Source organism: Arachis hypogaea, chromosome 16 (assembly GCF_003086295.3).
Source record: "Arachis hypogaea cultivar Tifrunner chromosome 16, arahy.Tifrunner.gnm2.J5K5, whole genome shotgun sequence".
Taxonomy (NCBI): Eukaryota; Viridiplantae; Streptophyta; class Magnoliopsida; order Fabales; family Fabaceae; genus Arachis; species Arachis hypogaea.
In genome coordinates, this window is record NC_092051.1 from 5752 (window position 1) to 147418 (window position 141667).

Below are 141667 nucleotides of genomic sequence, written 5' to 3' on the forward strand. Positions count from 1 at the left end.
CCTAAACCCTAAACCCTAAACCATAAACCCTAACCCCTAAACCATGAACCCTGAACCCCAAACCCTGAACCCTGAACCCTGAACCCCAAACCCCAAACCCCAAACCCTGAACCCCAAACCCTAAACCCCAGACCCCAAACCCCAAACCCCAAACCCCAAACCCCAAACCCCAAACCCAAACAATTGCCAAAGGTCCCTTTGTTGCTGAGCTTGTTCCTCTTGGCTTCTTTGAATTTGTGAATATTGCCCAGAGATTCCTTCCAAAGCGGCTTGGAGTTGATTCATGTTCAAGGTATTGGTTTCTTCCATTTCTTGAGGCTCCTCCTCCTGTCTTGCTTCTTTCCTTTTCTTTTTTCTTGCTAAAGGTTGCCTCTCCAATTGGGTCGTGGTGACAAATTCTAGTCTTTCCTTGGTGAGAGCCTTTCCAATAGATACTATGTCAGTTTCGTCAAATTCTTCCAGAGGCACTCCAGCTTCTTCACATAAGCGCAGAATCGTACTGGGATATCCTAGCCAGCTGTCTTGCTTGACCTTCTCGGCTATGTCAATGATGTTTTTGGCTATGATTTCTCCCACATTGATCTCCCCTCCTTTCATTATGCAGTGGATCATTATTGCTCTATTTGCTGTCACTTCAGAATTATTTGAAGTAGGAATTAATGATCTCCTCACTATGTCATGCCATCCTTTTGCTTGAGGTATGAGATCGCCTCTCCTGAGTTTGAGTGGTTGTTTTTGTGAATCCAACACCCAATCCGTGCCTACTCTACACAAGTCACTTAGCACATCCACATATCTTGGATCATTTTCAACCTTTTTCTCATAGCTGGCTTGTTTGAACCGTTTTGGTTTGATCTTTAGAACCCTATTGATGGTGTTTGGACTAAAGTCAACAGTCACCCCTCTTACATAGCTCATGTACGGCTCTTCATCATCAAATTCTCTTATTACATTGGTGTAGAACTCATGGATGAGAACCATGCTCACTTCTTGAGGTTGGTTACAGAGAAGCTCCCATCCCCTCTTTCTAATTATTTTTTGTATCTCAGAGTATTCCTCCCTTCTTAGCTTGAAAGGTAACTCCGGGACAACGTCTTTTTCTGCCATCCAACTAAAGATGCGCTCATTGTGTTTGGATTTGAATCTTCTTCTATCAAATGTGTTTTGTTCTTCATCTTCTATGGGTTGCTTGTCCTTTCCCTTCCTAGCTCTTGATGATGAAGCCATTGAGGTTCAGTTGCAAGGGTCGGATCTTCCAACCAACACCAAACTTAGAAGAATGCTTGTCCTCAAGCATAGGAACGGTTACGAAGGAAGATAAGAAGGATAGGTCCACAAGGTAAGAAATGCAAGCTTGAAAATGATTGTGAAGGGGTGTGAAGGGGAGATGGTTCGGGTAGGCTATGGGAAATGGTGCATCATGAGTCTTGCTTAGCAATTCTTAAGATCAAAGCCAAAATTTGTGAAACACAGATGTACAAAAGGTGAGTGTGATTTCGGTTGATGTGTGGTGATGGGTAATGGTATATATAGGAGTGAGGACAAAGTGAAGTTTGATGGTTGTTGTTGGAGTGTTTTAACGTCATATTTATGGTGGGGGAGTGGTTTTGATGGTTGGTCATAGCATGGGGAGCATGCTTCTTCGTGCCCAATGCATGTTGAGTTGCTTTTTTCCAATGCACAAAATTCAAGACTCATGCGACTTCCTTTTCCTTGTGTATCCGTGAAAACTATAGAAGACTATACATAACTCTAGAAAATTATACATAACTCTAGAAAACCCTAGAAAATCCTAAAAATCTTAGGAAACACTCAAAAATCCTAGAAAACCGTACAAAACCCTAAAAAACCCTAGAAAATCCTAGAAAAATTATAGAAAAATTCAAGAAAATCCAAAAAAAATCTAGAAAACCTAAAAAATCATAAAAAATAATAGAAAACATTAGAAAATCTTAGAAAATCCTAGAAAACCCAAGAAAATTCTAGAAAACCATAGAAAGACCCTAGACAAACCTTAGAAAATTCTAGATAAGCCTAAAAAAACCTAGAAAAATCCTAAAAAACCCTAGAAAATACCTAAGAAACCCTAGAAAAACCCTAAAAAATTCTAGAAAATACTAGAAAAATCTTAGAAAATCCTGAAAACCCCTAGAAAACTCTAGAAAACCTTAGAACACTCTAAAACCCCTAGAAAAAGCTAAAAACCCTAGAAAACCATAGAAAAATCCTAGAAAACCCTAAAAAACCCTAGAAAATATTAGAAAAACCATAGAAAAATCCTAGAAAACCCTATAAAACCCTTGAAAATTCTAGAAAAATCTTAGGAAACCCTAAAAAACCCTGAAAAATACTAGTAAACCCTAGAAAACCCTAAAACCCCCTAGAAAATACTAAAAAACCATAGAAAAATCTAGAAAATCCTTGAAAATCCTTGAAAAACCCTTGAAAACTCTAAAAACTCTAGAAAATTCTAGATAACCCTAGAGAACCCTAGAAAAACCCTAGAAGATCCTAAAAAACCCTAAAAACCTATAAAAATCTAGAAAAATCATAGGAAACCCTACAAAACCCTGAAAACCCCTAGAAAATCTCAGAAAAACTCTAGAAAACTATAGAAAAACCCTAAGAAACCCTAGAAAACACTAAAAAACACTAGAAGAATCCTAGAAAACCTTAGAAAATCCTAAGAAATTCTAAAAAATCCTAGAAAATCCTAGAGAACCTTAGAAAATCCTAGAAAACCCTAAAAAATTCTAAAAACCCTTGAAAACCATAGATAATCCTAGAAAAATCCTATAAAACCATAGAAAACTCTAGAAAAACCCTAGAAAAATCCTGAAAAACCCTAGAAAACACAAAAAAATATCTAGAAAACACAAAAAAAAATTAGAAAAACCTAGAAAATCCTAAAAAATCCTAGAAAACCATTGAAAATACTAAAAAATCCTAGAAAACTCTAGAAAACCCTAGAAAATCCTAAAAAAACCTAAGGAACCCGAGAAAACCGTAGAAAATCCTATATAACACTAGAAAACCGTAAAAAATCCTAGAAAATTCTAGATAACCCAGAAAAACCTTAGAAAAACCATAGACAATCCTAAAAAACCCCTATAAAACCCTAGAAAACCTTAGGAAACCCTAAGAAATCCTAGAAAATCCTAAAAACCCAAGAAAATCCTAGAAAAACTCTAGAAAAACCTAGAAAACCCTAGAAAAACCCTAGGAAGCCCTACAAAACCCTGAAAACCCCGAGAAAAGTCTAGAAAACCTTAGAAAAACCATAAAAAACCATAGAAAATCCTAAGAAACCCTAGAAAACACTAGAAAACACTAGAAGAATCCTAGAAAATCTTACAAAACCTTAGAAAATCCTAAAAAATCCTAGAAAATCCTAGAAAACTCTAAAAAATCCTAGAAAATCCTAGAAAATCGTAGAAAATCCAAGTAAACCCTAGAAAACCTTAGAAAAATCTAGAAAATCCTAAAAGATCATAGAAAAATCCTAGGAAACCCTAGAAAACCCTGAAAAATCCTAGAGAATCCTAGAAAACACAAAACACCAAGAAAAACCTAAAAATCCCTAGAAAACCCTAAAAAACTCGAGAAAAAACTCTTGAAAACTCTAGAAAAACTATGTAAAACCTGAAAAATCTTTGGAAAACCCTAGAAAACACAAGAAAACCCTAAAAAATCCTAGAAAATCATAGAAAAACCCTAGAAAACTCTAGACAACTCTAATGAAACCTTGAAAATACTAGAAAATCCTAAAAAAATCTAGAAAACCCTAGATAACCCAGAAAACAAAAAAAACCTAGAAAAACCCGAGAAAATCCTAAAAAACCTTAGAAAATCTCAGAAAACCCTAAGAAAACCCTAAATAACCCTAGAAAATCCTAGGAAAACCTAGAAAACCCTAGAAAACCCAGAAAAAACCATAGAAAAACCTAGAAAACCCTTGAAATCCTAAAAAACCGTAAGAAACCCTAGAAAATCCCGAAAAATCCAAGAAGACCGTAGAACACCCTAAAAAATTCTAGAAAACCTTAGAAAATCCTAGAAAAACTTTAGAAAATCCTAGAAAATCCTAAAAACCCTAGAAAACCATAGAAGAACCCTAGAGAACACTAGAAAACCCTAGAAAAACCTAGAAAATCCTAGAAAACTGTAGAAAACCCTAAAAATTCTAGGAAACCCTAGAAAACCCTAAAAAAATCCAAGAAAAATCTAGGAAACACAAGAAACCCTAAAAAACCTTAGAAAATCCAAAAAAATCCTAGAAAACCATAGAAAAACCCTAGAAAATCCTAGAAAAATCCTAAAAAATTGTAGAAAATACGAGAAAAATCCTAAAAAATCTTAGAAAATCCTGAAAAATCCTAAAAAATTCTAAAAAACCCTAGAAAATCCTAGAAAACCCTAGAAAATCCTAGAAAAATACTAAAATACCCTGAAAACCCAAAACTCTAAAAAAATCCTAGAAAATTCTAGATAACCCTAGAAAATCCTAGAAACACCCTAGAAAAAGCTAGAAAAACTCTAAAAACCCAAGAAAAACCTAGAAAACCCTAAAAAACACTAGGAAACCTTGGATAACCCTAGAAAACCATACAAAACCCTAGGAAACCTTGGAAAACCCCTAGGAAACCCTGAAAAAACCCTAGGAAACTTTAGAAAATCTAAAAAAACCCTAAAAACACCTAAAACCCTAGAAAATCTAAAAAAAATCTGAAAACCCCTAAAAACCCTAGAAAACCCTAGCAAACCCTAGAAAACCCTAGATAATCATAGATAAACCCTAGAAAATCTTAGAAAACCCTACAAAACCTGAGAAAACCCTAGAAAACCCCTAAAAATCTTAGAAAAACCTAGAAAAATCTAGAAAATCTTAGAAAATTCTAGAAAAACCCTAGAAAATCGTAGAAAATCCTTAAAAACCCTAGAAAATCCTAAAATCCCTAGAAAATCCTAAAAAACCTAGAAAACTCTAGAAAAACTTTGAAAAGCCATAAAAACCTTGGAAAACCCTAGAAAATCTAGAAAGCCCTTGAAAACCCTAAAAAACCCTAGAGAATCCTAGAAAACCCTCGAAAATTCTAGAAAATACTTGAAAACACTAAAATACACTAGGATATCCTAGAAACCCTTAAAAAACCCTAGAAAACTGTAGAAAACCTTACGAAATCCTTGAAAACCCAAAAAACAACCCTAGAAAATCCTAGAAACCCCTAGAAAATCCTTAAAAATTCTAGAAAACCCTAAAAAATCCTATAAAACCCTTAAAAAAATACTAGAAAATCCTAGAAAAATCTAGAAAACTCTAGAAAATCCTAAAAAACCTAAAAAACTGTAAAAAAAACCCTAGAAAAACCATAGAAAACCCTACATAACTCTAGAAAACCCTAGAAAAACCTAGAAAACCCCTAGGTAATCCTAGAAAACCTTAGAGAACCCTAAAAAATTCTAGAAAAATCTTAAAATATCTAGAAAATCCTAAAAAACCCTAGAAAACCCTAAAAACCCTGGAAAACCCTAGAAAACTCTAAAAAAACTTAAAAATCCTAGAAAAGCCTAGAAAAAACCTAGAGAACTCTAGAAAACTTTAGAAAATCTTAAAAACCCTAGAAAACCATAGAAAAAACTTGGAAAACCCTAGAAGACTCTAGAATACCCTTGAAAATCTTAGAAAAATGCTAGAAACCCTAAAAAATCCTAGAAAAACTCTAGAAACCCCTTAAAAACCCTAGTAAATCCCAGAAAACCCTAGGAAAACCCAAGGAAACCCAAGAAAACCCTAAAAATCCTAGAAAACCCTAGAAAACCTTAGAAAAATCTTAGGAAAACCCAAAAAACCCTAAGAAACCCTAGAAAATCCTTGGAAATCCTAGAAAACTCTAGAAAATCCTAGAAAACCATAGAAAAACCCTTGGAAACCTTTAAAAACCCTGAAAACTCCTAGAAAACCCTAAAAATCCTAGAAAAACCTAGAAAATCCTAGAAAAACCTAGAAAAATCAAACCCTAGAAAACCCTAAAAAATCTTAGAAAACCTTTGATAACCCTAGAAAACCATACAAAATCCTAGAAAATCCTAAAAAAACCCTTAGAAACTCTAGAAAACCCTAAAAAGCCCTAAAAATAGTAGAAAACCCTAAAAAACTCAAGAAAACCCTAAAAAACCCTAGAAAATCTTAGGAAACCCTAGAAAATCCTAAAAATTTCTAGAAAACCATTGAATAACCCTAGAAAATCCTAGAAAACGTTAGCAAAATTCTAAAAATCCTAGAAAACCCTAGAATAACCTAAAAACCTCTAAAAAACCATAGAAAAATCTTATAAAACCCAAGATAACTCTAAAAACTCTAGAGAACCCTAGAAAACTCTAAAAAACCCTAAAAACCTTTGAAAAAATCTAAAAGACGCTGGAAAACAATAGAAAACTCTAAAAAACCCTAGAAAAATGCTAAAAAACCTAGAAAACCCTAGAGAAATCTAGAAAATCCTAAAAAATCCTAAAAAATCCTAAAAAAATCCTTAAAAACCCTAGAAATACCCTAGAAAATCCTAGAAGAATCCTAGGAGACCATAGAGAATCCTAGGAAACCCTAAAAGCCCTAAAAAATCCTAGAAAATCCTACAAAATGCTAGAAAAACCTAGAAAATCTTAGGAACCCTTAGAAAACCCTAAAAATCCTAGGAAAAACTAGAAAATCCTAAAAACCTAGAAAATGCGAAAAAATCCTAGAAAAACTTAGGAAGCGCTAGAAAACCCTAAAAACTCTAGGAAACCCTAAAAACTCCAGAAAAGCCTAGAAAAACCCTAAATAACCCTTGAAAATCCTGAAAAACCTCTAGAAAACCTTAAAAAATCCTAGAAAACCTTAGAAACACACTAGAAAACCCTAGATAACCCCTAGAAAACCCTAGAAAATCTTAAAAAAAGCCTAGAAAATCCCTAAAAAAATCCTAAAAAATCCTAAAATATCCAAGAAAAGCCTAGAAAACCCAAAAAATCCCAAAAAAAAATCACAAAAAAAATCTAGAAAACCTTCAAAAATCCAAGAAAATCCTAAAAAATCCTAGAAAAACTTTGAAAATTCCTAAAAAACCCTGGAAAACCTTAGAAAACTCAAGAAAAATCTTAGAAAACCCTAAAAAAAATCTAAAAAATCCTAGATAACACAGAAAACCCTAGAAAAACCCTAAAAAAAACCCTAGAACATACTAAAATACCCTAGAAAATACTAAAATACCTTGAAAAATCCTATAAAACCTTAGAAAAACCTAGAGAATCCTGAAAAACCCTAAAAAAATCCTAAGAAACCCTAGAAAACGTTAGAAAATACTAGAGAAATCCTAGAAAACCTTAGAAAACCATAAAAAAATCCTATAAAACCCTAGAAAATCTTAGAAATTCTAAAAAACTCTAGAAAACCCTAGAAAGCCGTAAGAAACCCTGAAAACCCTAGAAAAATCCTAGATAACCCTAGGAAAACCCTAGATAATCCTAAAAACCCTAGAAAAAATCTTAGAAAATACTAAAATACCCTAGATAATGCTAGAAAACCCTAAATTAGGCGCACATGCTCGTCACCATTGAGCCAAAACAGACGAAACCGAAAAACTCCATTTCCCATCTGTGCTAGCATCATATACCCCAGCCTTCCGATCTCTTTTCTCTTGCTACCACCAACACTACTCAATATCGGACTATTCAGCTCGAACAAAGAACTTACTCGCTGAGTACATAACAGAATGAGATTTTTACACTCAAATATCACTCTATTATCACTGGTTTTCATATGGCAGTTGCCAATTGGGATACACACTTACAACCAAATATCCAATACTACTGGACATTTTGATTTATTTTCGAAAGAAAAAATAGAGGAGTAGTGAAATGTGTGTGAACAATACAAAGGGTTATACATCCTTTTATAGCTACTGAAAATTTGTCATTAAATATCTCGTTTATACTGTACTCATCATAATTATTCATGTATCTCATTTACAGTATAAACAAATTAATACTACACATATTTCGTTTACACACTATAAACGAAATATACACGTTTTCTATTATGTCTTACATAAGATGCATTTTGGTAAAAATGCTACAAATTATCTATTTCGATAAATAAAATATTTATTTTATTTATTTAAAAAAATTTCCAATTCTAAAATCCCTCCCCGTCCCCCTCCAAAAAAAAAACAAAAAATTTCATATCAGGCATTTTGATCTCCAATAATTTTTTATTTACTATAAGTCCTCAAATATTATTTTTATTGGACAAATTAATTGTTCTATTGTTTTGAAGAAAAAACATTTGACTTATAATTATATATTTTGAAACTTGTCCTATAATAAAAAATTTTAGAGACTTATTTATTCAATACACATTAAAATTTAATTAAAGGCGATCCAAAAACTAATCTGTCCGACTAAAATAATTCTTGAGGACTTTTAAAAAATAAAAATTTGTTGGAGACTAAAATATTTGATCCAAAATTTTTTAAGGACTAATTTGGATATTCAATCAAACAAAAACTAACCAATTATTTCTGTAAACAACTTCTCTAAAGTCTATAGTCCTACACTAAGCAGCTTCAGTCACCAGAGAAAAAAAAAAAAAAAAAACACTAACCAGCTTCAAAAGCTGTACAACCTCAATTGTACAGCATACACCTATTTTTAATTTAAACTCCATTTGCTTAACACGAACTCAGACTTGCTCGAGGGAAATTAAGAGACTACATTCATTCATCAGTAAGATCTTGGCAAACCCGAGGGACAGAATCGGTTAGATCTAGGTTAGACCATTCCATCTATAAGAGAACTCCAAGAGTTTTTTTTTTTTTTTTTTTTTCATTTTTTTATAAGGAAGCTGCAAATTAAATTAATACACAGATAACAAAGAAACTGCTTTAATCCTTAGTCATGCCAAATCACATTTTTCCCTTTCTTTCTCGTAAGCTTCCTCCCCTCCTATAGTCAACCTCTGCATCAGAGCATGATAACCCCATCTGATATTTCCTGGAAATTCTGGATGATCCCAATTTCGAGAATATGTCCTCGTCATCCATGACAACATGGTTATCCGGTGTACTTAACCCAGAGCTGCTGTTACAATGCTCGTGCGATATTTGATCTGAAATTTGCAAGAAAGAAACATTTGATTACAGGTAGATAAAAAAATAAGCATGAAAAAGGTTGAAACAAAGATGGCACATCCTACTGAGCTAAATGCATTCTAACACAATCACCATCCATCTTTTATGGTCTTTTATGACAATCCAGATATAATATTTTACCACCTGAATGTAAAAACATGATTATTAATCATAAATACAGCCAAGCAAGGCTTTAGATACTGAGGCGAACCAAATCATATCATAATTAATCTATAAGTAATATGCTCTATATCCTTTTTTCCATTTTTGATGATTTCTCGAGATGTACGCAAACAGATCAAATTCTGGACCAGGAAATATTACAGCATACCTTTGTATCCTTGACATACTGTGATCTGATTACGTGCTTCCTTGATATCAGGACTTGCATCTAACCTAAGGCTTTTCAGACTCTGAAATGGCACTTGTGTCTCTTGAGCTTTGATTCCTTCTTTCATCAATGCATGTTCTATGCTTTCTTCCATTGTTGACTTACCGGTGGTGAAAGGCATCATGGTAAATGAGTCCTCTGTTACATCAGAAATCTCCACATACTGAGTGGTAGTAATGATCTCATCTGCACTGAAACCAAAGGATGCTCTGTAAGCTTCTATTTCTTCCACATCTTGCTTAGGACTTCTAGCATGCCTACTTTGATGTCCATTCCCACCAGTAGATTGAACATCTGAATCTTTGGAAACACTTAACCTCCCACCAGTATGAGGAAATGGAGGATTTTGGTCTAAATAGAATTGTGCATAGGTAGCAGGGCAAAAGAAATTTGTATCTTGGGATGCCATTGTGACACCATTAGTGTCATGGCCAGACAACCTCCCAGATGCAGTCCTTTGATATTTTCCATTCTCAGGAGATAGTGATGGATCCCACTGCGGGCGGAACTCACGTTCAGGAAAAGATGATGATAAACACTCACCAGAGTTCCTTGAGATTGGAGATTTAAGGCTACTGGCAGGACTTCCAGGGTAGAATGAATAAGTAGCTTGAAGATCATTTGCTGTGACATAGTTACTTTTAGCACCATTTTTTAGATCCACTGCAGACGATAGAAAATGAGCAAAAGGAACATCCGGGGAAGAGGGAGTTGTCAAGTGAGCCAACTCCGGTGGCGGAGTCAGAGGAGCAGTAGATGGCTCAGTAGTGAAATTAGAGAAGACTGGAGGAGAAACCAGTTGTGTTTCATGAGCATATGGTCCAGTAGCAAACATTGTGGATGAAGGACCACCAGGTGAATTAGCAGATAATGACAAGAAACAACTAGGTGACTGTGCAGTTGAAGGAAGGGCAGAATGTGTGAACGATGCTGGTGATGAAGGCGGAGCTAAAAGAGAAGGAGCGAGTCCCGTGGCTTGATTGGGCAACCCCACAACTTGAGGGCCATTGGGTTGAGTGGCTGATACATTACTCTCCGGAATGCGAGATGCAGGTACAATGCGCTTGCCGCCTTTCTGTGAACCAAAACATGAAAATGCACCCCAACATCCACCCCATCTCTTTCGCTGTCAATAAAAGTCAAGCAATATACTTAGGATTCAAGAAAGAAGAGATCAATAATGGGAAGATCTCAATATAGACAACCATATTTTAGAATTTCCATTTTTTTTAACCATTAGAGTGCATTTGGAACAACTAAAAATGAAAATGAATTGATTTTTTATTTAATCTCATGTTTGCAACCACATTATGATGACAAATGAATTGATTCAACCAATTGCATTCTCCATAATTCCTAATCATATAATTTTATATGATAGTTAGGACGAATTGATTTGATTTCAAGTACACAAATGCAAAAATGTGTTTTTTTTTTTCAAGAATCTCTGTCTCTCAATGTCAACATGTGCTAATTGAAGCTTACGCATACATTTAAGTAGTGTTTGTTTCCAAAGACTGGAAATGGGACTCAATATTGTATTTGGTGGCCAGAGACTAGAACTAAAAATTAGTCCTAGGGCACAAAATTTTAGTCTCTTCAATACCTCAAGAAAATGGAGACATATGGGATTGAAATTTCTGGAAACATATATTGAAACTTTAACATTTTCTTTAATAATGAAATATATTTTAGTAAATATTCTTATTTCATCTCCATATTTATCTTGAACCAAATATGATTTTAAGACATAACTCAATCTTGTACACTTTACACTAAACATAATACATAAACTTAATTTAGTCTCAATCAACCAGTCTCTATCTCCCTACGAAACACAACCTTAGTAATCACAACTTATGTTCTAGTATACTTAAATGCACAAACTAAATCCTCCAATTAAATAAGGAATATCTAGTTCAAATGTTCAGTTAGAATTTTAAATATCAACTTTGTCCCTTCTTTAACATGGAAATCAATCTAATCTCAAATGCATATTTGGACATCAACTTGATCCTTAAATCAATGGCTATTTTACAATATGATGGACAAAATTAGCATACATAAGTCTTGGAACGACTATCTTGAATTCTTGATGTGTCTGTATCTTTCCATGATTAATGTTGGCATTTGGTCCCTTTAAGACTCAACTTCTTGTCTATTTTCAAAATATCATTTCACTGTTAAAGAAATTACTAAATTAACATCCTATAATACATTGCAAAGTTAAACGAACTAGTGTCCCTTCAGCTACCTGATTCTAGTAATCTCACCCTCAGTATATACAAGACAATCTGGCCTTCAGATTTTTTGTGTATTTTCTTTTTTTCTTTTCCCCAGTTTTAACCCACACTCCAAATAATCAGAAGTCTCTTCTTCACAAACCATTTGTAATCTCAACCTCTCTAAGTTTCATCTTCACACAGTTCTCTTCATGTTCATCATTTAGTGAATCTATACCTGCATTGTCAGGCAGAAACTTTCTTGTGGAAACTTTTTCAGGATTTTTGGTGAACACTGGGTGCATCCTCACACCTAGAAGCTATGATTGTAATTTGTATGGCTGTACCAGTTCTTGCAGTTCTTTAGTGCCTGTGGTTGGAAGGAATGATATGTTTCCAAAGGTCCCTTCCTATTCATTGGACTCTCTGGATTAATAAAATTATAAACCCTTTCTTCGGACAGCTCCCGCAAATGTGATATAGATGTTCATTAACAACAAACTTATGCTGCTAAATATAAACTAGGCATAAAAAATATATATATAAATAAACAAATAATACAAGACAAAAAGACAAGTGCGTGTGATACTAGCAATGCAGATTTCGAGGGGGAGAAAAAAGCATCAAAGGATTTAAAGTACACCGTTCTTCACTCTCTTTTGGGGAAGGATTTCTCTACAAAGCTTCTACAAGATGATAAAATGTGGAAGCTTTGGAAACTAATAATTTAGCCCTCAGATCTCTCCAAGCTGAGTGCGTGGGGATGGAAATGAACCATTAAGAATAGGCTAGAAGGGGAAAAATAAATACAATATCCTCGTTTAACCTGAGATCTGAGAAAGAAACAGACTTATTAAAGTAAAAACAGTAATGAACAAACATAAGAAGGGATCCCCAATCTAGAACAAACCAAAATTGAAGTTAGGTTATATACTGAGAAGCTCAGATCTAACCCCCCCCCCCCCCCCAACCCACCAAAAAAAAAAAAAAACTGTACCACTCGCAAATATAGTACAAAGCGTGATCTTAAAATCAAATACGCGAAGATCAAAAGAAATAAAAACGATCCGCTAGAGTAAAGAGTTACCCTTTCATGCTGAGGAAATCGATTTTGCTCGGACCCCATTAGATAGAAGTAGCTGGAATGTGTGGCACTCCACTAGGGCTGTCAGGTCAGTTGTTGAGTTGGGGGCACTGGTGGCTCTGGCTTAAAACAAGATCATTCTCACATTTCTTCTACACTAGCTGACACCAAATACACTTTCGATGCCAAGAGAGGGAGAATATTAATTAATTTATGCTAACAATCAAAGGACAAAGAAAGACAAAAGCGAAAAGGATTGAAGTGTGATGAAGATAGAGAAAAAAAAAAAAGCAACAGAGGGACCGGGACAGAGGTGATGCTTCCTTTCTTTTCTTCTCTCTCTCTCTCTCTCTTTCTCTCTATATATATATATATATATATCGCTATCTCTCTGTATATATATTGGAGGGGGAGAAAGTGTTTGAAGGGGATATTATTATCGTTACTGTAAGTAAATCGCTAATTTTTTTTTTTATTATGGATTACAAATGTGTGTAAGTCATCCATTTTTTTTTGTTTTTTTTTTATAGTTCCTAAAAGATTATTTATTTTTTAAATTAGTTCACAAAAGATTTTTTTAGTTATATTAGTCTTTAAAAGGAAAAACACAAGTCAAATTGGTTTTTCAGTTAGTTATCGAAATTGGGTCCAAAGACATATAATTCCTCTCTCATTCTGCCCAAATCAATCGTTCCCAAATTGTTGCTCTGTAGAGTGCAAGAAGAAGATGAAAAAGTGAGTTCACATATGAGAGTGTTGAAGTAATTTTTGAGACGGAGATAATATTAAAGTTGAAATGAGGTAAAGAAAGAACATTATGAAGAACCAAAGATGGTAAAAATTGAACAATACTTTTATAAGAAACAGTAATTTTAGAATCATTTGGTAAATAAACAATAATAGGAGAAATTTGTGTGTAAAAAATAAACCAAGACAAATTTGATGCAATGTGATCTGTGGCACCAGAATCAATGATCCAAGTGTTCAAAAATGAATCTCAATTTGAAAAATTGTTAACAATAGAAAAAGTATTGAAAGAACAAAGATAATGAGTAGTTGAACTTGACAAAAGTTCAAGTTTGTTTGAAGGACGAGTTTTTTTATTGGAAGAAAATGCCATGAAAAAAAGTGTTGGGCTGACAAAAGGTCAAAAAGAGGCTCCTGATGAAGTTGCTCGTGTGCCCTTTCTCCTTGACCTAAGACAAAGTAGGGATGTTGATTATTCTTAGTGGGAAGGGAGGTTGAAGCGGTTTTAAGATCTAAATTGGTTAGTTTATCTATGGATGTCAGCAGAGTTTAAGAGGAGCTTTGATATATATATATATATATATATCAGGTATGCTACACATTCAAGTTTTTTTAGCTTACAAGTCTTACAAGTTGGCACAAGTCCAACAAAACACACGTGCATTACACTCCCACATTCAAGAGTAAATACATGCACGTTACTCAACCACTTCCTGTTTCCAAAGTGCGCTACTCACCATTATGAACGACTCTTCTTCTTCTTCCTCGATGAAAACCACAACTGTCATTTTTCTTCGCATTTCTCCTCCTCCTCCTCTTCTTCCTTCTTCTTCTCCTCCTTCTTTGTGTTTATCCTCCTTTTTCTTCGTGTGTTTCATCTTCATCGTCGTATTTCTTCTCCTTCTTCTTTTGATTTTGCAACATTATGTATTTTTTCTTCTTTGTTTGATTTTTTCCTCCTAAAAAGAATTATGAGAATATGAAATAAGAAGATGAAGAAGAAGAAGCAGCAGAAGATGAGGAAGAGGAAGAGGAAGAGAAAGAGTTCTGAATTACTGGCAGAACTCATCAGAATAAAAATACGCCCAAATATCTTTGTTTTACACCCAAATATCTTCATATACACCCAAATATCTTCATTTTTACACCCAAATATCTTTGTTTTTACACCCAAATTTGCTGCAGATACAGAAATGAGTTATGTTACGTGTACACTAAAATCATCCACCAAAGTCAACAAGAGCTGCAAAATACACCCAAAATATACCACAGAAGGGCTGCAGAGTACACCTAAAATATACCATATTAAAACAAGCATAAACTATAGAATGCAAATACAACTATAAAACCATCATAAAAAAATAACAAAAACCAGATTCATGAATCATAACTAAACAGAAACTACAACAATTCAACTAAAAGAATAAGACAATTTACCCTCCGTCAGATGAAAAGTCATAAACTGTAAATACACCCAAAATTTTATAAAAATACACCCAAATATTCCTGATCTATACTCGAATGTCTGATATAAAATGGACAAGATTATATTAATTCTAATCAGAATTAGTACATTAGATTCAATTCAAACAATGAAGAATTAACAGCAAATTTCACAGGCAAGGTTCACGCACTGATTCATCTGACAATCTAAAGTTGAATTATCCATTATCTTCAAAAACGATTTTAAAGATTGATGTCAAAAAACAATGGAAATCGAGAATAACAAAGAAATAGAACAGAGAGAGAAAAGCACGTAAATGAAGAAGGAGAAAAAGAAGGCAAGAAATTCGAAAAAGGAAACGGAATCCTTTCAAAAATTAAAAATCTGTTAGAGGCGCGTGAAACATATGTGCATAACAAGCACGTTTGAGCGTAATATCAATTAGAGGACTTGTAAGACTTGTATAGCAAAATCACTTATTTGTAGAGATTATATATATATATATATATTGGCCTATGAAAAATAAAAGCAAATAAAGATACGATAATGATAAATAAAAATAAGATAAGGATAAGATAATAATAAAGACTAAAATTATAACTGAATTTGTGTATTCTATTGGGTTGAATTTATGGGCCGTAAAAGGTAGAAGAGTGATTTAATAGTCAGCACACAAATTTTTGTTAGAGAGTATAAAAATTTATTGATATAGTACACAAATTTTTGAAGCAACACAATAAATTTATACATAATATAAATTTATCGATATAACACACATTTTTACATATAATACATAAGTTTTTATTACAAATATATTTTATTAGTTGGGTGAGTTAATATCTTAAATATATAGAATATAACAATTAATTTCTTCAAAACCTTAACATCGTTATTTAGATTAATAGTTTTTTGCTAATCGTCCCTTCAATAGTTTTTTTGCTAATCACCCTTCTTAACTAATATGTAAAATAATTTTTGTAAATACATGGTTGCTAGTTAAGACGTAAAACTGCAAAATTATGATTTGAATATTTTAAAATGTAAAAATAGGTTCTAAGGTTTATTTAGATTTATGGAACTATGTTAGAAAAGTATGTCTAAAAATAGAATAAAAGAATAAAATTTAAATTTAATCCAAATATCAAAAGTAAAATTAAAATCAAATCCAAAAATTAATTTGACAACAACTTCTCTTTTTTACCATATTACTCTTTGTACATATGAAGAGGTTTGTTTGCTCTTAAAGTAAGTTTGTAATCATTTGTAAATATTAAATTTTGTCAATTGAATTTAAAATACTCACCAGATAAATAATGTATAATAAATTTCATACATTTAAAGGGAATAATTCATTTTAAAGGAAATAATTTGTTTAAAATAGTCACCTTTTATCTATATCAAATATGGTATTTTTAATTATTTTGTAAAAAAAGGATAATATATTTAATATTTGGATTTCATGATGATATGATTGTGGTCTAATTTTTATTAACAAATTTATGTTCAATTGTTTCTATGCAGCATAAATTTTAAATAATTTTCATCGGCATTCAATCATGCATTGTTGTTTTGGAAATTGAATGAAAAACTTATCGTTGGTAATACTGTGAAACTTTTACTTAAACTAAAAAATTAAACCGAAGTGAATAATAATTGAACTAAAAAAGGGAATGTTGATTGAGGTGGTGCGAAATTTACTTTAATTGTGTTTTTTTATATTTATTTAGTTGAATAGAAAGTTTAATATAAATAACGTTTAAATTTTATTTGATATAGAAACAGAGATATAATTTATAAATGTACAACAATTAATATTAGAGATATAGACTAAATTTTCTGTTGTTTACAAAAAAAAAAAATGTGTATGCACATTTTTAATAAAAATAAAAATATTGATTTATTATATACACTGTCTTTTTCTGTAGGTAATCCAATTATTTTGTAAATTTTTTTCTTATGAACTTTTGTTTAGTATTCACATGAATAAAAAAATAAATTGAGTTTAATTTAAAATTAAATATGTTGAAGAATATTTTTATTAAAAATACTTTAAATATAAATAAAAAATTAAATATTTTTCATGCATGTATGAGTACTTTTACTAACTTGCTCTTAAAGTAAGTTTGATAACTATTTGTAAATATTAAATTTTGCCAATTGAATTTAAAATACTCACTAGATAAATAATGTATATTAAATTTCATACATTTCAAAGTTAATTTGACGCTTATGTCAAAAACGAAAAATTGATTTGACATTTCATTTTAATGTATAATATATAGGTTAATGATCAAATTAGTTCTTAAAGATGATTCGTTTTTTAAATTCATTCTTAAAAGATTTTATCGATTAAATTAGTCTTTTAAATATTATAAACTAATTATTTTTAACTTTCAGTCACTTAATTAATAATTTTCGTCAATGATTGATGATATAAAATATTAATTCACATCATACATGATACCTAGCATATTTAATTAGACGTGAAACAAATATATTTATGAAAATATATCAATTTAGTGTTATTAGGTTATATTAGAGTTAGAGTTTATATAATTGAAAAAATTGATTAAATTGATAGATTTTCATAAACATACTTATTTAGCGATCAATTGAACATGTTTTATGTTATGTATGCCATTAGTTAATGTTATATATCATCAATCATTGATAAAAACTATTAACTGCATGATGGAATGACAAAAATGATCAACTTATAATCTTTGAAGGACTTATTTAATTAATAAAAATTTTTAGGGACGAATTTAAAAAATAGTACATCTTTCAAAGACTAACTTAACTATTAACTCTATAATATATTAAAAGATAGATATTAGAGAATAAATAAAATTTATTATTTTTGTCTGTAATTAGCCTTTAATATTTAAAAATTGGAGCTAAAAATATGTTCTTAAATACTTGACTAAAAGAATTGAGTTGATAGCTAAAAATAACAGTAAAAAATAATTAATTTTAATGGTCTTTGAATATTTCTCATATTGAAATACACAACTATGGTATTTAATTTCTTAAATATCTATAAGACTAAACTATTAAAAATATTAGAAAATAATTGCTGATAAAAAATTTTAAAAGTGTTTATAGATCGAATCGTATTCACAGATCCACAGTAATTATCTGCATCTGATTCGTAAATTACATATACGATCTGATCCGCAGACTAATCGGATCAGATAAGATCCGATCCACACCTTTAAAGAATCAGATCGCGGATATCTATCAAATTTCACCCTTTTTTAACGCTGCAATCATTCACTCTCACCCACACTCAGAGACTGAGATACACCAATCGGCCACTCCTTCTTCCTTGACCCCACCGAAAACTGCTCATCGAAGATCGCATGTTGTTCCTCTCTCTTTGTGGCATTCTTCCTCTTGCCATTGTTCCTCGCATAATCGCATTCATCCCTTTTTCTCGCGTTCTCGCTGCTCCTTCTTCGGTGAGCGGGGTCCATGGTTCGTGGTTCAAACGTTCTTAATGGTGCAGATTTCGAATACCACAATTGACCGGTAAGTGCACCGCGTTATACCAAATAATAAATCAGGTGAGTGAGTATCTATCTCACGAGGATTAATGGATCAAACAATAATGGTTGAATGATTAAGCTAGTCAGACAAGCAAAAAGGGAGCGTTTTCAAGTTCAGACGGCATAAAGCAATAATTCAGAGAATTCAAGAAAACAAACGGTATTTAGTTAGTGAAAATAGTATGAGAAAACAGTTAAGGTTTTGAAGATGTTAAATTTCTGGATTAATAATTCTTATCACTCACTTTAATCATGCAAATGTTTAATTCATGGCAAACTCTAATGGATTAAACCCTAATTCCTTAGCAATTTAATCTCTTCTAACCAAACCAATCGTCAATTTCTTGGTCACTTAATTTAAATTAGAAGTTTAAATTCAATCCTAGTTTATGAGCCACACAAACCCTAGGTACACACAGATAAGATAATTATATGTAACGTATCATGTTAAGTCCATGTAATTAGAGAGTTACGAGGAATTGATTTCAAGTTGTTATTCAAGTGATGTAACCTTCCCAAGATTCAACAAGAATTCAATTAGAAAAAGAGTTATCTTCCAATATATTCTAATTCCTAGGATGAAGAACGAAACCAATCCTTAAAAATAAACCAGCACATGGATTAAGAGAAGAATGACAATAGTATTAATCCATTAAAATAACAGAACTTATAACCTTAATAACGGAGGTTTAGTTGTTCATGGTGCGAAAAAAACCCTAGTAGAGAAAAAGTGTAAAGTGCGGAGGAAGAGAAGAAGAAAAAAAAAAGAAGAGAAAAGCCCTAGACCATGATATCTTCTCCTTTTATATCTAATCCTAATTGATACAAAATTGAAATTCTAAAACAAAAAAATATCTTTTCTTAATTCAAAATTGATAAAAAAAAAAAATCAAATTAGAGTAAAGAATTTGGTGCTGAATCACGTAGGACCACTCTGATTCGTGCTACTGGCGTAGTGGCGCCAAACTTGGCCATCTGGCGTTTGGCGCCACCTGGGCAACAACTTTTTCACATTTACGAGGTCCCTGAAACCAAACTCCGGGTCGTGGCATTTGGTGCTACCATGGCAGAGATGGGAGTGAACTTTCTGTGTTCTGGCGCCAAACTTGGCTATCTAACGTTTGACGCTGGGACTCCATATAAGAATGAGTGCTGGACGCGGTTTGGCGCTAAATGCCAATGTTGCGGCGTTTAGCGTCATGATGCCAGAGAGAAAGCATAGACTATTATATTGTTAGAAAGCTCTAGAAGTTGAATTTTAATTTCGTTAAAAACGCGTCATTTGGACCTCTATAGCTCAAGTTATACTTGTTGGAGTGTGAAGAGGTCAAGGTTGACAGCATTCACGAATTCTTTTTGTACTTGCCTTCAATTCTTGGTTCCTCCTTGTGCTTTTACTTCTCTTTTCCTAACATTTCCCTACAAAAATTATGAAACCAAGAAAATCAAAGTACTAATAGAATAGTTTTGAAAATAATATAATTATCAAGAAAAAATCATTGATTCTCTATGAGAAATGCCCAAGAAAAGTACTTAAGATGCTCACGCATGGGTTCGGTTGGGCCCACGGGCCCGATTCGACCGATTTGGTCCGTCCGACCGAATCTTGGGTTAAATTTTTCTAAATTAGTGTCAAAATTCTCGTTTTAAAGAGTTCAATCCTATTTTAACATAAGATTTACAATTCTATTTTTCTTATTAAAATTTAATTTATTGACTGTTTATTTACTCATTTTAGCGGGGTTTATATTTTTCGTATAACTACTGCACATTCTTCTTCTTCTTCTTCTTCTTCTCTTTCATTATCATCGTCACCAACACCACTTCTTCCTCCTCCTCCTTCTTTTTTTATTGAAATTTCTTATGTTCCTTCATTTTCTTCCTTCTCCTCCATCATCAGTTATCTCGTTGTTGAAGATAATGAATAATTCAAGTTCAGATTGTCAATTGAACCAGAACGAAATTGATTATTGTTTTAAATCCAATCAAGTGGTTGAGTTGTGGTTCAATTCTAGTAATTTTTTCATTAGTAGTTTATGATTCTGTAGGTAAATAATGTTTCACCATTGATGATTTGAATTGAATGTAATGTAAAAGTTTTGCATTAGAAGAAATATTTTTCTGTATTTGCAGTAAATTTGGGTGTAATACGAAGATATTTGGGTGTAACACGAATATATTTGAGTGTATTGTTTAAGAATTTTTGGTGTATGTGTACTGGTAAGTTCTGTATAATTCAAAACTCTTCTTCTCCCTCCTCCTCGTCTTCTGCTGCTGCTTCTTCTTCTTTTTCATCATCATCATCATCATCATCATCATCATCATCATCATCATCATCTTTTTTTTATTCATCTTTTTTTTTGTTTTATCTTCTTAAGTTTCTTCTTGTTTTACTCTTTTAACAAGAATAAAAACAAAAAAAAATTAAACAAAGAAGAAGAAAAAACACATAATGATATAAAATTACTTGGAAGAGGATGAACTTACATTCATTCAACTAAAAGAAAGAAAGAAATAAGAAAAAGAAGAAGAAAAAAAGCAGCATTAAAGAAAATATTTTTCTGTATTTGCAGCAAATTTGGATGTAACACGAAGATATTTTGGTGTAACACAAAGATATTCAAGTGTATTTAAAACTTTTCAGTGTACATGTGCTGATAAGTTCTGCATAATTCAAAACTCTTCTTCTTACTTCTCTTCATCTTCTTCTGCTTCTTCTTTTTTTCATCATCATCATCACCATCTTCTTCTTTTTCTTTTTTCTTATTCATCTTTTTCTTTTTGTTTACCTTCTCGAGTTTCTTCTTGTTTTACTCTTTTAACAAGAATAAAAACAAAAAAAATCAAACAAAGAAGAAGAAGAAACACATAATGCTGCAAAATTACTTGGAAGATGATGAACTTACATTCATTCAACTAAAAGAAAGAAAGAAATAAGGAAAAAAAGAAGAAGAAAAAAATGCAGCATTAAAGGAAACATTTTTCTGTATTTGCAGTAAATTTGGGTGTAACACGAAGATATTCGAGTGTATTGTTTAAGAATTTTTTATGTATGTGTGCTGATAAGTTCTGCATAATTCAAAACTCTTCATCTTCGTCCTCCTCATCTTCTGCTTCTTCTTCTTCTTCTTCATTTTCTTATTTCATATTCTCATCATTCTTCTTGGAAGGAAAACATCAAACAAAGAAGAAAAAAATACATAATGTTGCAAAATCAATAAAAATAGGAGGAGAAAAAAATACAGCAACAACAACAGTAATAAAAAAATCGATGATGAAGATGAAATACACGAAGAAAAAAGAGAAGAAACGCAAAGAAAAAAAAGAAGAAGAAGGAAGAGGAGGATGAGGAACGCGGGATATAAAGAGAAACAACGTGATTTTACGGTGCGCGATATATAAGTGACTTTTGTATGACTTATATGCCAAAAAAACTTATATATGTAGCAGTATTCGTAAATAAATATAAAAAAATAATTAATATAATAAACTTAATAACAGAAAATTAACTTACAAATTATTCAATATATATATATATATAAAAGACCGAATTTTTCTCTACTAAATTGTAAAAGTAATAAAAATAAAAATAGAATTTAAGAAGATATACATCCTCTTTTAGTATTTTTTTGACAGAATAATTAAAACCGAAATAATATTAAATTAATTTAAAAATTATAGATATAAATAAAACAAAAAAATATTTGAAATAATATTAATATTTATCTAAATATTTGAAATAAAAATAATACTTTATCATAAATAAAAAGAATACTTTAATAAATGGAAATTTAATTTAAATTTTATTTTATCATATATTTTAATATTTTATAGTTATGTATGATATCATTAAATTATAAAATAATAAACTCACTTTTGTCAATTGAGTCATTCATTTTTATACTATACAATATTTAGTTGAAATATTTATAACCATTAATATAATCTTTAATATAATTCAATTTTTATTTAATGAATTTATTTATTAATTTAAATTAATTCTGTATAAATTTTTTTATTCATTAAATATATAATTAAAATATAAAAGTTTCTTTAGTTTTACATTAAAAATACGAAAATATAGTGTGATCAAATTAATTATCTAACTAAATACAACTAAACACCTTTAAAAGTTTTTAATTTTTGTCACATAAGTGCCCTGCATCTTTTTTCTTCTTCTTATTCTTGTTCACTTTTTGCTTTTATGGGTTCTTTTTTCTTTTTTTTTTTTCTCATTCTTCTTCCTCTGTATATTTTTTTTCCCTGTGTTTTCTTTTTTTTTCTCTCCTCTATTTTTTTTTTCTATTTTTTTTATTTCTTCCTCTCAAAAGAAAAGAACAAAAATAAAAAAAGCAAGAAAAAAAAATCAAATCAGAGCAACAAAAAAAAAGACAAATATAGCAGACAAACAAAAATAGAAGATTTTTTTTCTATATTTATATAGCAAAAATTTATATATTTTGTAGTTTAAAATTTTTGAATATTTTACTTTATCTACAAAACTATTCTATATTGAGCTTCACAAATTTCTTTGTTCAGCTTTATACATATTTGTGTGTTTTTAATATTGAAATTTCTGCATTTTTATTATTTTTAATTTTAGGTCAATTTTTTATAATAAACATTTAAAAAAATACATAAATTTTTTAAGGAAACACCAAAAATTGTGAAAGAAAACGCAGATAGATTTTATGTTGTTGTTTCATTTATTTTTGTTTCTCCTCTTTAACGATGAACACATAAATTTTAAAAGAAAAACAAAAAAATTTGTAAACGAAAATATAAAAATTTTGCGCTTTTCTTTTCCCCTCTTCCTTTTCGTTCTTCTTATTAGTTATTTTTTTCATATTTCTCCTTCTCTTCTTTTTGTTTAGATGCTTTTGTTTTCCTTTTAAACAAAAAAAGAAAAAATAAAGTTGAAGAAACAAAGAAAAAATAAATAAATAAATAAACGTAGCCAATAGCAGTCAAGGTAGAGAAAATAAAAGTTTTATATAAAAACAAAAAAAGTAAATTAAATATATAAAATATAAAATTATAAAAAAATTTAAATTATAAAATTGTCAACTTTAATATAAATTTTGTAAAATCAATTAACTCATTCAAAATTATAATACCAAAAAATTTTAAAAGATAGATCGAGATTCTAACTATTATACTAATAATAACAATAGTAGTTCAAGTGAAGAAGTGATTCATCACTAAAATATGTGATTCATGTGCATCTTTTGTGTGTGTAATTTTTATTAGACCAATAATTGAATCAATCTTATTAGACTTAATTACTAAAAGATTTATCCATCTAACACTGCATGATATCTGACATACATGATGTAAATTTTCACTCACGTTTGACGATGTAAAACATTTACTGAGAATGTATATGATACTTAATATATCTAATTAGACATTAATTAGATATGTTTATAAAAATTTATTAATTTATTCTTTTTTTTATTGCATAAATCTTAATACCAATATAATTTAAAGATTAAATTAATATATTTTCATAAACATTTGTGATCGACATTTAATTTTACATATTAGGTCTTTTGTATACTGTTAATTAATATTTCACATCATTAATCGTTGTTAAAATTTATTAATGAAATAATAAATTAATAAATATAATTAATTTATAATTTTTAAAATAATAATTTAATTGATAAAATTTTTTATGAACGAATTTAGAAAACGATTAAGTTTTAAGGCTGCATTTGTTTCTGAAAATAGGACAAGACATAAAAGACAGAGACACAAAATTTTGTGTTCTTATATTCTGTTGGTGATAAATTAGAACAAATTATGAAAATTTAATTTATTCTCATTTTTTTCATTCAAAAAATTTGAGACGAAAAATATAATAATAAAAAGGTTTAATTACTCTATCAGTCATTATAGTTTCACTGAATTTTCAATTAGGTCATTATATTTTTTTTTTTTCTTTTTGATTGAGTCCCTATACCATATAAGATTTTGTAATTAAGTTTTTACCATAATAAAAATGCTAAAATTAATGGAATATTCCGTTAAGCAAAATGAATATGCCTAACACTTGATTGAATATTCTATATAGTTTAACAGAATATTCCATTAATTTTAACGTTTTTTGTCACGGTAGGAATTTAATTACAGAATATGATATGATATATAGGGACCTAATTGGAAAGAAAAAAAAAGTATAGGGACCTAATTGAAAATTCGATAAAACTATAGGGATCGACAAAGTAATTAAACCCAATAAAAAATATAATTATGCAAAATTAACAAGAATAATTGAAAAAAAAAAATAAGTTGTGTCTTTTGTTAGTGTCTTAGTGTCCTTCTTGTCAGGATGGATACAAAATACACTAATTTAATATTTCTGAACACATTATCTCTTTTCATATTTGAGTAAAGTACTAAATTGGTCCCCTACGTTTCGGCGTAATCCTGTTTTGGTCCTTAAAGTTTAAAGTGTCCTATTTGAATCCAAAAAAGTTTTATTTAGCTTCAATGTAGTCCTATCGTGAGGTCAAAGTTAAATAATTAACAAAATGTCCTACATGACAGTAGTACAAGAACAAGGTCGATAATCTGGAGAATAAGTACAAGCTCCAAAGGCACAAAATCAATCATGGATGCATCAATACATTGATTTATCCTTTTTCTTACAATTTAAATGAAATATTTTCTATAAAACTAAAGAGAATAATAAATAAATGTGTTGATGCATCTACGGTTGATTTTGTGCCTTTGAAGCTTGTACTTATTCTCCATATTATCGACCTTGTTCTTGTGTTGCTGTCATGTAGCACATTTTGTTAATTATTTAACTTTAACCTTACGGTGGGACATTGAAACTAAATGAAACTTTTTTTGATTTAAATAGAACATTTTAAACCTTAAGAACCAAAACAGGATTATGCCTTAACGTAAAGGACTAATTTAGTACTTTACACTTTCATATTTCCTCTATTAAACACAATTTTGTATCTCTATATTCCTATCTCAATATTTTATCTCTATAAACAATCACAACCTAAAGGATTAATTTCACTTTTAACCTATTCGACAATGTACCAAACACACTAACAAATCATGTGTAGAGTGATAACAAAAAGAATGCTTCCATGATAAATGATAAATTTTAACAAAAGCATTGGGCATGAAGCCATGAACACCGTTGAAATTATCAAAAGTTATTCACTAAATCACATAAAGTTGATAGAGTTTGTACTTTGTAGGCTTCCACTAGAGAACACTTTTCCTTTTTGAATACATCTTTAACTTTAAAATGATTTCGTGCTCGGTGGTTTAATTCTTCTCTCTTAATAATTAACTTCAAAAAATATTTTCAACAATTTACTTACGAATATGTGGTAAGTTTTCCACATCGTTTTCTTTTGGGTCACGAGTTTTCCACATCGTTAAAATTCTGTTGTTTCCATTTTGTTTTTGCATATCTAAATAAAATGCATTTTTCTTTCTTTCTTTTTTGGTATAGGATGTAATCTTGCATTATATTTTTGTATGAATTTATTAAAAAATTGATATTATCAAAATAAAAGTAGCATTATCATTTCCCTATATTAATTTATCACTTTAGTAAAGCAAACTATTTATTTAGTCACTAAAAAAAAAAAAAGCAAACTATTTATTTCGGGGTGAAAGAGACGGTCGTGAAAAGTTTTAATAAATAAATTAGACAACATAAATTTAACCCAAATAATTAATTATGACATAAAAATTTTAAATTAATCAATAAAATAATTAAGGTCATTTCAAACAACCAAGATTAAGCAATTGAGAGAGAAATTAAATAGACATACGGGAGTGCTATAGGTCCCACCCTAATTTGTCATGTCTCAAGACTTACAGCCAGTAAACTAGATAATAAAGGAACAGAATCAAATTGACAATAAAAAGAAAACTAGAATTGAATTAAACCCTTCTGTGTTTCTCATCAAATTTTACCACCACTGACTTAATCTAACCTTTAGCCTCACCAAGTTCAACATCCTTCAAAGGAATGTTTTCTACTCCTTCCTTCAATAACCTAATTTCTTCTTCTGTTAGGCTGTTTTTCGAATGAGGGAGGTTCTTGGCACTTGATTGCTTTTCAACTTCCACTGCCCAACTGTAAATTACCATGCCCACAACTGCAATAATCATTCCCATGATATTCTTGAAAGTTAGCTCCGAATCAAATAGAAGCCATCCCAGCGTCAGAACACATACTGTTTTCATGTGGCCCAAAACCTGGAAGGAAACTGCTGAGAAGCGCCCAATGCACAGGTACTGGCTCACATTGCAAAATACAGCTAGGGAGCATGAAAGAACAATGAATAACTGCAGAGATTGTGAGCCCCCCAAAAAGAAAAGTGTCACCATTGTATAATTAAGACATATATAGAGTCTAAATAAGCTATATGCAACAGGATAATAAGACAAAAACTTACAGTGGCACCCGTGGATATGTTATAGTCGGTTATCAATTTGTCACTGAGGTAGTAATCAATAAATGGACCAAGAATAAGGAGAGAGAGGGCTTGAATAGGAGCAGTCTTGCTCAGCAGTTCAAAAGATCCTATTGAATATTTCTTTTGGAGAGAACCAATTGACTGGCATGGAAAAAAAAAAGAAAAGGAGGATCAGTTAAATAAATATAAATGATCCCACAAATTTCATAACTATCAGTAGATAACAGTGTCTTTTGTAATTGACAGTACATTTTACAATACATTTATAAGAACAAAAAATGATGCTTCCGGTTATGATACTACACCTAATTAAGTTCCATTAGACACACTTCCGATTATTGCAATTCATAATGTATAAAATGACATGAGAAATGATGGTACAAGTCCACAACTCAAATTTTTTTCCTTCTAAAAAAAGGGGCCATAGTGCCTGCATAGAGAGGGGCAGAATCAGAACAGTATATGATACTTACAATTTGCTGCAAAGATGTTGATAAAACCGCCAGACAGGCACATACAAAACCTTTGAGGTTAACTTTAACATCAGTTACAGTGCAAACACCAACACCAATAACCACAACCATGACTGACATTTTCACTTCCCTTGAGTAGTGCTTGCTGTGAAGGATCCATTCCATCACACAAACCACTGGAATCATGCTTAGTTTTGATATCTGTTCACATATAGAATGAGAAAATCACTGCTTAAGAAACAAGAGGCAATCCAGATTCAAGTGAAACTTTGGGGGATAGGGATAAAACTGAATCATGGGGATGGAGTTGGAAAGTTAGATAACAATGTGAGAGTAATGCAGACCACAATATCAGGAAATAGAGATATTAGTTATAATGAAGCACATGTGTCTCCACAGATGAAGTGTTAGGACAATCTGAAAGTACTATAATGATGTATGTGATCATGCTAACTGCTTGCATAAGTATTTTTGAAAGCTCGCACAAAAAATGCCTCAGTTATAGTGCAAAGCCTGCATAGGCTGTCTTATGAAAGAGGGCTCCTCAAGGTGTAAACTTAACTCCAGAATTAATTGTTAAGTCTTAAAAACTTGCATTTGTGTTCCTCACATAACAATATCTTTCCAGGTACTAATTCTGCAATCAATTTCAAAGGTTAATCAATTCTTCAGGTAGAATTTGAAGAATGGATTCATACAACAGCTACAAGCTGCAGGTGGAAGTGGATGCATCAATCTAAGGACACCATCAAGCTTTACCAGAAACAGGCTTCTTGGTTTGCAAAGTATCATTTGACCAATCTTTCTCATTACATTCTTGCTTGTTCTAATAATCACATGCATCTTCTTCTCAATAAGTAGTAAGCGTATTTCATCTTTTTCCTAGTACTTAAATTCATACTCCTCTCTTATAATATCTACTTCCATTTCAAAATTCTCATCCATTAAAAGTAGACCCATAAACCAAATATATATATATATTATTTAAGCGGTCCTCAATTCTTAGCTTTCACTACACAATGCATTACACACATACAAATCATTGTGATGCAACCAACTTAAGTGTATATTAGTTTGCACATAAATTACCCAGGTTTGAATTTCCAGAAAGATGATATTTAATTACATGCACCAATCACTCATGTTAGAAAAGGGAGGCGAAGATACTTGGTAGAATCCAACAGAGTTGAGCATCAGGCTAAAATTCATCCCTGTGATAGACATATTGGCAACCACTGAAAACCAAAGAAGCTCCCACAAGGGGACATGCTTTGCTGCAGAATAACCAGTAGCATTCGACACCAGACCCACAATAGCAGTTACAGCAAAGTGGAACCCAGTTAACGTGGTGGCTGCAAGGGGAAACAAAAAAGAGCAGATGCAAAGACAAGAAATCATTAACGGAAAAGTTCGCATATAATACCCAACATAAATTTACACCATAATACTGGCAAATAAGTTTGTATCCGAAACAAAATAGTATAACGAAATTGATAAACATAGATGTGCCGTTTAAAATGAGAGAGAGAGAGAGAGAGAGAGAGAGAGAGAGAGAGAAGGGGGGTGGAGGGGAAATGTCGATCGGGGCTCAAGTGCAGACGAGATCCAGAACGAAATAAATGGCTACATGTTATGGTAAAAGGAGAGATCTGAGAGAATATAACTAGCATTGGAGAAGATAGATAGATATCTGCTACTCCAGGATTCAATTAAAGCATATGAGAATATAACAGCTGCATTTGGATGAGGAAGAGGACTGACCGAAGCTGAAAGCATAGCCATGATTGGACATGAGCTGTTTGTTGGCCATGATAATTCCAACGGAGCTGACAACGTTCATGGCCCATGCCCCCACATCTGATATTGCCGACGCTTTCTTCTCGTTCTCCATCTGCTATTTCGGAGAGTTCCAAATACTTGAACGTATAATACCAGAACCAGAAAGAACAATATCGATTATCAAATTGGTAACCGGAGACCAGATCTGATTACTAATGTTGATCTCCCGTTGCGATAGATCTGTATAGCGCGAATCTACTTTTACCTTACCGAATTCAAATTGAAGTTTAGCTTCAATTCGGACTCGGGAGGAATATATATGTACTTTGGAAACAAAATGGAAACCGAGGACTCGAATTATTTGAGAAAGGAAAGTGGGGGAGAGAAGCTTTTCCCGATTCCACCCTTTAGTTCGCTGATGGCACTTGTGTCTTTCTGTCTGTCTCCTCCCACAATACTTCCCCGTTGTTTCCCTCGCCTTCACATTATTGTCTCCATCTGCATTCAACCCTCACTAGATCTGTAAATCTTTCTTTTATTGTACTCTGGAAGATCTGTGGTTATTAAATAATTTTGAGAGGACTCATTTTTATCACCTTCGAGTTTATCACCCTAGCGGAGAGAGCATTGGAGTGAATTATAAATTATTAGCTTTTTTATTTTCCTACAACCTGAAGTCATGAATCCAAACTTTTGTATCAAGAGGTTGTAAAGTGACGAGATTTGTAAGGTGGGAAGGTAAATATTTAATTATTATGGGTAAATACCTTTTCTGCTCTCTATTTTATTTATGAGACATAATGCATTTTAATAGTGGGTTAATGCTAGGTAGATAAAAAAAACAGTCAGAACTTGTCTTATTTAGTATTAATTAATTATAGCAACAATTAATGAATGGTAAATAAGACAAGTTATGACTGTTTTTGACTGATTTTCTTTAGTTACCAAACATTTCCATTAATCATCTTTAAATCTTATCGAGGCCTTAGCTACTAAAAAAATAGATAAAATCATTTCTGCAACTGGGTAACAAATGGTTACCAATACTAGGTGTCAGTTCTTTAGGTTGGAGGGACTAAAAATCCCTCCTCTTAACATTTTCTTCCTCATCTTCATTCTCTCTCTCCTCTTCCTCGTCTCCTTTATTTTTTTTTTTTTTTGTTCTTCATTCTTTCTTTTTCATTTTCTTTCTCTTTTTATGTATGTTGAACAATCCTCTTCTAATTTTTTAGATTCTACCAATATATAGATAACTGCTATATAGATTCACCAAAAAAGTTACCGCTTATAGAAATTTAAATGGTGCAAAACTTGAACACCAAAATTCTCAATCAAACTGCATCAATGGACAACAACAAGAAAAAAAAAAAAAAACAGGAAGGCACAAACTCCAGAGGCCAAGTTTTAATTCGAGCTCAACTCATGCTCCAAATCCAAAAACCTAAGCGCTACCATCTCCGTATACGATGATGCCGTTTAGAACAACACTCGCATCAATCAGGACCACTTCAATGCCTTACTCTATTTCTTTTCTAATTCTGTCAACGACGCCTCGCTCAAAGATAACGCGTTGCACCACAGATTTTGCATTTTCGATCACATGACCAGCTTCGAAATAAACCCCAATGTACCCACCCTCATTGCGGTCGCCAGGCTTGTCGCCGCAAAAGGCAATGCCAACCGTGCATTTGAGTTCGGGAAGGCCATTCAGAATTATGGCTCTGCCCCCTAGGTTGAGGACTTTTGACCATGCTTTGTTCAGATTCTGCGAGCTTATAAATTCCGATAAGACTTATGAGGTGGAGGAGCATGTGAATGGTTCTGGTGTGACGCTCGAAGAACCACAACTCATGACGCCGTTGAAGGTGAGTGCAAAAAACGGGAATGCAGATAAAGTATATGAGTATTTGCACAAGTTAAGAAGCTCAGTGAGGTGCGTTAGTGAAATGACGACATCTGTGATTGAAGAGTGGTTTCATAGCCGAAAGGGTTCTGAGGTTGGTCTGGTGGACTTGGGGCGTATGAAAGAAGGGATTTTGCAAAATGGAGGAGGGTGGCATGGTCAGGGGTGGGTTGGAAAAGGGGACTGGCATGGTCAAGGGTGTGCATGTAGTTGTTATCGGGGATGATCGTCGGGGCTGGTCCAATGGAAGGTGGTTTAGGGAGATGGTGGTGGTGGTTTAAAGCAAGAAGGAGAAGAGGAGGAGGAAGAGGGAATTACGGTGGTAGTGGTGAAGGTGAAACTCGATGATGGTGGTGATAGAGATGGAGATGCGAGGAGAAATGAGAAGAAGAAGAGGAAAATGAAGGAGAAGATGAGGACGATAAAGAAGATGAGGAAGATGTTAAGAGGGATTTTTTAGTCCTTCCAACCAAAGAAACTGACACCTGCCACTGATAACCGTTTACTATCCGGTTGCAGGGGTCATTTTGTCTTTTTTTTTTTAATGGATGGGAACATAGATGAGGTTTAAGAATGATTAGAATATGTGATGTCTCACAAAAAAAAAAGGTCAATGATAAAAAAAAAGTATTTATTCAATTATTATTAAGTTAAAACAATAAAATTTATATATAATATAAATGATAAGTTTTATAATGATTAATTTTTATTTTATCAGTTTATTTTTTTTATTTTAGCGGTGTATAGATACACTTGAAATGGTAAGAATAGCTGAAAACATGGGTCATGTTGAGTTGGTTGTAGTGCATGGGGTTGAGGATGATAAAGGCTTTCCTGAGGTGGGTTGTATTCATGTTCAGAATCAGGGGGTGGTGATGAGTTATACGACACTCATCCGAAACTAGTCTAATATGCATAATATTTTTTGTATCCAATTGTCTTAATAAAAAATAAAAAACATTTCATTAAAATACATTTAAATACACTTAAATATTATTATGTAGGAAAAGTATATGGAACCAAAAGGTAATCAGCCAAAAAGTAAACAAAACCGTTTAATTAGAATCACTTTTTGAATAATATGTTTAAAAACTGCTCCTGGGATCACGGAGCACAAATCAAAATCCGATTTTTCATAGAGCCCAAACACATTTTGGCTGGTTTTTAGCTGATATGCTTTTGGTTCCCTAGTTGTTCTCTATTATGTATTAACATATCTAATTTTATTTTTAACATATATTTTTAAAATAAATTTAAAAATAATATATTATTATTTATTAAAACATTATTTTAAATACTTTATATAATTAAAAAAATTTAAAATTAATTTATATTTTAATATTAATAAAATATTAAAATATCAAATTTATATTTTATATTAAGTATCTGCATGTCCCGTGTCTCATATCCATGCGTCATAGTACACAATGTACAATAATATAATATTACAATGCGCCTATAACAAATTAACGTAAATAAGCTAAATAAGGAAAGATAACACAAAATAGTGGTAATAAACGCAAGACATAACAGATCGTAATTCGTAACAGAACGATCCAAGTCGTTTACTGTTACTCTCTACGTGTCAGACTCACAGTAACATCTCACAATTTCAAACATAGAAGGGCAGATAAAAAGGCATCGCAATGGTTTCCTTTATATACTGAGAGTAACTCCTTTAAGCGGAACACCACAAAAATCATAAAATAGATCTTAGTATATGCAACTAGATTTATTTCCCCATGAAAATGCGGAATTCCCCGTGGCTAACTGGCTATCCCCACTTTGATCTGAATTCCCTTTCCCTCGCAAATAATAAAATAGATTAATAGAAGAAAATTAAAATTATTTTTCAATATATTACTTTTTTTAATTGAGTATTTTCACTAAGCTTAGTGAAGCAATCAAGTTATTATGGACAGGATCAGAGATGTGGTCAAGAAAGTTCTGCACAGGACCTTTACCCGTCAGAGCTGCTTGCACGTAAAAGCCTAACCAGGCAACCATTGCTAGGCGTCCATTTTTAATTTCTTTCACCTTCAACTCCTCAAAAGCTTCAGGATCTTTGGACAAATTTAAGGGATCAAACAATGCTCCACCAGGATAATTTATATCACCAGGCAGAAATATTCCTAGAGGCTCCAATGCCTCAGTCCCACAGTATCTAGCATATTCTGGTCCAACCTGTTTATATATATGTTAAACAGCGAGTCTTGTAGCCAAGTAGCTCGAATGGTTCATAGATTTTACTTTTGCAAATATAAATTTGGTTGTGTTAACATTGATATAGTTACTTTAATTAGAATGACTATACTACGTGTATACCAAAATCAGCCACCAGTATAAAATACATGTTGGAATATAAAAATACACATTAAAAATAAATTAAACCACACATGTATCTATACACAAATATATTGGTGACTGATTTTAATGGCTGATTTTGGTGTACGAATAGCATTTTTATAATTCCAAATACGACAGTGATTTAACTTTCAAAATATCATGGAAACACCTATGAATGATTCCAGGCAAGGTGAATTCCTGGAGGGTGCTTTGTTTTTTTTTTTTTTTTTTTAATAGTAGAATGATATAGAATCTTTCATTCAAAACAACCCACTAGAAACCCTGAAACCGCTCACATCAACATGGGTTAAAAAAAAAATACTCAAATATTGGAAATGGAAGTCAGAAGAAATAAATTATCCTAACAGAGCTCAAGAAGAAAGTGAAGTGTAAAGTGGTTCAGGCTTTACCATAAGGAGGGCTTGGCAAATAGCAATCACAAGCACTCCTTGGCTACCAGCTAAGTGAAGACCTTGGATGCCCAGGTAATCTAGAGTATCTCCCTGATCAAAATCGAAGAATGACACATCAGCAATGAATGCCATTGTTACAATTATCTTTACCACTTTGCTTAATATACAAGTGATGAAGTGAATGTTATCTGAAGTCAGCTCCGTAGGGTATGATATGCAACTAGATTTATTTCCATGCAACAGACAACAAGTAAACACCGATCAATTGGTTTCAATGAACAAAATAATTGCGAGTTTGGACATAAAAAATGTAAGACTGCCCATATGGTCAATGAGATTAGGGAGAAGAACAAGAATATGATTAAAGATACTACTACAAAATAAAAAATAGATGACAAAAGCTATGATCAATTCTTTTTAACCTCTGAAAATTAAATCAGTAGTTTCAAGTGGGTTTTTGGAGAATAATCATACATTTAATTGGTAAAACTTTTGTATGATATCGAAGATGATTAAAAAGGCAAGAATGCTAACCTTGAGCTTTGAATAACCAACACGCCACCACACAGGTTCGACAAAGTGAACAGCTCCCAATAGGTCCAATATTTCAGGAATAAGAGCACCAATAGATGCAAGCATTGCCCACCGAGCATGCAATATCTCAAAGCTTAATGATAAAAGGATAAAAAAATCATTTGACAACTAAATTCAACAGAGCTTCACCCAAGATAGAGATATCATTATAAAGAAATTATTATTTGTTAAAGATTTCCCTTTTATGCAATAGGCTTCTTTAACATTTTTTTTAAATAGCTCAGATGGTGGATCAACTATTATGAGATATTATTCAAAAACCTGCCCATATCATATTAAATATAATATATCATAACAGCCAACACATTATATTTGGCACCAATGCACTGCTGAAGAAAAATAAGGAACAAAGTAAATAAAATAAACCATCTCATCTATGAGAAAATCATTTGCAACAAATTGACAAGCACACTCTTGCGGACTTTCAATGAAAAATCTCAATCTAACATACTTGAAGTATTTCTGCAGTGTGTCAGGATCCTTGCCGAGCCCGGCAATGTCAAAGCCATAATCTCCAGGAAGTTCCCCAGTAAGATATGATGGATATTCATATGAAATAGGACCAAGCCAACCAGGCCGATCTTCTCCATACCAAAAGCTGAAAATATTGTGAATTAATAATAGACTTAACAGAAGCCAGTTGGAGCAATCAAGTGGTGAGGACTGAGGAGTTTGAGTAGTATATATATGTGGCCCTACTAGGTTCAAACCTCATTGCCATCAATGCAACCAATAATAATAACAAAGTAAAGTATATTTTTTGTATTTGAAATTTGCTAAAAGTTTCAAAAATATTCCTAAGTTTTATTTTGTTTCAATTTTGTCCCAAAAGTTTTTAATTTGCATCAAATATACCCATGATAGCTAAATTTTCAAAAATTTAGGAATAATCCAGCAATAATGCATAAAAACTCTCTCTAGTTTGCTTGTGTTGATAGTTGTTCTTGGAAAATTGTTGCTGAATTGGTCCTAATTTTTTTGAAAAATTACACGTCTGACTGAGATATATTTTATGCAAATAAAAAAATTTGAAACACAAAAAATATACTCTACTCTAATAATAATAGATATAATAGAATGAGCACAAGTGTTAACCTAACTAGCCAGGAAACAATGAGAATATTAGTCAATAAACCGAGCTTTCTAATTTATTTTTTCATTTCGCATAAATAATTTATTTTTAGATCTCATAAATACAACAAACTCGTACCCCGATTATTGTCACAGATGTAACACGAAGGATTTGCTTACCGGGAATTACCTCCGCTTTCGGGCCTCCTGGGCCAAGGCCATGAATTTAGAAGAGTTTTCAACAGCGAATTTCTTTCTCTTCTCCAGTTTCCTCTGAAGTGATTCCCCTAGAGGACTATTAGCTATAGCTTTCACGGCGGCGAAAGGAAACGCCGAGAACAGTAACACTCCAGCGAGCTTCAATCAGAAATAATTTAATTATGAGTAAAAAAGGAACAGTAAAGAGAAGGGAACATAACGGAATAGATACCTCTTTCCACGAAGAATTGCAGAAGAAACAAGGATGTTCCCTGGCGCTGATTCTAGGTGGGGTTAAACTTGCAGAGAGAGAACGACGAAACTGGAGTGAGCCGCTAACAAAAGAGGAGGAAGAAAACGAAGACAAGACGAAGAAAGTACTGGCTTGTGGATGAACCAAAACCATAGTCCCGCCACTCATACGCGCTTATGCTTATGCTTGTGGTTGTGCTAGTGGCTAATGCTTCGTGTCCGGCCTGCTATCCATCTACGCTGGAACTGGATCAGGCTCCTTTAAATTAGTTGGCTTACTTAGAGCCTTAGAGGTTAAAGTGATTTAATGTATAATTTTTTATTATTAATTTTATTAATAGGACTAAAAATAAATATAAAAAAAATAATTAATAATTAGAAATTACACTTTATATTATTAATTTTTTTTAACTATTAAAAAAATCTATTTCTAATCAACACCATTGACCATTAAGTATTGATCTTACTTTTTTTAATAAAATATTTTTATACAATTTTAAATTTATTTAGATACGGCCACAAAAAAAATATTTGGATATGTTTTTAAAAAATATTTTAATTAAAAAATAAATTATTTACTTTTTTATAAAATTAATAATATTTTATTTAAAAAAATAAAAATAAAAATATTTTAAATAATTAATTTTTAATTTTATTTAAATATAAAATAATTTTTGTTTATTAATTTTTTTAAAAAATAAAACATAAATATTTTTTTAAAAAATTAACTCAAAATCATTTTAAAAATTTTATTAAACAAAAATAATTTATTAAAAATAATTTAAAAAAAAAAAAGTAAAAGAAGACTTTCTATCTTTCTCTTTTTTTGCAATCTATTTGATGTCTTCGTTTCATATACTGTTTAGTTGGTGTCTTTATACATTAGGCAGCATTTGGCTTCAAAGACACAGACACAGAGACATGACACATTAGAACATGTCCTATGTTTATTTGTTGAGATGTAAATCTTTGATAGATACGTTAGTACACAAGTATACACAAAATACATGTATTCAGTGTACTTCTAAAATAATGAGATACAGAGGCACAATTAATTAGACACAATTTTTTACTCATTTATCTTTTATTAATTTTTTAATCCTAATTTTTTGTTCTCTTTCTCCTTCTCCATCCACTGTAACTGCTCTCCTTTGTAACGACCCAACTTCTAACCTGTCATGACCAAGACTAGTAGTCAGGCGCTACTATTTAGCTGACTTTAAATACTTTAGACCATACATTAAGTGTATACATATGAGCCTGTAACGCTAGTCGAGAATCGTGTATCTAGTCGCGCATATTGAAATAATTGTAAATTAAGTAGTTAATACAAGAAACGGAAAAGCATAGCATAGCATACTCATATCATACATGAAACGCCCGGAGGCTTAATTTATCACAAAACACAAGTTTACACTTAATTACTTACTATATTATGTACATACTCCATCTTTAATGCTTACAGGCCCCGACTCACAAGAGCCACCTTAGACTGGGATCCGATCTACATTATTAAATAAATAAAAAGAACTAGCCCTCTAAAAAGACTATTCAAGAGCGAGGGCAAGGACCACTATTATAAAGACTACTATCATTACTACTACTGCTGCTGCCGTTGATACTGGGTCATCAAAAACTGCTGTCACAATACGCTGAAGCGAGAGAATCACTCTGACGCGCCGGTGATGTTGCTGCTGCTTGCATCCTTTGTGGAGTCCTCTTCCCCGGTCCCAAAAGAGCTAGAGTACAGATCCGCTATCATCTGATCAATCCACGCCTCTGAGCTAAACTCGGTTGAAGGTGCAGAACCAGAGCTTTCAGGAACCCCTGGCCCGTCGAATCCTAGCTCAGCTATAGGGGATGGTGGTGGAGCGTCGGGCATAGGTATGTCAGGAACTACTTGATCCTCTTCGGGGTTGAACCATGGTGGATACTCAGGTATGTCAATAATCGGAGACTCCAGTATTGGCTCTGCCATATTCAGAGGGTAAGGCGGAAAATGATACTAGCCTCTGCCGGGGTGAAGCTCGGATAAGAGTGTATCATAAGGCATGTCAGGGTCAAACTCCTGGCTGAGTAGAGGTGCGTGTACGCGGACTACCCCAAAACACCGCGCTCCTCATCGCAGGGTCCACCTATCTGCCGAACGCTGGGTACTCAAAGAAGATCACGCCAGTCCCCATCTGCGAACATAGAAAAAAGGGGTGAGAACCTAAGGTTCCCAGTAGGGTCTTATACGAAAAACCTAAAGGGATCCGCAGCCTAAGTCTAATCGTTTATAAGGTTACAACAGTAATCAATCATACAAACAGATATAATCACAAGTATAAAACAGTATAACAGTCACATATACAAATAAGCAGACACAAGCAAGGAAATGCAGCAACCAAGAATGATGCATGTCTAGTCCTACGGAGGTCATGAGCTCATGCGTCGATTGGCTACCCGCAGCCCGACGTTACCCGGCCCAAGTCCGGATATGGCTACTCCACTGGGTCAGTCGCGCACGGTGCCCGTAATACAATCGCGGCGCTAATAAAGAATGACCCAAAAATATAAGGTGCTCCCAGTGAGTAGCAGTCCATATGGCGGGCGTCCCCACGTTCATATAGTCTCTGGCCAGGCGGGATGGAAGTCTGCTCTGCCAAGTACTTCTCAGCACTTTGGGGTTTACAGTTTCTTCTTTCGCGGCACATCTCAGCAGAATTTCTTTCTAAGGGACATATCCTCCCTTCTTTTATAAAAAACTTGTGCTTGGATCTTTCTAAAAATATCTCAACCTTGTCACATTTTACCATTTTGCCCTTTTATTTAACTTTTCTTTTTACCGTTTTCATTAGGTTTTTAATGATGCTTTCACCCCTAATGTTACTATTTTACCATTGTATTTTCATATTTTTTATAATATACCTTTTTCCCTTGATTAAGTTAATTATTCATTTTTAATTTGACTTTATGCCTGAAATTACTAATATGCCCCTAAGTGCTCTACTTTTACTGTTTAACCTTATTTAGCATCAAAATTTTACCGGATTAATCTTAATAGTTGCCTATGATTAAAATTATTTCTAATATTTTTATTAAATACTAATTTTCACTATAAAGGACCTAAAACCAAATTTACCCTTTATTAATTTATTTACTTATTCTAATTACCGCTTTTTACCGTTTTACTTCTAACTTTTACTAAAACTTTTATTTAGGCCCGAAACTTTTTTATCATTATAATTTCGACTCAAATAATTTATATAATGACTATTTTATCCCTGATGACACTAAATTCAGAATTTTACTTATTTTTTATTTAAATTACATTTTTAACTCTCTTTTTACCCAAAAATGACCATAACACCATTTTTACCTTTCTTCCTTTGTTCCATAGGATTAAAAATATTTTTATAACTACTTTTTAATGCTTTTCTATCATAGTTTTTGTGCTTTTAGTGACTAAAATTTCAGAGGCGCAGCTTTTATGTTTTTCTTCACTTTTTGTGACGTTTAAAGCTTGAAAGTTAAACCCCAAGTGCTTCTATGTTTCCGGCTATTTTCACACAAAATCCAGAGGTAATATAATAGTATTTTACACATATTTATCAAGCCAAAACAGTGGTAACTCATAAAATTTTCAAAAATTTAAAACAAGCACAAATTCACCATAAAGTGGCTCATATAAGCACCGAAAACAAGCACAATCATACTCTAACTAATCCTAACCCTTACCTCTTATGTAATTTAGTTGGTAAACCTTTCTCACACTAGAAAACAAGTATATAAGGGCAGAACACAGCTGGTGGTGGTGAGTTTCATTTTTGGGCCTAAAGTGTCGCAAGACGTCGAAATTCAACCACTGTGAGCTCGAAACTCCTTAACTTCTTAGGCGTGCTCCATGGGTGCTTCAAGAGGAGTTCTCTATACATAGAGGAGAGTAAAGATTCATTATGGTTACTGTTTCTTTTTTTTAAAGGAGAAAGAACAAGAGTTTACCTAGCCAAATTTGGTATAAACGCGAAGATTGGCAAAAACGGACAAGAGTTTGTGCTTGTATGATTTGAATCCTTGAAAAATACTTAAAGAATAGTGAATTAATGGTGATAGAAGGGGCTGAATGCAGGTAGTATGTGCAGAATTTTTTCTGTTCCTGCTCTCTCACTTACGGTTCTTATCTCTCTCTTTATGGTAAAATGTTATTAAATTTTTGCTTGGTAATTTTCTTATTTAAAAAATCTGAAGTCTAATATAATTAAATGTGGTAAAAGAAGGCTAGAAAAATTAGAGAGAAATGGGCTGATAGCAAGAGAGAAGGGACGTGATTTTGAGGAAACACAGTCAGCGTCATAATGACATGTTTATCTGCAGTTAACTGCGGTTAATTACTTGTGGTTGAAAACACAGCAGAGAGGGATGAGGGGTTGAGATAATCTCGGCCCAGAGGCTAAGAGAGTGGGGCCGAGTTACTAGGGTAGCAAGCAAAAGGATTCGGGGCCTCTAGGAGTCATTTGCAGAATACTAGGCAGAAATTTGTTTCGGATAACTTTTACCGGCAGTAAAAGAATTAGTGGCTAATAACTACTCTTAAAGAAGTAAATCATGAAGAGATAGCTAACATAAATCTAGAAACACATTTACTTGAGTAGAAATTATTTTTACCACTGATTCTGAGGTTTTCGGTTACTAGAATTTTTTTCGGTACACGCACAATCGTCACTAAAAGCGTTTTTGGTGTGGTAACTAAGCCAATGGTAAGATAGTATTTAATATATGTTAGTCAAATTTGACTTAGAGGGATTAATTACCCTCATAAAGCCAAGTTTGACCTCGTAACTCTCTTTTTCTTTCTAATTTTCGTTTTTTTTCAACCAGAAAAGTCTATTTACTAAAAACCTGGTTCTTACATTCTGCCCTCCTTAAAGAAAATTTTGCTCTCAAAATTTAGTCACCTGAGAATAACTGTGGGTAATCCGTCACTGTGCTCTCTAACTCCCAGGTGTGTTCTTCCATGCCATCTCGTCCCCAAGCAACTTTTACTAAAGGAACCTCCTTGCCTCTCAGCTGTTTGATACTCCGGTCGACTATTTGTACGGGTGGTACTCGAAACATCAAGTTATCCCGTAACTGTACTGTTTCAGGTTTTAGGACATGACTTTCATTAGGATTATATTCTCTAAGCTGGAAAATGTGGAATACATCATGAAGTTTGGATAGATAAGGGGGAAGAGCTATTTGGTTGGCTACTGATCCCACTCTTTTTAGAATCTGAAAAGGACCTATGAACCTAGGGCTTAGTTTCTTGGTCTTAAGACTACGACCCACTCCGGTGGTTGGTGTTACTTTAAGAAAAATATGATCACCCTCACTAAACTCTAAAGCTTTCCTTCTCCTGTCGGCATAGCTCTTCTGTCGGCTCTGAGCCGTCAGAATTTTCTCGCAAATTCTCTTAATTTGATATGTTGTCTCCTGAACTAACTCTGGTCCCAGCATACTGGATTCTTTCCCTTCATACCAGTATAGTGGTGATTGGCATTTGCAACCGTAGAGTGCTTCGTATGGTGCCATCCCGATACTTGCATGGAAACTGTTGTTGTAGGAAAATTCTACAAGCGGCAGGTAACTTTCCCAACTTTCCTTCTGGTCTAGTGCACATGCTCGTAACATATCTTTCAGTGTTTGAATAGTCCTTTCTGACTGGCCATCCATTTGAGGATGATAAACTGTACTCTTGTGCAGACGCGTTCCGAATGCTTTCTGAAAAACTCCCCAAAATCGTGAAGTGAATCTCGGGTCTCTATCTGACACAATACTGGATGGTACCCCGTGTAACCTGACTATTTCCCGAATATAAAGTTGTGCAAGCCTTTCCATTGAATAGTCCATTCGGATTGGTAAAAAGTGAGCAAACTTGGTCAGTCTATCCACAATTACCCAGATGGCGTCATTTTCGGATGTGGTTCTTGGCAGTCTTGAAACAAAGTCCATGGTAATCGTCTCCCATTTTCACTGTGGCACTTCTAGAGGCTGAAGAGTTCCTGACAGCTTCTGGTGCTCAAACTTACCCTTTTGACACGTGAGACACTTCGAAACAAAGGTAGCTATATCTTTCTTCGTTCCAGGCCACCAGAACATCTGGCTTAAATCCTGGTACATCTTAGTGATACCTGGGTGGATCGAAAATCTTCCATGATGTGCCTCCCTTAATATTTCCTATCGCAGATTATTGGATTCTGGCACACATATTTTACCCTTGAATCGCCATAGTCCTTCTGCATCCCGTCTTACTTCTCTCTGTTGGTCCTTGTCGACACATGACAAAAGCCTGGTCATCTCTGATTCTTGAGCTTTCTCTCGTCGGATTGCCATCTTAAAGTCATGAGTTAACTGCATCTGTGACAAACACGTTCCCCGTGAAGTCTCTTTTATTCCCAAGTTGAGTCCTTCAAAGGCCGTCCTTAATTATCCATCCTTAATTTTCATCCAGGAGAGACTTGCATTCTTCCTGCTAAGGGCGTCCGCGACCACATTTGCCTTTCCGGGATGATAATTTAGTTTAAAGTCGTAGTCCTTTAAGAATTCCATCCATCTCCTTTGCCTCATGTTGAGTTCCTTTTGGTAAAAAATGTACTTCAAGCTCTTGTAGTCAGAGAAAATCTTGAACTTTACTCCATACAAGTGATGCCTCTAGATTTTGAGAGCAAATACTATAGCTGCCAACTCTAGGTCGTGAGTTGGATAGTTCTGCTCGTGAGGTCTGAGCTGCCTTGATGCATAGGCTACCATGTTCCTATTTTGCATCAGTACACACCCTAAGCCTTTAAGTGAAGCATCGCAGAAAACCTTAAATGGTCCTTCGGGATCTGGCAGAATTAACAACGGTGCTGTCGTCAACCTTTCCTTGAGCGTCTTGAAGCTTTCTTCACACTCATTCGTCCAAACAAAAGGTACTTCCTTTCTAGTGAGTTGAGTTAGTGGTAAAGCCAATTGTGAAAATCCTTTAATGAACCTCTGGCAATATCCAGCTAGTCCGAGGAAACTTCGAATCTCGGTGACTGTCTTAGGTTGCTCCCATTCTAAAACTACTTCTATCTTAGCAGGATCTACTCCTATACCTCCATTTGATACTACATGTCCTAGAAACTTAACTTCTTTCGCCCAAAACTCACACTTAGAGAGTTTGGCATACGGTTTCTTTTCCTTCAGAATTTGTAATACCATTCTCAGGTGTTCCTCGTGCTCTTTCTCTGTCCTTGAGTAAATCAGAATATCATCGATGAACATTACTACAAACTTGTTCAGGTACGGGTGGAAGATTCTAAATGTTACAAAATCAAAAGAAGAAGGAGGAGAAACACGACGATGAAGATGAAACACGCGAAGAAAAATGAGGAAAAACACAAAGAAAAAAGGAGAAGACGAAGGAAAAAGAGGAAGAGGAGAAGAAACGCGAAAAAAAAAATGACAGTTGTGGTTTTTATCGAGGAAGAAGAAGAGTTATTCATAATGGTGAAAGAGCGCTTTGGAAACGTGATGCACGTGTTAACACATTTTTGTGGGTGAGCGTAACTTTTGTTGGGTTTGGCCCAACTTGTAAAACTTGTAAGTCAAAAAGACTTGTATATGTAGCATAAATGTAAAATAAAAATAATTTTAAGTATATACAATTATTATATATTAACCAATATGGGTTGAATTCCGCTTTATCCAAAAGGTTTTTGGACTCGCTCACAGAAAAATATAAATTAATTAAAAAAAAATTCTGTTAGGGAGCCAATGAAATATTTGTATAATGTGTACAATGGATTATGAGTTAAAAAATGAACATCACCATACTATCCGGAATAACCATTCGGGTACCAGGGATAATAAACATCTCATGTCATGAAACCACTCATCCTAAAAGTTTAAGTTGATTTTGGGATTCACCAAGGATGAGCTCTAATACCATGTCATGAAACCACTCATCCCAAAAGTTTAAACTGATAGGAAAATGTAACACTAATGGTTATACCTCTAATACTGAATCGGACATCCATAAACCTCCATTGTACACACTGTACAGATATTCCATTGGCTCCCTATACTTCCTCTTAAAAAAATAGTTAACTTTTATATTTTATTGAATCCAAAATAATAAAAAAAAGGTTATAAGAACTAAAATAATATTTTTATATAACAAGTATTTATTAAAAAATATTAATCATGATTGTATATATTACTAAATACAATATATATTATTTTATTATACAATATTTTAATTTTTTCTCTCTCTCTTTTACTAAATTCTTGGATCCGTCTCTAATTTTCATTTATATTAAAATTTAAAAAATGTCAAAATTCTTAAAACAATCTAAATTTAAAAGAAGATTGAGATTACTATAAAAAAATTATAGAAACTAAATATTAAAATAATTTTTTTTTAAAGTATTGTATTTTTGCTTTGGCAAATTATGTTGCATAACTGTCTAATTGCTTCAATAGTTGACTACTGACTAGGGAGATCAGGAAAGAGGAGCGGAGTTTGAATTTTAAAAGAAAAGTATCCGTTGGGCAACGACTCAATCAATAACAATCTCATTTGAAATTGAAATTGAAGGTTGCACGGGCTATATATTAATATTAACTAACTGGATTGAGATTTGAATACAATCACCATCACCATTCCCCGAGCGACGAGAGAGAGAGAGAGAGAGAGAGAGAGAGAGAGGTATGGAGAAATTGACAGGAGCAGGACGCGTAGGAGCGGCAACAGTAGTGTTGTCGGCGAAGGAGGCGTTCGAGAAACTGGAGAAGGTTGGAGAAGGGACGTACGGGAAGGTGTACAGAGCGAGGGACAAGGCCACCGGCAAGATCGTCGCCCTCAAGAAGACTCGTCTCCACGAGGACGAAGAGGGCGTCCCTCCCACCACTCTCCGCGAGGTCTCCATCCTACGCATGCTCTCCCGCGATCCCCATGTAGTCAGGTATACCGTTCACATTCCTTTCGATTTGAACAAGATTAGATTAGGGTTTTAAATTTCATCCCATTTCCCTTCCCCCTGTATCACACAGGTTAATGGATGTCAAACAAGGTCAGAACAAGGAAGGCAAGACCGTGCTCTACCTGGTATTCGAGTACATGGACACCGATCTCAAGAAATTCATTCGCTCTTTCCGTCAGAGTAGTCAATTCATCCCACCCAAAACCGTCAAAGTAATTCTCTCTCCGATTTTCAAATCAAGATTAGGAAAGGTTCCTTGTTCTTAGGGTTTGTTTAAATTGACACTCTGCTTTGCATTTCTTTGTTCTAGAGCTTGATGTACCAACTCTGTAAGGGCGTTGCTTTCTGCCACGGACATGGAATCTTGCACAGGTATTCATTCCATGGCTTTCTCTCACATCACATGTAGTCATAGTTTCATAGTTACTCACGCACTTTACTTATCTCCTCAAAATTGGATCTTTATTTTTATCAAGGGACTTGAAGCCTCACAATCTCTTGATGGACCGATCAACAATGATGCTCAAAATAGCTGATCTTGGACTCGCTCGAGCTTTTACTGTGCCAATTAAGAAATACACCCACGAGGTTAGACCATAGATAGATTTTGTGTTAATTCGCGTTCTTTTTTCTCTCCTTTCTAGCATTGGCATTACTTCCGTGTCATTTCTCTATTTTCAGATACTAACCTTGTGGTATAGAGCTCCCGAAGTCCTTCTTGGTGCTACCCATTACTCAATGGCGGTGGATATGTGGTCCGTTGGCTGCATATTTGGTAAGGACCTTGTTTCTTCAACCAAGTTTATTGCCTTGTTCATGTTGGCTAGTACATCTAAATTCATGTTTTATCTCATCTCCATCGATGTAGCTGAACTTGTCGCTAAGCAAGCCCTTTTCCCTGGTGATTCGGAACTGCAACAACTCCTCCACATATTCAGGTGATTCATTTAAGCAAGAATATCTCATATGCTTCGTTGATTCAATATGCACTTTGTATATCAATAAGTGGGTAACTTGGTGTTCTTTCTCCAGGCTATTGGGTACCCCTAATGAAGAGGTGTGGCCAGGCGTTAGTAAACTAATGAACTGGCATGAGTACCCTCAGTGGAACCCTCAAGAGCTGTACATGGCTGTTCCAACCTTGGATGATCAAGGAGTCGATCTACTATCTGTAAGAAATACCTTGCCTTGATCAATTCTATTGTTGACATGACTTTATTGTTCATAATTTCTCTGGGCATTTTCAGCAAATGCTGCAATACGAGCCTTCCAAGCGGATTTCTGCAAAGAAAGCTATGGAACACCCTTACTTCCATGACCTGGATAAGACCAATCTCTAGGAAATAACGTCATCGACTCTTTTGGATGTAGGGAGTACTTTGCTTCCCTCGAGCGCATGATAAAAAAAGTTTCGGGTGATAGCTTTTGCTCTGTTGTTATATTCGATGAACAAACGCAACTCTTTGGATGTGGGAATTCATCGTTACCGATTTGCTTTGCTTCCCTCGAGCGCATATAATATTCTGTTTTTTTTTTTTTTTTTTTGTGACTACAATATTCTGTTTTAGGATGATTTGGCCTTTTTTTATTTCAAATTCGAGAATTATGAATGTTTGTAATTTTAACTTTTCAAGGATTAAATTTGGACATACTTTATGATTATCGTTGTTGGCTTTTTGACTAACAAAAATATAGCCTGTGTTTAATCATTAATACTGTGTGGGATGCGTTCGTTAGAGCTACGCTAATAATCACAGACATAATAATCTATTTGCCTATTAAATAAATAAATCAAAAGCAGCATATCCGTTGTTGAACACTCAAAATTATTAATGCGCATACATGTACTTACAGTTACAGGGTCGCATAGGTTTTCTTCTTAGTTTGTTATCATATTTTGGTGGCTTAATTTGTTATATTTGTTTTCTCTATTTATTTATCTTCTCCAAAATCAAAGAAAAAAACGGCTTTTGTATAGCTATTCATAATAAATTATAACTAGAATAAAAATAACTTTTTAACTTTTTTTAAGTGATGATTTATACAGTGATTCAACTTTTGTATAGGTCTGATTTTTTTTAAGTATTTTTCAATTACGAAAAGATAATGATATCATATTATTTGTTAGTTTGAAGGAAGTGAGTGAGAGAATAGGACCGGCGACTTTGATGTCGAATGTTGAACGAATAGTATTTGCAATGACAATTTGATGCTTAAATCAAATAGTGTTCAAAGAAGTGAGGTGAATAATAATACCTTTAGAGGAGTCTCGTGCTAGTGGTCCTGAGAACTTGTGGGGGATCCCTTCAAATAGTCCTGATTACATAAATTTATTTTTTTATAATTTTATACTTAAGGTTATAATATAAAAATATAAAAAATATTATTTAGAATGAAAATAATGTGATTAAGTGTAATTTATTTAGATGTGATTAAAAAATAATTGAATATTATATACAATAAAATTGATATTTTGAAGGATAAAATTAAAATTTATTTCTATGTATCGTTTTTATCCCCAATGTTTTCGTTCTATTTAAGTCACCCAACGTTTCAAAATTGTCTTAATTTTGTCCCGCTGTCAATTCTGTTAACGGATCCTTAACATAAGAACAACATTGAGTCAATTTTGAAACGTTAGGGACTTAAATAGAACGATTGAAACGTTAGGGATAACTTTGGGACTTACCCCAAACGTTGGGGGACAAAAACAATACTTTACTCCATAATAAAAAAGATACCAGACCAAATCTTGCCCTTCTCAAATCTTGCCCTTCTCAGGTCTGAAAGGCTTCCCACTGTTGGACCTTAGCGTTGGACCGGTTTAGTAAATCATGGCAAAAGGCCCCGAGTCATGATCCAGAACAGTGCCCCCAAACACGGGATAACTAGTTTGCGAGGTCTCATATTTTTGTATGAGAAAAATTCAAATCAGCCACTGACAATTACTTCGAAAGACAATGAGGTCCCTGACAAAAAAAAATCCGAACCCAGCCCCTAACAAAAAAAAACTCCAACCCGGCCCCTGACAATTACTTCGAAAGGACAACGAGGCCCATGTGCCAAAAGAAAATTAATGTTATTTTTTTTGGCACAGGGGCTAATCAGTCCCAAAAAAAATTATTAGGGGTTGGATTGAATATTTTTTTTTTCTTGGGGGCCTCGTTGTCCTTTCGAGATAATTGTCAGGGACCGGATGGGGTATTCACTCTTTTTGTATTGATTGCTATCATTCTCGAATCTATACCGTCATCGGGTGTTTAGATTCTGAACTGACCTGACGTTTGCATTGTCCGAGGCATTGTAACTGTCGAGGAAATAAGCGGGTTTTAAATTCCAATAGAAAAAGTCTCTTTTCGTCCCCACCTAATTTCTTTTGATTTTTGAACGGTTATTTTTGCTCTTCTCTTTCGTTCTTTTTGCAACTTCCTCTCTCATTTTCGTCCCTTCGCTTGCCTCTCTGATCCTCCACTTGCTTTGCCATTTAGTAGTGGTTTTTGTCGTCACCTATATTTGTTATTGCTACATTTTATTTCTAGTACGCTTTCTTTTCCATTTCTTATTTTATTTTTGCATTTTTCTTTGCTTTTAGTTTTGTTGGCATGCTTCCTAGATTTTGTTGTGCCTAATGTTGTTAGATTAGTAGGAGATGTAGGGGGGAAGAGAGTGGCACTATGTTTGTATGTATGATTTCAACTTCTAGTATTGTTAGCCCACTTCTAGCGTTAGCTTTTACTGTTGCGAGAGTAATACTAATGGTGGTGGTACCCCTTGTTGTAGGTATGACAAGATGTAGGCCAAAACTGCATCCCTGGGATTTAGTGTTTCCTGATCGCGAGGTCTTTGGTCTGGTACCAATGCTATACTGTGAATGTCCTAAGCACTCCTTGACACATCAGGAAAGCTGATCTTCAAGAGCTCCGGAAAACCGGGCCATCTCCGAGTGGAAGATCGCTATGGTCTATCCCACCAGGAGCGAGTTTGTTATCTCAACTTGGGGGCCCTCACATCATCGACTGGATGTGGGTGTATAAACCCATATTCACAGTTCTAAGGGTGCGATTTCCCTTCTCCAACTACGTGCATGCTATGTTGAGCCGATGCTCAGTACCCTGTCACAACTCTATCCCAATAGTTGGGAAGCACTCCGATGATTTGATTTAATCTGCAAGCACTTGGAGATCCCGTGCGTGGTTAAGCTCTCTTCTTCTTTTTCCTTTTTGCTATTGTTGGGGCTTCTCTCGATATGCATGACATTGGGAATCTGCAAATCGTTGGCAACCCTGGGGTTCGACTGTGGAACATGGCTTTCCCTCTTTCGACTTCATTCGGAGAGAGGAGGGATTTGTTCTCTATCCTACTTTAAAGTATCAGTCCCCACATACGGCATCAATGTTCATTTGCTGACCTGAGTGAGGTGAGTGGGAGAATAGGACTGGCAACTCTAACATGCAATGCTGAATAGAAGATGACGAGAGTGGTACCTGCAATGACATTTCAACGTCCAAGTCTAAAAATATTCAAAGAGGTGAGGTGAAATTTGGGTTGTGTACATACCTTTAGGGGAGCCCCGTACTCTCTTTTTGTAGTGGTTACGAAAATCTATAAAAGATTTTCTAATTTTAAAAGTTTTAAAAATTTTCTTCCTACTAAAATTATAAGAAAGTTAATTGCAAAAAGAGAATACCAGACCAAATCTTATCCTTCTTAGATTTAGAGGACGTACTATCTATGGGATTTTAGCGTTGGACCAGTTTAATTGATCATGACAAAAGACTGGGAGTCACGGTTAGGGATGGTAATGAGGCGGGTAAGGACAGATTTTTGTCCTTCTTGACCCTGTCCTATCCTACAATAACCCGCATCGAATCCATTCTGCTTCTATCCGTAGGTAGTAAAAAGTTAAAACCTAACTCGTCCCTACCGGCTCTTATAATTATTAAAATCTAACAAATAAAATTAAATTTTAAGATTTATATAATCATCATTACATATATATAGGCGGGTTTAACCTAAAGCTGACTCTGCTCTGCCTCGCCCAATAACTCACCCCGTTAAAATCCCGCCCCAGTGTAGAGGCGAATAATTACCCATCTCGAACAGATAAAAGGTGAAATGAGTACCCACGAATTCAAGTAGTGTTGCCACCCATGGTCCAAAACATTTTATTATTATTATTATTATTATTTGGTTAAATATTATTTAGAATCAACTAATTCTACCAATTTTCATTTTATGTTGTTATTAAGAATCAATAGAATTGTTTTGTACACCTAATTTGTTTATACTAGGAAAAAATATAAATAAGAGAGTTTAGTATGCAAGTATTTTTTGTGCGTACGATACTTAACTCTTATCATAACTAAAAGAGACATTTATTTTTTTTAAACATAAGAAATCAGTCTTATATAGAATAAAACTTCTTACCCGTGAAATTTCTTATCCATTGGATTTTTTTTTTAAAAAAAAAGGAAAATATAAATAGATGATATAAAAATAATTTCTCATAAAATAAAATAAAAACAAATTCTCATCTCAAAAATTAAAATAAACAACATATATAAAATAAATAGCAAGTAACAACTATTCTAATTTGAAATGTTATTTTATAATTGTTTTTTAATGCAGTATTTCTTCTTTTAGAAAAATTGCATTGGTCATTAATTATAAAAATATTATGTGTATATAAAAATTAATTATTATGTACTATGTATAAATATATAAATTATTATTAATATATATTTAATTATAAAAATTAATTTATTTTTAATATGTATTCTATAAAAATAAATAATTTAATAACTAATGTTTATGCATTGATATGATCAAATGAGGTTATGAGGTGTCAATCACACGTTAAACAAATTGTCTAGTGGAGACTATTATTACAAGTAAAACCTGATTAGTGGGCCTTCCAAAATCATATTATAGTGTGGTTGATTAAAAGGAGGAACTATATATAGTCATTAGTCAAACCTAGTACAACTGTTGTTTCTCCTCTCTATGAGGATTGCAAGGGTTATACTCAGCTTAGTAGCAGCGCTCTCTGAAGACAGGATCTACGCTGTTTTCCCACGTGTTATGAAACATATCCAGAAGCCTATCAGCTGGCGTCAAACCTGCGATGTTAGTGTGAAGATGGTCATAAAGTTAAGAACAGCACCACATTTTTCCAAGGTTAAATTACTTACAACTGAACAATGTTGTTTTCACCTTAATGACATTCTAGTGCTCAAAGCAGGATGAACGAATAACGTTAAAGCTATCAGCTTATATACCTGTTCCAACGACGTCTTTTAATGGATCCAAAAAACTGGATTCGTTTAGGCCTCTCCTGTCCAAGCCATCCTGCAAAACAATATAAATAGAAGTCTGACGTAGTTCTAGACACCCAAGATAATGAAATCGGCAAAACAATTGGCTATCATTTATCAGCATCAAAGACACCTTCGCCCACTGCAACACATCTTCAGCCACATGCCGCAGTAATCTACCTTGAAATGGAGTCCTTAAACCAGTCATAGGAACCTAGACGTACAAATCACACAATTTTAGTCCACAGAAGAGGGCCTAGACCAACGACCACACTATATTCACTGGAATTTAATTCTTCCCGCATAAATGTTTGGCTTTGATTCACTAGTCATTACCATGTTCCTTAAATTCTGTCTCTCCTCGGGGGTCCAATGAACAATCATATCTAGAGCATTATGTAGGGAAACCTCGTCATATAGCAGACCTACCTGACATAGGAAAGATGACAACAATGATATGGGATTGCTTATTCTTGCCTGCAGACTATTAATAAAAGTAAAGCATATACTTTTACTTTTAAGTTCACAATGTGAAGGAAAAACATGCAGGCGAATAGAATTTTTTATTTTTAATATTGGAGTGGTAGTGGTGTTTTTTTAAAATGTGGATTGCTGGGGTGTTATACTCAAATGTGGAATCGTTTAACTAGAAAAGCAGAAATCGGACCGTCCGATTTCTTGAGGTACACAAATCAGACCGTCCGAGAGGTACACAAGTCGGACCGTCCGAGAGGTACACAAGTCGGATCGTCCGATTTGTGTACTTCCACAGTTTTGAAAAACACCAAAAATTACAATGTTAAGGTATATCACCACTTCTACTTCCATAACAAAAAAAATTAGCCTTCTAGATCAATTACCCAAAATGCTGGCAGAGCACACAGCATGTCTGAAGTTCCCCCATCAGCACCCCTCATTTCCATGTACCTCTTGAGCCTGACCTACACAAAATTGAATACTCGGCCAACTTAGTAAACAGCAGGTAGATATACAAATTTCTTTGATGTTATACTTGGCCTCAACCTCGGGAAATATGGTCGTCAGATGATTTTCCCAGTCACTTAGTGTTGGCACCTGACCTGGGATGGCAGGGAGTTTACCTGCCATGAAGTCCTGCACAAGATTCCATCAGCTAAGTACAGCTACTATGCTGTACAAATCACAAACTTCCTATCACTTCAACACATGCATAAAATTAAAACAATGTTGAACTAAAGAATAGCATGGCTGGAACTTGCAAGCGTAAGCTAGATATATCTGATTCTGAGAGATAAGAATAGAAGAGATAACCCGGAATGACATGCCACCGCAGTCAATGTACTTATTTTCCCGATAGACAAACATCATCGGTACATCTAGAGCATAATCAACATACTGCTCAAACCTATCAGAAGAACGAAAAATTAATCAAGATTCGTTATAGACTATTCCGATTGTTCAATTATCAATACTCTAAAATTTTACTGAATGATTTATCCTAATAAAGTATCCTGTTTAGCAACGCTGTGATCACAAACATAATTCTCTACCTGAATACTTCAAAAAAAAAAAAAAAACAGTAAACCTACCCAAAAGTATCATCAAAAACAAAGGGCAGCATGCCTGTGCGACGTTTGTCAACTTGATTCACCTTATAGCTGTTTGCACCGCCACCAGAAAAAAAAAAAAAAAGGTGAGAAAATAATTGAACACAAATGTTTGGGTGCTAAGGTGACTAATAATTCAGACAATTTTATAGACCTCCTTATGCTGAGGTAACCACTTGGGATGCCTCCACTGAAAGGCGAATTTGCAAACATAGCTGCTGCTAGCTGGTTAAAATAGTTGTTAGATACTGTAGGAATCTTGAACTTTCAACAATACTAGAATGAATTCTCACCGGCTGCAACGTAAGCCCAGTACGCATTTTCTTGATCATGTCTGCTTCAGAACTGTAGTCCAGGTTAACCTAAACTCATAGTTAGAAGGGAATATATAATATACATCGCCTATGCCAAGCTCACACAGACAATTCCTTGGTCACAGCTAAGTGGTTGAGGTATAAAATATTGAAGTATAAAATATTAAAAATTTCTCTCACCTGAACAGAGCAGGTCATTAACAATGCCTCAACTTGAGGTAAGCCATTATTGTTGAAGTAATTTTGCATAATGTTATACCGTACCTGGGAGAAGTCAATGTGCAAGTGAAATGCTGAAATAGGAGAAATTAGACATCATGCTACATCATGTTAGTTTATCGTAACGCTAAGAAAGTTTCCTAGTGCAGCCAAGAAATGTATTGGTTTATCGTAATGCTACATCATGCTAGCAAACATCTAGAGTCCAAAAATAATCAGCTTTCCGCACGACCAATTATATTAGCAAGGAAATATCAAGAAGTAAACAAGATTGACAAGAAAGTCAAACTAACAGAAAGAGTGGCGCAACACATTGAGACAACGCGAGGAAAATACTACGTAGCAATACAAAGAAAATCTTTGTAGTCTCACCACCCAATCATGTACGAGAGTTTGAAATTAACATAAAGGGATAGTGGTCCAAATTCTGGCAACCTCTGCAAATAGATTCAATTGGATCAAGATTATCTAAAGCAAGGAAGTTGGAAAAGTGAAAAAATGAGAAGTTAATCATTCTTTAAGTTAAGATAGTGAGGCACACATTTCATCAAAGTTGCACAATCAATGGTGAATTGGTGATTAACCCTTCACTTTACCACTTTACCAACTTCCTCACTTTAGATGATCAAATTGGATTCAATTGCACTTCTTGATTCCAATGTTTGACTATAGGTAAAAAAAAATATTACCTTAGGCACTCTAGGTATGTCTTGCGGTTTCCATTTAGGCTGGAAACCTAATCCCAAAAATCCAATTCCCATTTCCTCTCCAACAGTTTTCGCCTATGAAACAAAAGACAAAATGGATCCATCTCAAACTCACCTGAGGAGTTTATCAAATACAATTATGTTCTAAATCTGATGGTCTGGAAAAATGAAGATGATGCTGCACTCTACATAATCAAACTGCCTTGTGGATTCATGCCATGCCAGAGAATTTAAGATACGGTTGGTTTGCATTTTCATTTTTTCTGTTTTTATTAGTGTTTTCTGCTCTTCTTTTTTTTTTTTTGTCATTCACAAAATATTAAAAACAGGAACCAGGGGAAATGAAAACAAAACCGCAAACCAAAGGCAGTCTTCTCGTACTGACCTGATAGAGGTGTGAATTAAGCTCATCACAAGTCTGATGCAATGTTTTAAAGGGAGTACCACTAAGCTCAAATTGACCACCGGGCTCTAATGATATGCTTCGATTGCCCTGGGGCAGAATGTTCTATTTATCAATCTCATGCATTCCCTTCACTTCATATGGATATCAAGAAACAGATTTTAAACAAGAATGGCAAAAAGATAAGCATTCAAGTAGGAACTCTACCTATAAAGGCATTATTAATTTTATAAATAAATAAAATTATGAAGGAGGAAGGGCTTGCCTTTTTGAGGCCTATGATATTGTCACCTTCCATTAATTTTTCCCATTCAAACCTCGCAGCAATGCCATTGAGTAAAGCTGCTATTTGTTTGTATTTAATTGGACGCAGGGTTTCAAACTCAAAACCAAATTTCTCATGCTCTGTACCTATTCTGCAAGAAAAATACAATAAAAGCTAGGTGAATTACATCTGGCAAATGGAAATGGAATATATTCTGAACGAGCGGGAAAATCCTTGAAACACGCTAAGACCGTTAAATGGGTATACTAATGTGTTAGTTAATGTTTTTTTTTTATTGAGTGGCAATTAGATACGGCAGCTCAGCTCAGATGGAAAAGAAGTAAAGAACATCAGGACAAGAGAATAAAACAATAAGCAATATACAGTCGATGAACAAATCCAGTCTTGAAATCAGCATGACAAGAAACACCATGGACCTTTTCCCATTTACTCTTATTGATTTGGTTTGTCTTCAGGGGGATACTACATTACATGATTTTTTGAATGTATTAAATGAAGTATGGACGCATGATAATAAGGCAGTGTTTGCTCAAAGAAATAATGTGGGGTGGTGAGAAATGGCGTAAACTAAAAGAGGAAAAGAAGTTAGGTGACCTCCACTCGTCTTTAGGCTTGCAACCAGAAGCAAAGTAGTTAATAAGATCATATTTTGTCAATGGCTGGTTGACCTTAAGAGGAGCCTCTGTGGCAGGTCCCGTAGCAACGATGACTCCATGCCTTACTCGTCTGCAAGATGCAGACGCTCTCTCTTTGTGAAAAACAACCATGGACGACCCTGATGATGCCCACTTCAGATGAAGGATTCCCATTATCTCCACCCGACTCAACTGAAACAACATGCACACACTGCACTTTACTTCACTTAATCGTGAAATTTTAATATTAAAAGTAAAAGAAATAAAAGAGATAAATATAAATAAAGTGCTATAAAAGTGGTGCGTATAATATTTTTATAGTCAAGTCGCTGTATAAGTCCAATTCGAAAGGCATCTTCCTAGTTTGAATAATTTGCAATTACTATCACGAGCTACCAGTCCCATACAACGATTATTTCTTACTGACTGCAGCCAAGTTTTGACACTATAATGTCAAGTCTTGTCAATGAGCAAATCACAATGAACGATGCATGTCTTCAGCTTATGATTGCCAAATCATAGTTTGGTCTAATGAAAAAGCGAACTTTTACTATCTGCCATTTGGATTCATCTAGAATCTAAGAGTAAGATTTTGTCAAACATTTAAGTTGCTGTCCCAAACCGTAGTTCCACTTTTTACCAAAAGCACACAGTATCATAGGTTTTCTCTTTCATCTTTTTCCTCCCAAGAAAAGAAATCAATCTTTTACTTAGGTTTGTTTGACAATAGATCAATCTTGGAAAATGACCAAATGAGCATCTGGAAGTCTGGAACATATAAATAGAAGAAAAATAAAGCCAAGCTTGCTTGGTAATACTAGCAAAGCTAGCATGCATTAGTCCAGATACGAAACAAATATCTGCTTGAAATCAATCTTTTACTTAGGTTGGTTTGACAATAGAGTCAATAACACTAAAACCCTTGAAACTTGGAAAATGACCAAATGAGCACCTGGAACATATAAATAGAAGAAAAACAAAGCCAAGCTTGATTGGTAATATTAGCAAAGCTAGCATCCATGCATTACTACAAATACGAAACAAATGTCTTAAGCAGACTGCAAATCAATGAAAGCAAGTTACCACAAACGAAATTTAATGGTTATTGTTGTCCAATCAACTTTAGTTGATAGATAGATAGAAGGAAGAAAGAAGAAAGAGCGTAAGCAAGGATGTAACGAATTTTCCGTGGTCCGATGGATGTTACGATTTTTTCGTGGTTCCCAGGTTCTAATCAAGCATCGAATCAAATATACAGATATATTAGTAGAAATAGAAATAGAATATAGAAAATAGTCAAAATACAAATACAAAAGCATGGTATAGTCTTGATTGTGCTCCACGTGTCCTGGTAACGACACGTCAGTTTGTTGTCTCATCTGCTGTTATCTATAGAGTTGTTACTCGAGCTTTACAAGTGTCTTGCACCCTCAGTTTTGGGATACAGAGGAATCTCTTGACGTCGGTTATCGGTGATGAAGTCTGAATCACGACACATTGACGGATGAACCTTGGTCATTTACTGCACTATGCTGATAGAATGAGAATGGCCCAATCATTTGTTTCCACTTTCCCCTTTCCACTCAATTATAATGCCGAAAACAAGGCGATCGTATGGAATTATAACCTTTCTCGGGCTGCAGCAAGTGATAATATGAAAGAAACAAACTAGCCTTGTATCCATCTTTCATCCCAATCCAAACTTATTAGACAAAAAAGATATATACGTATCCCAATGGTACTCTAGCACGTGCAGTAGTATTCTAGAAAGGGGCAACTCAAGCTCAAGCATCATAAAATCAGCAGATGATACTTAATTGATATGGGTATCATATATGATAGGAGTTAAATTTTGACAGGGATAACCTTTGAATACCAATAACCGAAAAAGAAAAAAAAATGGGACAAAGTTATGCTGGACGGACGTCTCTATGAACTCGCGTTGTAAAAGTTATTACTTATGAGGGAATACACTGGGCCATCTTATTGATCTAAGAATGAGTACATCGTAACATTCTCCTCTAGATAAGTCTTTTCCAAAAGATAAAAGAACATCTTAAAGCAAAAATATAGTGCGCATTTTCCAAATTATTGTGCAGAAATCTTCAGGGAAGAGGAGTCATTCCCGGCATGATCCAGTCATCTGCTAAAAGCTTGAGAGTGCATTTTACTTCCTTGCTCTTTTCAAGAGGAAACGCAATGAAAAGAATCCAAGAGCAAAAGTTTGCCAAAACCAGCCTCTTGCATTAGAAGGATCGACCCTTTTAGCGAGGTGCCAAGCATAAATGGCTTCAAGGATATGTAAAGCTGTAGCTAAAAAGAAAATTAGTCTTATCATCCACATTGATCGAAAGACAAAAAGCGATATAGCTCTAAGAAAGACCACAATTCCAATGTCAGGTAAGAAAGCAGCAGAGGCGAGAGAGATCATTCCAATGACTGCAAACAGCCACACGTATATGGTAGGCCCGTCCAATGTGGTCCTTTTCCTCTCTTGCCAGTATGCCATGGTAGAAGCCATCCCCTCTCGAGAGGACACCATGGGGACATAACCGATCTCCTCTCTGGCTTTGAGATAAGAGAAATAATGGGTGACCCCAACCTGTGAAAGAACGAATATGAATAAATTGGGAATACATGATGATATTGATAGTGGCCCAAGTAAATCTCCTCAGGTAGGAGTAGAATATTATGAACTCGAAAGGACTGACCTTGTGTACTTCAGGGGGAAGGATGAATGGCTGAGGAAGCCACCACCGATTGAGCCATGGATATAATATTGTATAAACAGCCCAGCAAATCCTCCCAATAACAAGAGCACGATCGACAGCCAACCACTTCATTGGGAACTGGTAGTCCAAACTCCTGACGAGAGGTTCGATGAATTCAAAAGTATTGACAGGAGAACCTGAAAATAACAAAGAAAACCAGCTGAGGCCGAGGCCGAGGCCGTTTTCTCAAGGCTGCAAGTCAGAAATATGAAAATGAGTAGGTACCGTCAGATATGAAATATGCTTGGCCAGCCGCGTTGGGGAGCTTTCCCTTTCCCTCCCCAGGGATGTCATCCAAAAGCCCCATACTTGCCAAGATGAGAGCAAGAACAAGGTTGTCCACATAAACCCAATCTGATTTGACAGTGTGGTGGCCAATCCGGAAGAGAAGGAGACCCAACTTGGCCATGGATATGATCCTAGGAAGGTGCCTGTCTTCGCCGGGTCCATAGATTGCAGCAGGACGAACAGCGCAGGTGTAAAGACGCTTCCCGGAGTTATTCTTGAGTGGACGGGCGTTATTCTTGAGAACGAGCTGTTCGGCGATGGATTTGCTGCGGCCGTATGAATCGACGAGATGCTGATCAATTGGGAAATACGGCAGAGTCTCATCTCCGTTGACGATGGGTTGACCACCGAAGACTACATTGTAAGTGCTGCAATAGACGAGCCTTGTGATGCCGAGGTCGAGGCACGCGTCGAGCACGTGGCAGGTCCCGCTTATGTTGACCTCATCCACGCGCCCTATCTGGAGCATCTCTTTGCCCGACATTCCGAAGGCCGCCAGGTGGAACACACACTCCGCCCCCTGCAGGGCTCTTTCCACCTCTTCTTTGCGCCCAACATCCCCTTTTAATTTAATACTTTTATTGTTAGCAGAGACCCACAGACTCACAATCAGCTTTGTAAGGTGAAATGAAATGAAACCAAATTGCATGCAAAAAGAAAATAAGATTATAGTAACCTTGGATGCAGCGCACTCCCTTTTTCTCGAGAGCATGGGTAAATGGAGATGAGTGGCGGAGGTCAAAGGCTCGCACCTCCGCGGCACCTCTTCGGATCAGCTCCAAGCAAAGAGCTGCCCCTACGAATCCGAGCCCACCGGTCACCACGAAGACCTTCCCCTCTATCCCTTCGTTCTCGCTCAAGTGCATTCTCGATCTGACCTGATTCTGATCGATCTTATTCTTATCTGCTCGTCACCACCTTAAACACACACTAACGCTAAGACCAAGTCAGAACACAACAGAAAAGAACGGGCGAAAGAAACACTTTCGTTACTCGAGATTATATTGACTAGAATTCGGGGAGGAGCAGATGTAATATTTGTACAAAGCTATGAGTAGAGGTGGAAACAGGCCAGGCCAGGCCAGGCTTTGCTCTTAACAGGGCTGGCCTGCAGTCTGTTATAGGCTTTTTTCAAAGTACTAAGTCTGGTCTGTTATTTAGTCTGGCCTGGCCTAAAGCCTGTTAAAAGGTCTGCTAATTTTTTTTTTTTACAAAAATAAAAATATTATTTTAAAAAAATATTTTTTAATAAACATATTTATATATAAAATATCATATTTAATATTTATAAAAATTTTTAAACTTTAAAGTATTTAAAATATACAAAATTATTTATAATTAAATATAATAAATTTAAAATATCTTATTATTTTATTAATAATAAAAAAATTATTTATATATATAGTTATGTATTAAATGGTTCAAACAGGCCTGACAGACCAGGGCAGGCTAATTAGTGAGCTTGGGTCTGGCCTATTAACATAATAAGGCCTTTATAATAGCCTGAGCCTGTGCCTATTTTATAACAGGCCAGGCCAAACACAGGCCAGGCTGCAGGCCCCTGGCAGGCCGCCTGGCCTTTTTCTACCCCTAGCTATGAGTTACAAAATAAACATTATTCATAAAATATTTCATATTATGAAATTATTTATCCAAAAGATTTGACTTTTTGAATTTAAAGTTTTGATATCATGTCATCTTGTTAACCACTCATCTCAAAAGTTTTAGTTGATAGAAAAAAATAACACTAATTGATTATATCTCTCGGACATCCCTAAATCTTCATTATACACATTATATAAATATTCTATTGACTTTCTATACTTTTTCTATTGATTAACACACTCAAGTTTCAATTCTCATTCTTATTTATAGCATTTATTTTTGTATTGGACGATTAAAATTTTAAAATTTAATCTAATCAGTAATTTAAATCGAATATCTAAAATATTTATTATAAATATTTATTTATTTAACCTACATATTTTTTAAATAATTTTAAACATTTTAAAATTTTCTAAAACCTTTTAAGGTATTTTAGGATTTTTCAGTATCTTTTAACTAGAATATTCTAAAATTATTTAAAACATTTCAAACATTTTAAAATTTAAAGTGAACCATTAACAATACATCCAATAATTTTATTAATAAAAATATACTTAAATTTTGTTATCAATAAAAATATTCTCATATAATATTAAAAAGCAATAAAATACCTAACATTAAAATATATTCTTAAAAAATATTTTAGAAATTAAATTTTAATGTAATTTTATACAAACATAATTAAAAAAATGAAATATTTTTATTCTTAAAATTTAGTAATTTTTTGTTATGTATATATATTTTTAATTTTTTTATTAATAATTAATAATACTTTTAAAAATAAAATAAAAATATAAAGATCAAATTTTTATTCTTTTTTGTGTGAACTTTTTAAACAGTTATATAAATATTTTTATAAAACTTTAAATTAAATGTATAAATAATTTGTCAAACACAAAATTTTTTTTTTATTTACAAAAAAAATAATATTTTTTTAATATTTTCATAATATTTTTAAATTATTTAAAAATATTTTTATAGATAATAAAATTTAAATATATTTTTGTGAATGACAAAATTATTCAAATGCATTTTTGATAAATTATTCTAAAATTTATTGGGACATGCTCTCTCGGTCTCTCCTATTGCCCAATTCTCATTTCTTATTCTCATCACCCTTCACTGTCCCAAAATTAACTGTATGGAAAATTTGTATAAAAAATTCAAAATTATTTTTTATTTAATTTAAATATACTGATAACGTATTCATTTATTTTTCTAAAAATAATGATTATGTATTTATATATGTTTATAAAAGAATATTTTGTTAGACTAAAAAATAATTTTGTTGTTTAAATAAATAGATATTTTTATCTAAATTTATCATAGTAGGTCATAGCCAGGAGTTAAGACTTAAATATATATTTTTATATAATTCGGTATTTTTAAAGAGTTAAAATGTATAGCTGTATATTTACTTATCGGTATAAAACAAAATAATTATATAGATATTTAATAGACTATGTTATTTTTTAGTAATATTTTAATGCAAAGTATTTCATTTTAAAAATAATATAATTTTATAGTGGTTAAGATTTTATGTTTTACAAATAGATATATTTATCTTTTTTAAAATATATAAAAATAAATTTGTAATCTTAATTGTATTTTTTCCTCTTTTCATCGATTTCTACTTCTGCTTCTATCTACTCAGTCCCTACTCCTTACCTCTTTAATAAAGTATAAAAACGTTTATTTTTTACTTCTGCATTTTTATAAAAGTATAACAATTCAAAAAAAAAATACTTATTAAAAAAAAAAAACTTCTTTCAGCCTACATGTATAAATAAATCAGCCAAATGTTTTATATTAGCTATTGCATAAAGTGAAAATTTCCCGTGGATTTATCTTTGTATAAAATTAGTATTTAAAAATTATTTAATAATAATTTAGTCAAATTTATCTATTTATCTAAAAATTTTTAGTTATTAATTTTATATAAAGATAACTAATTATATTTGAATCTCTATTATTGTATAAATATTTTTTTAATTTTTTTTAATATGTAAATTATTTTCTAATTAATTACTTTAGTCTCCCAATCGTTAACTATTTTAGACCATTGCCATTGAAAAGCTCATTACAATTTTTATTTATAGTCCACTTATCATAAAAGTAACTTTACATCAAATATTTATTATTTTTTACAATAATATTATTAATATTTATAAATTAAAAATATTCACTATTATAAAATAATTAATATTCAAAAAAATTTAAAAACTTCGTAAATAATAATAATGTACAATATATAATTTGAACTTAAATTAATTTGCAACATTACTTAATATAAAGAAAAACATAATTAAACTTTATAGTTGACGACACACATTGTAAAAGATATGAGTAAAACTTTAGAAGTAATTGAAAAAGAGTTGAATTAATTTGGATCTATTTTTTTGGAAAAAAAAAATAGTTTCATGAATTTAAAAGAAGATTGAAGAAAATTAGAAGAAATTATAAAAATAGAAATGTATGTAAATAGTATATATAGAGTAACAAAATATTAATTTATTAATAATAATGATAATACAACGACAGTTATATATTTTATTAATATATACGTAATATATAATACAATCTCATTACATATCCAAGTCTTTTTAGCAATTAAATTAGCCCAAACTCAACAAAATCCACTCAAAACATGCGCATGAAATCACGTCATTCTTCGTATTTCTTCACGCCTCTCTTCCTCTTCCTTTTGTTGGTGCTGTTTTTGCTGCGTTTGAGTTTTATTCTTTTTTGTTTAATTTTTTTTTTCTGGTTTTATTTCTCTAGAGAAAGTAAAACAAAAATTATGAGAAAAAATTAAGAAGACAAAGAAAAAAAAAGAAAAAGTAATAAGATGAAAAGAAAGAAAAATTTTAAATTATGCAAAATTTATAAAAAAAAGTAACATTAAAATTTTTTAACAATAACACATTCATTTATTAGTTTACTTTTTAACACCAAAATTTTGTTATAAAAGTACAAAAATATCTTTTTTAATTCTGATTTTTTTTTTTTCTGTTGTTCTTATTTCTTCTTTTAAAAGCATTACTTCTCATGTTAGATTTAAATAAATATTTATATAGTATATACTGTATTACAATTTTATTTACTTAAATAAATATAGATTCTTCTTCCTACTGATTTTGTAATTTTTTTTTGACTTTTTTTTTATTTTTATTCTTGTTAATAGAATAAAACAAAAAAATAATGAGAAAATAAACACAAGTAGGAAAAGATAAACAAAAAAGAATCATTGAACTTAATCGTTTTATGGAACTTATGCTAGAATTAAAATCATCATTGATGAATGTTCTATTTCTTTACAATTCTAAATTATTAATGATAGAGTTATTAAATAAAATGTATGAATAATAAATAATAAAATAATTAATTATAATTAGGGAGTAGATTTTAAAATTAAATGATATATAAAAGACAAATTAATAAATAAAATTAAAGAAGAGTTATTTTAACAATTATTAAAAATTTTTAAAAAATATTTTTAAAAAAAATGTTAGAGGACTAACAAAATTTATTCTTTTATTATCATTTTTAACTATCAACTCAAATTTTTTAGTCTATTAATCCAACAACATACTTTTGTCCACACTTTAAAATATTGACACCCAATTGCGAGGCAAAAACAATAAATTTTACTAATCCTCTAGTATTTCTCTATATTTTATTATTAGGACCACTTAATAGTCCAAAAATTTTGTAACCATCTAATCTGTTGCATGAAACATAAATAAGATTTGAATCAATTTGAATGGTAACAGACAGACGACAGTTCCAGTGGCAGAGGAATGCAGAGCACTACTGTGAAATAATGCTGTGAAGAAAAGTTAAAACTAATAAGATTGCGTAACTAGCTATTTGATCGGTGTTCCCCGAAAGAAACAGGACAAAAGCTAGCTCCGAAGTAATACAGGGCATTCAGTTGATTTAGGTTAACAATTAAGGTTGACATCTAACCGTCTTGGACTCACCAATATTGGTGGGGTGGCAGATCTTCAAATGATGTTCCAGAATTTCTGCTTGTTTCTGTAATTTGATCAAAACATCGTTTCCAAATACTGCACCGGGATATGTCTTTTATTCTTATTAGCTTCAACTTTGGTTTTCCTCAGAAGGCAAGCCCCTTAGTCTCTGCTGCACCATTGCAATTAAAGTCAAATCTTAACACATGAATGCTATTGACAAAAATACTTGCAACCTAAATACTGACTTCTGAAATCTTTGGCCGGGGAACATAAGAATACTTGTCAATGGAACTTAACACAGCAATTCCATTCATGCCTCGATCATTCACATTAACTGGCTTCAAATCCTGTAGCAACAGCAAACCATAGAATAACTTTCTTAGACTCAAAAATTGATCAATGTGGAAATAACATATAGACGGTATTCTGAGAAGTTTGTTTTCTGTTCCAGTCATGAACTGCTCAAGTTCAACATCTTTCAACTAGCCATAAACTAATGTTTCTGGCATTATGATAGAAAACTGTTTGGCCATCTGCTTTTGTCATTTAGAATAAGAATATTATGAAAAAGATAAAATGGCCACATGATTCAATCTTACCACATCCTTGGAAACACCAGACGCTGATTCCTCATAGCTCTTCACCTCTAAAGAATCATAGTAAAACAGTATCTGGGGAAGAAATGCATTTAAAAGAACAGTAATAGTAAGAAAGTTAGGATTGCAGGAAAGGGTAAAAAAGGGTTCCTGTAAGCAGTGGTTATAAGAGGGCACCTTTTCAAGTAACTGAATATTTGATGAATTGGTTGCAATGATCTGAACTCCTAGTAAATTGTTGCGGTCACTGCAGAAGGGGCAGAGAACAGAGCTGAAGACACACCCATCTTCCACACACCAAATACCCTGTTCCAGTGCACTGCCAGGTATTCTATTGCGGATACGTTGATCAACAAATGAAGAATCGGTTAAAATAACGGGTATACTATTTGATGTATCAGTAGCATAAGCTTTCGTTCTCTGTTTCAAAAGGGTTCTTAAGTGGACTTTTGATGAGGAAATCAAGGAACACATGAGATACAGATCATTTTCAGGTCGGCCCAATGGGTTTTTGCAGAGTAAACAAAAAAGTTGTAACCTTCTATCCCGTAAAGGGAAAGTTAACGAACATGAACCAGGTAGACTACTTGTTGGTAACTCAGGAATATTTGACTTCGAATTTCTCTCCCAAACATGTTCAATTCCATGAGCTTCCTCTCTAACATCCAATGAGCTTTTTGTGTATGTCATAAGAGTGTTGGCACAAGGTGTAATATAATTTAAATTTTCTACCTCTGTGATAAATGGTGAGAGCATGGTCTTCCTCCTTTTCTGGTAGTGAGAATTAACACTTGTATTCACAGGTGATTCTGTTTCAGGAACATTATTTCTAGCTATATTCTTTTCAGGAGTAACAGTTACTGAAGAGTGAAGCCCTGAGGAATTTTTACTTCCATCAGGTAAACACACTGATAAGCTTGATAAGTGATTTGAAAATTGAGCAGAGGCCTCAATTATGGTGGAAACAGAGTTATCATCCTTAGAGAAACCAGGGCTACCTGGATCACTGTTAACATCTATACAAGGGGTTTCCTTGATGGAGGAGCATTCTCCAAGCGTGGATGCAACAAATAAGTCCCGATTGAACCTGCAAGAAATATATACTTCTAGTAATGACATTGGAAGTGTATAATGGTGTAAACATAGTTGCTGCTGCATTAAACTTTCGAGTATGGTATTTGATGAGTTGAGGAATGACCTTTTTATCAAGTTTTATACCAGATAAAAAAATGAATCTTATATACACATGCATCAGGGGATGAAGATATGGCAAAACTGATCTTCTATTACAAAATTGAATACCCTGAGTTTGCACACCCAAACTGATAACATTGAAAGGTTCTCAATCATAAGGGCAAAATCAGCAAATTCCAGAGAACATGAAATAAACAACATGCTATAAGATCAACTAACATGATGAAAAAGAAGTTATTGGCTAGACAATCACAGAGTAGGCATAGTTGCCAGCACGGCTGCACCGGAAGTTGTGCTGACAGAAAATTGATATCCCTCGCATATCTTTTGAAGTTGAACAAATGAGGTCAAAGTAAACAAAATTGGTGCTATGGCCGGACAAAGATTCCACTTAACACAATTTGACAATTCCTCAAATTGGATTATATGTTCATTATATGGCTTATTAAATAGTTAGCAACAAATCATACTAATGGCATAAAAGGTGGCAACACCCAAAGAAAAACTGAAAAAGTACCTTTCCTCCGTCAGATTACAGATTTGTGGGTTTATATGGTCTTCACAATTGTATTTGTTACTATTCCCTTGAGCTGATGGTTGACTGTCAACAAGATCTTGACAGCTTAGTACAGGAAAAGAGCCATGGTCCTCAATAATTGACCCTTCTTTCTCAAATCCATTGCAAGATTTGTTAAGTTTCTGATTTTTCTTTCTTGTGAATCTCTTATTCTGACCCTTGATATTGACACCATCGGTATGTAAGCTCAAATTCTGTTTGACATTCACTGTATTCATTGCATGCCATTCCTACAGCAAGTTCACCGTATATTTAACAGTTCTTTCCACTAAGCCCAGTATACGAACAGGGCAGGGTATAATAAGTTCATACTATGCCACAAGCATTATACCTTGGCATCCTCAAAGAATGATTTTAGTCCTTCTATTGATAATTCGAAGTTGTCATAAACCTTTAGGTTTCTTCTTAGCCACTTCGAAATGAATGCTCTACTTCTTTCTTCACGAAGACGTTCATCTATTACCAGAAGAACAGTTACATAGGAAAAGGCGACAGCAACAACTAAACCTTATACTTTTAGATGGGCATGGCAGTATAGATCAAGGGCCATAGTGTAAACACAGAGTAAAAGAAGGATAAACAAGAAACAAATAACTTGGTAAAGACTTCACTAAATCAGTTCTTAAATTCTGAAACAAGATAGACAGTAGAAGAGATATAATATGATCAGCAATTCAGCATAATTACCCAAAAGGATTATTGCCCCATAGTCAAGCTTATGTCGTATACAACGCCCTACAGAAGGTATACGTAATCAGTATAAGAAAAATAAAGAATGATTAACTTGGCTTGGGTTACAATGTGGAAAACCAGAGCCATGATTTACCTGCTGCTTGATTTAAAGCACGGAATGCTTGGTGACAATACCACTCACTTCCGCTGAGAAGATTTTTGGATGATTTGTACATATCATTATATTTTTTCTTTAGAGAAACTTGAATATCATTTCTGCAAAGAAGTGACGATAAATTAGGCAATCAGAAATTAACCAGTAGGATGCTTCCTTCAAGAGAGAAAAGGGGGGGGGGGGGGGGAATAGAAGATAAAAGATAATATTCTTACATGTTGGGAAATGGAATACCAACAATAATCTGACATTGTCAAGAATAGACATTTTATATCTTATTTTCACGTTGATGACCAAAATAAAGAGAATAAAGTATAGTAAGTTTACAAGTATAGATAAGGATACAACTACTCTGGCATTATCATCAGAGAAATCAATCCCTTCGGAAACCTGCAAGCAAGATAAAATTATCAGTAAACAAACATAATCATATAATGGGGTTGTTAGCAGAAAAAAATATGTGAAAGGTAACAGGAAATGCCATTAACTCAAATAAAAACAAAATTTCAAATGAGGCAACTGATTGGGACTATCAATTATAAATTTATAGTCCATATTACAAGCTTCAACTAATATCCATTTCCTGAACTAACCTTAATCATATCAAAAGTAAACAGCCACATGATCAATTTAAGTTTAAATCAAAAAGAAAATTTAAATGAGAACGAAAGCATATAATGTAAAATAAATATTTCAAAGTGCAACACTAAATAATCAAAGATGAACATTCACCCACCCACCCCCCCCCCCCCAAAACAAAAAAAACGAAAAAAAAAAGGGCCAAAATATATATAACCTTTGAGAGTTGAGACTAAGAAAACAGCAACTCAAGACGAGTTTGAGGAGCCTAATGCCAAAACATGCTTGTTCTAGCTGCTTAAGGGAAAGATGGTAGCATTGCTACATGAAGAGATGCTCTGCTACCCGTTTAAATAAGTATCTACATGTGATGAGAAAGTAAAATTGATGCCTTCATTATTGAAAACTTGAAGACTTGAATCAACGTAAAATAAATGGTGCATTCAAAAGTGAAAAGAAAATGAGAAGGACGAAAAATGAAAAACACCGCGGAAAATAAAAAAATAGTTTCCTACTAGACCTCTAATAAACCCGTATTCAAAAAAAAACAAAAAAAAAACAAAAAAACAAAAAACAAAAAAACAAAAACAAAAAAAACACACTCGAAAATTCCTTTTTCTGTTAGTTCTATTTTTCGCTATTAATTTTCTATCCTTTCGTTTCCGCTGTTCTATTTCTTATCAAAAAGTATACCTTCTTTTACAAATCAGTTAGCTAACAGTAATTTAGAAACCTTATTATGTGTGACATTCATGAAAAGGGTAAAGAAATGAAAAATAGATTCATATGCAAGCACATGCACATACAAGCCCTACATATTCCAATATATCAATAATACTTGTAAAGTACAAGGACATAATTGACGTTATATAATTTTAGCCTGATAATATATCAATTCAAAATAACCGATAACTGGGTGAGTAAAACTATAATGCACCTTTCCACGGCAAACACCAAGTAAAGCAGCTCCTCCTTTCTCAAAACCCTCTTGGGAATCAACCGGATGGGAGTGATTTGAATCAACTTCTTTAATCCTTCTTTTCCTTCGCGCACCAAGCTTTTTCCCATGATGAATCGAGTCATAATACCCTTTTAAGGTAGTCTCAAAATCATCTTGGCCTCCAGCTCGTGGTTCTGCATGTCAAGTACCAACAAAATACAGATTATTCAAGCAACCAAAATAATTGGCAAAAGACAAGAAAATCAACTTCACATATAAATCATCTCAACTACAATGCTGTGGAGAAAAATAAAATGAATCAACAAAAACTAACATATCTAAAACATATTCTGAAAGCACTTGGAAGAAGATAGATAGCTCACCAACATAAAGGGGCTTTTTTGCATTTAGTCGAGACCATTGACCTGTTTCAGTCCAACGGTTGCATAATTTCTCCATCAATTTATAACTTGGGAAGAACACAAGACATCCACCTGGAACAATGTTGAAGATTTCTTCTAAAGATCTTCCAACTGCATCCTAAACCATTACTTACAGTCAAAAGGTGTAACTAGAGAAGCAAGAAAATTACAAATAGTGAAAATATGTATATCAAGCATACCTGAAAGGCATATCCATCTGCCGTTTTATAACTTGCATTCAAAGGATAATTACCAGGACCAGTGGAGATTACAGCAGGCCACACCTGTATTCAAGATGTTATAACTTGTTGAATTGCACTTAAGAACTAAAAGGATTAATGAACCTGAAGGATATATTATAGAAGCAGATGAGACCTGTGTGCAAATGTCAATTACATGGGGGGCTTCAAGATTAGTTTCAAACTGAACTCCAAGCTCAGAAGAAAAGGAACTCATCGGCGATAGAGTCCTAAAATACCCAAATCAAGAAGATAGTGATTAGTGAACCAACACCTTTGCAATCTTTAGCCCTCATATTTTGGGTGTTGCATCAATTAATAAATTAAGAACACAAATAGCACAGTCCACCTCATTTTAGCAAAGGTGCAATGTTGTTTAAATTAACATTATGTTGCCCTTGCACAAGGTATAAAACCTGCCCTTGTGTGTCAAAGCACTACGCTTACCCAGAAGTCAAGATAATCGATAAAGAAAGATCAGCAACATCTCTAAACACAACAGCTGGATTCAAGCACCACAAGCTGAAAGTGTGTGTCCAGTTTCCAAAAGCTCTTACTGACATAAACCAATGAATGGTGATAAGTCATAACAATGCACTTTACCAATTACAGCATTAATGTTTCAAAAGAAATGGCAAAAATATACACACTATTGGAACCTTTTATAGGGCAATTGGTCGATTTAACACTTAATTGTTTGCCCAATCAAAATAAAAGGTTACATTAGTCAGAACATGCTAAAAGGGTTTAGGGTTTACTATAAACAGATCTTTTTCAAATTCCATATAATGTTTCCAATTTCTCAATTAGGATTCTATATTTATTTTAAATTATATACCCCAGAAAATTTATTTATAAACCAATAGATTCCCAAACCATCTACCAGTCACTTACATGAGGATAAAAGCATTGTGATTTGGAGTTTTGCAACTTATTATTGATTGCTTGGAGTGCAACTACTTACCAGCATCTTTTCTAACACATCGCTGCAGAGCAAGCTGGTAATCCAACATGTGAGATCCGTTTCTTGAGAAGAAATAAGTTAGTGATGAGAATAAACCTGAAATTAGATTGATTACCAAACAAAACAAAAACAAAAAGGTCATTGACAATACCAAATATTCTTTGATCAGTAACTGAATATGTTACCAGAAATATTTTAAATGCCACAATCCCATACCTTCCAATGTTATCACTGACATGCCACTTAAATGTGGCTTATCTGTCTCCAAGTCCGTAGCAATTCTGATTGCCTTGAACAAACAATAAAGTTAATAAATTACAAGTATCACAACAGAATAATAATACATACATTGGCATACAAATGAGATACCTTAGTAGCACATTCTAGTAAGATTGGGAAGCACTGTTTTGATATATTTGCTTCTTCAAGTTCTCTCAATGCCTTGTCACCAGTCCAACTACTCATACAAATGAATATGTTAAATCACAGATATAATTTTCATGTTGACTTTCATTTTATGAGAACGTTCTAAAGGATGTACAGGCACTAAGCAGAATATCAATTCCCTTGCAACAGACAAACCACAAGTATTTGGAGCTTAAATCGGCCATTCAATTCTCAGATAGTTAATGTAAAATGTCAAAAGGAATTCGAATGAATTCAGAAGCATATCGATTTGGAAACCCTGAACTCACCATGACACATAGTGCTGAAAATCACGCTTGTCTAGGTTATTTTTCTTCCGTTCTATCCAACTAGTAAGACCCTACACAAGGTAATATACACTTGATTATACCATTACTAAGGATATACTTAAAAATTTCAAATCGGTCATCCAACCAAATTACCTGTGCCATTTCATATAGTGGTTGGTATATTGCAGCATTTACAGAACATAGTTGCTGGAGCTCCATTTGCAGTTCTGCCAAAAGTATGACCAATAAATTAGCATTGATGCCTCATTATTAGGATAAAATAAAAAAAAATAAGGAAATTCAAAAAAAAAAAAAAAAAAAAAAGAAGAAGAAAAAAAGCTGTAACATTCACAACATACTATCAAAATCATCCTCTTGAATATCCACGCTGCCAGCATCTCGAGTGATGTCCTCTATATTGCTGCAGAGTGCAAACATGGAATGCCAGATATTTAGAGACAAAAAACATAAACTACTACCAACGACAGTAAAAAAATAGAACCTTCATCTCTAGATTCGCCAACATACAAATGAAGGCATAAAAAGACATCTTGAATCCATATTATAGTGATTACAGTCTGGAAAATAAAGACAGCTCAGTTTAATAGGACTCCAGGAACTGTATTGCAAACTCCACAAATAGACAATGAGGCAAATCACAAATGGCTTACTGAGCTTCATCAAGAATCAGTATAGCTCCTTTAATATCTAAGTCCATTGCTCCCCGAATGACAGGATTAATGATGTAGCTATAAGGACAAAATACCAGCTGCGCATCATCTGACATATTACGTGCAGCATAATAGGAGCAACCTGACAGTGGAGACAACTAAGGCTTGCATTTGAAAAGCTTAGCAGAAGCTTAATAATAAATAAATAGATAAGAGTAGAACAATAAGCTGAACCTTTCACTGAATGTCCAACTTTTATAAGATCTTCTATGTCATGCACCTCATTACATCCTCCTTTCTGAAGAGAGGGATGTCCTTTGACTTTATGTGCATTTCTGCTTAGATTGTACGTTTCTTATATATGTTACTTCAAGAGGTTTAAAAAATAGAATGAAGCAAGTGCGGACAAGCATATACTTACTTGAATTCTGGACACCCTATCTCCTGGTCTTTCAGAAGTAGTTTACTGAAAGCATTTAATGAAGTGTGTCAGTAGGAAAGTCAGAAATAAATTCAAACAAATAAAACTTTAGGGATGAAAACAACCATTCTTCATTGATGTTCTCTTTGCCAAGTATATTTTTATTGGTGCAGTAATGTTTCCGTGATGCCTGCCAAATGAAGAAAGGGAAAAACACTTAGCCAAATCCATGTCACTTTACCATCTTGATGCTAAATGTAACATATGTTCTTGCATTAACATTACTTAGCATAGCATATATATTAGTAATGTTTTACCAACAAAATAAGATATCACTTGGTAAACAGAAGTTGAAAACAACATATTTTAAATTCATGGCAGGGAAAATATGTACTTCAGGCAAAGCTATTGCAAGATAATGTCTTTCTTCAAAAAGCCACCAAATGAAATCTTGCATCAGTTTCCTTAAGTATTGAAAAATAAATGCCAAAATGTAATTACTCCTGAGAACCCACGGTTTATAAGGAACCAAATGAGGAGTTAAGATTAAAAAGAAAATGCAACTAATAACTATACCAAAGCAATGGGTTAAACCTACCAATACAGCCATCGGCACCCTGTATGTAGTTTTCCGCAGTTCACGAATGACTTGAGAGATTTGTGAGTGAGTTCTCCTTAAGAAAGACAAAGGCCGTAGTTAAGCAACCATGCCAATGCATTCAGAAAAAAGGGCAAGGGCAAAACTCTGGAACAATGTATCTATTGATTGTAAAACAGATATCTTAGTTCTAAAATATTAGTGTAGATCACCTCCTACATATTTAATTGAGATAAAAACACTTATTTTTTTCACTGGTAACTGTTTTGAATTTAATTGAGATAAATCATCCGCACAAATGAGAGCTGAAAGGTAACAAAAACATACGAGGCATAATATATAGTAGGAGCGGCCTTTTTCTTCTGATTTTTTTTGGCTGGTTCGGCTTCTGCGAGCTCCGGATTATCGGATGCTGAATTGAGGAGAAACTTGTTGAGGAAAAACAAGAGTGCAAAACCAAATGAAATGAAATAACTTAAATAAAGGAAAGAATAAGATGGTTACGAGAAGAAAAGGCATCATCCTCGGGAAGAAAGCCGCCGCCGTGGACGAGAGGATCGGCAAGGGGCTCGGAAGGCGGAGGGGGCTTGGGTTGGGATTTGTAACGGTGCTGCCAGGCGAGAGAGGAACAGAGGAGGGAGAGGGACTTGCCGGTGCCAGTTGGAGACTCGAGCAAGGCGTGGCAGTGGCCTTCCCTCTGAGCCCGGTCGAGGGTGGAGATCACTCTCCCCATGAATGCAAACTGGGACCCGTACGGTTGGTACGGAAACTCCACCTGCAGGCCTCCGATGTGGTACACATTCTTCGGGAGATGATTGCCATTCCTGCGGTTAGGTTTTGCTGCAGAGTTCATTTTCTCCTTTACTTCCGCTTTGCACGACATCATACACTTCTAAGTTCAAAAATCAAAATGGTAGTATTCAGTTTCTGTGGACTCTCATTCCCTGGTGAGTGGCTGTTTAGGCGGGAAAGCCAGCCTTGTGATTTTCACGAGGCGGTAAAGTGGAATTATACACCATAAAAGTTGCATATTTAAGAGGGTGAATATACGGTACATAGCTAACTCTGTACAGATTTATAGATATTTCATGTGATGCAATGAAAACTGCACACGTATCCAGAAGCTGGTTGAGCCGCGAAACGTGTCAGAGCCAATCCTTGCAGGGCTTGTTGAGCCTTCTAGGATGAGTGGCGTAACGAAGGGTATATTTTTGTGGGGTGTTTGGCATGGGCCTTCACCATGTAATCTTATAGGCCTTTTATTTGGTTAATCGTACAAAATTTTTGTTTAGTTAGTTTTTCTTTAAGCGTTTGTCCATATACTTATATATGGGGGTAATTTACATGCATAAACCAAACAAACTCCAATATTACTTGAATTTTTTAATATAAAAATATTATGTGGATATTTCTATTTATATTTCTATGTAAATTAAATTCATGGGATTTGAATTAGAAATTTTAGTAATAAATCGAATTTAAAGAATTCGAACTAGGGTATTCTCTATTAAATCAAATCTATAAGTTTTGATTTATATGGACTACACTAAATTAAATCAATAAAGTACGATTTAGTCTCTTAATAAATCGAATCTATTAAAGTCGATTTACAGTAAGTATTGCATAATGGTAAATCGAAACTATTAGATTCGATTTATTATGAAATATTACCTTTGTATAATTTGAAAGGGGTTAATTCGATTTAGTATAGTTCTAATGCATATAAATACGAGCTGAACGTGAATTTTTCACCATAATAGGACTCACAATGGCTAGTGATGAGAATTTTTTAGTTCTAGTGCACTATAAAAGGTCAATTAAGAAAAAAACAAATTGGGAATTAAATTTATTGATAAGGATCCGCTGAGTGTTTTCCTCAAACCTTCGACGAGTTTCACTAGAGCTAGGGCTGGCAATACATACTCCACCTGCAGGTACCCAACCTGGCCCAACCTGTTCATGTAGGATAGACTACTCGACTCGCTGCGAGTAGGGTAGAGACCGGTCCGGATATGCCCACCCGCGGGTACCCAACCTGTTCAGGTAGGGTAGGCTACTCGACCCGCTACAAGTAGGGTAGAGACCGGCCCGGGTATACCCACCTAAGGGTACCCAACCCGTTCAGGTAGGGTAGGCGATCCGATCCGCTACAGGTAAGGTAGAGATCGGTTCGGGTATGCATGTGGGTAGGGTCGGGTACGGGTTTAGGGCCATAAACTACCCTACTCGCACCCCATATATAACACATATTTTATAAAAATTAGGTATATAATGAAGGAAGTGAGAGTTGAACCCACAACCTCCTTCATGTAATGACTTGCAATAAATGAGCAATCACTAAACTAGTTAGTTAATTTAGTAATTTAGAGCATTATATTTTTATTTTTTATTTTATTAATATGTATGAAATTTGGAATTATTAAATTTTATAATTGCTTTGAAAAATTTTGATATTTCTACGGGTAGGGAAGGGTGGGAAGGGTAGGGTAAGGTTTAGAACTTTAGGGTGCGCGTAGGATTAAGGTTGAGAGATTCTCAACCCGCGGCTAAGATTAGGGTAGGGTTCAAACCCTATCCTACCCTACCCATTCTCAGCCCTAACTGGAGTCTTGGGTGAGGTTGCGATTGCGACGCCTGGTACTCCTATTATGGTCCCAGTTTTCGGAGAGGATACAATACCGGATGGCATTTAGGATGCACTGCATGATGACGATGATGATTTGGAGCCCACCATGATAGGTGATGATAATGATGATGACATAGGAAGGACTACTCCAATTGTGGGTGGACGAGCATCTAGTTCAGGAATTCATCAGTACCCGACACATTTTTCAATTTTAGACTTGGATGCCAATATACCATGGTACAGCAGGAGGATTCGGAAGCATCTGTTGGTTTCGGGGCCAAAGATACACATAATATAGAAGTTGTATCTGAATTCTAAGTTAGTCAGCAGTTTCATGATAGAGAGGAGGTCATGTTAAGCGTGAAGAGTTATAGCATCCATTATGAAATTGAGTACAAAGTGTTGGAATCTAATCATCGCAAGTATTATGGCAAGTACAAGGAGTTCGACAACAGGTGAATTCATCGACACATTCACAAGAAATAAAAAAAAAAATTATGGACATAAACTAAACCATCAACAAAATTTCTACCATCTGCACTTTTACTTAACCGACTTAATTTAATTCAACTGTTTCTTCGTTTAATGAAAACCAAAGTTGAACAAGGCATTCCCACCCTAAACAAAGCTCACCAATTTTAACTTTCCTTCACTTACTTCAAAACAAAAACTTACAAAGCGTACACCATCTTAGATACAAAAAGATTCTCAGCACAACTGTTAACAAAAGGGTAAAAAACCCTCTCCAATTTATAATCACAAGAATAAAAAAGCAGAAAACAATAGTGTATTATAATATCAATAAGAGCTAATTATACCTCCTATACAAGCTTCCTTATAATTTATATACATCGCCTGTCCTATATGAAATAAAAAATCGAAGCTACCATGTCTATCTATCTACTTATATGAAGGTGCCTATACTTAGTCGTGTCCTATAAGTCTTCAGTTGTACATCAACTCTAGTAATTGGAGGCAATCTAGCACACAACATTTGATTCTCAAATCTCAATACACAGGTGGTATACAATAGAATAGAGTTAATGACAGGTTAACTCCCAATCAATCGACAACATCCGAACCATCTAAGTTCGAATTGACTGGTGACAAAAAAACTAGTTGGGCAATACCACGAAGTGCCTTCTCAACAACTGTGTTTTCATCCTGCCTACCATCCTCCTAGTACCCATAGCAATAATAATTTTCGGAACCAAGAATCATCATGCATGAGACCAAATTTAATTCTCTATACTTGTTCATGTTCTAATTACAGTACTTATTCCTTGATTTGTTTGCCTCCTCGATCATATTTTTTTCTAAAAAAAAAAATTAACTCTTACAATTTGATTCCAAATTTAATTACGCAACATCAAAGCATTACTGAACTTAACTGATCTTGTATCCACTATTTTCCCACACATATACAATGCCAGAACAAAGACCAAGAAACAAATTACATTCCACATAATCCTATACATGTTATGAAGGAGAGAACCAACTGTATTTCTTTTGAAGTGATGCAACAGCATGCTCCCATAATTAAAGGAGAAATATGGAACATGAACGACAAGAGGGGCCGAGTAGCTCGGTGCTTACCAGGATGAGGAATCCAGGCACCCTTACTCCAACCCTGCCACGACAAACCGACGATTGGCGCAGTCGGCCAGCACCTTCACCATGTCGGACAACTACGACCACAGGCGGATCCCGCGCGTCACCACCAGCGGCAGTAGCAAGGCCAGCGACGCCGGTGCTCCAGACTGAACCTAGGGTTTCCTTCAATGTTATCAGACTGGTAAAGCGAAGACTCAAGTACTGGCTTTCTTGCATTTTTGTTTTTCTGGGGCCCCCGACAAGGCCCATGTTGTGACCCTCCAACCAACGGAATGCGGGACGTTCAAGACCCTCTTCGATTTCACCCAACCAAGCCGGCTCAGTCGCCCCTCCTATGAGCGCCCTCAAATTCCTCAGAGCCAGCTGCATCTTGTAATATGGGGGCAACACGTGTCAACTCAAAAAATAACAAGATCGTACATCTGTATACTAGTGCGACCCAAAAAAAATATTGGATCATGTTAGTGCAATTATGGTGATTATTTTTTAAATTATTAAATATTGTCAAAATTTATTTTGAAATTCTATTAGCCTTCTGTTCTTTGTTCAATAAACTAATTATTAGTCTTATATATTATTTACTCTAAAATATATAACAATGTTGATTAACAAATAGCTCAAGTAGATGACGGGGATATTACACTTGTATTATACTCTAATATTTTTTATTTTTATATTTTATTATAAAAAGTAATTGTGTTTGCATACAAAATTTAAGAAATACTTACTTAATAGATAAATTATTAAAACCTTTTAAATTTGACTTTTCTTAAATAACATTGTTGTGGTCCAAACTAAATTTACAGAAAAATGGATATAATCTCTTCTATTTCTATGGTCCTGCTAAAATGAATATTATTTTTCTGTATTAATAATAATTAATAAATATCTATTTATAAAGATAACAACAACAATGTACTCTAATTTTTTATTCATAACTAAACATGTAAAAAGTCACATTATATATATTAAGTTGATAATAAAGTATATAGTTGACTTCATAAATCTTACATAATCAAAACATAATTATTATCTAAATAATTAAAGATCTAAAATAACATAATCCACACAAGAATATTATCTGTGACATATAGAGCATTGACATAATCTAAATTTTTGCACGAAAATTCTATTACATATACACATAGCTAGAAAAAAGTCTCATAAAAAAAGACTAAGATCTATTATAAAATAGGTAGAATGAAACCTCCAATAATGACACTTGAATCTGAAAAATATAAGAATATAATAGGGTGAGTTTTGAGATAAAAAATTCGTATAACTAACTATGCAAACAAATAGATAAATAATATAACAAATAAACTGAAATGGGAGTTTCTTATTCCAAAAGTCAAATCAAATCGAATGCCACACACTTGAAAAGCTCCATCTCTAAGGGTATTCCTTTTCTCTAGTGTGTGCTCGTATGGTATAATAGATTCAATGTGTGGCCTACACATGGGCTAGCAATGCCCCTGCTATTTAAGGTTTGAGTCAAATGCATATAAATTAACATTATAACTGTCATTAACTACGATTTTCTAGTCAAAGTCTCTAAAACCAATTCACTTATAACAAATCTCTCATAATAAATAAAAAATATATAAAAATGCATACTAAAAATTTAACTAATGTAAAATAAAGTTAAATAAAAAAATATGTATACTGTATAAAATATATGCATATCGTCTCATGTGTATTTTTATAAAATTATGAGTTTTTCAAAAATCCATCCCAATAATTTAAAAATCACAACAATCAAATATTTTTAAATGCTAGAATTAATGATTCAATTTAAATATTAATAAAAATACACTTAAAAATAATTATACGCATAACATCTACTCACAACTTGGTTCTAAAGAGTCGAAAGTAATTTTGATTACGTTACCGAGCTACGAATGATATCCAACAACTCTAAAACTCTAGAAATATGATGATGATGATGATGATGATGATGATGATGACGACGATGATGATGATATTATTTGTGAGTTAATAATATTGTGGATTAACACAATCTTACTCAATTTTTATATCCACAAGTATAAAAATAACAAAAATTAGAGATATAATTAATTATTGAATCAACTAGTTATTTTAAAGTCTCAATAATAATTAAAATTTAAAAATTAAATGCTTGTTTTACTTATTAATATGAAACTCCATGATTTAGAATGTAAAAATAAGATTTAAATAACCAGAAATAGAGTAGAAAAGAAAAAAAATAAGATAAAGAAAATGAGTTTAATAATACTGTGTGCGATTACAAGAAGAGATAAAAAGATAGGTATGGCAACGGGTACCCACGGAAGCGGGGACATACTACCTGCTCCTTGTCCCCCGTCCCCCGCCTCCATATTCAGTTCCCGTCTCTGCCTCGTCCCCGTAACGGGTAACAGATAACGGAAACCCCGTATCTACTGGGGATTGAGGAATCTATGAATATCTGCGGATTTTCAAAAAATTAAAAAAATTAGAAACAAATGAAAAAATATATTAAACATCATGTTCCTTGTCTCCAAAGATGTTAACAACAACAAAGACATTAACCTAAGATTGAATAAAAGATATAAACCATGAATCAGAATCACATTAATCCTAGATTGAATCACAAATATAAATTATAATTAAATTAAAAATCATGAATCATAATCACATAAACCTAACTTTAGATTAACCCAAGCTTTAATCAAAAATATAAATCATGAATTAGAATCACATTAACCTTAGATTGAATCACAAATATAAATTATAATTAAATTAGAAATTAAAATCAGAATTTCATTAACCTAACTCCAGACGCGGACGAACGACGAAGATGCGATGACCGGCGACGAGGAGAAGACGACAATCGATAATGACGCGACGAGGAGAAGAAGACGAGGTGAACGTGACGATGAGCTCGAGAGGTGCGGTGAGCGACTGAGCCACCGAAGGGATGAGAGGTGGCGCTGAGGGACCAAAGAGATGGAAGGTGGCGGTCAACGGTTGGCGGTGTTCGGGAGAGAAGAGACTAAGAATTTGATGAGGAGAAGAGAAGAGAGGTTCTAAAGCACTGGAGGTTTTGGATTTTTGATATCCCATAATTTTTTTCGTGTCTCATATATATTATATATGTATTAGGATATTTTAGTCTTTTTATATAAATGGAAGTTAAACAAATTTTTATAAAGCAGAGACTTTTACCCTGTTATGTTTTCTTCCTATTTATTATACGGGATTTCGTTTCTTATTCCTACAAATAAAAATTAGTCCCATATTTATTTCGAGAGGCGGAAGAATTAAATGGATGATGGGAGAAGAGTCACGTGATTCACTTACCTTTTTCTTTTTTCCCGGTTACTACAAAATACAAATTGTTACTTGCTAAAGGATGTTTTTCACTCTTTTAATGGAATTAAATTTGTAAGAAATTTTATTCAAACATCTATATAATTTGATAAAGTAATTTTTCGAATAAAAAAAGTACTTTTCTTTTAAAAATATAAATTCAGACACTATATAATTTGTATATTACAAGAACAAAAAAATAATAAAAGTTACACAGATTAAATTGATAACAATTAACTATGAATAATTTTCTAAAAAATATATAACTTATATAACTATTAATAAAAGTTTAAATTTTTTATTTTTGATATTTTTTAAATAGTCTTAGATTTACTGACATCAAAATTAATATTAAAAAAGTAAGCCCATACAAATAAAAAAGAAAAAGGCTAACTTCTGGCCAAACTTGGTATATGCTTGGCTCCACAAACTGGTTCAATCTCATATTTTTAAAATGCCTTGAACTTGTAGACCACATCTTCGTATAAATAAAATTTGTCCGATTTAATCAGTTATGTTAGATAATTAATAATTCTTTTGAATAATATTAATAATTGACTCTAAAATTGGACTAATTCAAATAAAATACACTATATTTTTAAATTATTCATCTAAATATTAATATTAAAATAATTATCTACACACCTAATAAATTAAATATCCAGTATATCCATTGTTCACATTGTTTAATATTTTTCATTGTTTATCTATATTTTTCCTTAATGAATTCGAGATTTTACATGTGTCCTATTGTCATTAGTGGGACATTTGTAGTCTTTTAAAACGTTTTAAACATTTGTATTTAAGTGATTACCATAAAATAAACATTACCTATTACCATAAAATAAACTACCTAAAAGATTATGTGTAAATTACATAAATACATGTCGATAGCTTAATTTTTGTGTATGGAGGTTTTATTTTTTGAAAAAATAAGAATAATTTAATCTAGTGAATATTTAGTCTTTACGCGTTAGTTAAAGAAAAAAACGAGGAAAGTAGTTAGAAAGGTAGAGTTGATAAGGAGACAATGAAGATACACTTGGTATTCGATAAATTTAGTGTTGTCTGGTGTTCTAAATTTGGCATGAATGATAGAAATACGACGAATTGAAGGCTGCAATGCGTAATTTCTCTATATTTCTATTGCCGCTACTTAGATTTAATTTAATTTGTTTGTGTTGCATGTGCATGCATGCATCTGCCACTATCCGATCCATATGTTTGTGTAATATATTACTATTGAAAATTCGATGATTGAGAATCATCATCAACATCAGATTAAATGAGCTGCTTCTCTTGCCTTGTTGATGATGATCACCACGGGAAGCATGGGCCCGGAGAGATGAACAGAATGGAATTATTAATTGAGAACTACTTCAAGAAGAATAATGCAGGGAGAGGGCGGAAGAAGAAGAAGCAGGATCGGGGTGAAAGCAAGACAGACGCTGCCATCAGCTTTGGTTTTCGGGAGCTTGAATGGGCAACCGACACTTTCAAGGAAGCCAACTTGATTGGGGAAGGCGGTTTTGGAAGGGTCTACAAGGGTCGTCTCTTGACAGGCCAGGCATGCATCCATGTTATTTATTTTACAAATATATATATGATATAGACATGACTTAGCTTTGATATATAGGTGGTTGCTGTAAAACAATTAAATCATGACGGGCATCAAGGTTTTCAAGAATTTGTGACGGAGGTGCTTATGCTTAGCCTCCTCCACCATTCTAATCTCGTTAACTTGATTGGCTATTGCACCGATGGTGAGCAGAGGCTGTTGGTGTATGAATATATGCCCATGGGTAGCCTTGAAGATCATCTTTTTGGTAATTATATTTAATTAATTAATGCTATCAATGACAATGCAACTAACGCAATGCAAGCTCTAATAATTATTGATGTTTAATTATTCATGAAATGAATTTGCAGCAGCGGATCCTACATTGAATAATAAGGAAGGAGGGCTAAGTTGGATAACTCGAATGAAGATCGCGGCCGGGGCTGCTCGTGGGCTGGAGTATCTCCATTGCAAAGCAAATCCACCTGTTATCTATCGCGACTTGAAATCGGCGAATATCTTATTAGACAATGATTTCAACCCAAAACTCTCAGATTTTGGGCTCGCCAAGCTAGGGCCTGTTGGAGACAACACCCATGTTTCCACCAGAGTCATGGGAACGTACGGCTACTGCGCCCCCGAATATGCCATGAGTGGAAAATTAACTCTTAAATCCGATATTTACAGCTTTGGTGTTGTCTTGCTCGAGTTGATCACTGGTCGTAAGGCCATGGATTTCACTAGAAAACAAGGCAGCCAAAACTTAGTTTCATGGGTACGTATATGGACGACGCCGCTATACATATACATACATGTACACATTCTTAAAAGTTACCTTAGCTTACTTGCATTGTCTGTGATTCATGCATGCAGGCTCGTGCTTTCTTAAGTGACAGGAAAAAGTTTAGGCAAATGGTTGACCCTCGATTGCGGGGAAGCTATCCTGTGCGTTGCATGCATCATGCGATTTGTATAACCGCAATGTGTCTCCAGGACCAACCAATTTTCCGTCCACATGTTCGTGATATTGTTGCTGCACTAGATTACATAGTTTCTCAGAGTATTCTTGAACTCGATAAGCATGGAAGACTGTCTGACATCAACTCATCACAACAAGAACCACAACCGCAAATTGCCACAAGTTAATCAATTTTCAATGGAATAATAATCACGTTCTCTGACAATATTGATTAATTGGCGAGTCCATCAACTTCTGCTAGTGGTTTGCGCCGCCATATAATATAGGTTTCCATATACAAGATATATATACACTTTGAAATAGAATAGTGAAAATAGAAAAACATTGTTCATACATCAAATATTCTTGACATCTATATAAAAATTTAAAAAGATAAATTCTAGTCAACTCTCTTATTTAAGGGTATATTACCTTTTATAATATGTTTTATAGCTATTAAAAGAATTTAATTAGAATTTGGACAACTATATAACCATCTATGATAAAATTATTGACTTCATTTCTTTTGTTTTGAATTAACCATTAATTATTATTTAAACAACGTTAATAATTTATATTCGTCATAAAACATGTGTGCAAATTAAATTACACAAAATTTTAATTCAAACAAATTAATGCATATTTGAATTAGATTAACCACACTAGATCACTACAAAATTTTAACCGCAAGTTGATAGGATAAATATTACTAAAAAATAAATTATTCTGGATAGTGGACTTTTTTTTTTGGTCAAGTTCGTTCATTCACACTGAAACTTGGCTTCAATTATACTTGCAATAATTAATAATTAAATAATTAAAAGGATTATTAATCACACACAAGTGTGACCAAAGAATATTTGATTCAATGGTTAATTTTCTCGTTTCATTTTTTTTTGGCAGCAGGAGAAGATTAAAGAAATTATTACAAAAAAATATATTGAATACCGTTAGATTTAGCGTGACACATTAGCATTAGCTTTATCGGTAAATTTGCCGATGATTTATATTTTAGATTTATCAGGTCAAATTATTATCAACAGATGTTCGTTTTCAACGATAAATTCGTCGATAATAATTGGAGAAAAAACGGGAAAATAGGCGCGAAATTTTATGTGGGATTTAGCGGTGAATTTTTTTCGCCAGTAAATCTAATTAGTGGAATGCTGCCTTTTGGTAACCCACAATGCGTTACTGTCAGATTTATCTGCCGATAAACTTAATTGCCCTAATTTAAAACGTGAACCTTTTCCCTCATCATTTTCGAAACACACATCCTCTCTCTCCAATATACCCTTCTCTCTCTACTTTTGACAGCCCGTCCGACCATCCTTTGCCAGCGCCGACCACCTACATTCTTTTAGAAAGACTATGTGGACTCGTCTTAATCCTGTTTATGATGACGCGGGAATTTGCACAGTACAAATCCCTTTCGGCAAGTGCACCAAATCGTCAAGTAATAACTCACAAGAGTGAGGTCGATCCCACAGGAATTGATGGATCAAGCAACTTTAGTGAGGTGAATTATCTAGTAAAGCTAATATTTAAAGAGTTTGGTGAAATTTAATGAGCAAAAAATAGATCCACAATGAAAATAGAACAACAGGATGTAGAGTACTAAAAATTTAAGTGCTGAAAAGTAAAGGATAGAAACTTAAATGTCAGGAAATGTAAAGGACTAAAACTTAAAGGACAAGAAAATAAAGGCAAGAATGTAAATGACAATAGAATGTAATTTGCATGAAATGTAAAGGGCGTTGGGTGCTGGAAATTAAAAGGAAGCAATAAATTCAAGGTAATTAAAGTGAATTAAAGGAAATCAAAGTGAAGAATGACAAAGAGAAAGATTCATTAGGGATTGGAGATATCATAATCCATCATAAATCAATCACTACAAGAAAGTATTAGAATAGCGACCGATTTTAGAGACCGAAAAAACTGGTTGTTAATAGCGACCGATATAAAATTTCTAGGACTAAAAAAATATTAGTCGCTAAATCGGTCGCTAAATTACATTTAGCGACCGATTTTAGCGACCAAAAAAATTGGTCACTAATAACAACCGAACTAGCTACCGATAAGGTTTTAATACAACCAGAATAAAGCTGTTCACTAAAATCGGTGGCTATTTTTTCATTTAGCGACCGAATTAGCAACCAAAATAGAAAGTAATGTCTTTGGGACTGTTGGTCACAAAAGCGGTCGCTATTTTTTATTTTAGTGACTGATTTTGTAACTGATAGTGAAAGGGTGAACAATTGTATGGTTGCTAACGTACTGGTCGCTAAATCGGTTGCTAATTGTTAAATTAGTGACTGATTTTAGTGACTAACAGAATCAGTCACTAATATCCACCAAATTAGCAACCGATTAATTTTATAAAACTAAAATAAAAATGGTCGTTAAAATCGGTCACTATTTTTTTATTTAGCAACCAATCGATAGGTAAATAGAATAAAACTTGGTTAGTTACTAATTTGGTCACTGAATTACAACATAAGAACCCTAACTTTAATTTCAAAATCACCAACATACCTCCCACCTGTTTGTTCCTCCGCTCACATTCTCTTCACTCCCCCACCTCCAACCCCTCTCCCCCATATACACACAACACACAGTTCAGCAAACCAAAAAGGAAATAAACGAAAATAAAATGGGAAAAAAGGGAGAAAGAGAGATCTATGAGAGAGCAGAGGAGATCGGAGAACAAAGAAGAGGAGGGGGCTTTGCCGCCACCGTCGTGCACTACCACCGACGTCATGACGCCGAGCCACCACACAAGGAGAGAAGGAGACGTCGTCGCTGCTGCTGCCGTCGAGCAGAACCGTTTCCAGCGAGGGAGAGCGCGCGTTGCGAGCCAGAAATTCCGGGGGGAGGAAGAGGAGCTGTCGCACCCCGCCGCTGTCCAATCACCGTCGAGCTGGGTTCACCGTCGCGCCTCACTACGCGTCACCATTGAGCTTCGAAGAGAGAGGGAAAAGAAGTGCGATAGTGGGAGCTCCGTTGAAGCTGGTCACCGTCCCTGCTGCCGTCCGAGCCGTCGCCAGGGGAAGCCCCTGCCGCCGTTGCCACAGGTGGAGTCCGCCATCGAGCTGTGCACCGTTGGTGGAGCTATACCTTGCCGGAGTTGCTTTACACCACTGTCAGTTCAGTTTCACCGCAATCCTGCTCCACTTGTGCGTTCTATTTTGCTTTCATTTTATTTATCTGTTTGTTCTGGTTTTTAATTCCATTTTAGTTTCTGCCTTGTCCTGAATTTTCAAAACTATTTACATCTTCATTTTTTATCAAATTCGAATTCCTTGTTTTGCTGTGATCACTATCATTGCAGTAGAAAGTTGCTATGGCTGCGAGAGTGATTAGAGATGTTGCTGTCGCTATCTCGGTTGCGTTGGGGTGCCGCTGCTACTGCGAATTTAGGGCAAAAGAGGGTTTGTCATGTTTAATTTATGAGTAAGACTAATTGTAGTGAGAACAGAAGGGAAACAATATAATATAATCATAGAGTTAAGTTGGCAATAAGAATAAACAGCACAGAGTGTGGTGCTATGTTTGCTTTAACAACTTTTTTGTTTGTTTCTTTCTGCTCAAGAAGCTTCTTTACAATCTGTGCAAAATTAAATTTTAATAGTGATATATGTGAAATTTAGTTAAAAATTATAATTAGAAAGCAGCACGACTGATTTATCAACCGATTTTTAGAATTTTGAAGTTAGCTGTTAGAGATCGATTTAGCGACTGAAAATTTAGCGACCGATTTAGTGACCGAAATATCGGTTACCATTTAACGACCGATTTAGTGACCGAAATATTGGTTGCTATTTAGCGACCAATCTTATTAGCGACCGATTTAGCGACCAAAATTATTTTGTATTGTTAGGTGACCTTGTTTGAAAATCGGTCGCTAAAATCAGTCACTAAATATTAGCGACCAACATCGGTCGCTATTTTGAATTTAGCGACCAATGTTTTATCGACTACCAGAATCGGTCGCTATTCCGATAATTTCTTGTAGTGAACGGGTCTCAATTTTATTTTCAATCATATGAAGTAGATCTATGGCGGATTGGAATTAATTGAGTCCCAATTCCTTGGCAACCCAATTTTTCTAATCACAATCAATTTACCAATTCCTTGATCTAACTGTCATGAGAAGAGGTTAAGTGCATATCTCTTATCCATGAGCCACACAAACTCTCAAGATCTCAATTCCTCCCGAATGGTGTTGATCAAGAGAGTTGTGAGAGATAGAGCTTCAATCTAATTTCCATGATTCTTCTTCCGAGGCTCACATAGAAATTCATGGATCTAAAACCCCCTTCCAGAGTGAATTGATCAAAATGAAAATAGAAGTTATCTCTTAGCTACAACAAGCGGATTGAAAAGAAGAAGAATTTCTTTCAATCATGTGAATTACAATAGAGCTCCTACCCCTAATGACTGGGGTTTAGTTAATGATCGCTCTAAGAACAAGTGCAAGAAATTGAAATTGCATGAAAATAAACTAAGCTTAATGTAAACTCAAATGTAAAATTCCAGAAAAGAAGAAGTGTATGAAATTGAAATAGCATAAAAATAAACTAAATAGCATAAAATTGAAATTGGTGTTCCGGCTGACGTACGTCTTGCCACACTATATGAATTGATGAGAGAAGCATGTGCACTCTAGGAACAATAGTCCTAGTAATGTGGCTAATATTTTGAGACGGACACAAATATAACTTTTACATCAAGATAGGTACAAGTATCTTCATATTTTGTGGGTAACATATCTATGACTTAATTAAGGTTTATAATGATAATACCTCGTGTCTTTGTATTTTGTGACTTTCATAACTATAACTATTGTTAACTATGCTATTAGTAATGAGTTAGTCAAAAAAGTGTATGCTATTAGTAATGACTTGATCAAAGAGGTCCCTGTATTAAGTTTGTTAGTTTCATATGTAATGACTTGATCATGTAAGATTTTTTTTATGTGTATTTGTAAGTGTAATATAAGGCATCATATATTAATCAAGTCATATAATGTGATTGGTTAGCCTCATTAAAATCATGTACATGTAATTATTGATTTAGATATTTCTTCTCCTTGAAATTATTTTCGGTTTATGTATTGACATGAGTAATAAATAAAAATAAAATTTATATTTTATCTAATTAGATCACGCTAATTTTTTTACTATTATTATTATTATTATTATTATTATTATTATTATTATATCAAATTTGTATTCCTAACTTGTTATATTATAAATATAATTAAATTTTGTTGTCCTTATTTAATCACATTTATGAATATTTACATAATTGAATACATAATAATATTACTATATAATATGGAGGGTAATATTGTCATTATATAACTTAATTCATTTTTTCTCTCTATTTTCCTTTCCAAACAAACAACATAAATTATTTATCTTTCAATATCTTTCCATCTTATTTTCTTTTCATCCAAACACACCTATAGAAATTAAATTTCACTTCAATTTCTTTTCTTTCTATTTCTTTTCACTCAATTTCTCTCATTCCTATTTTTTTCCACCCCAAACAAAGTGTAAGTAATTGATTAACATACATGAAGAGGTACCCTCTTGCACTTTATTTGGATGGGGTGAATATGGAAGGAAAGAAAATATGAAGAAAGAAAATAGATGGAAATGTGAGTTTTTTGTTGTTTGGATGAGGAAGGAAAATAAAGTGGAAAGAACAAAATTGATGTGGGACCCATAAAAATGTTTTCTTCTCAAAGATGAGATGAAAATGGAAAGAAAATATGTAATAAATATAAAATTACTAATTTTTCCTTTGATTAATTAAAAAATAAAAGATATAAGGGTATTAATGTAATTTTTTCTATTATAATTTTCTCTCCTCTCACTTTTCTTTCCATCCAAACAAAAAAAAAAAATTTCTCTTTATTTTCTTTCCATCCATTTTCTCTTTATCCAAATAACACATAAAACAATCCATTTTTTCTTCTATTTTCATTCCTCTCATTTTCTTTCTTCTCATTTTCTTTCCTTTCATTTTCTATTATCTATCCAAATAAAGTGTTAGTTGCTATCACCCCATTCCACTCCCTCCAGTCTTTGTCAACAAAAATAGAAGCACTGATACACAATGAAGATCCACAAAAATGAACTACCTTAACGAATCAAACACTTATCAGATTCATGTCATGTCAATGAACATAAAGAGTGCATCAAGTTAGCATTTGCAATGTTGTGTGATAATCAAATATGAGAGGCATTCAAGTTATCATCATGAATAAACACTTTAGGGTTTCGATTGTCCTAAAAGTATAGCCTTCTCATCACTCATCAGTGAAGAAAAGAAAAAATCAGAAATGCCACAAAGTAAGGCTAATTTTTTTTGGTATGGAAGTAAGAGTGGTGATATATCTTAACATTATAATTTTCATGTTTTTAAAAACTGTAGAATGTACACAAATCGGAGGGTTCGATTTCATTGCACAGAGAGAGGGGCACAAATCGGATCCAGAGTTTTCTGAAATTGGACCCAAAGTTTTCTATCAGTACACAAATCGGACCCAGGATTTTCAGTACCCCCAATCGGACGGTCCAATTTCTCTTAGACAGCCATCATACACTAGTAAATCACCATACACCCTCATAATCCAGGTATACACCATTCCTTTCATCATATTAAAAATAAAAAGTTCACAAAGTAAACTATTAAACATTGATTTATCTAACCGGGCATTAAAAAATAGAGGAAAGTTATCATTAGTAGTTCAGTTAGTCCCCATCAAAGAACATCTGATATAAATTATTAATGAACTCAATTATTAACTTGGACCCATATAAATTACACTACATGAAATAGATACTATTATTCAATTCCTGACGCCTTTTTCACCTTATAAAAAATTTTCGAACATAATATTTAGATACTGAAACTTAATCTAAGATACCCTGTGAAAACAGCAGTTCCATAACACATGGAATGAAAAGTGACTAGTGCTGATACTTTGAACCCCTTCTTTTTCATTCTATATTTAGTAAAGGTTTAGCAACCATGCTTAGTATAACCAGAGTTAGTGCAATTAGAGCTAGAAAGGTCCTCAAACGCACCAAGAGAAGGCATCCTTAAGAGCACCAAAAGCCTTTGAGATACTCTTCCAAACATGAGAAGCATTGCAAGGGACAGGGCCATCTAAAACTCCCTCATTCCTCAGATACTTCGCCCTCAATAGAGCAACCCAAGGCTTGTCCTGACAATGAAAAAGTTGCCACACCAATTTACCAAGTAAAGATATATTAACACACGCAGGATCTCTAACACCCAGGCCACCAAATTTTTTTGGAGTGATCATGGTCCTCCAATTAACAAGAGAAAGACCTTTACCATCAACTTGACCCTTCCAAAGGAACTGTCTCATCATAGAAGATAATTTATCGCAAACCCAATTTGGAAAAAAAGATACCTGCATATGATAGACAGGAATGGATGCTGCAACAGAATTGATCAAGCAAAGTCTCCCTGCTTTATTTAGAAACCTTCCTTTCCAATTAGCTAATCTTCCCCTCACCTTTTCAATCACCGAATGAAAAGAAGCCCTACTGATACGGGAATGATTAAGGTTAACTCCAAGATATCTTCCTAAGTCCAAAGCAAAACGTATTGAAGAAACACTAGTAAAAATATCTCTTCTACGAGCAGTCACATTTTTAGAACAAAAAGCTTTAGACTTTTCAAGATTCACTTTCATGCCAGATGCCTTGCAAAAAATGTTAAGAGAATGCATGACCATTTGGACCTGACTCTTTGTAGCCTGACAGAAGAGTAAGAGATCATCTGCAAACATCAAATGAGAAAATTTTGGGCCACCCCTAGTGACAGAAACTGGTTTCCACACACCCTCAACCACCTTATGAGATATATAGCAAGCAAGTCTTTCCATACAAAGCACAAATAAGTAAGGAGACATTGGATCGCCCTGTCTAAGCCCCCTTCTAGGAGCAAAACTATCCAATCTATTCCCATTCCACATAATAGAAAGAGATGATGCACGGACACAAGTCATAATCAAATTAACAGTGATGATAGGAAAACCAAAAGCAATGAGAGTACTCTCCAAAAACCTCCAATCCACCCTATCATAAGCTTTTTCAAGATCAATTTTAAAAGCAAGAGTACCTTTCTTGGATTTTGTGTGCTTCATGAAATTCAGAATTTCTTGGGCCACAATAATATTATCAGGAGCACCACGACCCGGAATAAAACCTCCTTGTAAAGGACTAACAATATCTGGAAGAAAAGGCCGAAGTCGGTTAGTCAATACTTTGGTGATAATTTTATAAACAACATTACACAAGCTAATAGGCCTGAAATCCTTCATAAAGGTAGGGTTATCAATTTTAGGAATAAGCACAATCAGAGTTTCCATGATGCTAGGATTTAAGAACTCTCCCAAAAAAGCGCTCCGGACAATATTCCAAATCTCAGTGCCTACTATCTCCCAATATTCTTTAAAAAAATAAGCTTGAAAGCCATCTGGACCAGGAGCCTTAAAAGGGCTCATACTGAATACTGCTGACTTGACTTCCGCAAAAGAGACAGGGTCAATTAACCTAGCACAAGCCTCAGTGCTTAGAGTGGGCATCGGAACATCCCCTAAACAATCAACCTCAACCTCTTCCGTTGTACCAAAGAGATTCTTGTAAAAAGAGAGGGCTTCTTCCTGGAGAATATCTGGATCAGTAGACCAAGACCCATCTTTAACATATAATCCATGTACTCTATTATGGTTTCTACGCACCAAAGTCTGAAGATGAAAGAATTTAGTGTTTCTATCCCCATACTTGACCCACTGCTCTCTAGATTTTTGGTACCAAAAAAGTTCCTCTTGCAACAAAAGCCTATTGTAATCTTTCCTCAGTTCAGCTTCTTTAATTCTCAGAGATAACACATCGGTAACCTCTAAACGCCGTTGAATCTGATCAATCTGATATTCCAGCTTATTTTTTCGCACAAAAATATTTCCAAAAATCTTTGAGTTGAAGTCCAAAGAAGCCTGTTGAACCATCTTAAGCCTTTCGGTAACGCCTCCAAACTCTTGATTCCAAGCCTTACTAATAACATGTTTATAAGAAGGATGTGTTGCCCACGTAGCTTGGAACCTAAAAGGACGTGAACCTTTCACTCTGGGGCTACCATGACAACGAACTAAAATAGGACAATGATCAGAATGAAGCCTGCTAAGAATTTCAGAATAACCCTCAGGAAACATTGTCATCCACGCCTCATTAACTATAGCTCTATCCAACCTTTTAGCCAAGTCCCTGCCAGCCTGAACTGCTCTATACCAAGTATATCTCCTACCAGTCACTTTAAGATCAAAGAGCTCACAGTCATCTAGAGTAGTAACTAATAGACTAGCTCTGTGAGAAGAAAATAAGCACCTGTACTCTCATCTGGTGCCACAATCTCATTAAAATCACCAACTGCCATCCATGGTCTATTATGGCCTGAATTAATAGAACGCAAATGATCCCAAAGCATACATCTTTTTTCGAATTGAGGACTCCCATATACTGCACTACAAAGCCAAACTAAGTTACCCACACTCACTTTCACTGTGATACATTGGTCAATTTGATCAATAACCACACAAGAAGTATTAGCAATAGAAGATAGAAACCAAATGCCACCCCTGTGTCCTACTGCTTCCTCAATACCAACACAATGAAAACCCAACTTATCCCAAAAATTCTTCAAATTATTAAACATGGTATGAGTCTCAAAGAGAAAGAAGAAAGATGGTTTATATATTCTCACCAAATTTTTGCAATGCACACGGGTCATCTTGTTAGACGCACCCCTCACATTCCAGGCTATGATATTGAAACTATCCATAAAAATAGCAAAAAGGGAGCTCCAATAACAAACCCGAGACTCAACATGATGTCCCTGTCTTCGACGATCCTGCCTTTAATGGACTCTCAAGTTGCAGCCCAATTTTCTCCGTCGAAACTTGCACCATACCCGCCGTCGATGCTCCATCCTTATCTACTGGTGAATTCTGCAAAGAGTTTGGGCGAGGACGCTTTCGCACAGTGCCATTTGTTGTCTCACCTTGCTGCTGATGATGAACATTGTGCCGGATCCCCGAAGAAGCCACACTAAACGATTTTCCAATATTGATGCCCCTGCTTAATTTTACTTTGGATCCAGTAGCATGTGTTGTACGTTGGTGATTAGGCCTTGTCCAAGTATTGGTAGCCTTGTTAGGAGTCTTCTTTACTTTTGGTTGGACCTGATGGGTGCTAAGAGAAGGCTTTTGACCCATTTTATACTTTCCTTTCCTAATCACTTGAGTCCAACCTTCCAAATCCTCATGTTGTGCATGGTCTACATGAACAGCATGCAAATCACTCTCCACCAAATCCGGGACAGTAACTTTTACAGTCTCATCTCCAAGATTCTTGCCAAAATGAAAACTTGCCTTTTCTACATGTACTGGATTTTTTGAATTTGAGCTTTCTGGCTGCTTTGCTACATCGCTGATCACCTTGGCATTAGTTCCTCCTCCTGCATTGCTGTCAGTCTTGCACACCTTCATATCATGACCAAACTTGAGACAGGAGCCACAAATAAGGTGAAGACTTTCATATTCAACCTCATATTCAACACCTTCAACAAGAATCTTCTTAGTCACTGGCAATCCTAAATCTATCTGAACACATGCTCGAGCATATCGTCCTCTTTCAGCTAATTTTGTTGCCAAATCAACCTTAACGGGAATGCCAACTGCAGCCGCAACACGGAGCATTGCATCTTCTTGGTAGCACCAAATTGGTAATCCAGAAATTCTAATCCACACTAAAGTTGCTCCAAAACAGTTTTCACTTGATCTAAACTCTTGATCCCAAGGCTTCACAGCCACATAATTTCCCTCGATCATCCATGGACCTCCTAAGAGAACTTTTTCTCGCTCCTCAGCTACATCAAACTTCACAAGAAAGTAGTCAAATCCCACGTCCAATAAATCAAAACCTCCCTTAATCCTCCATACCGTTCGGAGTTTATGAGACAATGCAGTGTAGCTATAATGTTTACCTAGCACCTTAATTACTATAGCATCCTTATAAGGTTCTGCCAAGCAATTCTTAGCTTCTTGGGTAAACGTGACACTCGGTGGCAAGAGATCTCCTTGCTTCCCAGAAACTACCGCAATGTTATCTCCCGATAAAGTTTCAACAAGTGAAAAAGCTTTAGCAATCTTGGAACCCACAACTTTGTCCCTGAAAGAAACCTTCAAAGGCTTAGAAACCCCTCCCGAAATATGATCCTCCTTTTCCCCTGATGCAATCCCTCCCCCGCTCTCCCCCTTATCTCTTCCGCCGACATTATCGGCTGCCTTACCGTGTTTCACCCTCAAAGTCTCTTTCCCGCTCACTCCACCGCTCATCTTCGATTTTCAAAATTGTACAGAGTACGGAGTACGTACTCCCACTAAACCCTAATTTTCTTCTCCTTCTTCACTCTGTAATTTTTTCAATTCAGATCTTTTTTACTTGGCACATTAAATGATAGGAAGATGTTGATAAAATAGTTAAATTATTTATTATTTGATTATTCTATTATGTTAAGTTTAATTATTTTAATTGTTAATTATTTAATTAAAAATATGTAAATTAATATGTATAAACAAAGACAAAATCTTGTGTAAAGAAAGAGGAGCAATGCTCCCTCTTAATTTTTTTTAACAAATTATGTATACATTTTTATTTAATTTTTTTTATAAAATTAATTTTTAGTTTTTTTTTTTTTCAAAATATAACATAGCTCCGTTCGGCCGTTCTTATGTATCTTTCTATACTAGTAAACTTGGAAGAGCTCAAGCTGACATGGCATTTTAATAGAATTATGAGTTTTTTTTTTTTAAAATGAAATTGTCCTAAAATCAGATCTTTCTATCAAATATATATATATATATATATATATATATATATATATATATATATATATATATATGCGCAAGCTACAAAATATGATCTAATGATGATTTCTACCAACTACGTAGGTATGGTTTCGTAGGTCTGAAACTACTTCTCAATACTTTCATAGATATTGATACGTGTACTTAGTTAGAAACTTTCAAATAAATTTATGAATTTTGTGTTTCTTGGAAAAGACCAGAGTTTGTGAAATTTGCAGGGAACAGAAATCATTGCGTCTTCTCTAACTTCGTTGGTAAATGTTTCTGCATTTCTTTTTTTTTTAAAGGAAGAGGAGAGAATTTTGATTATTATTATTATTATTATTGTTTTTGTTGTTGTTGTTTTGTTGCAGTGTGGGCGGAGCTTACATTTTAGTTGAGAACAGAAGATCTCTTATTTAAGGGATGACCCAAGAATAAATCTGTGAGATACGAGGATAGGGAGATTTTTATCGATGAGTATATATCTGAAATAAAAGTTGTTTAGCATGCTGCAAAACGAGAGAACAAAGCCAAAAGAGAGAAACATGTATAAAGGTCTTTCTCTAGCATTTCTGTGACACGTTTCAGATATAACTCATTTGTTGATAATGTTACTGATTTTGCATCTATTATTTATGTTGATTTATTGCTTTGGTTTTATCCTGAAAAATACTCAGCATTTTTTTTAATAGCTTTATGACATGTTAATTAAGAATGCAAATGGAACCGTCATTGCCGTCAAAAAATTGAACTCCGAAAGCTTACAGGGGCTTGAGGAGTGGAAGGTAATCCATCCTAAATCCTACAACTACAACACCTTGCAGGACCAACAAACTTAATTGAGAATTTGCTGATACACATATACATTTGATAATTCATTTATGTGGATCGAACGGTGCAGTCAGAAGTAAATTTTCTGGGACGCCTCTCTCATCCTAACCTTGTTAAGTTGTTGGGATACTGCTTGGAGGAAGCAGAACTTCTTCTCATCTATGAATTTATGCAGAAGGGCAGTTTGGAAAACCACCTATTCGGAAGTAAGTGCTCTGTTGAATTAAGCTATTGGAGTACTCTGTTGAATTAAGCTATTGGAGTACTCTGTTGAGAAGTGTCTTATTTTAATTTGTTGCACAGGGGGCTCTGCTGTTCAACCACTTCCATGGGATATTAGGCTTAAGATTGCAATCGGAGCAGCTCGTGGCCTTGCCTTCTTGCATACATCCGAGAAAGTAATTTACAGAGACTTCAAGGCCTCCAATATATTGCTCGATGGGGTGAGTAACGTCGTTGAGTTATATATATAATAACATGAAGATGAACTCATACAATACAAATTGTTATTAGCAAAAATGGTGGATAGTTGAGCCATATAAGTTGTAGAATTATTGTCACGATGAGTTGTCTATTAGTATTTTTTGTGATGAACATCAAAATACATCTTTTACTTTAGGATGCACTATATATTGGGTCTATAACTTAAATTCTTGTTATGCTGCAGGCCTATAATGCAAAGATATCAGACTTTGGCTTGGCAAAACTGGGTCCTTCAGCTAGTCGCTCCCATGTGACAACTAGGGTGATGGGCACATATGGTTATGCAGCTCCTGAATATGTTGCTACAGGTGAGGTGATCTACTTGGAGGAGGTTTTGGAAACTGAATCAAGTTGATTAATGTAGAGCCTTGACATGTTATTACGATTGTACAGGGCATCTGTATGTGAAGAGTGACGTGTATGCATTTGGAGTAGTTTTGGTGGAGATGCTAACAGGGCTACGAGCACTTGACCCAAACCGCCCAAGTGGGCAACATAATCTAACAGATTGGATCAAACCATACCTGCATGATAGAAGAAAGCTGAAAAGCATTATGGATTTTCGGTTGGAAGGAAAATATCCGTCCAAAGCTGCATTTCGTATAGCTCAGCTTGCGCTGAGATGTCTTGAAACTGAGCCCAAACAGCGGCCGTCAATGAAGGAAGTTTTGGAGAGCTTGGAGCGATTTCATGCTGCCAATGAGAAGGAGGCCACTCAGATAAACATGCCTAAAACGTCTTTTTTTAAAGATGTTTTCATATTGTGTTTTAATTGGTTTCTGTATAATTTATTCGGTGTTCCTCATCACATATTATTAAATTCCTCAAAAGATTTTCTTTCCAAAAATACTAAAAAATATTTAATTTGGACTAAAATAAAAAAAGTAATAGATTAACTATTAGATTTTTTTAAGAGATTATTTACATAAAAAATATATCACATTCATAAATATATATATATATATATATATATATATATATATATATATATATATATATATATATATATATATATATATATATAAAACAAGCTCAAGCGTTTAAAAATTTTTATAAATAAAAAAATAATTAATTTATATTCGTACAATATATAAAATAATTACTATATTATTATTATATTATAGATTAAGATTCACTAATTTAATTTTTTTTTATTTTTAATATAAGTATTAGAAATAAATAAAATTTTTATAATTAAATGTAGTGTAACAAAATATATATAATATTAATTAGTTCTTAAAAATTTTAAAAAAATAGTTTCTCATTTTAGTAAAATAACTATTTATTAAAGTAGACAAATTAATTATTTTCTTCTCATATACGGTTTTTTTAAGACATAAAAGCAATTAATTAGGACATTGGTTAAGATAATTAAAGTCACTATTTCATTAAATTTTTAATTTAAAGAAAAATCTTAGTTAATCTTGGTATAGAAATTTCGAATTTAAAAACATTGACAAAAATTATGTTGAATTTTGATTTATTTTATTTTCATTTAAATTAATCACTACATAAGTTAAAGTTCTGTTTTGAAGTTATATTCGAGCTTTAATCTGATTTTTAAAGTTTCAATTTACTTAGTTTGATTTTTTAATTTAGGTATCCGTGACTCATGTTAGGGTTTTAAGTGTTTAGTTGAAAATAAAAAATAAGGTAAAAAAATTTTAATTGTCACATCAAATAGTCGCTAGAATGTATAATGTAGTAGTCATTAGTCCATTTCAGCATGTCGTTAACGATTTTGTGAGACAGTGACAAAAATAAGATTAGGAACCAATGTGAGTCATAACTATTAAGTTGGGAGACATAATTGTTAGAACTGATTAGGAACCAATTGGGAGACATAATTTGTTGTTGCTTGATTAGGAACCAATTGTGAGTCATAACTATTAAATTGAGTAAATCAAAATTTTTGAAATTAGATTGAAATATAATTGTTAGAACTGAACCAGTGATCGAACCGATCAAGCTACTGGTTCACTGGTTTATTGGTTCAACTGATAAATCACTGGTTGAACCGATAAAACTGGTCTCACGTAAATATAAAATATAAAATAGTTAAAAACTTAAAATTAAAATTTGAAATACATATCTTCACTAACATTTTATGAAGAATCAAGTCTCAACTTCTAAAAATAACTAATATAAAAAAATCATAAAATTTTAATACTACAATAATGTCTTATTTTGACACAATAAAAAAATAATTAATTCACAAAGCCTATCATCTAACTATAATATCAGTAGATTTGAACACTAACATCAAAACAAATAACCTTAATCACAATACTAGCAATAAAATAGATCAAGTAAATTAATAAATTTTTAGTGAAATTTATATTTATATTAATAATGGTATATAATTAAAATATAATTAATTTTAAAAATAGAAAAAATAAAAATTAAATTAAATTAGATATTTATGTATACTATATAATTAGTATTTGTCAAATATAGTACTTAGAAGTGCAATGGCTAAGTGGCAAGTAGAGGTTACTTTTGCTCCAAGGTTCTTGGTTCGAGACCTTCTGGAGATATTTTAAAAAAATTTTCAAGCAGACCAGTTTGGTTAGACCGGTTTGCACCGGTTCTTACCAGTTCACACCGATCCAGTTCTAGTCCGGTTCACTAGTTTTCTGGTCGAACCAACCGATCCAGTTTGGTTTTTACAACTATGGATATAATAATGGTAATTAAGTTGACAATTCAGTTGTTTTAATGGTAATTAAAATCTAATAATAGTTTATAATAAAAGAAACATTCTTTTGCAACAATGAACCTATAGTAATAGTTAGGGGTGTTCATAGATTAGATCATATCCATATAAATCCACAGTATTTATCCGTATCTGATCTGTAATTTGAGAATATGATCTGATCTGTAAAATGATCGGATTGGATCGAATCGGATCCACACTCTAATCAGATAGAAATAAATATGTTTAAAAAAGTAAACAAAAAAAATTATTGACTTTTTTTATAAAAATAATTTTTTTTTTATATTTTTTATTTTATGGATATATTTGATATCTGATCCAAACATAAAAAGTGCGAATATCGAATTTGATCTAATGAGTTTAGTGTGGATTGGATCGAAATTTCAGCCATATCCCATCTGTAAACACCCCTAGCAATAATAACTAAAAAATTATAATGATTATATTTTTAACTAAGAGGAAGTGCAAAAAAAAGTACTAAATACAAGAACATTTAATCAAATATTAAAAAAAAATTTACTTTAAAACATACAGTTGGACTTTTTTTGCTCATATATATATATAATAATAATAATAATAATAATAATAATAATATGATAATTGTTTTGTATATCACACAAATATAAACGTTTTTTTTTCTATGATCTTAAGAAAGGTTTTGTAAGTCTCTAACTTTGTTGTCGATTTTTGTAGTGTTAGCTCTCATATTATCAATTTGATTCATATATAATTCGGATGATAAATTATTTGGTGACGTGCTTTCTTTTTTACTATGATATACTTGTTTATTATTATTATTATTATTATTATTATTATTATTATTATTATTATTATTATTATTATTATTATTATTATTATGTACATTAAAAAATAACAGGCCAAATTATTGCCATAACATAATAGAAGTATGGAAGTTTATCATTCTTCTCTAATAGAGGAAACAAAATTCTTTTCAATAATTTATTTAACGTTTAGTAGAATAAAAATAAATTTTATTAGAATAAATTTTAGTATGAGTTTAATATTTTTATTCATCATAAAATATTTATAGAATTACTCGTAGATAAATTTTGGAAAAAAGAAAAAAAACCATGATTTTTAATTTTATTTTTAAATAAACTTTATTTTTAATTTTAAAATAAATTTTATTTTTATTTTTTAATAATATTAATTTTTTACCGTATATAATTATTCAATTATTTTTTAATCATATATAAATAAAGGCTTTTTTACTTAAATAAATTAAACAAGTTCTAAAATTACTCAAATCCCCTAAATCAATTTTTGATACGTAAATATCCTAATCTTAATATTATATAAATCGTACTAGGGAAATGTGGTTTATATAATATGTTAACCATTATACCCTGGGACGATTTATGCATGAATGACTTCTGAGCAATAACACATAAATCGTCTTAAGGTTGCCAGCTTTATTAATTGTATGTAAATCGTTCCAGGTTAGGTGGTTTCAGGCAAAAACACAAGATCCTGCCACGATTTATGTGTAAGTTATAACCCCAGCGCCCTACCACGATTTATTTGTCAGCTATAATTCCCAACATCCTGCCATGATTTATGTTCGAATATCACACCCTAAGACCCAACTATGAGTTACCCACAACTCTTAACGTTACACAAAAAAATATACAAAAACCTCCATTTTCACCCTATCTAAACATTTCGTGATAAGGTTGGAGAGAAAGAGAGCCCGCAGCGATGCGAATGAGGCATTGAGTGACCGCATCTGGCATACAGCAGTGGGGCATACAGCAGTGGGAGAATGGACATTAAGAATATCAAATTAAATAAAAATAATACTAAAAGAGAATACTAAAAAATTATAATTAAAATTTTGACACATAATTTTGTTTAATAATTTAAATTTTATATATTTTTTACTTAAATTTATATTACTCAAAAATACATGAATTTATATTAAGCAAAATTATATTTTTTTTCAACATTTTTTGCTCTTAATTTAAAAAAAAATAAATTATATGTTAAAATTTAGTATTTTTTTATTTAATTTGATCTTTCAATTGAAATAAATAATTTATATTATAAACAAATGACAATAGTAAGTAAAGTACATACTAATTTAAGAATACACAGTGAAAATATACAAAGTTAAAATAAAAAAATAACAAATTTTTGTTTATAGAAAATATGTATAAATAAAAATAATTAAAAAAAATTATATGAACAATGAGTATTAAAAATTTTACATTAATTTTTTTATAAATTTTAAATCCTAAATTCTCTCTTAATATTTTAATATTAAAAAATTTTAATTTTATTTAATTTTAATATTCTCTTTTAATATTTTTTTATTTAATTTGATCTTTATAATGGAATAAGTAATTTATATTATAGCTAATGAGTTACAACTCAAATGGCATAGTCTCCCCACATTCAATTAAGAGGTTGCGAGTTCTGAGTCTCCTATCTTTAGTAAAAAAAAAGTAATTTATATTATAAATAAATAACAATAGTAAGTAAAGTACATATTAATTCAAGAATATACCGTAAAAATATACAAAGTCAAATAAAAAATAACAAATTTTTTTTATAAAAATTTGTATAAATAAAAATAATTAAAAAACTATATAAATAATGAATATTAAAAACTTTATATTATGCAAAATTATATTTTTTAACGACCTTTTGACTATTTTTTAAAAAAATTTAATATATATATTAAAATTTAGTATTCTTTTGATTATAATTTGTCACTACTCTTTTTTTATTTAATTTGGTCTTTCTAATGGAATCAATAATTGAAATTATAAAAAAATATATTTTTATTTTTTAAGTTAAAATTTAAATAGATATAATTTAAATTAAAAAATTAATTAAAATTTTTAATTTAAAATTTAAATAGATATAATTTAATTAAATTTAAAATTTAAATTATCTCTATCTAAATTTTAACTTAAAAAATAAAAATATACCTTTTTTATAATTTCAATTATTGATCCTATTAGGAAGACCTTTTTATTTCTATTATTTTTATTTATACAAATTTTTTATAAAAAAAATTTGTTATTTTTTATTTGACTTTGTATATTTTTACGGTATATTCTTGAATTATTTTTATTTAATTTGATATTCTTAATGCCCATTCTCCCACTGCTGTATGCCAGATGCGGTCACTCAATGCCTCTTTCTAATCGCTGCGGGCTCTCTTTCTCTCCAACCTTATCACTGAATGCTTAGATATGGTGAAAATGGAGGTTTTTGTATGTTTTTGTGTGTAACGTTAAGAGTTGTGGGTAACTCATGGTTAAGTCTTAGGTGTGATATTCAAACATAAATCATGGCAGGATGTTGGGGATTATAGCTGACAAATAAATCGTGGTAGGGTGCTGCAGTTATAACTTACACATAAATCGTGGCAGAGTCTTGTGTTTTTGCCTGAAACCACGTAAATCCTCCTAACCTGGAACGATTTACATACAATTAATAAAGTTGGCAACCTTAAGACGATTTATGTGTTATTGCTCAGAAATCATTCATGCATAAATTGTTCCAAGGTGTAATGGTTAACATATTATATAAATCACATTCCCCTAGCACGATTTATATAATATTAGGATTAGGGTATTTACGTATCAAAAATTGATTTAGGGGATTTGAGTAATTTTAGAACTTGGTTTAATTTATTTAAGTAAAAAAGCCATAAATAAATTACTCTTAATAAGACTTTTTTGTGTTATTCAATTATCTTTTTTTTAAAAAAATAATTAATTATTAAAATAATTAAATTTTTCACAACAAAAATAATAAAAAATTATGAATGAAAAAAATTAACCACCTTGATACTTTTTTGTATTTTTATTCATATTTTAATTATAAACATAAATATAATTTAATTATATTATTTATAAAATGTGACTATAGAAGTAGATAAAATTTAGTTATATTACTTATATATAGTTTCATTGTATTGTATTGCTTATAAAGTTAGATTATAATTATGACAATAGAATTGTTCTTATATTTTTATATGTGTGACTAATTGGTGGTGTTAAAACATTACTCTTAATTATAAATAAGGTTTATAATTTAAAAAATTAAAGACTCAATTAAAAAGATACGAAAAAAATGATGTTAAAATATTCTAACTCTTTAAAATAAAAATATTTGAAATTTAATTAAAAATTATTTAAAATTTAAACTCAATAAAAATTTATATTCAATGTGTTTTGTATTAAATATATTTAATAACCTATTATATCATATTATATCATATTGGTTGAAATTAGTTTTTATAATGTTAATTTTTTAATAACACTTTATTAGAAAAAATCATCTTTTCCAGAATTTTTTAAAAACTAATTAATATTATATATATTTTATTACAATATATCTTGTTATAAAAAAATTATTTATTTCTAATGCTTATATTAAAAATAAAAACAAAATTTAAATTAGTAAATTTTAATCTATAATATGATAATAGTATAGTAATTATTTTATATATTATACGAATAAAAATTAATTATTTTTTTATTTATAAAATTTTTTAAGAGCTTTTATATATATATATATATATATATATATATTTTGATGAATGTGATATATTTTTTTATGTAAATAATCTTTTAAAAAAAATCTAATAGTTAATCTATTACCTTTTTTGTTTTAGTCCAAATTAAATGTTTTTTATTGTTTTTGGAAAGAAAATCTTTTGAGGAATTTAATAATATGTGATGAGAAACACCGAATAAATTATACCAAAACCAATTAAAACACAACATAAAAACATCTTTAAAAAAAGACGTTTTAGGCATGTTTATCTGAGTGGCCTCCTAATAATTTATATTCGTCATAAAACATGTGTGCAAATTAAATTACACAAAATTTTAATTCAAACAAATTAATGCATATTTGAATTAGATTAACCACACTAGATCACTACAAAATTTTAACCGCAAGTTGATAGGATAAATATTACTAAAAAATAAATTATTCTGGATAGTGGACTTTTTTTTTTTGGTCAAGTTCGTTCATTCACACTGAAACTTGGCTTCAATTATACTTGCAATAATTAGTAATTAAATAATTAAAAGGATTATTAATCACACACAAGTGTGACCAAAGAATATTTGATTCAATGGTTAATTTTCTCGTTTCATTTTTTTTGGCAGCAGGAGAAGATTAAAGAAATTATTACAAAAAAATATATTGAATACCGTTAGATTTAGCGTGACACATTAGCATTAGCTTTATCGGTAAATTTGCCGATGATTTATATTTTAGATTTGTCAGGTCAAATTATTATCAACAGATGTTCGTTTTCAACGATAAATTCGTCGATAATAATTGGAGAAAAAACGGAAAAATAGGCGCGAAATTTTATGTGGGATTTAGCGGTGAATTTTTTTCGCCAGTAAATCTAATTAGTGGAATGCTGCCTTTTGGTAACCCACAATGCGTTACTGTCAGATTTATCTGCCGATAAACTTAATTGCCCTAATTTAAAACGTGAACCTTTTCCCTCATCATTTTCGAAACACACATCCTCTCTCTCCAATATACCCTTCTCTCTCTACTTTTGACAGCCCGTCCGACCATCCTTTGCCAGCGCCGACCACCTACATTCTTTTAGAAAGACTATGTGGACTCGTCTTAATCCTGTTTATGATGACGCGGGAATTTGCACAGCACAAATCCCTTTCGGCAAGTGCACCAAATCGTCAAGTAATAACTCACAAGAGTGAGGTCGATCCCACAGGAATTGATGGATCAAGCAACTTTAGTGAGGTGAATTATCTAGTAAAGCTAATATTTAAAGAGTTTGGTGAAATTTAATGAGCAAAAAATAGATCCACAATGAAAATAGAACAACAGGATGTAGAGTACTAAAAATTTAAGTGCTGAAAAGTAAAGGATAGAAACTTAAATGACAGGAAATGTAAAGGACTAAAACTTAAAGGACAAGAAAATAAAGGCAAGAATGTAAATGACAATAGAATGTAATTTGCATGAAATGTAAAGGGCGTTGGGTGCTGGAAATTAAAAGGAAGCAATAAATTCAAGGTAATTAAAGTGAATTAAAGGAAATCAAAGTGAAGAATGACAAAGAGAAAGATTCATTAGGGATTGGAGATATCATAATCCATCATAAATCAATCACTACAAGAAAGTATTAGAATAGCGACCGATTTTAGAGACCGAAAAAACTGGTTGTTAATAGCGACCGATATAAAATTTCTAGGACTAAAAAAATATTAGTCGCTAAATCGGTCGCTAAATTACATTTAGCGACCAAAAAAATCGGTCACTAATAGCAACCGAACTAGCTACCGATAAGGTTTTAATACAACCAGAATAAAGCTGTTCACTAAAATCGGTGGCTATTTTTTCATTTAGCGACCGAATTAGCAACCAAAATAGAAAGTAATGTCTTTGGGACTGTTGGTCACAAAAGCGGTCGCTATTTTTTATTTTAGTGACTGATTTTGTAACTGATAGTGAAAGGGTGAACAATTGTATGGTTGCTAACGTACTGGTCGCTAAATCGGTTGCTAATTGTTAAATTAGTGACTGATTTTAGTGACTAACAGAATCAGTCACTAATATCCACCAAATTAGCAACCGATTAATTTTATAAAACTAAAATAAAAATGGTCGGTAAAATCGGTCACTATTTTTTTATTTAGCAACCAATCGATAGGTAAATAGAATAAAACTTGGTTAGTTACTAATTTGGTCACTGAATTACAACATAAGAACCCTAACTTTAATTTCAAAATCACCAACATACCTCCCACCTGTTTGTTCCTCCGCTCACATTCTCTTCACTCCCCCACCTCCAACCCCTCTCCCCCATATACACACAACACACAGTTCAGCAAACCAAAAAGGAAATAAACGAAAATAAAATGGGAAAAAAGGGAGAAAGAGAGATCTATGAGAGAGCAGAGGAGATCGGAGAACAAAGAAGAGGAGGGGGCTTTGCTGCCACCGTCGTGCACTACCACCGACGTCATGACGCCGAGCCACCACACAAGGAGAGAAGGAGACGTCGCCGCTGCTGCTGCCGTCGAGCAGAACCGTTTCCAGCGAGGGAGAGCGCGCGTTGCGAGCCAGAAACTCCGGGGGGAGGAAGAGGAGCTGTCGCACCCCGCCGCTGTCCAATCACCGTCGAGCTGGGTTCACCGTCGCGCCTCACTACGCGTCACCATTGAGCTTCGAAGAGAGAGGGAAGAGAAGTGCGATAGTGGGAGCTCCGTTGAAGCTGGTCACCGTCCCTGCTGCCGTCCGAGCCGTCGCCAGGGGAAGCCCCTGCCGCCGTTGCCACAGGTGGAGTCCGCCATCGAGCTGTGCACCGTTGGTGGAGCTATACCTTGCCGGAGTTACTTTACACCACTGTCAGTTCAGTTTCACCGCAATCCTGCTCCACTTGTGCGTTCTATTTTGCTTTCATTTTATTTATCTGTTTGTTCTGGTTTTTAATTCCATTTTAGTTTCTGCCTTGTCCTGAATTTTCAAAACTATTTAAATCTTCATTTTTTATCAAATTCGAATTCCTTGTTTTGCTGTGATCACTATCATTGCGGTAGAAAGTTGCTATGGCTGCGAGAGTGATTGGAGATGTTGCTGTCGCTATCTCGGTTGCGTTGGGGTGCCGCTGCTACTGCGAATTTAGGGCAAAAGAGGGTTTGTCATGTTTAATTTATGAGTAAGACTAATTGTAGTGAGAACAGAAGGGAAACAATATAATATAATCATAGAGTTAAGTTGGCAATAAGAATAAACAGCACAGAGTGTGGTGCTATGTTTGCTTTAACAACTTTTTTGTTTGTTTCTTTCTGCTCAAGAAGCTTCTTTACAATCTGTGCAAAATTAAATTTTAATAGTGATATATGTGAAATTTAGTTAAAATTTATAATTAGAAAGCAGCACGACTGATTTATCAACCGATTTTTAGAATTTTGAAGTTAGCTGTTAGCGATCGATTTAGCGACTGAAAATTTAGCGACCGATTTAGTGACCGAAATATCGGTTACCATTTAACGACCGATTTAGTGACCGAAATATTGGTTGCTATTTAGCGACCAATCTTATTAGCAACCGATTTAGCGACCAAAATTATTTTGTATTGTTAGGTGACCTTGTTTGAAAATCGGTCGCTAAAATCAGTCACTAAATATTAGCGACCAACATCGGTCGCTATTTTGAATTTAGCGACCAATGTTTTATCGACTACCAGAATCGGTCGCTATTCCGATAATTTCTTGTAGTGAATGGGTCTCAATTTTATTTTCAATCATATGAAGTAGATCTATGGCGGATTGGAATTAATTGAGTCCCAATTCCTTGGCAACCCAATTTTTCTAATCACAATCAATTTACCAATTCCTTGATCTAACTGTCATGAGAAGAGGTTAAGTGCATATCTCTTATCCATGAGCCATACAAACTCTCAAGATCTCAATTCCTCCCGAATGGTGTTGATCAAGAGAGTTGTGAGAGATAGAGCTTCAATCTAATTTCCATGATTCTTCTTCCGAGGCTCACATAGAAATTCATGGATCTAAAACCCCCTTCCAGAGTGAATTGATCAAAATGAAAATAGAAGTTATCTCTTAGCTACAACAAGCGGATTGAAAAGAAGAAGAATTTCTTTCAATCATGTGAATTACAATAGAGCTCCTGCCCCTAATGACTGGGGTTTAGTTAATGATCGCTCTAAGAACAAGTGCAAGAAATTGAAATTGCATGAAAATAAACTAAGCTCAATGTAAACTCAAATGTAAAATTCCAGAAAAGAAGAAGTGTATGAAATTGAAATAGCATAAAATAAACTAAATTCAATACAAACTAAAATGTAAAATTGCAAAAAAGAAAAGTGTATCTAAACTAAATTCCTATGCTACGCTCCCTCTGGAGTCTTTAATTCTCCAGATTGTAAGAGCTCTGGAGTCTCTAATCCTCCAGCTCCCAGCTTTCTTTCAAGTTCAAAATTCTTCATATGTATATCCTTCTTCTCATCTTCAAAATGGGTCTTCAAGTACTTGGATGTGGGCTTTGGCCTTAGTTGAAGTAAGCTTGGACTGGCTCTTGAAGTTAATGCTGAAGTTAGTGCACTAATGTTGCATGAGTGCTCGTGAAAACTGGCGTTGGTACTGGCATTGATACACTAACGTTTGTCATTAACGCTCTTCCTGGTGTGCGTACGCACATTACTTTGTGCGTGTGCACACTGGCAAATTTTCCTCTTGTGCATACGCACAGGGTGTGCGTACGCACACTAGCCAAAATTTCCAATGCTAGCGTTAGTACCGGCGTTGGTGACTCAACGTTGGTGCGTCAACGTTCTACTTGTGCTTATGCACACAGCCTTGTGCGTGCGTACACAAACAAATTTTCTTCTTGTATATACGCATACAGTTTTGTGCGTATGCACACAAGGCAATTCTTCCAGTTTCCAATTTGTGAAATTATCGAAGACGTTGGTGTGCCAACTTGAAGTAACGTTAACACACCAACGATGGCACCATATTTTGCTTGTAACGTTGGTGAGCCAACTTTGGGCCACCAACGTTACTCTTCATGCTTGGCAACGTTGGTGAGCCACATATCCAATTTTTGCTTATTGAATTGTTTTCATGACTTAAGTTATTTTTGCGATGCATTTCAATTCTTCTCGGGTTTTCCGACTAAGAGGTCGTTATGTCCTCGAGTTATCATGATCGTCTTTTGTAACCTCTTTACACCGACTTGTACCTCGTCGTTTCATCCTGCCGACCACTTAGGTCGGTCATGGGATTTTTACGTTTTTTCGAGCTTAAATCGACGCGTTTCGTAGAATAATGATAACAATAATGGAATTATAAAGAGATCTTTATTTATTGATGAAGGTAACTTTTGCTACTAGGGGAGTCTTTAAGACTTATTTTCCCCTAACCTCCACTTTGATGCCTCGTTAAAACCCCCTTCAGGAAAACCCTTTTTTGGGAAAAAACTGTGAAGTCGGGAAAAAGAGTATATCAGGGAGTGGAGTTCGCTTCTAACTATAGTACCTCTTCATATTACAAGCATGCCACAACCTTGGTAACTCGGTACCGCTCAAGTCAGTTACCTTGTAGTATTCTTTTCCTAAGACTTCACTTATCTTATATGGCCCTTTCCAATTAGCAGCGAGTTTTCCTTCACTCGATTTGTTGACGCTGATGTCATTTCTAATCAAGACCAAGTCGTCTGAGATGAAGCTTCTTCAAATGACTTTCTTATTGTATCTATTTGTCATCCTTTGCTTCAATGCTGCTTCCCTTATCTGGGCTTGTTCTCGGACTTCAGGGAGTAGTTCCAGTTCTTTTTTGCGTGCTTGAATTTTACCAACCTCATCATAGAATCTCACCCTTGGACTTTGCTCATTGATTTCAACTGGTACCAGGGCTTCTACGCCATAAGCAAGTCGTAAAGATGTTTCTCCCGTGGCAGACTGAGGTGTAGTCTGATATGCCCATAGTACTTGAGGGAGTTTCTCGGCCCAGGCTCCCTTTGCATCTTGTAGTCTTTTCTTCAACCCGCCAGTATAACTTTGTTGGCTGCCTCAGCTTGCCCATTTGCTTGTGGGTGTTCTACTGAGGTGAACTGATGCTTGATCTTCATGTTGGCGACCAAGTTTCTGAAGGTAAAGTCGGTGAACCGGGTTCCATTATCAGTGGTAATGGAGTGGGGAACTCCATACCTTGTGATGATGTTCTTGTAGAGAAACTTACGGCTTCTCTGGGCTGTGATGGTGGCCAATGGTTCTGCTTCGATCCATTTCATAAAGTAGTCCACTCCCACTATTAGATGCTTCACTTATCTAAGCGCTTGGGAGAAGGGCCCTAGTAGGTCTAATCCCCATTTTGCAAAAGGCCATGGAGAAGTTATGCTAATGAGTTCCTCGGGGAGAGTGACATGGAAGTTGGCATGCATTTGGCATGGCTGACACTTCTTTACGAATTCGGTGGCATTTTTCTGCAAAGTCAGCCAATAGAACCCTGTTCGGATGACTTTCCTGACCAAAGACCTTGCTCCGAGACGGTTTTCGCAGATACCATTGTGTATTTCCTCTAAGATCTCTGTTGTCCTTGAGGTCGGGACACACTTCAACAATGGTGTGGATATTCCTCTTTTATAGAGGATATCCTTTACCAAGGTGTAGTTCTATGCTTCCCTCCGGATTTTCTTGGCCTCTTTTTCCTCTTTGGGTAGGATGTCGAATTTTATGTATTCGATTAGTGTGTTCATCCATCTGAGGTCCAATCCAGATACTTCACGGACATCTTGCTTAGCATCTGTTTTTATGACAGAGGGTTCTTGGAGAGTTTCTTGAATCAGGCTTCTTATTCCCTCCTGATTTGGTACTTGCTAACTTGGAGAGGGCGTCTGCTCTGCTATTTAGGTCCCGAGTTATGTGTTTAACCTCGGTCTCTGAGAACTGCCTAAGATATTCCAAAGTTTTGTCTAAGTACCTCTTCATATTAGGGTCTTTAGCCTGGTATTCTCCATTGATTTGGGAGGTCATACCTGAGAGTCGCTGAAAACCACTACTTTGGCTGCACCGACTTCTTATGCTAGCTTCAACCCGGCAATCAAGGCTTCATATTCTGCCTGATTGTTAGCAGCCGGAAATTCAAATTTGAGGGAGACTTCTATTTGAGTTCCCTCTTGGTTGACTAGTATTATGCCTGCACCGCTTCCAACTTTATTGGAGGAGCCATCCACGTATAGCTCCCACGCTGTGGAGGCTTCCTCTCGATCTCCTGTATATTCTGCTACGAAGTTGGTAAGGCCTTGGGCTTTAATTGCTGTCCAAGTTTCAAACTTGAGGTCAAACTCAGATAGCTCTATAGCCCATTGAACCATTCTGCCCGCAATGTCTGTTTTTTTTTTTAAGTATTTGCTTCATGGGCTGGTTCGTTCGAACTCTTATTGTGTGAGCTTGAAAATAAGACCTTCGAGAGGCCATGATTAAGGCATGCGCAAACTTCTCAAGTTTTTGATACCTCAACTTGGGGCCTTTAGAACCTTGCTGGTGAAGTACACAGGATGCTGCCTGACCTCGTCTTCCCGTATTAAAGCTGATGCTACAGCTTTGTCGGCTAAGGACAAATACAGGATGAGTTATTCCTCTACCTTAGGTCGGGTCAGAATTGGAGGTTGGCTTAAAAACCTTTTGAACTCCTGGAAAGCTTATTCGTATTCTAGAGTCCATTCGAACTGGCATCCTTTTCTTAATAGAGAGAAGAGTGGTAGGGATCTTAATGATGATCCTACCAAGAACCTGGAGAGAGCTGCAGTCGGCCATTTAACTGCTGGATCTCCTTTAAACAAGTCGGGCTTTTCATTTATAGGACAGCTCTACACTTATCGGGGTTGGCTTCAATCCCCCTTTGTGTTAGCATAAACCCCAAAAATTTTCTAGCCTCCACCGCGAAGGTGCACTTTGTGGGATTCAATCTCATCCTGTGCGTCCTTATGGTGTTGAATACTTGCGAGAGGTCAGTCAAGAGGTTGGCCTCATCCTTGGTTTTTACTAACATATCATCTACATATACTTCCATTAGATTCCCAAGGTGAGGTGCAAACACCTTGTTCATCAGCCTTTAATATGTGGCTCCTGCATTTTCTAACCCAAAAGGCATAACCACATAGCAATAATTCGCTCTAGGCGTGATGAAAGACATTTTTTCTTGATCCGGCTTGTACATCGGAATTTGGTTATATCCCGAGTATGCATCCATGAACGACAAGTATTGATATCCCGAGCTAGAATCTACTAGGGTATCAATGTTTGGAAGTGGATATGGGTCTTTTGGACACGCCTTGTTCAAGTCGGTGTAGTCGACGCACATCCTCCACTTGTCGTTCTGTTTCTTGACTAGCACCACGTTTGCCAGCCAAGCCGGATATTTGACCTCTCTGATGAAGTCGCTTCTAGGAGGGCTTGTATTTGTTCTTCCACCACTTGAGCCCATTCAGGTCCAAGCTTTCATCTTCTCTACTGAACAGGTCGTGATCCAGGGTATATCGATAGTTTGTACGACATGAGCTCGGAATCTATCTCGGACATGTCGGAGGCTTTCCAGGCGAAGAGGTCGGAATTTTCTTGTAGGAGCCTTGTAAGCTTCTGCTTCAAGTCTTCTTTCAAGTTGGCTCCTATGTTGGTATTCTTTCCTTATTCCTTCCCGATATGTACCTCTTCAGTCTTTTCTCCGAGCTGTGGTCGTAACTCTTCTTTAGCTCGAATTCCTCTGAGCTCAATGGTGTGAACCTCCTTGCCTTTTTCTCTCAGGTTTAGGCTTTCATTGTAGCACTTTCTTGCCAGTTTTTTATCTCTCCTGATGGTTGCAATTCCCTCGACTGTTGGGAACTTCATGCAAAGATGGGAGGTAGATACCACTGCCCCAAACCGATTTAGGGTTGTTCTGCCTATTAAAGCGTTATAAGCTGAGCCCACATCAACTTTAGATGCCTCTTGCGAGATGACTTTGTGAGGCCTCCTCCAGCAAACCCCCCTGAGATCATGCGTATGTGTCTTTCCGGGATCTGTGGTGGTGGGTTTCTTCGATCCTCCTCATCTCGCTTCCTCTTGCCATGATGGTCCGACCTTTCCATGAGATATTTGTCAAGCCGACCTTCCCTGGCAAGCTTTTCTATCACATTCTTCAGGTCGTAACAATCATTTGTTGAGTGACCATATAGCTTATGGTACTCACAATACTCGCCACGACTTTTCCCTTTCTTGTTCTTGATGGGCCGAGAGGGAGGTAGCCTTTCAGTATGACAAATTTTTCTATAGATGTCGACTAGGAAAACTCGTAGAGGAGTATAAGAGTGATATATTCTGGGCCTTTCTGGCCCGACTTCTTCTCTTTTCTTGGACTCCTCTCCTTCTCCCTTGTTAGGTGAGGTTGCCCAGGTTGCCAGCTTGGTTCTCGTAGCCAGGCATTCTCTTCCATATTGATGTACTTCTCAGCTCTTTCCTGTATATCACTCAAAGAAGTCGGGTGCCTTTTCGAGATGGACTGCGAGAAGGGGCCTTCTCAGAGTCCATTTACTAGGCCCATAATCACTGTCTCTGTGGACAGGTCTTGAATTTTTAGGCACGCTTTGTTGAACCTTTCCATGTAGTTCCTCAAAGGTTCTCCGACCTCCTGTTTTACTCTCATGAGACTCGGCACGTGCTTCACTTTAGCTTTTTGGATTGAGAATTGCATAAGGAACTTATGCGAGAGGTCGTCGAAACTGCAGACTGACCTTGGGGGGAGGCTATCGAACCACTTCATCGCTACTTTTGTCAGAGTTGTTGAAAAGGCTTTGCAGCGAGTAACATCAGAGGCGTCGGTTAGGTACATCCTACTTTTAAAATTGCTCAGGTGATGCTTTGGATCGGTGGTCCCGTCATATTGGTCCATGTCTGGGCTTTTGAAGCTCCTTGGAACTTTTGCCCTTATTATGTCTTCGCTGAACAGGTCTTCTCCCCCCAAGGGAGAATCTTTACGATCACTGCGAGAGCTCTTACCTCGGAGATTGGATTCTAATCTTAAGAGCTTTTCTTCGAGCTCTTTTCGTCGCTCGACTTCTCTCCTCAGGTTTTTTTATGCTTTTCGCTGTCGCTCTAGTTCTTGTTCTAGCTGCTCCAGCCGTCCTTGGTGGCCGTGGAACAATCCCATGAGATCGGCCGCATGGGCTGTCCTTCTTTTCCTGATTCTTGCACCTTAGATAGGATTCACTTTGGGTCTTTCACCCCTGAGGAGCCTTCTCTATGCTGGTTAGTCGCTCCTTGAAGAGTGACTATGGCTGTGTCATTATTACCAGTGTCTTGGTTTTCTAGCTCAGATTCGGACACAGTGTTTGCGTCCTCGTCTAGGTCGTCCACCATCATGGGTTAATCTCCCAGGTCCCCGACAACGGCGCTAATGTTACGTAGGTAACTTGAGATAGATGGATTGAGCTTTAATGATTGGCCCAAGCGTCAAGGGAAGGTGGACTCCGACTTGTTCGTGTTCGGGAGCCGCCGTCCAAGTTAAGTGTTTGCAGAATGTGGGGTGGTACCTGCAAAGACACTCCGATGCCTAAGTTAGCAAAGGGTTAAGCAGGTTTAGAGTGTATTGGAACTTAGAGATACCTAAGGGGTGTCAGTGTATTTATAGCGGTGATGCAATAACCACCGTTGGAGTAGTTCCACTTCTGAAGGTGGATAACCGTCCCTTTATCTTAGGGTTGTTGGGATATAGCTCCTGGAAGTGGATTGAGAGATTTTATGGGCAGTTACTTATTTAAATAAGTGTTATCTGCCAGCTCATATCGAACCTGACTTTTTTGAGGCAGAGCCTATGTCGAGCCCAACTTCTTTAGATGAGGTCGGGTAGGTAGTGAAGGCCTATCTTTGGACTGAGCCTTTTTGACTTATTTGAATCTGGACCATAGTGTTGAAATAGGGTATGAATAAATTATTAATTATAATTTAAACAATTCTATTAGTAATTTAAAATATATAAGTGAAAAAAACCACAGACCTTTTTCTTTCTTTTTTCCGGGATTGCCGAGCCTGAAACTTGGGCATCTCAGCCCATGCTCTTTTCGCTGTGACTGTGCAACAGCGCAAGGCAAAACCGCCACCGCCACCCCCACCACTAGTCTCCACAACCTCTCATGGTCAACATAAACGTCGCCGAGCGTCGTCTGCGTTCGCGTTTGTGAGTAGCTAAGGGGACGCCGCCGCCGCCGCTCGATCTGCCTCTGCGAATTCAGCGCCCCCCACCGTCACTCGCTGATCTTGGTCTTCGATTCTCTTCTTTCTCCGTTGGTTTTGTTTCATTGTATTTAGTTGAACACGGTATATGAATTATTAGTATGAATTTTGTAGCATTTTTTTTTGGGTGCAGAGTGTTATGGCAAGCAAAAAAGGCAAAGCTTCAAGGTCAATTAGAATCGCAGATACAGTGTATGAGCAAGAAGAGCACTATGCATCCCAGATGTCTAAAAAGCGCAAGTTTTCATGGCCAAGTGGCTCTATGACTGAAATCCCCGCTGGGAAAGAGGAAGCATCAAATAGTGAGTGTAAGTAATCAGCAATTGACCTTTAGCACTCCAATTGAATGATGATAGCAAGTAATCAGCAGTTGACCTTTGTTCTTCATTTGTTCGCATTGTTTTGCTTTCTTTCGAGCTTTGTGAATATCGCAGTAGAATGTTTAAGAATACTGACTGCATTCTTCATTTTGTTGCTTTCTAGCGTTTTGTTGTGGAAAGTTCATTGGTATGTATAACGGAGCATACCTATTTTTCTTGTAGAAAACTTACTGTTCTTGTGCTTATTTCATTTTCACTTTTTGGCTTTCTATTTAGGTGATGCACAGTTTCTGGAGGATGAAACCACAAAGATTTTTGCTCAGAAAGTAGCTGATCATTACAGCGCTAGATCCAACCAGACTCTAGAAGAACGGGAGGCTAGTCCTATAATTCATTTGAAGAAACTCAACAATTGGGTATATGTTGCATTTTGCAATAATGAATAGTTTGTTACAGTAAGAATATTATATGATTCTTTTTATTATTATCTGGGTAATTTTGTTGTTGAACAGATTAAGAGTGTCTTAGTTCAGCTTTATGCTCATCAAGGAGATGCAGTCCTTGACCTCGCCTGTGGCAAGGTGTCAGTGGTTTTTGGCTGCTGCTTATTATAGTAGAAGTTATTCCCAGGTTTTTAGCTGAGCATTTTCCCCCCATTTCATACATGTTTACCAGGGTGGGGATCTTATCAAATGGGACAAGGCCAAAATTGGATATTATGTTGGTATCGATATTGCTGAAGGCTCAGTAAGTGTTCAAAATTTTCTGCTTTGGTTTGCGTTATCATTTCCGATTAAATTATACTGATACGTGGTAATAAGTCCTTTTTGAACACTATTATTGAAATAAGCTCTGGATAGTTGTTATGCATACACATCTCTTGTTGATAAGTGGTCCCTCTTGTTGATAAGTGGTCTTTATTTTCTGCAAAATAATGTTAAGTCTTATTTTTGAGTACACATATCCCCATCATGATTTGAATTTCGACACAAGTGCATTTAGAGAGTTTTGCTTTCGGCATGTTATGTGCTTGTGTGGCATTAAACTTAGACCGTAAAATTTTTCTTTACATTTGGTCACTTATTTGTTCTAGTTACAAGTCAAGCTTCACTTTTTATATTTTTAACTATAAACTGATAGCAGTTTCATATCTTTGCTAGTAGTAGTGAAATTGTCATTGCAGTTTTATATTTCCTTCCATTCCAGGTGATGAGCTATATTTAATAGCTCAAGTCCTTCTTGTTCTCGGACTCATTGTGAAACATTGTATGCCTTATGTGTCAAGTTATTCCAACTGTCGTTTGTTTGTAGTCATCACTGTCAGCTCATTGAATTCACCAATCTGTCCAGATCAAAGACTGTCGCACACGTTACAATGGTGATGCTGACCATCATCAGCGACGTAAAAAGTTTTCGTTTCCTGCTCGCCTGATATGTGGAGATTGTTATGAGGTGATGGATTTTAGCCTACTAATGTTTTTAATAACATCCCAAAAATAAGATTTTAACCTACTAATGTTTTGAAGGGCAATTCAAATTTCGGAGGTATTTAATCTTACAGATGTCAATGCTTTGTTCCCCAGCAAAATGGGAGAAACCCAAACTCAAGGCGTGAGTCGGAAATAATAGAATGATAATGGCGAATATCAGATTCACAACCTTTTCTATTTCCCCTCAAACACCAATTCATATTGATCATTAAGAAAAGTTGAAACAGAAGATTGACACTTATTTAATATATATGTCTCCATCAAGTGACTTTTACATTCTCTCTTTTTGTTGCTTTCTTCTGGCATAAAACATATGCTATCAAATCCTTAAGTTAAATACAGCTACTTCTTCTTGTTCAAGCTGTTTCATTCTTTAAACTTATGTGTCATCACATTTCTTCAGATGAACAAGAACATCACAGAATGGTTCTGATCATGTTAAGTAAAATCTTTTTAGGTTAATTTTATCGTATAGAAACTAATATTATGATCATTGCCTTTCATATCAATTTGGGTCCCTTTTCATATTTTATTTATTAATTTTTTCTGAAAGCTGAATTAGTTTTCATTGCTTATGTCATCTTATTTCAGGTTCAGTTGGACAAAGTTCTTGTAGATGATGCTCCTTTTGATATTTGCAGTTGCCAGGTGAATGATGCACCTTTGAGAAATAAGCACTCCATCAATATATCTGTTGAAGTGGCTTCTCTTTGTAACTAGCTACTTTTGCTCTTATGCATAATATTGACTTGTTTACAGACGCCGTCCCGCCCACCTACCTGATTCGTTCATACATATTATACAATTTGTTCATATGTTGCACGAAAGCAAGTATGCATATTGAATACTACATCGGATTGTACATAAATACAGCAATTTTATGAAATAATTAGTAACAAATATAAGAAGTTAGGATAGCAGTATTTGATGTAAATATGCATCTGTGAAAAAAATAAAATATTGCACGACCCAGCTTCTTTCCATATTAAAGTGTATGTTGGTGTCTAATCTGAAAAAATTTATGAATCTGTAGTTTGCATTGCATTATTCATGGTCTACAGAGGCACGTGCCCGACAAGCATTGGCTAATGTGTCAGCTTTACTTCGCCCAGGAGGCATTTTCATTGGAACTATGCCGGATGCCAATGTGATAATCAAAAAGCTTAGAGAAGGTTTTTGGCACTTATAATCTTTGTTATTATTATTCTAAATCAATTTGGTTGTTCATAAATTCCTGTGGCATTGATTAATCCATGAAATCAACTGGCAATTGAAATAAGTTTTTGGGGTGTGTGTTGTGTTAGAAATAGATAAGTTTGATGGACATTGATTAACGTTCCCAATTAAGTCTTATAGTTCACATAGGCTTCCTTATATGTTTGAGGAAAAGGTTTTATTCAGAACTAGAGTACATGTAGGGATCTGATCTTTGTTTGGTGAAATGTCTGAAGGAAAACAGGGGGCTATTTTTCTAAATTAGTGCATTAGTGAAGCACTATCATATTCCTTTGCTATCTACAAAAATTTTAATGAGCTGTTCCCAAATAGCATTATGCTCCACATTTTTGTGTTGATTGTTATCCTGGATTCCCTTTGATATTGTCATAATTTTCCAAGTTCAACTGATGAATAAAATAGTTTGAATTAATATGGGCATCACAATAACTTTGATTTGAAGTGTTGTTATCTCTTTTGCATTAGCATTAACTTTTTAATAAAATTGTTGTTCTGTTCAACATTTAACTGTTTATATATAGCTGAAGGTCTGGCTTTTGGTAATAGTGTATATTGGGTGCGTTTTGATGAAGTATTTTCTGACAAGGTAATTTAGCTTCTTTATTCTACAACTTCATTATTTCCTAAAAATGGTTTTGTGAATTTTACTTCAAACCTGGACTGCTCCTGTGTGATACAGAAATTCAAATCTTCCAGCCCCTTTGGAATAAAATATACCTTCCATTTAGAGGTATCATTTCTCTTAAGTCTGCTCCTTTACTTTTGTATCAAATAGATGTTTTCTGATAACCCAAGACTGATTCTAAGTCTTGCAGGATGCTGTTGATTGTCCTGAATGGATTGTCCCCTTTCATGTATTCAAGTCATTAGCTGAAGAGGTACCACTGCCAAAAAAGCTTAAATGTAAAGGAGAACCATGCACCCCATTGCAGTCCTGACCAATGAAAATGAATATTTCTAGTTTCTTAGGAGTAAGCATTGGATTATAAGAGTTCATGCTACTAAGGATGCTAATTTAAATTTATTGTTCACAGTATGATTTTGAGCTCATTTTTGCAAAGAACTCTCATGAATTTGTGCATGAGTATCTGAAAAAACCTGAATTTGTGGAGCTCATGCAAAGACTTGGTGCATTGGGTGATGGCAACCAAGACAAGAGTAAGGCTTTGTGCCAGTGCTGTTTGTTTTATTAGTTCCAATGATAATCATTGGACATAAATTTTCAGTGTGCTGCTGACAATAGAGAATATGTTTTGTTTCCATGTCAGGTACACTATCAGCCGATGAATGGGAAGCTGCTTATTTATACATGTCGTTTGTGTTGAGAAAGGTCAGTGACTAAGTTATTGTGTTTGTTATTATTGATAATGACGCCATTGTCAACTTATTGTAAAAATGGTCACAGCGAGACCAACCAGAAAGAACCCAAGTTAGTGGCCAAAGAAAGCGGGGACTGATGCATATCTCAGAGCAAGACATAATGTACATTAGCAGTCATTAGCAATATCAGAACACCGGCTGGATTATTGAATACAATCAAACAGCACAGGACTTGGAGCTGCCTGCCTGTGTTTCCCGTGTTAACTACTGCTGGTTTGATCTCACAATCTTGAGCTTCGGCAGATTTTTATGTTAAATGAAATAGTCAAATAGATGTATTTTGTAGGTCCACTATAAATAATTCGATCAACTTCATTGGCCTCAGTATCTTTAATACATTCTGTAAGAGAGCTTAACTTTAACAAATTCACTGGTTTTCCTAGGGAATCATTCCCCCCCGGTTAATCAGCCAACAAAATAGAGAACTAATAAAGATTAAGGATCTGGGTTGTAGAGAAAGAAAAGAAAATTCTAAGAGAAGAAAAATATTGTCTGATTGTTATTTAAAAAAAAAGGTTCCTGATCTTTTCCTTAAATGGATTAATTGATTTCGGTAATTACATTTTGTGCTCGTGTATCTGTTTTAAAAGGGCAATAATAAGTGAAATTTTTAACTGGTTAGACAAGTAAAACTCGGGAGGAACTGAGTAAAATCATTGACAACAAATTAAATTGTTTAACCATTTTTTTCCTAAGTTAGATCTTATCATTCACAATTCTTGATTTATTAATCCTATGTTGATTGTACATATATATTTTGCATTCCATTTTATAAAATATAAAATTTAATTAGATGTAATATCACTACTAGGAAAAGGAAATAGATGTAATATTAGCATATTGTACAAATTTCACAAACTTAAAACAAATCTTTTCAGATCTCCATCCTTATTACTGGATTGGTCTAATGTTGCTGAGAAGAAAGGAAAAATGGAGAAAAAAAAATGAGAAGAAATTGAAATTGAAATTGAAATGTACTAATAAACATGTTGAAATACAATAATAAACACTCATATATGGTATGGTGTTAGCTAATCCTCCCTTCATTTCATTTCAAAATAAGTTTCGCTTCCACCCTTTTAGTTCATTAAAAATTGAATGGGACTTGTCTAGATACACATGGTCTATACTCTATATATTTCATGGTGATCACGATAGACTTGCCATGAACAATCTAAACAATTTATTTATTTATTTGGTGAAGATCAAAACACCTAATAATATTGATAGACCTCATATATTTTATTTCATGGTGATAGCGATAGACCTCCCTCAAATGAAGGTAGTATTTGAACCCTTTCTTTTTTAAAGTACAGCATAGCTTAATTAATAAAGTAATAAATACAATTAGTCAGTAGAGGGAGAAAATACTCAGTTTGGTCTCTAAAGTTATACTTGAATCTCAATTTAGTCCTTGAAATTTTAATTGTTTCAAGGTGAAAACTCAGGTGAAGTTGATATCTGAGAACTTCACGTGAAGTCGATTGCACCTAAGTTTTCACCTTATTTCAATTTAATTCCTAAATATTTCAAATTTTAATCATATTAGTCTCTATAGTAATTTCTATTACAAAATTAATTAAAAAATTTAGAAAATAAATTGAGACCATTAAAATTTTAAAAATTAAATTAATGTTCGAATATAATTTTAGGGACTAAATTGAGGAGCGTAGAGCGTCGTATGCTAGAATATAGGTTGTTCTAAATCCGAGCTAAAAAAATTTGATATGAAAGTAAAATGAGTGATATACTTTAATATTATAATTTTTAGTATTTTTTAAAATTGTGGGAGTACACAAATCGGACCATCCGATTTGTGTTTAAAAATTGAAAAAATTCAGAATACACAAATCGGACCCTTCAAGTACACAAATCGAATCCTCCTCAATTATAAGAGCCTGAGCCTATATCTATTTTATAATAGGTCAGGTCAGGCCAGGCCAAACACAGATCAGACTGCAGATTCCTGACAGACCGCTGGCCTTTATCCACCCCTACTCCCATCATACCGTCCCATTTACTTACTCCATATCAAAATAAAAAAAAGTGCCAAATCCGAAGGAAATTGAGTGGGAAAATTATACGAGTTACCGATTAATATTTAAAAGCCCCTCCATAAATAAGTTTATGTAGCCAAACAAATATGCTCTGTCGTTCAGAGAGAGAGAGTCCACGTGACACGTGCAAGGAAAGATACCCTGCTGAGGTGAAGAGGAACTGAGGAAGGGGCCGAAAGGGGGAAGGAAGGCATAATACTTCGGTATGGTTAATGGTTAGAGTGAAAATCAAGAAAACTGCAAGAAAGGAAGGCAGCCCACAACACTCAACCCTCATACCTTTTCCATTTTATTTTATTTTTTTTTTTCATTTTTCGCCCTGTCGCGTGGCGTGGTGGTGCAGCGTCATTTCTATCTTGATTTCCTTTACCAGTTTACCTTAAACAGAAACCACCACAACACCACGACACATAAGTAGAAAGTCGGTAGATAAATCATAGATCTACGACTACACTCACTAGGCTTCAGTAACCACACCTTCACTACACCTGGCCTTATTCCTCCTTTTATTCCTTCTTATTTATTACTTATTCTATATTTTACTTTGTAAATTATCTCTGTATATTGTATTGGATCATTAATTCACTATCACCACCATCCATTATTGGGGGAGAGAGTGAGCTTAATGCTGCCTTCATGTTTCCCTCCCTTTTCCTGGATGGCACTTGCGCTGTTATCAATTACTTAATTTAATTAAATATTGAATTACAACTGATAAAACAACTTATTAGTTAATTTTTTTATCATACCAAATTGCTCGCTATTCTTTTCTCGCAAGCTAGTAAGACCAGAAAACAAAGAGCAACTGAGGAAGCCAAGCGGCGAGAGAGAGAGAGAGAGGAGCCTATGGCGCTTCAGCGGCGGCGCCACAACAATTACCAACGCATTCGCATCCGCCTCTTGATTCCTCTGATTTCAGGCGTCGCCGCTGCTCTTCTGGTTCTCTTCTCTCTCCTTTCCATTCTGGCTCCTTCCCCCAACGACACCGATCATCTGCGCCACTTCTACACCTCCTCGGTCAGTACTAGCTAATTAAATTCACATTTCATAAAATTGGATACTCTTTCGATGCGACTTGCTCACCCGCTTTCTCTTCTCTTCTATCTATTTAATAATAGCTTAACGCTCCGCCGGATGATGCAATTACAACTCCCGTTTTCCGCGTTCCGGTTAGGGTTCTTCTTATCTCTCCTTTGCCTAATCAGCTTCTGCTTGTTTCTATTGGATCTTAATTCCTTAGTTGTGTTTTCTTTGTTTTGATATGATGAGCAGAGAGGTGGAGGAAAGATGGATCGCCATGTCTGGAGTTCTAGAAACTCCGAACACTTCCACGGCTGCAGCGATGCGGGCAACAAGTTTCCAAGTGCGTATTTCACTGCAATGTTTATATTCGCATTGATTACACATCACTTCACTAATAAGTGTTCTCTCTCTCTCTTTATCTCTCTCAATACATGTATAATTGTATAAATGTACCTGTTACAGATAACTTTGTTTTTCTCATGGCAGAGGCTCAAGTTATTACACAACCTAACAGATATTTGATGATTGCAACAAGTGGAGGCTTGAATCAACAGAGAACTGGGGTATTTTTCTATCTATCCCTTTTATGGCAAACCGAGTATTTGATGCTTGGCTTTTGTTTACACTCCATCATGTTTTAAACCTTTTACCTTCTATTTATGTGATTATAGTTATATGTATAATATTTTTGAAATAAAAGAAGTGAAATGAATTAAAAGTAGAAACAAAATCAAAATCAGAGAGTTTAATGCAACAGGATAGCTGTTTCGATTGCTTATTGCTTGCAAGTTATCAACATACTCAGCTGTTAATGACAACTATTTTATATCTGCAACTGCCAGATTACAGATGGTGTTGTTGCTGCGCGTATCTTGAATGCTACACTTGTTATTCCCAAATTGGATCAAAAATCGTTCTGGAAAGACTCTAGGTCAGTTATGGAAGGACTTTTTGTTATCTGGTCCGTCCGTGTGTGTAGCTATGCTTTTGTAATTCAAATGCGCCATCTGAGTATCCAAATGTCAGTGTAGCTAGCAACTTTTTAATTGTGAAATGATGTCATGCTTTTTCTTTTGCAGTAACTTCTCAGAAATTTTTGATGTTGATTGGTTTATCTCATACTTGTCAAAGGATGTAAAAATCATCAAGCAACTCCCAAGAAGAGGTGGGAAAACATTATCTTCGTACAACATGCGTGTTCCAAGGAAGTGTAATGAAAGATGTTACGTAAATCGTATATTACCTGTACTCCTGAAAAAGCATGTAAGTCTTTTATGCCCTGTCTGAAATTTCTTAAATGCAGAAATATTGCCTACTTGTTTAAAATTCTTTCCTTAACTGGAACAAGTCATCTTTACCCTTTGGCTTGATTATTATTATTATTTGCTGTCTGGAAGATGTCATATGCTCAAATCTAGATCCTCACCATGATTAGATAACTCGTGTTACTCCCTTGTTTCATCAATCTAGGTTATTGGTTCATAGCTAGTTAGACCAAATCCTGAAGGTTCATAACCTGTAGCCTTCTTAAAATTGTAATTGCTGTGGTTCCATTCTTTAATTTTTAAAAGCAGTTTTGCCACTTGAAACCTCAAGAAATTTGAGGAAGTCTGTGGATGCATGAGAACACTATTTAGCCTCGGCTGCTGCTTTTATTGCTTAATGAAAACCCCTGTTCCTCTGGGGTATCATTTGCATTTCATTGCCATATAATAATTAGTTGAATTGTTTGAGTTTGAACTTTGAATCGATTTATATTTTATGGAAGCCAAGTCAAACCTCTTCACATTCAGATCTAAGTAATACTATTAAGTTTTAATCAATTTACGGATTGTTTAGGGTATTTTGTTACCCCCTGCAAAGTATTTAGTTTGCTTCTTTTTGTTGCAGGCTGTTCAACTCAGCAAGTTTGACTACAGGCTTGCAAACAGGTTGGATACAGAATATCAGAAACTGAGATGTAGAGTTAATTACCATGCTTTAAGGTTTACCAATCCAATATTTTCAATGGGTGAAAAATTGGTTCATCGAATGAGGATGAGAAGCAAGCACTATATTGCATTGCACCTAAGGTAGTATTCACATTTGAATTTGATCCTATATAGCCTGTACGTGATCACAAAAAGAGTTAACCCACAGATGCCCTCAGGCGCTGATGAAAATATCTTCGGTTTATGTTAATAACAAAAGTACCGTCAAAATGTTTAAAAATGTGATAGTAGGACCTAGATGTGAAGAAAGACCATCTCCGATAACGTAAACGATTGAGGTGGCAACCGACAATGCTTATGTGGCTTCCGTTCGGCGGACATGTTGTTTGCCAGATCAGCATTTCCGTTAATAAAGATGACTTTTTGTCACATTTATGTACTTTTGTCATGTGTTTAAATATTTTGAGAGTATTTTTGTTGATAATATAAATCAAGGCATTTTTGTTGGCGACCGAATAATTTGCTGGTATTTTTGGTGTTAATCCCTACTAAAAATCTCAGGTATATTGTAGCACAAATGCGAGTCTCTCTGCTTTTAGCAAGCATTTTTTTCTTGTGAATATTCCTGCCGATTTTTTTTTAACCAAATGTGCTATCTAAACATAATCTTATGATATCCAATTCCATCTATTTGTCCTATTTTGAAACAAAAGAGTAACCAATATCATGTAGGATTGTTGTTCTTACTAGAATGCGGTATTTGCAAGTAGTCAAGTATTACAAAGTCAAATTGGGCCAGTGGCCAGCCATCCTCTCTAACCATGCTATTGGAATATCTGACCACCAATGGGACAATTGCTGTGAAAGAGTTTGATTGACATGATTGCATTAACAAAGATTTTGTTTATTGAAACGTGGACAAGTAGCAATGACTTTTTTGTGTTGCTGCAGTTAACTAGGTGAAATAACTATTGCCAGAGTTCATTAATCTCGCTGAATTTTTTCTACAGGTTTGAACCTGATATGCTTGCATTTTCTGGATGTGATTATGGTGGTGGAGAGAAGGAGCAAAAGGAACTGGGCACTATAAGGAGGAGATGGAAAACACTGCATGTAAGGCTTGCATGTTTAATGTTGTTACTCATTACAAACCTCAATTATTAGGAGATCTTGAAAATTCCATAATGTATTATTGTATTATTTAGTCTTCTACTTTGTATGCTTGACAGCACATGCAAGCACATGATAGTGGTAGTCAATATTAATTTTGTTAGAATTATACCGGAGATAAAACCCAACTGGATGTTTTTTCAGAAAATGAGTTTGGGCACTGGTGTAGCGGTGTTAATGACTGATTATTTGTTTGTAGCAAAAGGCATAATGTTGTGAATAGAAAATCTTTCTATGTTTGCATTTGAAAGTTTATTCAGAATTATGGATATAGACTATAGACTAGTAAAAACAATTGAGAAATATTGAAATGCAGAGAAGCAATCCTGATAGGCAAAGGAGACAGGGGAAATGCCCGTTAACCCCAGAAGAAGTTGGACTCATGCTAAGAGCATTGGGGTATGGCTCTGATGTTCATATATATGTTGCATCAGGGGAAGTATATGGAGGGGAGGAAACATTGGCACCTCTCAAAGCATTGTTTCCCAATTTCCACTCAAAGGACACCATTGCTACGAAAGAAGAATTAGAGCCATTTTCTCCATTTTCTTCTCGCATGGCTGCACTTGACTTCATTGTTTGTGATGAAAGTGATGTATTTGTGACAAACAACAATGGTAATATGGCTAAAATATTAGCTGGAAGAAGGTATGTCAGGTTTTTTCTTCTCCTGTTTATCGTTACTAACGTGCTGCCTGATCAACTTTTTGAGCACTTCTTTGTAGGAGATACTTTGGGCACAAGCCTACCATTCGTCCAAATGCAAAAAAGCTCTACCGTTTGTTCTTGAACAGAAACAATTTGACTTGGGAAGTTTTTGCTTCTAGTGTCCGTACTTTCCAGAAAGGCTTCATGGGGGAGCCAAAGGAAGTTAGACCAGGTAGAGGTGGGTTTCATGAGAATCCATCTACCTGCATATGCGAGGATTCTGTAACCAAAGTGGAGAAAATATCTGGACCTAGAAAATATGGGAAGGATAACACGAATAGGAAAAATGTAACAAATAATGATCAGGATGTGGATGATGAGTCTGAATGGCCTGACATGGATGATGATGAAGATCAGGGTGATGAGAAGGGGATGTTCAATGAAACAATTTCGGACTATGAAGCTCTGAACTCTGAGGATCCTGAGTTGGAAGAAATTCTGTCAGATTAGTGAAAGGTCCTTTTTAAGGACAGCTGTCTTCTTGACGCTTCCATTGTGATTTGTTGCCGCCTCATGCTGCCTTCAGCTGCTGCTGCTGCTTGAGAGTTGCATCATATATAAACACAAGAAACAGAATGATATAATTAAAAAAAAATGAAAAGGAAAAGAACTCCCATATGTCTTGCTCAATACTGGCTTCGTAGGGACATAATTGCCTATTTTCATGCTGAATGGAGTGTCTGGATGTCAATTTAAATCTGAAGGGGTCCGAGATCAAATATAACCAATAGAGGAATAGGAGGAAATCTAGCCAGCATATAGCTGCAGAAAGAAAATGAGTTTGGTTGTCTTTATAGAAATAGGGAAATCACTACAGTTGATAGGCGGTGTATATCTTTATTCAGAAAATTTGTTATAGGTGATAGACTTTGTAAATCTTTCAATTTTTTTTAACCCCCTATTGTTGGGGTAGATTTTGTCAAAATTTTCCGCCTGGAACGGGATGCTAAGTGTTCTTTTTAGTCTTTCTATCATTGTGTTGTCTTCATGGGTGATAATTTGGTCTTGATTCTGACTAGTGCATGCCCCGTGCAGCGACGCATGGGAATGCTAAACTAAATCACCTTTATCAGTTAATATAATAGAAGTCATACTAAAATTACAATAACACATGTATTATCATTCTTAATTACACATGTATTATCATTCTTAATTTTTTTATTAGATATGTGTCACGCATAATTGTACATTATACCTTCACACACCAAATAAAAATAAAGATATTATATAATTTATTTATATTTTAAATAACTTAATCTAAAAATTATATATGAAAAATTCTTATAAATAATAATAGAAACATGTAATATAAATTACAAATATAAAAAAAATACCAAAATTGATAAATTATAAATTTTTACATCTCATTCTCCTCAAAATGTTATTAAATATTATATAGCTATATGATGTTAAATTTAATGTTAATTTATATAATTATATGAATTCTTATTAGTATAAGTAATTTATCAACTCAAAAAATACGGCACCCTATTATATTATAAAACATCAATCTACAGTCCTCGCTTCACTTCAATACTTATGTTTGCTTTATTCTTTGTGCCACAATTTGTTAAAGCCATCCACTATACCTATTCATTCTTATTGTTTAGTGTCTTTTATTCTCACTTTTTTCTTAGTTTATGTTAGGATTTGGTTGAATTAGTCCCACATTGCTTAGGATAGCAAATGGAGTGGGTGGCCTAGGCTATAAATATGAGGCTAAGTTCTCCATTTGTTTTTGCACCAGTCAGAAACACTTTAAGCTTGTATCTGATTTTTCTTTTCCTCTGTACTCTTTGATTAGAGAGTGTTGTGAGGTGTAGTTAGATATTTGCTTTGAAAGAGTGTGGGTGTACTGGGGTGCCGGTGAGAGAAAGAAGTCTATGTGTTGTAACAATTTTCACATAGTGATATTCTCTGGTTGTCATTTGACAACGGCCGTGGTTTTTTCTCCGGTAATTGGAGTTTCCACGTTAAATTCTTGTGTTGTGATTGTGTCTATTTTATTTCTCTGTCAAAGGTGTTTTCTCAAGGGGAATTGTGTCTTATTCCCAACAAGTGGTATCAGAGCTTCGGTTCGGTGGGATTTATTCTTAGTATGCTCTGTGGTTGCAGCCTAGTCTGATCTTCCACATCAAAAAAGAATTTTGTCCTGTGGCTTGAGGTTGATCTTTGGTTGCTGTTGTTGTTGCTGGAAGGCAGTGTGACTCTGTGAGAGTGCAGTTTGGAAAAGGTTCTGGCTAAGGAAAGACTTGGTATTTAAGTGTGTCCATTGTGACCCACCTCTCTTTCCTGGGGACCCTTCCTAGTGCACGGTCTACAGTTGAGTTATAATATTCCAGTATACGGTTGCAACAATGTCAGGATATTCAAGTGCTGTGAAGCTTGAAATAGAGAAATTTGATGGAAGAATCAATTTTGGCTTGTGGCAAGTACAAGTCAAGGATGTGTTGATACAATCAGGTTTGCACAAGGCGTTGAAGGAGAAGATCTCTGGTTGCTCTCTCTATGAGAGAAGATGATGTTCTCTAGAAGACAAGAAGTATCCTCATGGTATTACCGCACTGCCATGGATAAGGATGAGTTGTGGCAATCAGGTCCACAATTGCACACGGGCATTGGTTGGCGTTGAGATGCAAGGTGTGTGGCGGAGTTAGGTCGATGGCTGAAGAACTTCCAAGAAAAGCCAATTTGGAAGTTGCACCATGAATTTTCAGCAAGGTTTCGATCTGTACCAAGGTGAAATTCTTGGAGTGGTCTAATTCCAAGTGAGTATACTTTCATGGTGGAGTATGATAGTTCTCTGAACTATGATTGTCGGTATAGACAATGGCAGCAAAGAATTGTCGGTGTTGACAATGGAAGCTGAAGATGTGTGACTATTTCAATCAAGGTGGAGATTGTTAGGATTTGGTTGAATTAGTCCCACATTGCTTAGGATAGCAAATGGAGTGGGTGGCCTAGGCTATAAATATGAGGCTAAGTTCTCCATTTGTTTTTGCACCAGTCAGAAACACTTTAAGCTTGTATCTGATTTTTCTTTTCCTCTGTACTCTTTGATTAGAGAGTGTTGTGAGGTGTAGTTAGATATTTGCTTTGAAAGAGTGTGGGTGTACTGGGGTGCCGGTGAGAGAAAGAAGTCTATGTGTTGTAACAATTTTCACATAGTGATATTCTCTGGTTGTCATTTGACAACGGCCGTGGTTTTTTCTCCGGTAATTGGAGTTTCCACGTTAAATTCTTGTGTTGTGATTGTGTCTATTTTATTTCTCTGTCAAAGGTGTTTTCTCAAGGGGGAATTGTGTCTTATTCCCAACAGTTTATACTTCCTTTTACATTTGAATTCAACACACAGCATTTTGAAACTCTTATGCTGTGATTATGGTCTTATTTCTTAAAAACCGTTGTTCCCAACTTGTTACACTTACACCATTAATCCAATTCACCGTAATTTTGTTATCCAAAAATAGTTTCAACTCCTGTTTCTGTAAATCCGCCTCCTCCACCATAAATTAGATCTCGCTTAATCCAACCAACAACATATCTCTCTCTTCTTGCTTTTAAAGATTAACTCAACGTGTAGAATAATATGTTCTAATGAATGAAGTAGTAAAAGAAAGAACTATTTTAATATTTTAGGAACAAACATTTAAAAAAAATTTTAAAAATTCTTTAAATGCATGATATAAATAATTTTTAACACTGTCTTGAATACGATGATAAAATTTTAAATAAGGATGTAATTAATCAGTTATAAATATAATCCCGACAAAATAATCCATAATAAAAATCTATAAATTTGACCAAAAAAACGTGACTACCTTGTATGATTTGTTTTTAAATTAAAAAAAAAAAGTAAAACGGATAAGCGAAAGAAGTTGTTCTAAAAATGAACAATTAAAAAAAACTCAATCCCAACCTCATTTATTCCCATGCCATGCAAACCAAATCAATTAAAAAAATTCATGACATATCACAAAATTTAGAACTTTAATTGACCTCTTTAAATTCTTACAAATGGTTTTAAATAATGAAGTATGTTAGTAATGAACAAATAATCAAGTCACAAAAATAATGCAGATACTAACTCTGACTAAGCATGTTTAATAGTCATATTTACGGATAATTTCAGATAAATACTAAAAGTGAAAGCAACCACGTATAAAAGAAAATTAAATTTAATCTCTTCTCTAAGGCTCAATTAACTTGATCTGTATTCCTCTCACTTATATCCAATTATAATCGTCATCCATGACCTATTATATTTGTGTTTGTACGTAATGGGCTGAACCTGAAAAAAGAAAATAATGCACAATAAGAATATTTAAAAAAGAAAAATTGCAGAATCTTATAAATATGCTAACATCACCAAAATTAATATTGTACTACACATTTTTTTTGAGCTTTTTTGTACCTATAATACACCGATGCTATCAAATTTTTCTAACACATTTACACAAAATTAAAATTCAATCATACACTCTGAATCACCTAAAAGCCATATAAATACAATAAGAATTGATATATGTGATTTGATCCAAGATTCACATGAACATTTTAATGTTGTCTTTATAACATGATAAGGTTAGAATAAAAATCAAAATATAGAATAAAATATATTGTACAGAAAGAAAAAATAGAGAGATAATTAAGTCATTCAACAGCTAAAAATGAAAAGTAAATAAACAAATAATAGTAATAATGAATAAATTGAGTAAAAAAATGATGAAGAGAAAATAAAAGAAACAAAAACATATTTTATAAGTTTTGCAATATATTATCACCAGAAATTTGGTACATTATTACTCCCTAAGCTATCCTTGATTTTGCCTGAGTAATACCGAATTAGAAAAAATACTAAAATCAGGAGAAAATATTAGTGCAAATACAAATTATGCATCTACTTAATAGAATTTTAACTTTATTTTATTATAGTTTAGGAACCACAATAATGGAGACAAAAAATAGATCTTTAGAATAGTTAAAAGACAACTAAAAACCAAATTTTTTCAGTTTATTGATCATCTTCCCCCTCTTAATTCATTAAAGATGACTTACAATACATGTTGACCTCGACTTCTGAAGTCATAGATTTCACTTCTATAATTTAACTTAAAAATTTCTATTAAAAATACAGTCTCTGCATCTTGAACGTGTAATACTGCTATTTGATATTGATTCTTATACTTCATATTTTCATTCATTAAAAAGCCTTATCATTTATAATTATTTGTCAAATCACCTTAGAAAAGCTCATATAAAAAAAGAGCAGAAGCACGTAATAAGCCAAGCATTAACACGAAATTCAATCAAATAAATGTATTTTAGTAAACAAATAAATTTCTATTACTTGGTCTACAGAATAATTTGCAATTTCTCTTCCCCGTTCGTTTTCATGAACTCCGCATAAAGCATCTAGTATTTAGAGTAGTTGGCACACATAATCAGCTATCTTTCATAAAGTTTCACAACTTATGAGAGTTATAGAAATAGAAGATTTTGTAGCCATTAGTTTTCAGCAATAAATAAATAATTAAAATGAAAAAGTTGGTAATGTTTATTGAGAATATTATGCAAAAAATAAATATGACCTCGTTAAAAACAAAAATCATATTTTGGTGACATCCCACAATTTTTAATTTGCAAAAAAAAAAAAATCTAAAAGTGATTGAAGATTTTTCTTTAAAAACTTTATGAGGTGGCTATGCTAAAAATAATAAAAGATAGAGTGAATACTCCATTCGACCCCTGACAATTATCTCGAAAGGACAACGAGGCCCAAAAAAAAAAAAACATCCAATCCGGCCCCTGATAATTTTTTTGGGACTGATTAGCCCCTATGCCAAAAAAAATAACATTAAACTTTTTTTGGTACAAGGGCCTCGTTGTCTTTTCGAAGTAATTGTCAGGGGCCGGGTTGGGTTTTTTTTTGTCAGGAGTCGGGTTGGGATTTTTTTTTGTCAGAGACCTCGTTGTCTTTCGAGGTAATTGTGAGGGGCTGATTTGGATTTTATTCTAAAAGATATGGTGTATACATTGTCTTGGAAACTCCTTTGTCAAGAACTTCGTTATACTGTCAAAACATGAAATTCAAAACCAATAATCAAATAAGGCCCTTGCTGGTGTAATAATGTATAAATTACTTTAAAAATGAAAAGTCAAAATCTGAAGAGTTAGTTAACGTGTATTTTCTATCCCTTTATACTCATCAAATGCTCTAAAAATCTAATTCCATTGATTATTGAAGCTTATGCCATATAATTTGAACAAAAATAAAAAATTTCTAAAGCTGACACAACATAAACTGTATAATACATTAATAGACATAATCAATCAAAACATAGTACTCCCAATACATAATCAGTTGCATGATCAAATTTCCAACCAAGTAATAAGAAGGCATGATACATGGTATATGAAATAAAATATCATTCAATAACTAACTATTGGCTTCTAAACAACACACTGAATCAAGTAATAAGAAGCACAAAAAATAAAAAAATGACTATTTAAAAATTAAAACAAACCTACATGAAATTAGTTTTATTGTTTTCAATGGATATGATTCGGTATACTCGAAAGACACCTTGGGTACAATATTGACGATCTAACAAGGATGATTCTCAGTAAATTTCTACTTACTGCTCTCATCTTTTATGGAATCGATCCCCTTTTACTTTTTTTGAATATAAATCAATGATGAAATTCTAAATTAAGAAGGAATGTTACCATACAAATAAAATAAAATAAAATAAACTAATAATTTTCTATGAGAAGTATCAATTTGCTATTTTATAGAAAAACAAAAACAAAGAATAAATCAAATGTTTACCACAAAAACAGAGTACCTAAAAATAATTATCAAATTTGTCTTATCACGTGCTTTTGTAAAGTAGAAGTGTGCCATAGTCATTCACTTATCATTAAGGGCCTGTTTAGAAAACTCTAGAAGTAGCTTTTTTTAACTTTTGACTTATAAAAAGTAGTAGTATTAATGTCGGGTGCAATTTTCAAAATCAAATTACAACTTTCTAAGAAGCTATTTTGGAGTTTATAGAGAAGTTAAAAAAAATGACTTCTCTCATAATACTTCTACTTTTCATTACATTTCTTTAAAATAAGCATTTTTAGAGTTAAAAATCCAAACACAAAATAACTTATTTATAAGTTACTTTTAACAGAGTCATTTATTGTTTATCAAAAGGAGCTTAATTAAGTTAGTTACCCAAACTGGACCTAAACAAAAGAGAAGTGTTTGGTCATATAAATATTTTTTTAATAAATTAACATGATTCTAATTCTTAAAATTGATGCAGGATTTTATTTTTAAGACAAAAAAAAAAAGAAAAAAACATGTAAACTAAGCTTTTGCATTATACTTGTAATTTTGGATGTTCATTTGCTAAAGCATCTACTTAGAGTGATTTGTCAACTTTTTACTTGCTTACTAATTGCATCATAATTAATACACCAAGGTGTAAAAATCTATTTTGATAAACTCATGACTCATGAGTGCATCCATCAAAAGCATAGTTAATATAAATGTCTCTTTTTAGAATAGTAGAAAATCTGGAATAATTTACATATGATCAAAGAATTCATATTTTATAAGAATAGAAAAAAGAACAACATATTACATTGAGTGCACAACTAATTCTCTTATATAATCAGAGACTATAAATATAAGAGACAGCAAAAAAATTATTTTAGAACTCACATTATCTGATATTGACAGAGACTTGAATAAAGGTGATAGAGAACCGTGCATTAAGTTGTTGTAGAAATTGTGAGAAGGCCATTTTAACATTATATTCTTGATTGTTGATCAATGGAAGGGTAATATACATGAATAGAAGATAATACTTCAATATTACTTCATGTTGGTTCTGACTCTAACAAATATTTTGAGCTCATTCCATTATCAAATGCAGTTACCTATAAATAAACACACACAAAATAAAATAAAATACATCAGTTAGTAGAATTATCAAAACTTATAGTGCAAATCTCAAAAAATAGTGAACTCATAAACTAACCAGATTAGTTTTTGATTCTTCAAGACCAGAAAATAAGTCCAAAATTTCTATCTTTAGCAGCTGCTTGTCTTCTGAGTTTTGCTGCCTGTACAAAATTGTTGGTTTAAAATATCTATGACTATACACTAAGCAAGCACATAAGAAAAGAAACCAAATATAAATAAAGTTTCAATTTGCAAATACAACAACCAAATTAAATTAAAGCAGGTTCTAGCTAGCTGCTCAATAACTAAATTCTCTATCAAACTTTGAGAATTGAATATGTGAACCATATTTGATCTTCAAAAGTATAGGGCATTCAATGAGATTTGAATTAGAAGTATTATTCACACACATGTAAATGCCGAGTTCCTATTGCACTCATTCTTGGAGTAAAACTTGTTCCGTGCCTCTTTTATTTTATAGCACCTTAAATGCTCTCTATGTTGTAAACTCTATCATCTAATTCAATCCCTACGACACATTTTCATCCAATCATTACAATATGTTTCACTAATTTAATGAAGGTAAAATGATAAATTATATTTAATAATTCTTAACTTGGCAATATTATTACATACATGAATAAAAAAATAAAATAAAATATTCAATCACTAAAAACAAAGCAGTGTGTAACACCTTACCACACAAAGTTTTATACCTAGGATGTAAAACAGAGGATTCTTATCAGTGAACTTCACACCAGAGCGTGTTTTTCTCTTAATTGATCCTCTGTGATGTACCAACACTACAAAACTCTCCTCACTAGCCATTTTGTCACTCTAATGAGATCAATTCACGTTCACACCATATATATACACGTCTGGCCCTGTATAATTCGAAATAGCATAATTCGAATTACTAAGAGTAGCGTGTGTGTAATTTGAATCACCTTAATTCAAATTAGTGTGTGTAATTCAAATCAGGTTGATTCGAATTAGTGTTTGTGTGTAATTCAAATCAGTGTGATTCAAATTACATTAAATGTTTAATTCGTATTTAACTAATTCGAATACGTATAGATGTGCTTCTGGTTGATTCTTGTATCAATTCTCAATTTGGCTGATTTGTACAATTTTAGTGTGTCATTGGCTTATTTCAACGTTTTACCCCTAAATTAATGAACGACTCTCTATATATTGTTTTATTCTCTATCCCAAAGTAGACGTTGATTTTCGAGAAAATATTATATATATGGTTCTATATCTAGTTCGGATACGTCTCAGTCCTATATATATATAATTGGTGTTTGTTTTCACATACTAAGATTGGAAAATTATGATTTAGTATTGTAGTTTGGGACATAAATTTTTAATTTTTTTAATATTTTTAAAAAATAAAGATACAGAGAATTAAAATTTTTAAAAATCGAAATTACAATTTTAGTAATATTTTTTATAATAAATTTAACTAAGAATATTTATTTTATTTTTATATTTATTTTGAATAAAACAAATACTAAAATATAATTTAATCATATATATTTTACACTAAATATAATATAAAAATTTAATTTATTTCAATTTTTTAATTTTTGTTTTTCAATCTCTATCTTATAGAGTAACATGCAAACAAAATTAAGTGAGTTGGAATTCCATCGAAAATATTCTTTTGAGGAAGAGACGCATATCTGATTTCCCATCTGGCCAAATCTATGCATCGTTTCCATTGCCATCATCCTAAATCATGATGCCTTCGTTCACCAAAAAAAGTATCACAATGCATTCGTAATAACTTTAGGATTATCTTTTTTGTCATTTTAAATTAATTACTTTTGCACTTACTGAAATCAAATTATGATCTTTGGATTCATTCATTCAGCTTTGCATGATAAATCATAAAGTTAAGGCTCTTTGCCTCATGCTTTGCACAATAATGATTAGTATTTATGGCTAATTTGAAAACTAGAGAAAATTAACGGAATTATACTCCAGTTTCAATATAGCCACACAAAATATCTACTGTGGTCGTGGTTTCCCTTGCATTACTGATTGAATATATATATTATATTCAATAAAAAAATATTATATGTATACAAAAATTAATATTATGTATTTTAATATAAATATATGAAAAATATTAAAAAATTATTAAAATTTATTATTTTAGACCATAAATTAATTATCAATGTTTAAAAGTGTGAATTAAAATATATTATTGAATTACTAAACTAAAACAAATTCGATTGATGATTAAAAGTGATGATAAAAAATATTAATTTTTAATTGTTTTCCAGTATTTTTAAAATATATATTTATTTTTTATATATATTTTATATGTATGATTGATATTTAGTGTATATTTAATATGATTGATATATAATGTATAAATTTAACAAATTTAGATTGATAATAAACTTATTCGTTTAAATAAGTGTTGATATTTAAATTTTGTTTTGTATATATAATAATTTATTGGCCGAATAGATTCTTAAGTGGAAATTAATTATTGGCATATTGGATTAATTAAGGGTATAAATTTAAAGAATGTGACACAAACTTTTATACACAAATGTCGGTGTGTGACTGAATAAATGTGCGTATATTTTAGCGGCCCTATTTCACCATTTACATGTAGATGTTAGAATGTAGGATGTAGACGAATTTTAAAAACTAAAAAGTAAAGTACTTTGACCCTAAGTATCAATTATTCAATTAGCATTTTTATGATAGCAAGCAATGGGTATAGGATGTTGTACGAGATTTTGCTGGTACGAATCGAAGAAAGGATCATAGATTTATCGGTGTTAGTGATGATGAGATTGGATTTTTAGAGTGGTAGGAAGTAATATCTATAAACATATGACTTTAAGTTAGAATGAGTCTGTTAAGTTAGAATGAGTCTAAAAAATATAAGTGAGAGTTATGAGTGTATAATATATATAAGAGAGTCTCTTATTTTTTTATATCAATGTTGTGAGAACCGGATCGATCAATAAATCGGTAAGACAATTAATTTATTGGTTCAATAATCCAACCGAGATTCAATCGGTTTAATAAATATTAAATAAAATTATTAAAAATTAATATATGTAATGCTTGATCATTATCTAGTTGTTCTATATTTAAAAATAAAAATTTCTAATTAGTAACAATTACAATTGACAAACACAAATTTATACAAATTAAATACAGTTACAGTCAATGACTAAATATTGATTGTTGAACAGATTTACAGAAAATTTCTAATCACATCAAGAAGCCAACAATACATGCCGCACCAAAAAGTTTAAAATAGAAAATTATCAATTACATAAGGCATCAAAGTTCAGAAAACAAATTTAGAAGTCAGAATCCATACAATTAGACAATTAAATTAACAATTAACAATCAACAAAATTAATAAGTACCACAAAAAATTAATAGAATTATTTTAAAAGAGAAGGCGAGCTCGGCGATGACAACGACGCGGTGGGAGCTGCGGTGGTCAAACCCGTCGCTGCGGTGGCAATCTGAAAGGGGATGGATCCAAGATGGGAAAAAATTCGAATTTTTGAATTGAGAAAAAAGGAAAAAGGTATTTTAAAAAGAATAGAAAAAGAGGATACCTAATAGGTGAAGCGAGAGGTGGAAGCACCACAAAGAAGAGAGGAGAGGCTGAAGAGGCAACAGAAGAGGGGAAGTGAACTCAGGCACAGAGGAAATCGAAGACAGAGACTTGACGCACAAGAGAGAGAGGGATCGACGATGAAGACAGAGACACGATTTCAGGGTGGCCGACGACGACGAAGACAGAGGCGGCGACACCAACAGCAGCTCCGAGCAGACCTGGCGATGCGAGGTGAAGCGATCCAGGAGAAGAGGATCGCGACGGCGGGACTCGACGCTGGATGAGGAGAAGAGTTCGTTGGCGACGGCGGCGTTGGCCGTTGGCTGCTGCTGCTGGTTGGCTGGGAAAGAGAGAGGCTGCTAGGGTTTCGTCTTCTGTGGAGCTCAGAGAGAGAGAGAGGAGCTGGGTGGGGTGTGTGTGTGAGAGAGAAGAGCGTTTATCTTTATCCGTTGTTTATGTTTTTTTTTTCAAAATTGAAAATCGGAAAAAACTGTCCGGTTCACCGGTTAACCGCCAGTTTGACCGATTTTTTATTGGTTTTTTGTCAGACGATTTTTTATTTCAACCGAACTGGCTAGAAGACCGATTTCTGGTTAATCCAGTTGAACTGATCGGTCCGGTTTGGTTTTTAGAACAATATTTTATATAATTTTTGTCTTGTTATCTTATCTTATTTTTTAAGATAATAGAGGTATTTAAATTTAAAAGTTAGTTGGTGATTATTGATTTTTTACCAATTTGGACTGTAAAAAAGATTTGGATTTGAGAATCTGGTCATCGTTTGGCAGTTTTAGAGACTAGCATGTCAGACTCATAATAGATGTGTTTTGTTATTGTGATATGACTATGGAAATAATATAATTTTGGAGAGTGAAACTGTTTCTGCTCCAAGCAAGGTCACGAGCCGGTGAAGTGAAAGAACTGGAGATCTCAACTTCGAAGGTTATAAAATCAGGTCGGGAGGACAACCTGCAAGACACTCCGATACTAAAGTCAGTAGTGTATGAGGTAGCAAAGAATTTTTTCGTGTGTTTACCTGTTGCTGGACTCTTCCTTTTAACTCCTGTCTTTGGAGGTTGTCGTTTTCCAGCATTTAGTGCTCATTATAGTTGGGGTTCAGCGGTTACAAGATCGGGTGATCCGGCCGTTGCTGTTATCCCGTGAAGTCGGCTACGACCTCGATTGCTTCATCGGTTATGTTATCTTTTCCCCGGAACAGAAACATTTATTATCTTTTTAGTTTTTATATAATTTTTATCGATTGGTGTTTATTTATCAAGAACCCTAACAAAGTAGGTAAAATTTCATTCCTACATTTGTTATTTATGTCACGATCTTTTATAAATTGATACAAGTTTTACATAATAAATTAACATAAAAATATAACGTGTCTATTATTTATTATCATAGAAATCTAATTAATACTTTTTATTTTTTTAATGACTAATTAATTCAAGGGAGCCACTCAAATAAAGACGCTTAAAACGTCTTTTTTTAAAGATATTTTTTAGTAATTAAAATTTAACATATATAATCGATTAAACTGTGTTATTTTTGTTAAAATTAGGTCAGATAAATTAATTTGACCGAAAAAATAGTGAATTAAATCTTGAAGTGGTCTAAATATTATTTTTTATAAAAAATTACTACAATATCTTTATTATAGAAAATGACTAAAATACTCCTATTTTATATATATATATATATTGAGAATTCTAAATTCTAGCCCTTTACTTCTCTGCCGTTATAGAATTAGGATTTAGAATTTTCAAAATTAATAATATATATATATATATAATAAGAATATTTTAGTCATTTTTTATAATAAGAGTATTATAGTTATTTTTTATAAAAAATAATATTTTACTTCTCTGCCGTTATAGGATTAGGATTTAAAATTTTCAAAATTAATAATATATATATATATAATAAGAATATTTTAGTTATTTTTTATAATAAGAGTATTATAGTTATTTTTTATAAAAAATAATATTAACTTAAACTGACTATTTTTCGGTCAAATTAATTTGTCTAGTCTAATTTTAACAAAAATAACATACTTTAATTGATTATATATATATATATATATATATATATATATATATAATTTTAATAATTAAAAAACATATTTAAAAAAACGTTTTAGACTTATTTATATAAGCGACTCTCTTAATTCAAAGTCAATCTTCAAGAATGTAATTATCTTTTTACTCAAGAATAAAAGATATGAAAAAGTTGAGTGTGTGTGTGAGAGAACGTAAAAGGTTAGTAGTAGCAGCAGTAGAGAGAATAAAGAGTACATAGGCATAAGGATAGAAGGAAAGGACCACGAATAGCAATGAACAATAATTGAATTAGGAGTTAGGAGGAAGAGAGACGTTGCATTGGCAGTACCCGCCACTTTTGGAAGTTAATGGGTAAACATAGAAATTAGAAAGAGAGGCCCACCCCTCAAGCTAGTCATAATAAGTCAATATGCTATCCTAACATACACTTGAATGCTATTAATCATATTAATAATCACCGTTATTCACTACTAGTACTACCAGTTAGTATCGAATACAGCAACAAGGCTCCCCTTCCGCTTCCATTCCCATTCCCATTCCCAATCCATGTAAGTGAATGTAATGTAATAGAAGTAATAGTAACATTCATTCCAATTCAAATTCGACATTTTATAATTCCAAGGAAAGCAAGACAGGGGTGATGGGTTGCAACGCCTCAAGAGTGGATGGACTTCCGGCGGTGGCTCTGTGCCGCGAGCGCTGCAACTTGCTGGACGAGGCCCTCCGCCAGAGCTACGCTGTGGCTGAAGCACACGTGGCACACATGCAGTCCCTCAAAAATCTTGGCCTCGCTCTCCACACCTTCTTCCGTCACTCTGAAACATTACCATTACCTCCTTATTCTAATTGCCATCAACATGTGCACTCTTCCTCCTCTGCCTCCTCAGGCTCAGTGGATGAGGATACAGATACAGATACGGATACGGATATGGATATGGATACGAATAAAATATCCCACTTGTTCAACCAAAGCACTACCCGTTATGATTCCTCACCTCCTCCTCCTCCTCCGTCACCGCCGAGCACCTCAGAATGGGATTTCCTCAACTTCTTTGACACTTCTTTCGACAAATACCATCTCCCCTACACTACTCCCAACCCGCACACTCCTACTCCTACTCATCATCATCACACTCATAAAGGAGAAGCCAAGCAGCAGAAGCTAAAGCAGAAGGAGGATGGTGCTGACGCTGCTGCTGCTTCTTCCAAGGAAAAGACTTCAACTTGGAACAAGAAAGAATCGGAGGATCCTTTCGCCAAAGGTAGTAGTTTCTCTGAGGCAATGAAAGAGATTCAGCTTCTTTTTGAGAAAGCATCTGATTCGGGAAACCCAATCTTGGAAATGTTGGACGTTGGCAAACTTCGGTACCATCGCAATATAGCCGTTAATCCAGGTACTCATTATCACCTATGGCTGCGGCTACCCACTCCTGTGTTGTGTATTTTGTTTATCAATTTCACAGATTATAATAAATCAGATGAACAAGTTTTGAATTAAAAAAGTGAGTTTTCTTTTTTTTTTTTGGGGGGGGGGGGTGTTCAGTTGGTTGCAAGTTGATGCAGGTATTTACTAGTCCTTCAACGCCTGTCACGGTCCATTGCAGCATGCAATCATCCCTCTTGGTTGGTCGGAGATCAATGGGATCCGAGAATGTTTGCTCTACTCTAAACAAGCTATGTATGTGGGAGAAGAAGCTCTACGATGAAGTCAAGGTATATATGCACCAACCAACCATGTGTGATGAGTTGATTTGTTAATACTGCAATGAACTAACGCGGCTATTTCATTTCAGGGCGAGGAGAAATTGCGCATAATCCATCAGAACAAGTGTAGGCAGTTGAGGCGCATCAGTAAAAAAGGTGCTGATGCTCACAAGATTGATTCCCTGGAGACCATGATTGCTCTTCTAGCTACCAAAATGAAAATATCTATCCAAGTAGTTGACAACATATCTAACACCATATGCGACTTGAGG

General features: G+C 33.8%; 14 protein-coding genes and 1 long non-coding RNA gene across 25 annotated transcripts in view; 6 read left to right on the top strand and 9 right to left on the bottom strand.

Annotated features, from left to right (window-relative positions):
• Positions 1 to 8725: 8725 nt before the first annotated feature.
• On the bottom strand, positions 8726 to 13235 carry LOC112754462 (uncharacterized protein At1g76660). The gene is made up of 3 exons (XM_029293678.2): positions 12868 to 13235; positions 9499 to 10684; positions 8726 to 9145 (listed from the first exon to the last, which is right to left on the bottom strand). The coding sequence occupies exons 1-3, from the start codon at positions 12904 to 12906 to the stop codon at positions 8943 to 8945; spliced, it is 1428 nt and encodes a 475-aa protein (XP_029149511.1). The 5' UTR covers positions 12907 to 13235; the 3' UTR covers positions 8726 to 8942.
• A 13079-nt stretch (positions 13236 to 26314) lies between these two features.
• LOC112754364 (UDP-rhamnose/UDP-galactose transporter 2) lies at positions 26315 to 30032 on the bottom strand. Its single transcript, XM_025801987.3, has 5 exons — positions 29300 to 30032; positions 28706 to 28890; positions 27539 to 27739; positions 27045 to 27206; positions 26315 to 26934 (listed from the first exon to the last, which is right to left on the bottom strand). The coding sequence occupies exons 1-5, from the start codon at positions 29427 to 29429 to the stop codon at positions 26575 to 26577; spliced, it is 1038 nt and encodes a 345-aa protein (XP_025657772.1). The 5' UTR covers positions 29430 to 30032; the 3' UTR covers positions 26315 to 26574.
• Positions 30033 to 32853: 2821 nt separating this feature from the next.
• LOC112758150 (chlorophyll a-b binding protein 7, chloroplastic) lies at positions 32854 to 36407 on the bottom strand. Its single transcript, XM_025806746.3, has 6 exons — positions 36075 to 36407; positions 35835 to 36001; positions 35025 to 35171; positions 34514 to 34646; positions 33977 to 34069; positions 32854 to 33404 (listed from the first exon to the last, which is right to left on the bottom strand). The coding sequence occupies exons 1-6, from the start codon at positions 36261 to 36263 to the stop codon at positions 33090 to 33092; spliced, it is 1044 nt and encodes a 347-aa protein (XP_025662531.1). The 5' UTR covers positions 36264 to 36407; the 3' UTR covers positions 32854 to 33089.
• Positions 36408 to 42766: 6359 nt separating this feature from the next.
• On the bottom strand, positions 42767 to 43363 carry LOC112754418 (uncharacterized mitochondrial protein AtMg00860-like). Its single transcript, XM_025802063.1, has one exon. It carries the CDS (start codon positions 43361 to 43363, stop codon positions 42767 to 42769), a length of 597 nt encoding a protein of 198 aa, XP_025657848.1.
• Positions 43364 to 44585: 1222 nt separating this feature from the next.
• On the top strand, positions 44586 to 46725 carry LOC112758116 (cell division control protein 2 homolog D). The gene is made up of 8 exons (XM_025806702.3): positions 44586 to 45045; positions 45134 to 45275; positions 45374 to 45435; positions 45540 to 45651; positions 45745 to 45838; positions 45932 to 46001; positions 46096 to 46234; positions 46311 to 46725. The coding sequence occupies exons 1-8, from the start codon at positions 44792 to 44794 to the stop codon at positions 46401 to 46403; spliced, it is 966 nt and encodes a 321-aa protein (XP_025662487.1). The 5' UTR covers positions 44586 to 44791; the 3' UTR covers positions 46404 to 46725.
• A 4129-nt stretch (positions 46726 to 50854) lies between these two features.
• LOC112754397 (glutamate--cysteine ligase, chloroplastic) lies at positions 50855 to 56752 on the bottom strand. Of its 5 annotated transcripts, XM_025802029.3 has the most exons (16): positions 56611 to 56752; positions 55487 to 55719; positions 54872 to 55022; positions 54589 to 54696; positions 54186 to 54278; positions 53458 to 53541; positions 53257 to 53325; positions 53118 to 53188; positions 52946 to 53014; positions 52668 to 52761; positions 52401 to 52490; positions 52238 to 52318; positions 51714 to 51806; positions 51511 to 51591; positions 51342 to 51411; positions 50855 to 51182 (listed from the first exon to the last, which is right to left on the bottom strand). In XM_025802029.3, exons 2-16 carry the CDS (start codon positions 55699 to 55701, stop codon positions 51094 to 51096), a joined length of 1458 nt encoding a protein of 485 aa, XP_025657814.1. In that variant the 5' UTR covers positions 55702 to 55719; positions 56611 to 56752; the 3' UTR covers positions 50855 to 51093. The 5 variants fall into 5 exon arrangements, with proteins under 5 accessions (XP_025657814.1, XP_025657816.1, XP_025657813.1 ...); XM_025802031.3 differs by having other exon boundaries at positions 51342 to 51591; positions 55561 to 55719; XM_025802028.3 differs by having other exon boundaries at positions 51342 to 51591.
• A 733-nt stretch (positions 56753 to 57485) lies between these two features.
• LOC112754398 (uncharacterized) lies at positions 57486 to 59610 on the bottom strand. Its single transcript, XM_025802032.3, has 4 exons — positions 59263 to 59610; positions 58524 to 59147; positions 58239 to 58435; positions 57486 to 58129 (listed from the first exon to the last, which is right to left on the bottom strand). Exons 1-4 carry the CDS (start codon positions 59450 to 59452, stop codon positions 57695 to 57697), a joined length of 1446 nt encoding a protein of 481 aa, XP_025657817.1. The 5' UTR covers positions 59453 to 59610; the 3' UTR covers positions 57486 to 57694.
• A 4226-nt stretch (positions 59611 to 63836) lies between these two features.
• LOC112756483 (uncharacterized) lies at positions 63837 to 73960 on the bottom strand. Of its 4 annotated transcripts, none has more exons than XM_025805092.3 (28): positions 73416 to 73960; positions 73239 to 73323; positions 72912 to 72987; positions 72439 to 72503; positions 72314 to 72358; positions 72127 to 72227; positions 71893 to 72034; positions 71581 to 71642; positions 71375 to 71448; positions 71222 to 71292; positions 70896 to 70983; positions 70743 to 70815; positions 70527 to 70622; positions 70010 to 70118; positions 69699 to 69792; positions 69524 to 69607; positions 69285 to 69441; positions 68899 to 69095; positions 67728 to 67772; positions 67598 to 67626; positions 67362 to 67483; positions 67223 to 67270; positions 66867 to 66991; positions 66476 to 66765; positions 64942 to 65851; positions 64768 to 64839; positions 64414 to 64515; positions 63837 to 64334 (listed from the first exon to the last, which is right to left on the bottom strand). In XM_025805092.3, the coding sequence occupies exons 1-28, from the start codon at positions 73795 to 73797 to the stop codon at positions 64296 to 64298; spliced, it is 3783 nt and encodes a 1260-aa protein (XP_025660877.1). In that variant the 5' UTR covers positions 73798 to 73960; the 3' UTR covers positions 63837 to 64295. The 4 variants fall into 4 exon arrangements, with proteins under 4 accessions (XP_025660877.1, XP_025660876.1, XP_072075269.1 ...); XM_025805091.3 differs by having other exon boundaries at positions 63837 to 64337; XM_072219168.1 differs by having other exon boundaries at positions 72127 to 72230; positions 73416 to 73911.
• Positions 73961 to 78100: 4140 nt separating this feature from the next.
• On the bottom strand, positions 78101 to 80227 carry LOC140179671 (uncharacterized). Its single transcript, XR_011873425.1, has 3 exons — positions 79944 to 80227; positions 79481 to 79600; positions 78101 to 78379 (listed from the first exon to the last, which is right to left on the bottom strand). It is a non-coding gene; the product is annotated as an uncharacterized lncRNA (long non-coding RNA).
• A 1829-nt stretch (positions 80228 to 82056) lies between these two features.
• Positions 82057 to 83408, top strand: LOC112758584 (probable serine/threonine-protein kinase PBL21). Its single transcript, XM_025807291.3, has 3 exons — positions 82057 to 82310; positions 82414 to 82817; positions 82916 to 83408. The coding sequence occupies exons 1-3, from the start codon at positions 82190 to 82192 to the stop codon at positions 83186 to 83188; spliced, it is 798 nt and encodes a 265-aa protein (XP_025663076.1). The 5' UTR covers positions 82057 to 82189; the 3' UTR covers positions 83189 to 83408.
• Positions 83409 to 89043: 5635 nt separating this feature from the next.
• On the bottom strand, positions 89044 to 92834 carry LOC140179792 (uncharacterized). Its single transcript, XM_072219559.1, has 5 exons — positions 92808 to 92834; positions 92591 to 92726; positions 92432 to 92497; positions 91832 to 92324; positions 89044 to 89116 (listed from the first exon to the last, which is right to left on the bottom strand). Exons 1-5 carry the CDS (start codon positions 92832 to 92834, stop codon positions 89044 to 89046), a joined length of 795 nt encoding a protein of 264 aa, XP_072075660.1.
• Positions 92835 to 95649: 2815 nt separating this feature from the next.
• Positions 95650 to 104450, top strand: LOC112754421 (probable serine/threonine-protein kinase PIX13). The gene is made up of 6 exons (XM_025802067.2): positions 95650 to 95738; positions 95855 to 95990; positions 96088 to 96227; positions 96452 to 96575; positions 96661 to 97003; positions 104249 to 104450. The coding sequence occupies exons 1-6, from the start codon at positions 95655 to 95657 to the stop codon at positions 104448 to 104450; spliced, it is 1029 nt and encodes a 342-aa protein (XP_025657852.1). The 5' UTR covers positions 95650 to 95654.
• Positions 104451 to 114511: 10061 nt separating this feature from the next.
• LOC112755869 (mRNA cap guanine-N(7) methyltransferase 1) lies at positions 114512 to 119708 on the top strand. 4 transcript variants are annotated; one of them, XM_025804182.3, is made up of 15 exons: positions 114512 to 114773; positions 114880 to 115054; positions 115230 to 115253; positions 115343 to 115482; positions 115579 to 115647; positions 115742 to 115813; positions 116417 to 116518; positions 117148 to 117204; positions 117590 to 117728; positions 118314 to 118378; positions 118472 to 118522; positions 118608 to 118670; positions 118827 to 118950; positions 119036 to 119122; positions 119198 to 119708. In XM_025804182.3, exons 2-14 carry the CDS (start codon positions 114886 to 114888, stop codon positions 119077 to 119079), a joined length of 1119 nt encoding a protein of 372 aa, XP_025659967.1. In that variant the 5' UTR covers positions 114512 to 114773; positions 114880 to 114885; the 3' UTR covers positions 119080 to 119122; positions 119198 to 119708. The 4 variants fall into 4 exon arrangements, with proteins under 4 accessions (XP_025659967.1, XP_025659962.1, XP_025659966.1 ...); XM_025804177.3 differs by having other exon boundaries at positions 119061 to 119122; XM_025804181.3 differs by having other exon boundaries at positions 118656 to 118670; positions 119061 to 119122.
• Positions 119709 to 121299: 1591 nt separating this feature from the next.
• Positions 121300 to 127030, top strand: LOC112754267 (O-fucosyltransferase 16-like). The gene is made up of 10 exons (XM_025801832.3): positions 121300 to 122246; positions 122348 to 122398; positions 122502 to 122592; positions 122739 to 122815; positions 123095 to 123183; positions 123332 to 123515; positions 124143 to 124324; positions 125194 to 125296; positions 125670 to 126001; positions 126079 to 127030. Exons 1-10 carry the CDS (start codon positions 122076 to 122078, stop codon positions 126509 to 126511), a joined length of 1713 nt encoding a protein of 570 aa, XP_025657617.1. The 5' UTR covers positions 121300 to 122075; the 3' UTR covers positions 126512 to 127030.
• A 12913-nt stretch (positions 127031 to 139943) lies between these two features.
• Positions 139944 to 141667, top strand: part of LOC112754269 (protein ALTERED PHOSPHATE STARVATION RESPONSE 1-like) — a 5464-nt gene continuing 3740 nt past the window's right edge. Inside the window, exons 1-3 of the mRNA XM_025801834.3 lie at positions 139944 to 141085; positions 141235 to 141404; positions 141485 to 141667. The exon at positions 141485 to 141667 is cut by the window's right edge and continues 41 nt beyond it. Of these exons, the coding sequence (XP_025657619.1) occupies positions 140332 to 141085; positions 141235 to 141404; positions 141485 to 141667 (1107 nt within the window). The 5' untranslated portion in view covers positions 139944 to 140331. The remainder of the gene's footprint in view (positions 141086 to 141234; positions 141405 to 141484) is intronic.

Excerpts from the sequence above, each read along its gene's own strand:
- LOC112754462 (XM_029293678.2), bottom strand. The coding sequence starts at position 12,906 with ATGGGGTCCGAGCAAAATCGATTTCCTCAGCATGAAAGG. Across the intron at positions 10,685-12,867 it reads GATTTCCTCAGCATGAAAGG|CGAAAGAGATGGGGTGGATG; the intron begins GTAACTCTTTAC and ends TTTTATTGACAG. Across the intron at positions 9,146-9,498 it reads AGTATGTCAAGGATACAAAG|ATCAAATATCGCACGAGCAT; the intron begins GTATGCTGTAAT and ends TGCAAATTTCAG.
- LOC112754364 (XM_025801987.3), bottom strand. The coding sequence starts at position 29,429 with ATGGAGAACGAGAAGAAAGCGTCGGCAATATCAGATGTGGGGGCATGG. Across the intron at positions 27,740-28,705 it reads ACTCTGTTGGATTCTACCAA|ATATCAAAACTAAGCATGAT; the intron begins GTATCTTCGCCT and ends ATATGTGAACAG. Across the intron at positions 26,935-27,044 it reads ACATATCCACGGGTGCCACT|TTATTCATTGTTCTTTCATG; the intron begins GTAAGTTTTTGT and ends CAATCTCTGCAG.
- LOC112758150 (XM_025806746.3), bottom strand. The coding sequence starts at position 36,263 with ATGAGTGGCGGGACTATGGTTTTGGTTCATCCACAAGCCAGTACTTTC. Across the intron at positions 35,172-35,834 it reads CAGGAGGCCCGAAAGCGGAG|CTTTTGGTATGGAGAAGATC; the intron begins GTAATTCCCGGT and ends CAATATTTTCAG. Across the intron at positions 33,405-33,976 it reads TTTGCCAAGCCCTCCTTATG|GTTGGACCAGAATATGCTAG; the intron begins GTAAAGCCTGAA and ends ATATATAAACAG.
- LOC112754418 (XM_025802063.1), bottom strand. The coding sequence starts at position 43,363 with ATGTTCATCGATGATATTCTGATTTACTCAAGGACAGAGAAAGAGCAC.
- LOC112758116 (XM_025806702.3), top strand. The coding sequence starts at position 44,792 with ATGGAGAAATTGACAGGAGCAGGACGCGTAGGAGCGGCAACAGTAGTG. Across the intron at positions 45,436-45,539 it reads GGACATGGAATCTTGCACAG|GGACTTGAAGCCTCACAATC; the intron begins GTATTCATTCCA and ends ATTTTTATCAAG. Across the intron at positions 46,002-46,095 it reads CAACTCCTCCACATATTCAG|GCTATTGGGTACCCCTAATG; the intron begins GTGATTCATTTA and ends TTCTTTCTCCAG.
- LOC112754397 (XM_025802028.3), bottom strand. The coding sequence starts at position 55,701 with ATGGGAATCCTTCATCTGAAGTGGGCATCATCAGGGTCGTCCATGGTT. Across the intron at positions 52,762-52,945 it reads GTTTTTGATGATACTTTTGG|GTTTGAGCAGTATGTTGATT; the intron begins GTAGGTTTACTG and ends TTCTTCTGATAG. Across the intron at positions 52,491-52,667 it reads GCGGTGGCATGTCATTCCGG|GACTTCATGGCAGGTAAACT; the intron begins GTTATCTCTTCT and ends AATCTTGTGCAG.
- LOC112754398 (XM_025802032.3), bottom strand. The coding sequence starts at position 59,452 with ATGCACTTGAGCGAGAACGAAGGGATAGAGGGGAAGGTCTTCGTGGTG. Across the intron at positions 59,148-59,262 it reads GGGAGTGCGCTGCATCCAAG|GGGATGTTGGGCGCAAAGAA; the intron begins GTTACTATAATC and ends TTAAATTAAAAG. Across the intron at positions 58,436-58,523 it reads AGCATATTTCATATCTGACG|GTTCTCCTGTCAATACTTTT; the intron begins GTACCTACTCAT and ends TGTTATTTTCAG.
- LOC112756483 (XM_072219167.1), bottom strand. The coding sequence starts at position 73,797 with ATGATGTCGTGCAAAGCGGAAGTAAAGGAGAAAATGAACTCTGCAGCA. Across the intron at positions 70,119-70,526 it reads ATGTGTTAGAAAAGATGCTG|TAAGAGCTTTTGGAAACTGG; the intron begins GTAAGTAGTTGC and ends GGTTTATGTCAG. Across the intron at positions 69,096-69,284 it reads AAAAAAGCCCCTTTATGTTG|AACCACGAGCTGGAGGCCAA; the intron begins GTGAGCTATCTA and ends CTTGACATGCAG.
- LOC112758584 (XM_025807291.3), top strand. The coding sequence starts at position 82,190 with ATGCTTAGCCTCCTCCACCATTCTAATCTCGTTAACTTGATTGGCTAT. Across the intron at positions 82,311-82,413 it reads CCTTGAAGATCATCTTTTTG|CAGCGGATCCTACATTGAAT; the intron begins GTAATTATATTT and ends ATGAATTTGCAG. Across the intron at positions 82,818-82,915 it reads GCCAAAACTTAGTTTCATGG|GCTCGTGCTTTCTTAAGTGA; the intron begins GTACGTATATGG and ends TCATGCATGCAG.
- LOC140179792 (XM_072219559.1), bottom strand. The coding sequence starts at position 92,834 with ATGACCCGTGTGCATTGCAAAAATTTG. Across the intron at positions 92,498-92,590 it reads CACAGTGAAAGTGAGTGTGG|GCCATAATAGACCATGGATG; the intron begins GTAACTTAGTTT and ends CTATTAATTCAG. Across the intron at positions 92,325-92,431 it reads GGCACCAGATGAGAGTACAG|TTCAGGCTGGCAGGGACTTG; the intron begins GTGCTTATTTTC and ends GGTATAGAGCAG.
- LOC112754421 (XM_025802067.2), top strand. The coding sequence starts at position 95,655 with ATGTTAATTAAGAATGCAAATGGAACCGTCATTGCCGTCAAAAAATTG. Across the intron at positions 95,739-95,854 it reads AGGGGCTTGAGGAGTGGAAG|TCAGAAGTAAATTTTCTGGG; the intron begins GTAATCCATCCT and ends CGAACGGTGCAG. Across the intron at positions 97,004-104,248 it reads CAGATAAACATGCCTAAAAC|ATTTGTCAGGTCAAATTATT; the intron begins GTCTTTTTTTAA and ends TTTATATTTTAG.
- LOC112755869 (XM_025804177.3), top strand. The coding sequence starts at position 114,886 with ATGGCAAGCAAAAAAGGCAAAGCTTCAAGGTCAATTAGAATCGCAGAT. Across the intron at positions 115,055-115,229 it reads GGAAGCATCAAATAGTGAGT|CGTTTTGTTGTGGAAAGTTC; the intron begins GTAAGTAATCAG and ends GTTGCTTTCTAG. Across the intron at positions 115,648-115,741 it reads TTGACCTCGCCTGTGGCAAG|GGTGGGGATCTTATCAAATG; the intron begins GTGTCAGTGGTT and ends CATGTTTACCAG.
- LOC112754267 (XM_025801832.3), top strand. The coding sequence starts at position 122,076 with ATGGCGCTTCAGCGGCGGCGCCACAACAATTACCAACGCATTCGCATC. Across the intron at positions 122,816-123,094 it reads TGAATCAACAGAGAACTGGG|ATTACAGATGGTGTTGTTGC; the intron begins GTATTTTTCTAT and ends TGCAACTGCCAG. Across the intron at positions 125,297-125,669 it reads GGAGATGGAAAACACTGCAT|AGAAGCAATCCTGATAGGCA; the intron begins GTAAGGCTTGCA and ends ATTGAAATGCAG.